This window comes from Aricia agestis, chromosome Z, assembly GCF_905147365.1.
Source record: "Aricia agestis chromosome Z, ilAriAges1.1, whole genome shotgun sequence".
In the NCBI taxonomy this organism is placed as follows: domain Eukaryota; kingdom Metazoa; phylum Arthropoda; class Insecta; order Lepidoptera; family Lycaenidae; genus Aricia; species Aricia agestis.
The window spans coordinates 105,755-213,787 of NC_056428.1; the positions used below are offsets into that span (position 1 = coordinate 105,755).

Below are 108,033 nucleotides of genomic sequence, written 5' to 3' on the forward strand. Positions count from 1 at the left end.
CGTAAGTAGATCACGATGTATGAAGATGTTGCGTTGATTACCGTGGCGCTGTACATTGTTTTTCGGCTTGAGAGAGTTGATGTTTTTTCGTAGTTGCTCGATGTAGGTATGATCTAGGCTCGATGATGATGTTGTTTCGAAGAAGTCGGCCGGTAAACGTAGGTTACGGCCGTAGGTTAATTCGGCGGCGCTGACTCCGGTGTCCTCTCGTATGGCGGCGCGTAGTCCGAGTAAAACTGTAGGTAGCTCGTCGATCCACGATGTATTACTGTTGATGAGTCTTGTTTTCAGTGAATTCTTGAGACTTCTATGCCAGCGTTCGATCATGCCGTTAGATTGCGGGTGGTACGGCGTTGTACGGGTTTTTTCTATTCCCATACATCGAGTTAGGTTGACGAACAGCTGACTCTCGAACTGGCGTCCTTGATCGGTTGTTATTGTAGTCGGACACCCGAATCTCGCTATCCATTGCTCGTAGAATACTCTTGCGACGGTTTCGGCGGTGATGTCGGTGAGTGGTACAGCTTCAGGCCATTTTGTCGAGCGATCGATCATAGTAAGTAGGTATCTATGACCAGTAGCTGTTGTAGTTAGCGGTCCGATTATGTCGATATGGGTATGTTGAAAGCGGTCGACTTCTGCGAATGTCGACACGGCGCTCGATGTATGTCGTTGTATTTTGCTTCGCTGACATTGTATGCAGGTTTTCGTCCACTCGCTAATGTCGGAGTTCATTGACGGCCAGAAGAATTTTTGCGCGATGAGTTTTCTTGATGCTTTTGTTCCAGGATGACTTATGTTATGAATGGAGTCGAACACGGCGCGTCGAAAGTCTTGTGGAATGTACGGCCGGACGTATTTTGTTGAAGTTTCGCATACAATCTTGATATCGGAGTTAGGTAGCGTAGTTGTTTTGAAACTTAAGTTTTCTTGGCTGTAGAGTGTAGGTAGCGTGCTATCTCGCTCTTGCGCGCGAGATAACTCTTCATAATTTACAGCTGACGGCGTGTTGATTGTTTCGATGCGGCTGAATGTATCGGCGACTATGTTGTCTTTTCCGCTGATATGACGAATGTCGTGCGTGAATTCGGAGATGAAAAGTAGTTGTCGAGTTCTTCTCGGAGTTTCCGATGTCGATGTTTTCTTTTGTAGGGCGAATGTCAACGGCTTGTGATCAGTGAATATAATGAGTTCTCGGCCTTCGAATATTTTTCTGAAGTATTTTACTGACATGTAGATAGCTTGAAGTTCGCGATCGTAGGTGCTGTACTTCGTTTGCGCTGTTGTAAATTTCTTCGAGAAGTAGCCGAGTGGTTGCCATTTGTTATTGTTAAATTGTTGTATTACAGCTCCCGCTGCGGTGTCCGAGGCGTCGGAGAAAATAGCGATCGGTGCTTTGTGATTCGGGTGGGCGAGCAAAATAGCGTTTTTGATGCTATTTTTGCATGCCGTGAATGCTTCTTTTGATGTCTCGTTCCACTCAATCGGTGTCTTGTCTCGCTTTTTCGCATTATGTAGGTATGCGTGTAGCGGGGCTTGAATAGTGGCCGCGTTCGGTATGCTGTCTCGGTAGAAATTTAGCATACCGAGGAAACGACGTAATTCTTCTATGTTCTTCGGTAGCGGAAAATCTTCGATGGCTTGTAGTTTATCTTGTGGCGGCTTGATTCCGTCGCTGTTTACGGTGAAGCCGAGGAATTTTACTTCTTGCTTGCCGAGTACACATTTAGCTGGGTTTATCGTGATTCCGTTTTCTTCTAGGCGTTGAAGAACACACCGCAGATGTTGGCGATGTTCTTCTTCGCTGCTGGATGCGATCAACAAGTCGTCGATGAACGAGAAGACGAAGTCGTAGCCTTGCAGTATTTCGTGTATAAAACGTTGAAATGTCTGGCCTGCGTTCCTAAGGCCGGGACACATTCTCGGAAATTCGAATAAACCGAATGGTGTGATGATTGCTGTCTTCTCTATATCCTCTTCATGGACTGGTAATTGCTGGTAGGCTCGGTTCAAGTCGATCGTCGAGAAAATAGTTTTTCCGGCGAGTTGGAAAGTGAAATCTCGTAGTCGGGGAATAGGGTAGCGGTCGGGCTTCGTTACTGCGTTTAGTCGTCGGTAGTCGCCGCATACCCTTATGTCGCCGTTTTTCTTCGGTACGACGTGAAGTGGTGAAGACCAGGCGCTCTTGCTGGGACGACAGAGACCTTGTTGCATCATATTTTCGAATTCTTTCTTGACTTGATTGTAGCGATGTGGCTGTAGCGGTCGGGCGCGACAATGTAGCGGTGGCCCAGACGTCTCGATGAAGTGTTCGACGCTGTGTTTCGGTGTAATATTCTTCGCTGTCAATCTCGTGATGCCGGGGAAGTCTTCTAGTATGTCGTGGTACGCCTGCGTGCTGTCGACACTACGGACAGTAGGTACGTCCGTGTAGCGTCCGGGAGCGTTAATATGTAGACTGGTTCTCCCGTCGATGAGTCTTCTATTTTTCAAGTCGACTATGAGTTCGTGGTGTTGCAGGAAGTCGGCACCGAGGATTGGCTTCGAGACTGCGGCGACGATGAACTTCCATTTGTATGGTCGGCGAAGTCCGATGTTAAGTTCTAATGTTTTTTCGCCGTATGTCGGTATGACGGTGTTGTTGGCGGCGTAGAGTTGGAAGGGTAGCGGCTGGAGATGGAGGCCTTTCTTTTTCGGTATGACAGATATGTTTGCACCCGTGTCTACCAAAAAAGTGAGATTCGTAGTCTTGTCCGTGACGAATAGGCGGTATTGTTTGTTGTGAACGCCGGATTCCGCCGCTGCCAACGTTCTGTCTAGTTTTCCGTCGTGTTGAATGTACACGGTTGTGTACATTTTCTTGCTTCTTTCCCGAACTTGCTGTGGTAGTAGCAGAAAGGTGATGGTGATGGAGATCGTGGATGCGAAAATGACCGCTGACGGAATCGGGATGTCGATCTGTATCTTGAGCGTTGATAGTGTCCTCTTCTATAATTATTATTATTGGTGTATTGTTGTTTTTTCAGTTCGGCGACCTCTAGGGAGAGTTTGCGGATTTCTTCGATTAGGAGGCACTCGACGTTTGATGAAGTTGATGCGGAGCTATTTACACGATGAGTTGATGAGATGCTATTTACATTATTTACATGTGACTGCTCGATGATCTTGTCGGCTAGCGCAGCTTGTTCGTCGAGTGTGGTCTTCGACTGGAAAGTTTCGCTGACGGCCAAGACGGAGCGAATATTTGTCGGGAGGAGGTTGGCCCACATGAGTTGTAGGGTGGAATCGGGGACCTTGTTGCGAGCCAGGTTTCGCATACGTCTGAGTAATTGTGATGGTTTCTGGTCTCCCAATTCCATGTCTGACAGCAGCGTTTGAAATTGCCGGCTGTCAGATTCTTCATATGCGGACATGAGCCGGTCTTTGAGGGCTTGGTATTCGTTTGTCTCTGGCGGGTTGTACAGTAGGTCGGCGATTTGTTCGATGTCTTCTTTTTCCAGACGAGCGATGACCATCTGGGAGAGCTGGCTTTGGTTCTTCTGAAGACTGCTGGTGGCTGCTTCGAAGGTGACGAACCAGAACCTGGGTTTGTCCCTCCAGAATGGCGGGATTCGCATTGACAGGGCAATGCCGGCGATTTCCTGTGATGACGGTGACGTCGCCGGATTGCTGGTGAGTGCCGAGGTTTCGGGCAGGGATTCGCCTCTGGGTTCCATTTTTTCAGTGGGATTTCGGGCAGCGATTCGTTGTGCAGCGTTTCGTCCGAGCAGCGTTTCGTCCGAGCAGCGTTTCGTCGTGCAGCGTTTTGTTGCGGAGAGTTTCCTGGGCAGAGATTCCTCTTGTTCTTCGGGCAGAGTTTCTTCTTGCAGAGGTTGCTTGTTGTTCACGGGGTCACCAGTTTAGAGGACCGGTTGGTCTCTCTAAGAGTTCACTAGAGGTCGGAGGAGTATAGAGTAAAACTCGATATACTGTGGTGAACTGAAGTGATTTATTTACAAAAATGCGCTGCTTATATACAAAAAAATGAGTTAATTATTATTATTACAAAATGTACAAAGGTTAAAAGATTGATTGTGATTGGCTATTACAATTAGAAAGAGATGTACAGAAAGGGATAAAAACATTTACAAAAATTAGAAAGGGAAAAAAATTGAATAAGAAATATTTACAAGGTAATTATGATTGCCGCGCGAGAAACTGGCCGCGCCGCGGCGCGCGGCGCTGGCATCGCCCGAGTATAAATATGGGCTCTCGCGGGCCGCGAATTCAGTCCGTGCGCGCATTCCATACCGACGACGTCTCGCTGCCGGTCGACGCCGTGCCGGTAATAATTGTAGTGCCGCCATTTTGTGAAGATGGAAGCTCTGCAAACGCCATGAAGACCGTAGCCACGCTGCGAAGATCCCTCGCTCGACGTAGCCGCGATGTGAAGACGCGTAGTGTTGTTGCGAAGAATTCTTATTAGAAAAATGCCTTTTTCAAGGCCGGTTCATGTCCGGTATTATTACACGGACAGCTGTTTCTCTTGTCATTGCGAACGTACGTTCTTTGCAGAGCGATTTTCTTCTGTGTTTCAACTTCTATAACGAACGTATACAAAGACGGCGTGCGTTCTTTTCAGAGCGCGTTGTTTTCTTTGTTTCAATCGGCGCACGAACGTAGGTACTGCTACACAGCTATCGGTCGGCTGCCGTTACCATCGCCGGGACGCTCCCAGGCGCAGTCAGTGATATTTGTGAATTAGACAGTGGCATTGGCGGCAGCACCGCGCGCGTCGCGAAGCAGCTACCGGTCGGCTGCCGTTACCATCGCCGGGACGCTCCCAGGCGAAGACAGTGATATTGGTGAACAGACAGAAATTTGTTCAAATTAAGTTAGTTCCAACAATTCATAATAGATGGCGCCGTGCGTCTTCTACATCGCGCTGACGCTTGCTCAAAAGTCTTCTTATAAGACGTGGTATCATCTTACATTTAAGTTTCGATTTTTTTCGATTGTTATATCTATTCTACGGTAATAAATAACTCAGTACTTTATCTGTGCAGTGACGTAACCTTAAATCTATCAATAATAAATAGTTTATGGGTAAAGTTGTGTAATTGGAGGGCTAAATAAGCTTTAAAATTTGGCATAAAATATAAAGTTTAATATAAAAAAATGAAATACTTATTGTGTGCACACTGCACAGCTGTATTGATTTAAGGGGTACCAGGGTTTTTTTATAAAAGCTTTTGACACCAATTTTGTTGACATCGCGCGCTATAAACTGAAGTCCACGCGGACGAAGTCGCGGGCAACAGCTAGTCTTTGTATATGTCATAGTCTGTCTCTGTCAAGAAAGTGAAGAAACTAAAAAGTGGCAACATCGTAGTGTCATCCCTTTCAAATCAATCTAAGAAAAAAGGGATGACATTACGATGTTTCCACTTTTAATTTCTTCATTTCTTGATGGACTATATAAAATGCAATAACTCGGTTAAACGGTTGAACCGATGTGGCTAATTTTAGTCTTAAAATATTCCTGGAAGTCCAGGGAAGGTTTATAAGTGACACGAAGTTCACCGGGACATCCAGTCACTAGTGAGACATATTATGAATTTATAGCACCTGTTATTTAAGTACCCTCTCCCTGAGAGCTGCAGAGCTACTTTGATGACTGCCAGTGAAAGCTCACTCCTTTTTTATTAAAAAACATAAATTATAGCCTATACTGACTTAGAAAATATATTGCTAACTAAGCTTAGTAGAATTGTTTCGAAACCGGTCGTGTTTTTAGCTAAAATTTGTAATAATAATAAATGAATATAGTGGAAAAAGTGCACGTAAAATAATTGTGTTTTATTTGTGTTTTTGTCTAATCGGTACTAACGAGAGGGTAGAATATTCGATGGGTAATTAGGTCACAATGGTATGGTGGAAACTTTCCTGTTTCTCATCCGAATCTTCGTGAAGATTTTCAATAAAAATACCATTTATTAAAATAAATAACATGTCTAGTATGAAAAATTAAAAGATCACAAGAGTATAAAATAATAATTATGACCAAGTGTCAAGATCATGAAATCGTGCAACCGCAAACCATCGACTGGCAGAATAGTGTTGCCAATCAAAATAAATGCTTGGTTCAGCTTTCGTTGGCCAGACTCTATGGTGATTGAGCGATCAGAATCGGAAATAATATGGACGCGAGAATTTCAGTAATATTTTTTCGCATTTTACTATTTTTCTTCAATGAAAATCTTCAAATTTTCAGCACTTATGACACGTCTTTCACTTTAATTATTCATAATAATCACAGTAACATGTAGTTTTCACATTGTAAAACTAAATTTAAGCAAATTGAAAATCTTTGTTTTGTAAATTTTATGTCATAGAGTATTGATACAACAAAGGGACAAATGGGTTTTTTGGGAGAATGTGAAAGAGTGATGTTATGTTTTTATATTATTTTCCTAAAATTGTGTTATCTGGGTTTTTAATGTGTAATATTGGTAGGATATTAACCATCAAATATTCGTTATCGTGCACAAGTGTGGGAAAGTGACGTAGTAACCAGAAACGTGCTCTTTTGTGTTCCCTCCAAAACTCCATCAAAAGTTTCAGTAAAGCGTCCTACCACTTTACTGAATCGACCGACTTGACTTCTTGACTGTATTGACTTTATACTTAGACTTTGACTAGACTTTGGACCTGACTGACCTGACGATAATATATAAAAAAATTTATTAAAGAATATTGTTTTCCCGCCATAATATCATACTCGACACTGGCCATGGTTATAGCCGAAGTGCCATTATATGAAAAAAAAGGGACAAATGTCAAAAGAGTTGCTATTGCTTAAAAAAAAGTTTCGCCTCCTAGACATTCTTGACGCACTATACACCTATAGAGTCTGGCTAACGAAAGATGAGACTGGAAAAAAGCGGCAAATTAAAAAAAAATCTACGTATGGCAACCTTGTCTTTAGTCGGAATTATAGTTTTGATACTTGATTATTTATGACAATAATATTATATTTAAGTTTGGATAACTCAATCAAGTTTATTGTTGTTGTTTTCTTAAATTTTATTTTGCAATGCCGACATTTCATGATGTTTTGTTTTTGACGAAAACTCTTGCATGTTTTTGTCGGAGTAATAAAACTTCTTCTTTAATAGGTACTTAACGTACATCATGAATTTATAATTCTATTAAAATTATATTACAAAATATAATTTAATCAAACAATTATATTCATTTTCATAAACTAAATTGTCCCTACTGTTTCTAAGTGTAAATATAATTTAATTTAAATGTTAAACAATTTCCTATATTATATTATTACGCAATTAAATTGTATTAGAAAAACAAATTCTCGCAAGCATCATAGATTTTATAGATAATATACTCAAATATGTTTATTTAATACATACTTGTACATGCCTGAAACTGATAGCATGCCTTGCAAGTTGATTAAAACCCAAGGATTAAGGGGAGATGAAAAAACAACAAAATCAAAGGTTGCGGATTTTTTTTTCGCATTTTAATATGTAAACATTCGAAATGTTTCCGAAACAGGTGGAAATCTGAAGGTGCAAGTCAAGTGCAGGTCAGGACTATACGGCGGATGCATTAATAACCCCTCCCAGCAGCAATTTTTAGGGTACAAACACTGATATCTGAAAATATGTTCATAAATAAAGTTAGCATTCAATAACAAGGTTGCTTTCAGGTATTTTTTTTTTTTGTAACGTTAGGGTCTCACCGGTCAAAGAAGAAATCTCATCAAGGAACTGATTTTGTCTTTAAACACTCTTCTTGGAACATATCTCTTAATTTATTTATGCTTGATATTATAACTTGCATAACTGAATCCTTTGCATCATCCATGTTACCTGCAAAACAATAAATTCAATTACATGATAAATAATAATTATTTTAATTAATTGTAATTGAAAGTATCAAAATCTTTTACCTGTACTTACCAATGCACTGGGATATTTCATGTAAACAATCTTGTTTTTGTTTAAAAATTGCATCATTTTCACTTCTTTTTTGTTTATATTTACTAATCATAGCAAAAAGCAGTTTTCGTAAATCTCTTTTCAAAGTTTTCGTCATGTTTAAATTAGAAAATCACGTAAATCATAGAAATATTTTTCACTTTGACACTTAAACAACAGATGCTATAATAGGTGACACTGATGTTAATGACAGTGTTACCATAATTATTTTTGGAATAAAAAGCCAGTCTCATCTTTCGCTAGCCAGACTCTATTATAATAGGTAAGGCTCTCTCCAGTATAATATACTGGAGAGAGCCATACCTATATTATAGTAAGTACCTCAATCTCAATGGTGTGAACCATATTTTTTTTTTGGAGCAAAGGACTCGTTTCCAGCTCCCAATAGATAAATTAAAAAAAAAAGAAGAACACTTTTAAATTTCAATAATATAATTTATTTATTTGTGATTTTTAATTTGCACTTATTTTGTTTGTAAAACAATAATTTGGCTCATTGGTTACAAAGTGTTTTATATTTTTAAGTAATAACAACATGTAATAAATTAAAATATTTATGATTTATGATATGAAGTAAACTGTAAATCAAAAATATAATTTCAGCCGAAACTCTCGAATCTGTTTATGCATTATAAGTTGTTATCCTACTCAGGATAAAATTGGTTTCAAGATATAAGAATTGGTTTTAAGAGAAGAAAGTTTGAAAGTATTTCGTAGTGTGCGTAAGGCGTAAGCCAGAAGAAGCGGTTCAGCGAAGATGAGTGCCGCTGTGACCGGTCGCCGCATAAGCTCCGAACAGTTAAATATATTATTATCATTTATGGAAGAGCACCGCGATTTTGCTGCCGGGAAACAGTCGATATATTCTAGGTACAGCGCCAGTAAGCTGTGGCGTCTGCTCGCCGAGAGACTGAACGCCGCGGCCGTCGACTCTGGTGGCGTGCGAAAATCTCCCGACAAGTGGTGTAGAGTAAGGATTTTATGACTCTATCCCGTCACCTGTGTAGCTGAAGCTTCTTTTGATAATTGAGTCGTGTAAGTATTTTCAAACTACATAATATATCCTTTACTTGTAGTATTGGGCGGACATCAAGTACAAGGCACGGAAGAAGGCTGCAGCCAATGGAAGTATGGGTGAAACGTCCACTGTCGAGGAAAGGGTACAAAATATACTGGATACTAAGCCAAAATGTAAGTTTACTATTTAATGTATGTATATATAAACTAACGCCTCTGTGCTCTAGTGGTATAGAGGGCGGCTCTTGACTCGGAGGTTGTGGGTTCGATTCCCGCGTTGGAAACATGTTATTTCCAAGTTTGGCTAGGTCAATGCAGGCTGATGACCTGATTGTCTGACAAGTAAGATGATCCATGCGTCGGATAGGCATGTAAAAAGTCGGTCCTACGCCTGATCTCTTGCTGGTTGTGTCGGTCTTCTGTCCCACTGGGTTATGATAGTGAAGGAATAGAGAGTACTCTTGTGTACTGCTCACACACTTGGGCACTATAAAATTACTCCTGTGTAGCTGGCCTGGTTCAATGAAACCAGTCACTGTCACCGAAACTGGTGTGGGAGCTATTATTATTATTCCACGTCCACTATTCACTACAGTCTACACACGCTGAAGCGCCTCCAAAACTTCCTACCTATACATACCAAAATTTTCCTTGTTCAGACACTCATCTTTCCCATTCTTGACTACGCCAATTCCTGTTACCTAGATGCCACTGAGGAGCAGTATACATTGTATTTTAGCGATAAAATAATTGCGCTGCAGAAAGTCGTGGTGCGCACTAGGCCTATCTTTTTCAATTTTACATCATTTGAAAGAAATTGACAAGACAAAATAAGGTATAAATGGTTGCCAGCTCTAAGTCGGCCGCAACCTAGGGTTGCCAGCCTGTTTGTATTACGGGTTTTCATTTTGCTCAATTAAAGGTACTTGCGGCTACTTTTAACAAGGCAACCCAACATTAATCCATTTTGTACGTTCTAAAGATTATTTTAAAATATATTTGATCGAAAAAAAAAACGATTCATGGATTTCACGGTCAGATCTTAGGATAATAGTTTTATTATTTTATGATAGAACCTTGACCCCGATACTGGTTTTGGTAATACATACATACATATAAATAAAAGTACCTGGATGACCGAGCTTTGCTCGGTATAGCAAACACTCATTGTCTTCGTGTTACTTAATAACGCCATCTGCTGGTTGTTAAAACAATTAGTTGCTCACATAATAGTATTATTATTCGCCAATAGATGTCAGGAAGAGTCATATTTTTCAGTTTATCGATTATCGATAAAACACGAATAAAAAGACATTTTCTGAGAATGATTCCTAGCTAGATCGATTTATCGCCCCCGAAACCCCCTATATACTAAATTTCATGAAAATCGTTGGAGCCGATTCCAAGATTCCAATTATATATACAGGGTGTAACAAAAATAAGTGATAATACTTTAGGGTGTGTACGTGTTCCTTGCAGAGAGTTCAATGTGAAAGTAGCGGCGCCGAAAGACCAAAAATTTTTTTCACTTTTGTATGGGGAAACTCGTGACGCTCGGGCCCTTGCCCATACAAAAGTGAAAAAAAAAATTCGTCTTTCAGAGCTGCTACTTTCACAGTAAAATGTCTACAAGGAACACGTACACACCCTAAAGTATTATCACTTATTTTTGTTACACCCTGTATACAGTGTGTAACAAAAATAAGTGATAATACTTTAGGGTGTGTACGTGTTCCTTGTAGAGAGTTCACTGTGAAAGTAGCAGTTCTGAAAGACGAAAATTTTTTTTCACTTTTGTATGCCTGGAAGAAATTACTAATTAGTAATAAGGCCGCCATTGTGTGTTACCTGTGTTTTAAAAATGTCTTTTATTTTAAACTAGCTGTTGCCCGCGACTTCGTCCGCGTGGACTTCAGTTTATAGTACTTTATAGCGCGCGATGTCAACAAAATTGGTGTCAAAAGCTTTTATAAAAAAACCCTGGTACCCCTTAAATCAATACAGCTGTGCAGTGTGCACACAATAAGTATTTCATTTTTTTATATTAAACTTTATATTTTATGCCAAATTTTAAAGCTTATTTAGCCCTCCGATTACACAACTTTACCCATAAACTATTTATCATTGATAGATTTAAGGTTACGTCACTGCACAGATAAAGTACTGAGTTATTTAATACCGTAGAATAGATATAACAATCGAAAAAAATCGAAACTTAAATGTAAGATGATACCACGTCTTATAGGAAGACTTTTGAGCAAGCGTCAGCGCGATGTAGAAGACGCACGGCGCCATCTATTATGAATTGTTGGAACTAACTTAATTTGAACAAATTTACGCATTTTCACCCCCTTACAACCCTTTTTTCCAGTAAAAAAAGTAGCCTATGTCCTTTCTCAGGCTTTAGACTATCTGTATACAAAATTTCATTACCATCGGTTCGGTAGTTTTGGCGTTTGGCGTGAAAGCGAGACTGACAGACAGACAGACAGACAGAGATACTTTTGGCGTTTGGCGTGAAAGCGAGACTGACAGACAGACAGACAGACAAAGATACTTTCGCATTTATAATATTAGTATAGATTATGTGCACACTGCACAGCTGTTTTTGGGTATTTTGATTAATTAAGGGCCGCGCTACACCGGAATGGCAGCGGCGAGGCGAGCACTTTCAGCGCTGCCATTCCGGTGTAACGCGGCCCTAAGAGGGGTACCACTTACCAGGGTTTTAAAAAGTTTTTAAATTTGACACAAATTTTGTTGACACCGCGCGCTATAAACTAAAGTCCACGCGGACGAAGTCGCGGGCAACAGCTAGTTAGTTAATATTAACGTGTATAACAATCGAAAGAATCGTAAAACCTACCTCAACATGGTACCACCTCTTATAGAAATACGCATGAGCAAGCAATAGCGCGATCTAGGGGACTCTTGGCGCCATCTGTTTTGAGTTTTTTGGAACTAAGTTAATTTAACCAAATTTACGCATTTTCACCCCCTTACAACCCCTTTTTCCAGTTAAAAAGTAGCCTATGTCCTTTCTCAAGCTTTAGACTATCTGTGTACAAAATTTCATTACAATCGGTTCAGTAGTTTTGGCGCTGTTGTTTTTGAATTTGATGTCTAAGTTGGTAGGTGAGTTATTAGTTAATAACGTGTATAACAATCGAAAGAATCGAAAAATCTAGCTCAATATGGTACCACCTCTTATAGAAATACGTATGAGCAAGCAATAGCGCGATCTAGGGGACTCTTGGCGCCATCTGTTTTAAGTTTTTGGAACTAAGTTAATTTGACCAAATTTACGCATTTTCACCCCCTTACAACCCCTTTTTCCAGTTAAAAAGTAGCCTATGTCCTTTCTCAGGCTTTAGACTATCTGTGTACAAAATTTCATTACTATCGGTTCAGTAGTTTTGGCGTGAAAGCGAGACAGACAGACAGACAGACAGAGATACTTTCGCATTTATAATATTAGTATAGATAATATTCTAACGTATTAAAAACTATAAACAAAAACATACTAACTAATAAGTATGATTAGTTCTATGTTACAATAAAGTAAAAAATAAAACGCCATCTGTTGAATCGTATTAGAACTAAAATGTTCATTCCATCGATATATTTCTGGATTTTTTATAATATTATACATAAAATATGTTTAAGATTTTTGAAATTTTATTTTAATACACATCCAAGACCCAGGAAAATTGAAAACTTTTTGTTCCGCCTGCGGGACTCGAACCCAGGACCCCCGGGATGAGCGCTGGCCACGCGCAATGCGAATTCATTTTCATCGAAATTTTCATGGAAATAAGATATTTTCCCACATCAAAATGTAGCCTATGTCCTTTCTCAGACTCTAGAATAACTGTATACAAAATTTCATTGCAATCGGTTCAGTAGTTTTGGCGTGAAAGCAAGACAGACAGACAGAGATACTTTCGCATTTATAATATTAGTATGGATTAAACATCATATTCTAACGTATTAAAAACTATAAACAAAAACATACTAACTAATAAGTATGATTAGTTCTATGTTACAATAAAGTAAAAAATAAAACGCCATCTGTTGAATCGTATTAGAACTAAAATGTTCATTCCATCGATATATTTCTGGATTTTTTATAATATTATACATAAAATATGTTTAAGATTTTTGAAATTTTATTTTAATACACATCCAAGACCCAGGAAAATTGAAAACTTTTTGTTCCGCCTGCGGGACTCGAACCCAGGACCCCCGGGATGAGCGCTGGCCACGCGCAATGCGAATTCATTTTCATCGAAATTTTCATGGAAATAAGATATTTTCCCACATCAAAATGTAGCCTATGTCCTTTCTCAGACTCTAGAATAACTGTATACAAAATTTCATTGCAATCGGTTCAGTAGTTTTGGCGTGAAAGCAAGACAGACAGACAGACAGACAGACAGACAGACAGACAGACAGACAGAGATACTTTCGCATTTATAATATTAGTATGGATTGTTATAATATGTATGCACAATAAAGAATATTTATCTTATGGGCAAGGACCCGAGCATCATGAGTTTCCCCATACAAAAGTTTTTGTTACACTCTGTATATATACAAGAATTGCTCACTTAAAGATATAAGATTGGAGAGTCTGTTTGTAATATTAAAAGAACCGTTTTTTACTAAATGCATTTGAATGTGTATAGGGTACAGACACCAAAACAACATTTTTTTCAATTTTTGTCTGTATGTCTGTCTGTTTGTTCCGGCTAATCTCTGAAATGGCAGGGAGCGATTTTGACGGGACTTTTTTAGGCACATAGCTGATGTAGTAAGGAATAACTTAGGCTACTTTTTAACCGACTTCCGAAAAGGAGGAGGATATACTTCACTTTTTTTATAACTTAGGAACCCTAAAAAGGGGATTTTGTTTCTCTTTTTATTATATTCCTTGTCGCATTTTGCTGACGCGGACGAAGTCGCGGGCAACAGTTAATTGATTATAATTTACAGCATGCTGCGGAGGATGTACTCAGGTAGAGGAGGAGGGCAAGAGCAGTACATTGGAGGATGACATGGTCTCGGAGGCCGAGGGCGGGGACGCGGGGAACGCGCGACTGTCCACGGAGGAGGTGCTGGCGGAGGCGGCCATGCGGAGCGCTCTAGCGGCGGAGCGGCAGGCCGAGACCGTCGTGCGCGGCGTGACGCTGCTGCGCGAGCTCACCGACCTGCTGCGCGCCGCTTTGCCGCCCCCCGCGCCGCCGCCCGCCGCCCTCGACCCGACGCTGGCGCTGCACCACCACCATCACCGCATGTGACCGTCCACTGACTGACTAGCTATTATTTACTTACGAGTAAATAAATAAAATTAGTTGCTGTTTCTTATCCGCGAGTTGCAAAACCATTTTGAGTTTAACTCTCAGAAGTTTGCCTTTGTGTTATTTATGAAAATGAGAAAAACCGGCGAAGTGCGAGTTGGACTCGCCCATGAAGGGTTCCGCAGCAGCAATAGGGATTATTTTTATGAAATTAAATTGAATACGGTATAAATTAAATTTAGAAAAATAAAGAAATGAAATCTGTCGTATCGAAAGCTCTGTACAATGAAAAAACCGGCCAAGTGCGAGTTGGACTCGCCCATGAAGGGTTCCGCAGCAGCAATAAGGTTTATTTTTATGAAATTAAAAGGGTTTTGATTTATTTTTATGTTTAAGTTGATTTAATGAAAGTTTCATTTATGACGTATGAATGAACCCGAATTTAAAATTTTCATATTTTGTGTAATTGAAGGTAGCGAAATAAAAAATCCTTGTTCTCGAATCACGCGTCGAGAACGTTACATATTCCCATCCATTCCTACTATATAAAGAGCAGTTCTGCCTTCGCGAGCCAGTGTGTAAAACGAGCTTCTTTTACAACGAACCTCTGCCCGCCGCGCCTCGATGACGCGAGTGATCATCAGTTTCGGGTTTTTTACTGGGGATACCGAGTTTGCCATAAAAAACATTAAAACTTATCCTAAGATTTTTTTCTATTGCCCCCTTCAATTCTATTCACCCCGGTTTACCGGTATCTTTATGACTTCTACACCATTTCACAGGGCATTTAGGCATTTTAACAACAAAAATATTGTAAAAAGCTACGTAAAAAGTAAGTAAACAAACCTATGTAAACAAATTGTAAAATGAGTTTGACAAAATTGTCATGTCAACCTGGTTGAATGTTACTCGAGTATATATACACGAAAAATGTGTACCGAACACATGCATAAATATGCATGTATTCGGGTCACATTTTGTAGCCTTTTGGTGCACTTTTTATGACGGAGTTACTCTTCCTTAGTTTTTATTATTCGTAGGTCGTTGCAAATATTCTGTTTCGTGGTATAGCTGATGTTCTGCTAGTTTTTGGAGATAAAGAGTGTGCAAGTGTCTGACCTATTGAAGAAAAGTAAGCGTTGCATTCATTTAGGGATTCTGCTACAGAATTTTTAATTTTTGTTAACTCAGATTGAGTCCGGGAAAAGTCAATGAGCAGCGGTGAGAAATTTTCTTGATGGAATTCCAAAGTTTTCTAGGGCAATCCTTATTTTTATAAAGCTCTGTTTTTCATAATCGGTTTTAAGCTTTCGGATCAATGAGTTGTAAAAATTACGGTACCGTACCGAGTAAAGATAAGTCTTTTTATATCGTCCTCGGGAAATTTTTTTTGAGTAGTCGACGTGAAGTTTATCTTTATGTTTGGTGCATCGAATCAATCCAGGTGTCATCCAGGGCTGAATTACAAAATTTTTGTGACTAAGCGTAATCTTACGTGAATTTTTTGAATATTTACTGTCTTTAAGTTCAAATAACTCCTAACTTGTGTAAACTAATATTTTAGTCCATAATAATTGTTGTCACGGTGTGTCGGGGGACCGCCAAGTAAACTACAAACTAAAACCGCCAAGTCGCTGATTATCTCGATTCGGTTCGCTGTGAACCTTAAACCATAATATATTGTTATGTGAAATCAAACATCTACATTAGCGGTCCCCCGAGGGCTCCGACACACCTTGACAACAATAAGTAATTATTATGGACTAAAATATTACTTTACACAAGTTAGGAATTATTTGAATTTAAAAGCAGTACTTAAATATTATTTCATTAGGTACTTTTTAAAGTGGTTTGGCGGGGTTTTTTTTTTAATTTCTTAATTTTATTATATTTCATATTATATTACAGTATTTCATACAGAAGAGTAGTTTACCTATACGAAATACATAATAAGGAGCCAATTATAAGTTTTCACTTATAATAATAATAGTTTACAAAATATTGACTTAATATGTTATGGATAATAATACCTAGTACTACTGCAACACAATTTACGTTTTAGACAAGAATATCAGTTATTTTTTTTAGTGTTATCTTATTTCTTATATTACGGTATTTCATACAGAAGAGATAAACATCAACAATCAATTATTTTTGATCGACAAAGTGCTTGCATAATGATCTTTTTAGAGATGAAACCATACAATTGAAAATATCAAGATCCATATTGGAACAAACCGAGTTAAGTAGCTTGCTTGCACGATACATGAAGGAGTTCTGTCTGTAGTAGGTGTGGGTATAAGTGACTAGTGGGTAGGAAGATAGGGACATGACGACGGTAGGACTTAGTAGGAATTTTAAAAGACAACTTAGATAATAGGTTGGGGCAGTCAAGATTATTCGAAGGGATTTTTACAAGAAAAGACACATCAGCAATAACACGACGGTCCTCTAGGGTAAGTAGGTGGTGTTTAGTACAGACCGACTTATAATTAAAACTACTAAACCGTTGATTAGTCTTAAAACACAGGTAACGTATAAATTTTCTTTGGATGTTCTCAATTCTAATAATGTAAATTTTATGCCTAGGGTTCCAAAGGAAGGCATACTCGAGGTGACTTCTAACTAGAGAGCAATAAAGAGCCTTGATGATTTTTGCGCGAACAAATTCTTTAGAGTTTCGCTTTAAGAAGCCAAGAGCTGTAGATGCCTTTGATAATATGACATGATCAATATGAGAGCTAAACGATAGTTTCGAGTCATGGACAACTCCAAGGTCTCTAGTAGTGGTAGTTCTGGGCAACTGATAAATACGGATGATATTTAATAGGGCGAAGCTAGCTATAGAAGTTTATTGAAACATTACGTTTAAAGCGGGTGTACAACAAATACATAGTTTCGAATGATCACTAGAGTCTAATATCATAGCCAAACTAACCCGTGCTACTCGGTCTACTACCACTAGGGCGGTGCTAGGCGGGGGCCACGTCAACGACGATCTTGCCGCGCGCGTGGCCCCGCGCCGCCTGCGCCAGCGCCTCCGCCGCCTCTTCCCAGGGGAAGGCGCGCTCCACGTGCACCGCCAGCTCACCGCCGTCTGCCAGGCGCCGCAGCCGCTCGACGTCCTCCGCGCGCGGGCCGAAGAACGCCCAACGCACGCGCGGCGGGCAAGCCGAGGAGGCGGCGGGCGCGGCGGCCAGCTCGTGCCGCAGCAGTGCGGCGGCGGCGGCCAGCGCCCCTCCCGCCAGTCCGTGCTCGTCCGTGTCGCGCAGCAGCGGCGACGTGAGCGTCACGTAGCGCGCGAACCGCCAGCGCCGCGCCCCCGCCTCCGCGCCGCCGCGTCCCGCCGCGTCCAGGACCGCGGCGTACGGCCCGCTCTCTTCCAGCCGCCGCTCGTAGTCCGGTGCGCGCCGGTCGAGCGCCAGCGCCGCGCCCAGCGCCAGCGCTCGCTCGGTCTGGTCCGGCGCGCAGCCCACCACCACCTCGGCGCCGACGTGTCGCAGCAGCTGGAGCGCCGCCTGCCCGACGCCGCCGAGCCCCAGCAGCAGCACGCGCGCGCCTCCCGCGCCCTCCGCGCCGCCCGCCGCCGCCGGCCACAAGCCCGCCGCTCGGAGCGCCGCGCACGCCGACAACGCCGCGTACAGCGTGCCGCCCGCGCGCCGCACGTCGAGGCTCCGCGGCGCGGGCCCCGCCTGAAAGAGCCGAAACGCGTCATGTCGGGCTGCGGCACCACGCCACAAAAACATTCCAAATTAATAATAAAAGTTAAAAGCAGAGCGACAAAGGCAAAACTTACCCAACGGTCGCTGACGAGCACGAACTGCGCGAGCGCGCCGGGGCGGTGCGGCGGCAGCACGCCCCAGGCACGGTCACCGGGGCGCAGACGCGCGGCGGGCCCGGCGCGGACCACCTCGCCGGCGAAGTCGCGGCCCGGCACCAGCGGGAACTCCACGCCGCCGCCCTCGAGCGCACGCAGCGTGTTGAGCACGCGCCGCCCGTACCCGCCCACCATGCCCACGTCGAGCGGGTTGAGGGCGGCGGCGCGCACCGCCACCAGCACGTCGTCGGGCGCGCGCAGGGCCGGCACGCGAGCGCTCTCCAGCCGCAGCTCGCCGCCGTACGCGTGCACTCGCCACGCCTGCATGCGCGCCGCCACGCGCCCGCCGGACATTCTCACCCCTGCCGATCACATGTTTGTTGAGCCCGCTCGCGGTGTACCCATCGGGCCGACGCGATGCATTGGGCCCGCGCGTTGCGTGCTGGGCTGCTGGCTCGATACGTCTGCCCAATGTGTACAGCTGACTTTATATATGGAGATTTTAATGCTATTTATACGTGAGTATTGTGGAGACGTTACTTTAGTGAGTTTGGTAATATTATATAGAAGTCAGTTTACATTTTATATTATAGGACGTTTTTATTTTATCGTGATTGGTGATAGATTCTTCCAATACTTTTTTTATAAATTGTATAGAAAATATATCAAAAATGTTGGACAAGGTGCACCGTGCACTGCGTGGCCGCCGTGCACAGCGTGCGCCGCGGTGAAATTGCGCCTTTATTTGTAAGTGATGCAGTTGCAGTCCCAGACCCGCGCGGAGAAGCGGTGTCTATAATGGAGCTTATAAAACCGTATAGATCAATAGAGAACCAAAAATTAAGCATAATATCCTTTTCCCTTGGCCTTACTTAACCGACGCACCCAGCGCGTCATTTAAAAAGATTTAGTGAGGCCGATGACGCGCCAGTCGCGGCATATAAGGATTGTTAAAAAACACGTTTAAACTAATTTATTATACTGTTTATAGCGCGCGATGTCAACAAAATTGGTGTCAAAAGCTTTTATAAAAAAACCCTGGTACCCCAAATCAAAACAGCAGACTGCTGTGCAGTGTGCACATAATATTATTTCTTTTTTTTTTAATTATACTTTATATTTAATGCCAAATTTTAAAGCTTAAAAGGCCCATTCACTGCAGGACTGCCGTGCAGTCCTGCCGTGAATGGGCCCTTTAATTTAGCTCCCAATTACCATAAAGTTAATGTACCTAGCGGAATAGAGAAACAAAGGCCTGTGCAAGAGAGATGTCACTATCAGTAACACTGCGTGGTAAGTAGAGACGTGTGATACATCATGACAGCAGCACTCTTTTTTTGACGTCCAGTCGGCACGTGCCGCACGTTGACAGTTTAATCTCATAGAAATCACGTTCAATCATACTTGTGTTAGTGTATATGTCGCAGCCGACTGGTTTAAATAGCCGTTCAATCAAACGGCTAGCCCTTTGACTGAACAACGCCATTCAATCACACGTCTAGCTTTTATACTGAATATTTTAGTCGCTCAAAACGTTCAAAACTACAGCTGATTCAAAAGCCGCCGTGTAATTGAAGTAGTTCAGCGCGCACCGCTGCGGCGCTAGGTGCATTTTATTTACAATATGGCGTCAACTAGCAGGTTTTTGTTGGTGTTTGTGGTTGTTTTTCGGAAAGTAAGTAGTTAATAAAAGTTACAAGTGTTATTAAAGAGAAAATACGGGATTATGAAATGGATGGACGCAGCCCTCCCGAAAGGGGGGTTCAGGGGGTACACCCCCCGGCCAAAAGTAAAACAAACACAATCCAGAAAATCCAAAAGTAGGTTAGGTTAGAACTGTGACTGTGCTGCGGCAGCAGCCAGCGACCATCACAAAACACGCCTCGGAATTTTTTATTTTTACTTAGGTATTGCATTAAACTTTTGGTCACCCCTTAAACTCCGAACCACCCCTTAAACACCCCTTAAACCTCCTTAAAATCCGAGAATTATCTTTCAATAAAATACAAAAAGTTTTCCTATTCTCCCAAATTACATATTAAGCTAATGGTCGCCCTAGTTAATTTGCCATTAAACCAGTTGGCTAAGCATCGTCTAGCTGTAGTGTTGAATGTTGTAGTCAATAAGTCGGATAAACGACGTATAGCCGTGTGATTGAATGGCGTTGTTCAGTCAAAGGGCTAGCTGTTTGATTGACAGGCTATTTAAACCAGTCGGCTGTGACATATACGTACTTACACATATTTTTACACACAGATGAAACCAATTTCGGTTTCGTTTGACAGCTCGAGATTGTTGCTCTATTCCGCTAGGTATATTAACTTTATGCCAATTACACAACTTTGCCCATAAACTATTTATCATTGATAGGTTTAAGGTTACGTCACTGAATAGATAAAGTACTGAGTTATTTAATAACGTAAAAAAGAAATAATCGAAAAAATCGAAACTTAAATGTAAGATGATATCACCTCTTACAAAAAGACGTTTGAGCAAGCGTCAGCGCGATGTAGGAGACGCACGGCGCTATCTATTATGAATTTTTGGAAGTAACTTAATTTGAACAAAACGCATTTTCACCCCCTGGCCCCTTACAACCCTTTTTCCCTAAGAAAGTTTTTCGAGTAAAAAAGTACCCTATGTCCTTTCTTAGGCTTTAGACTATCTGTATACAAAATGTCATTACAATCGGTTCGGTACTTTTGGCGTAAAAGCGAGACAGACAGACAGACAGAGATACTTTCGCATTTATAATATTAGTATAGATATCAGATTTGAATTACAACTAACACGAACACTGCACACAAAATTGATCTTTTCTCTCTCTGATTTACGCCTATTAACGATAAAATGTGAATAAAACATAACCAGTGGCCAATGCCGCCCGTGGGCAGTGGGGCGTCATCGTTTATATATATATAGGTAAATTGATCAGAATTCAGATAAATAACAGAACATATTTCTACAACACACTGCCACCATGTTTCGCCAAGTACAGTATAACAAAACTTTTTTTCATTCATCTTTATTCCAAAAATAGATTAACTTACAGTTAAGGCCTAGTCCATCTAAGGTATAGCCCCTCTAAGGTATAGCCCATCAAATGCAAATCAACAATAATAATTATCAGCCAACTCAGTATCATTGTAATATGCGCACTTTCATACAGCTTCATACTGATCATTGATCAAGAACCAAACTAAACACAACACAGTCAGCATATATTAGTGCAAATGGTTACACCTTCATGAGCGTAGCGAGGTAAGGCACGGGCAGGGGGGCTGTAGTGGGGGGCGGTCAGTAGTGAAGACAGCGTGGTCCGACAGTACGGAACTGTCTTCGCAATCGGTTTACACGATGGCAGTGGCAGGTCAGCACTGTCTTGCCTGTGCACTAACGTCAGTTACTTACTCCGTATAAAACGGCCATAATGCTCACGAGTTTCATACCTAAATGTTCAATGCCAGTTCGCTCGCTCATATTTTGTTTTAAATTTTTTCCTCACCTTCAATACTTTTGTGAGATACTCATAATAAATATATTAAAAATCACAAATCGAAGTCTAGGATTTTCTTAATCTGCCCCCTCTCCCCCTATAATATAGAATCCTGGCTACGCCCATGGACCTTACATACCTAATTCTAACTGGTCCCACTTCAGGTTCTAGCTGTAACATATTTAATAAAGTGAGATTTGAGTAAGTTGCTCAAGCCGACAATGGCTGATTATACAAATTATGATGTTTTTTTCATTCTTATCTTGAGAAACTAGACATGTGGGTTGAAATAAAAATGAGCTAGCTACCTTTGAATAATTTATGGTTAGATGTTATAATAGATTTTCTACTGCACCCAGGAAAGAAACATATTATTTATTCAGCAAAAAATGTTTTGATTATAAGCAAGTGAAAATAAATTAAAATTTCAAAATGAAAACAATAAATTTCAAACATTTAAATCTTTTTGCGTATCTTTCCTATTTCTCCTCAATAAAAATTTTCTTTATATTTGTCAACAAAATCAACATTCAACTGTCACTTGTCATAGTTTTTTCTTTTAATTTATTGGGAGCTGGAAACGAGTCCTTTGCTCCAAAGAAAAATACAATAGCCGTGTTCGTTTCATTTTTTTGCAGTTTGGCAGCTGACTGTCAACTTCATAATTGATTGTCGTGTTCAATAACATCCTAAAGCCGGCGCCAGACATGGGCTTCAAAGTTTGAGCAAACTTTGCACAAATAGGAAAATGCCACCAATAACTTTACACAAATAGGCAAATGTCAGTGCCACACTTGGCGAATTTGCGTATTTGATCACATGTCTGGCGCCCGCCTTACAGTTCTGACAGATTCAGATCTTGGTAGGATTTTATTGAACATGACAATCATTCATGAGACTCAAAGAAGTTGACAGTCAGCTGCCAAACTGCGAAAAAATTAAACGAACACGGCTAATAATAAATACCATAAACCTATAATGCTATATATTATGTCTATGATAAATACATAGACTTAATATATTATAGGTTTATGGATAAATACATGATAAATACAAAATACAACAGATTAAAATAAAAAAAAAGGAATGTCTTTCTTCTTTCTTCTATGTTGGTACTCACCTTCTCACCAATGTTCACACTAAGCACTATTTACAAAAAAAAACAAAACATTACGGTACCTATTTACAATTATTTTTAAACTTTTTCCATCGTTGAGCATATATAACGGTATAAACACTTGAAGAAATTGTAATTAGACAGTAAATCTTCTGGGCGGCGGGGTACACTTATGTCTTCATCTTTACAAATTTTATTAGAGATGTGCCGATCATGACCTTGGCCGACTAGCCGACTAGCCGATTAGTCGGTTGCAAAGAAGCCGACTAATCAGCCGACTAGTCGGCCAAACCGATCATGGTTTCGGATGTTTCCGTAATGCTTCTAGTCTAAGCGATAAGTTGAGATTGGCGAAATATAGAGATAAGGGTCATGAAAATACGTGCGATAGCTCATTAGATTCGGGAAGACGTTTTTTCCGTATTCGGCTAAAACTCAACTATTTCTGTACTCAATCTTCATAATTTTGAAGTCGGTGCCAGTTACAAAAGTTTCAAATATTCTGGCAGAAGATTCAGCTATATCTGGTACCGACTTCAAAATGATGAAAATTGAGTAGGTACAGAAATAGTTGAGTTTTAGCCGAATACCGAAAAATGCACTATTAGATAGGAAAAATTATTTAATACTTTTTAGTTCATAATAAAAGGATGTTATTATTGTTTTTACCTTGGAAGTCGGTTTTAATTTTTGTTAAAAATAATAATTTAAATGCCTTTTGCAAAATATCCGGGTTGAGCTAGTTTGGATTCCCAGCCATTGTGTTATAACTGGCAACGAGAGTGCTGACTTTTATGCAAAACAAGCCATTTACACAGGTGGTCCTGGTTACTTCAAACTTTTCAGCAATGATTTTATTCCATTGGCAAAGGAAAATTTAATGACTGATTGGAATGCGGGTTAGACTGCGTCAGGAAGAGTTAAGGGTAAATTTTACTTTTCTCTGCAGAGCCAAGTAGCAAAGCCTTGGTTTTTTAAATACAGGAAAGCAAAAAAGTCCGTAACCTCTACAGTTTGTCGATTGCGTTTAGGCCACTCCTGTACTCCTGTTTTCCTCAACAAAATTTGGGTAAGAGATTCGTCTTTATGTGAGTGTGGACTTGACGAAGGTTCTCCAGAACATATTTTCTTCAGCTGTCCACATCGTCTGTCTTCGCTGTACGATTCTCTACCCCCTAATATCCCTCGTCCTGCTGATTTCCGCTCCCTTTTATCCTTAGTTCATACTCCTTTTGTAGATATTTTGTGTACTTAACTTTATTAACGATAATAACATTAGATTGTAGAATTGTGTTTAAATACTAACAAACTAACTTTTTATATGTTTTGTATTGTTTCAGATTAATATTATGGAGATCATTGTATGGAGATTAATTAGTTACGAGTTTATACTTTTAAAAGTACCGCTCCTTTTTTGGATTTTTTTCTTGCACTTATTTATTACTTTCGCAAAGGCCATCTCTAGAGCAAAGTTATTACCACTGGCAACAAAGTCTTTTTTACCTATTCAAAGTTACCGTACTGACCATAAACCTATAATGCTATGGTACGGCTGTACACTCTCGCCGAGAGCTATCGGGCGAGAGTCTCGTGCGAGAGTCTCGCCCTGTCTAGCGGCGCGACTAGTAGTGAAAAACGCTAGAGTGTACAGTAATGCGCTCGCTTTCCTCGCGAGACCCTTTGTCTCGGGCGCAAAATACCGAGAGGGTCCGAGACAGGCGAGACGAGGCGAGCGCACCCATTTACACTCTCGCACTCGAGCCGCCTCGCTGTGTCTCGGCGAGAATGTACAACCGACATTATGGGAGGCCATTTTTAAAGAAGAAGAAGAATAAAGCCTTGTGGAACTGTAATGACAAAATATGGTTATAATCTGTGATGGTTACATTATTGAATTTCGATTTCGAAGTCTGTTTTTTTTTAACTTATAAATTATAATAAATACCTAAGTACAAAAATGTTTGACCTAAGAAATCAATTCTGAAAATATTATCATTGAAATATTATAGGTATCATCATAGATAATACCATAGTATCCCCTTAGTAGTCTGAGGATAATACAATATTTAACCCTTAATTTACCCGGTAGGTCCCTGGGACTCCCTCGAAATTTTTGAGCGCTCATAAAACCGTTAGTTCTTGGAATTATAACATATGCGTCCCAGTACCTTCAAGAAGTGACGTGCGAAACGCTGGGTAGAGAGGACGGCGCTAAACGGTAGGTAAACACGTTAGTGGAGTCCGTGGGACTCCACCGGGGTATTAATGTTATAGTTTCAGTCAATTCACAGTATTTGCATATATACATTGTTTTCTGTTAATGTAATGGCGTCTCGTAGTAAGTACTATAAACGTCCTCGATGAAGACTTTGAGTCCGTGGTGAACAATTGGGTTCTGCAACTAACTGACAGCGATACAGATGATGAGGGTCAGCAAAATATAACATTGAACCAGCTTATGAATCTAGAGCCTTATGTGGTGGTGTCTAAAACCAAGGATGACTGACTGACTCAAACCACAACTCTGCTTCGGAGTGCTCAGATACTTCGAGTGATGATGAATACCGTATATGTGCCATAGTTGTACTAAGCCTGTGTGCCTTAGCCGGTCAAAAAATATGTAATGACTTTGTCAACAACCGCAATTGAAAGCTCTTGCACGTTTTTGTTTTTTATATTACCCATGTTCTCTTTTTGCTTTTAATGAGCGTTTATGTCCTTAATAAGTTTTATAATTAGTTATTTTAAAAACATGTTTTTTAATATATTTATTAGTGGCTAGAATTTAGACCTCGTAATTTTATGATAAAAAGCCTTATCTAGGAGTTCCTTAATAAAAAGCTGTTATTCTTTAATTTTTTAATAAAACCTATGCGATATTAAAAACAAATAAATAATTAACAAAATATATACTTAATAAGTATTTCACTTTTAAAATATTCTTATTTCATATTAAATTTACCAATTTGATTCCAGGAGTCCGAGGGACTCCACGGGGTACATTGCGCAGGTATATAGTCACCGGGTAAATCAAGGGTTATATACTAGGGTATCATGTTCATGGAATTAATATATATACTAGTTATATGTAGTACTTATATATTAATTCCATGATCATGTTAGATTTTTACTTTTTAACTTGGAATCCGTTGAATTAAAACATGGAGCTGGTAAAGAAAACTTTCGTGTTTGGCAAACTTAACTATCGAAGTATATCAATAGCGACCCCCAAATACAAGGTAACAACCTTATGATTTGTAACATGCATTAAATATAATTTAATAAAATAACAACATTCCATACTTATGTAATTATGTATTTTGAAGGATGCCAACCGAACCCCTACCTCGGCGTATCAGGACAAATGGCCTAAACGTATCATATCGGGAATTCAACCAACCGGTTCGTTGCATGTGGGAAATTATTTCAGTGCAATGAGACAGTGCATCGCACTGCAAGACAAGGGTGAAGATGTGATGATGTTTATTGCCGATCTCCACGCCTTAACAGTGCCCCAGGTATTTAAGTAATATCTTATTTTTCGATTCTAAAATTAAATAAATATAATTAAGCAATAATCTTTTTGTTTTACTTTTTAGAATACCAATGAGATAGCTGAGAAGACACTAGAAGTAGCGGCATATTTAATTGCGAGCGGGCTGGACCCGGAGCGCAGTGTACTGTTCGTACAGTCGGCGGTACCGCGCCACTCCGAGTTGTGCTGGATCCTGACTTGCATGGCCACTCACGCTCGACTCGCGCACCTCCCACAGTTTAAAGAAAAATCGGCCACCATGAAGGAGGTACCCATGGGGCTGCTACTTTATCCGGTGTTGCAGGTGCTTATTACATTTTATGACACAATTTTTTGTACTCTATATTAGAAGATACTGCCTCCACCTGTGGACAAGATCATATTATGATTTATGAGGGTAGCACTATCAAACTAATGTCTATACAATATTCCACAAAGTTAATATACCTAGCGGAATAGAGAAACAAAGGCCTGAGCAAGCGAGATGTCACTATCAGTAACACTGCATAGTAAAAAGAGACGTGTGATACATGACAGCAGAACTCTTTTTTTGACATCCAGTCGGCACTTATCAGCATGTTGATAATTCAATCTCATAGAAAGATGCTTGTGTTAGTGTATATGAAAGAAGAAAGAAAGAAATAATTTTTTTATTTTTAGTATACACAAGTGCGATATGTCGCAGCCAACTTGTTAAAATAGCCGTTCAATCAAACAGCTAGCCCTTCGACTGAACAACGCCATTCAATCACACAACTATACATTGTTTAGCCAACTTGTTGATTGCTTATTTTTATTTTTTTTATTTTTCAACGTTCAACACTACAGCTAGACGACGCTTAACTAACTGGTAAAATGGAAAATTAACTAAGGTCACCATTAGTTTAGGGTTATTATTACACAAGTGCATATTATGTAAATCAATTTCGGTTTCGTTTGACACCACAAGTTTGTTGCTCTATTCCGCTAGCTAGGGCCTAGGTATATTAACTTTATGGTCTATTCTCTACAATATGTGATATGTTTTTATTATCCTTTATACATATGGTAATTTGTGGTGAATAGGGACAAAACTCAACTTTTTTTTTTAAGTATTCAAAGACCAGGCTTGTAGGGGTCCAAGGGGAAGTTTTGTAGAGTTCGAAAAGAGTATGTTGTTTGAGCACCTTTATTATGTAAGTTCACAAATGTTAGCGTGTTAACAAGTACGCGTTGCTAAGTGCACTGCTAAACTGGAATATAATAAAATAATTTGACACCACAATGACGACACGGCGCGTCAACGTATTAAGTTAGGTATGTACAAACCGTACATCTTGGCAACCCAAAAAAAAAAAAATCAATTAACAATAAATGCTAAAGTTCATTAGCTTAAGTATAAATGTAAAGAAATATAAAAGTTTAAATATAAAGGTAAAAGTAAAAATAAGTATAAAATGACTTTTCACAACAAAATTACTTAAAATTGAAATTAATCAAAATTAAAAGCAAAGTTGGTTCTACTGGTGTTTTCGCTTCGTCACATATATCAACGTGTAGAGATCCTTTATATCTTCTTTGTAGTTTTCTACAGGTAATGATAAGTCTTTCGGAATTCTCCCGGATATTTCGTTCAATTGCTGTATAAGATGAGCTGGAGATATCAGATGCACATCTATATGTCCTTGGTAGACGTTTGTAAGCGAATTGAACAGCATGTTTTGGAAAGTCTTTAAGCTGTTGATGAGGAGATACACAGTCAATGATGCCGAGTTCAAATAGGTAGTAGCGGAGAGAATCTGCATTTCCGTTCTAATGGTTGCCATGTTTAAGTTAGTTTGGTTGACAAAGCGGTCCATCATATCAAATTGCCGTTGAATGTTATCTTCACTTTTCTTCAGTACTTTGTTTTCTAATTCCACGATGCTAGTTTGGTTTTTTATTAGCTCAAGTAAATAGTCCTCGTTACTCTGAATTCTTTGTATGTCATTTTCATATTTTTCAGCAAAATGTTGGTCCAAAATTCCATACAAGCTATTGGCTACGTAGCCCACTCCGTCCACCCAACCGCGTTTCTTTCTGCTAGTCAAATGTTTGTGCGGATTTATCAAAATCGAGTTATAATGACCGAGCAGTTCTATCTCGTGACTTAATTGTTCTGCAGTTTTGTATGTTCGCACTGTGACACAAATCTTTCACGGAATTAAAATAGTTTTCGACACGACGAGTTCCTTCCCAGTACGTTGTTATGTTGTAATACATAATTAAAGTCCATTCATTGTGTTCCATCTGCATTTTACCGATTGCATCATAATAGATAGGGCGCTCATGTTCTAAGGTTGTAATTTGAGCTCTTGACCCATATGATCCAGATATAAATGTAAACATTGTCAGAATCGTAAGTAAAAAACTCGATAATTTATTTCGACCTTTTCTGCTTTTGTTTTCAGAATTTGACCTTTGTTCCTCCTCAGTTCTGGGATCTTCTTCTTGGTTTTCGATTTCAGAGCCCAACGGTAAAGGTGATAGTTTTGTTACAGGACGTTTGATTACCCCTGTTCGAGTCTTGATGGTCGTAACTCGGACATACCCGTCAGCGCCTGGATGAGTTTCGAGCACCCGCCCTAGGGCCCATTTTCCAGGAGGTAAGTTGTTGTCTTTGATCAGTACGATATCGCCGACGCTGATATTTTTCGTAGGTTTGCTCCGAGTTTGCAGTTGTGTTAGGTATTCGTTGGACCAATTTTTCCAGTATTGTTGAAACATTTGTTCTACAAGTTGCCATCGACGACGTACGCCAATGTGAACATCAGTGTAATCCGATAATGGGAACGTCATTATCGCGCCGCCAGTGATGAAATGGCCCGGTGTTAAACAGTTGTAAAATTCTTCCGGATCTTCAGTAAGAGGGCACAAGGGCCTCGAGTTCAAGCAGGCTTCTATTTTTGTCAGTAGCGTTGACATCTCCTCGTAGGTAAGTTTCTGGTCACCTAGTACTCGTCGTAAATGTCGTTTCATGGATTTGACAGCGGCTTCCCACAAACCGCCCGCGGTCGGCCAGGCAGGGGCGTTAAAATGCCACTCGACCTCCAGTTTAGCTAATTCATCAAAAAATTCCGATGTCATGATCTCTTTGAAATTTATGAATTCCTGACGTAGCACCTTTGCAGCGCCGATGAAATTAGTTCCACAATCTGAGTACATATGTTTAGGGGTGCCACGCCTTGAACATAGTCGTTGAAAAGCTGCTATGAATGTTTCAGTGCCGAGATCGGAAACAAGTTCAATATGTACGGCTTTGGTAGCCATACACATGAATATTGCAATATATCCCCTAGAAGTTTTAACGCCTCTGCCTTTGTTTATTTTCAGTTCGATGTAACCAGAGTAGTCAACCCCTGTAAATGTAAAGGGTCGACATGGGGTTACTCTCTGTTGCGGAAGATTACTCATCAGTTGATGGTTGTCGGTTTGTGTAAAACGGTGGCAGCGCACACATTTTCGAAGTTCAGTTTTGACAGCCCTGTTGCCGCCGACGATCCAATATCGCTGTCGTACTCGTATGTGACTTAACGTCAGCCGAGCTCCACCATGCAGTGTAATTAAATGGGAATATTTAATCAACAGTTGCGTTAATCGACTTTTATGTGGTATGATAGTTGGGTTTTTCATTTCCACAGGTAAGTTTGAGTTTTGGAGGCGGCCGCCCACGCGAATTATCTTATCTTCGTCTAGGTACGGGTTCAGCTTCATAATTGCGCTCCTTTTTGACACATTCTCGTTTTTCAAAAGTTGTTTATATTCTTGATTGAAGTGTATCTGTTGTATGGTTTTAATAATAATATTTCTTGCTGCAGTTAGTTCGGTAGTAGTCAGGTACGGGGACTCAGATTTCCTTTTAGCGCTCATATTTGTTATGCAACGTAATATCCAAGCAGTAACTCGGAAAAGTTTTGTTAATGAGCTGCATTTATTTATCAAGGTTGTTATCCAATTATCATCATCCTGATTTGACGAAGTCTCTTGATTTTACTTTTCTTTGCAGCCGATGTTTGTATAATATATTTTGTAGGTTGCAGTCTCATCTGTTTCAAATTTCTTCAAAAATGCAGGGCCTTGAAACCATAGATCGAAGGTCATTAGTTTGGTAGGTAAAATGCCTCTGCTTGCACAGTCAGCTGGATTAATCTCTGACTTAATGTAACGCCATTGTGTGGTAGGTATAATGCGTTTTATTTTTGTAACTCGATTGGATATGTAGGCCTCTCTTTTAGTAGTGTCCCCTTGGAGCCACGCGAGAACTACTTGCGAGTCACACCATGCTTGAATTTTCAGATTGTATTCCGAAAAAACTTTCTGAGTTTTTTCCATAAGTTTAGCCAACAGTAAGGCACCACACAATTCAAGTCTTGGCAGGGTGGTTTTTTGTGCTATAGGAGCCACCCGTGTACGAGATACAAGAAGCGTAATTACCGCAGCTCCGTCGGAATTTTTCACGCGACTGTATATAACACAAGCGTAAGCTTTCTCGCTTGCATCACGGAAACCCAGTAATTCTATATCTTGTTTTGTTTCGCCAATCCATCTTTTCAGAGTTATGTTGTGAATTAATGGCAATTCTATTTTTAGTTTCTGCCATTCTTTCTCAATATTTTGGGGAATTTCGTCGTCCCAATCAATGTTTAGAGTCCAAACCCTTTGAAATAGTAATTTTGCAGTAATGGTCACCGGAGACAGCCATCCCAGCGGATCATAAAACTTCGAAATTCCCGACAATAATAGTCGTTTTGTTAATTGTGTTGTACTTTGTTTTACAGGCCATTTTAGGTGAAAGGTGTCGCTGCTGGTGTTCCAGGTAAGTCCCAACGTTTTTGATGTTTCATCGGGTTTGAAGTCGAAGCTGTTTGTTGTTGAAATTTGCTCTTTAGGTAAGTCTTCTAATGAAGTTGGGTAGTTGCTGGACCATTTTCGTAAATTCATTCCCGCACCTTTTAGTAAATCGATTAGGGACCGCTGTAACTTCTTGGCGGCTTCGAATGATCGTTCACCACTCACAAGGTCATCTACGAAGAAGTGGTTTTCCAGGACCTCTGCAGCTGCAAATGGGAACTTATGACCATCATCCATGGCGAGTTGTTTCAGTGTACGTAAGGCCAGCCAAGGAGCGGGTTTGGTACCGTAGGTCACTGTACAAAGTTGATATTCTTGAAGAGGCTGTTCTGGTGAATCCCGCCAGATAATTTTTTGCAGGTGTTGCTGATCTTCATTTATCCACACACATCGATACATTTTTTCGATGTCAGCAGTGAAGGCAAATTTGTATGTTCTCCACTTCAAAATAAGCGACTGAATATCTTTTTGAAGATTTGGGCCTTTTTCTAAAGGGCTGTTTAAACTGTGGCCACTCGATGTTTTTTGAGATGCATTAAAGACTACTCTCAATTTGGTCGTTGTAGAGCTCTCTTTCAGAACGCCGTGATGTGGTAAGTAACAGTCGGCGGGTGTTATATGAGACGAAAGTTTCATATGGCCAAGGTCCGCGTATTCTCTGATAAATTCTTTGTACATAGTTGAAAGTTTTTTATTTTTAGCGAGCCGTTTTTCCAGTTGTAAAAATTGTGAGACCGCGATGGGTCCCGACGAACCTAATTTTTCTTCAAGGTTAGGGCGGAGTGGCATCTTCACAACATATTTTCCGTCGGCAGCTCGTTGTACTGTTCTCGAATAAAATTGTTCACACTGATCGTCCTTGGAAATATCTTCCGATTTATGTATTTCTTCGCTTTCCCAGTATTTAGCTAATTCGTCAAAATTCACCAAGGTCACGTGGCAATTAAAAGTTTTCATTTTCCCACATAGGATCCATCCTAGATGTGTCTGTTGTGCCACAGGGGATTGACAGCTTCCTTTTAAAACTCCATCCAGTATAATGTTAGTAAAAGTAAGTCGATGGGGCGCGAAATGTTGAAGTCAGGATCAGCCAGCTGTAAGTTTTCCAGATGAGGCCAGTTCGATTTTTCGAAAGTAGCATTCGGTAAGTTATTTGTAAGTTTTTTCATTATAAGTGCTTGTACTTCGTACTTTTGTACTTTAGTTGACCCCTGCAATCACCAGATACTGAACCAACCCCCGAGATGGTAGCGGCGAACCTCTTCCTCGGCAGGCGTAATATCTGTGCAGCATTTTCTGTTATTAAGTTTACTTGCGAGCCCTGATCCAAGAGGGCCCTAAGTTTAACGTAAGTGCCATCATAGGCCTTTATTTTCAGTAGAGTTGTAGTTAGTAAAATTTCAGTTTTATCCGATGATAAGTGATTTGAAGCTTGTTGCTGAGAAGAGGACGCTTGTTGTCCAAGGTTATTTTTGCCATTCGCTGGAATTACCCAGTTCACGTTGTGTAACATGGTATGATGTTTCATGTTACACTCCTTACATGTTTTCGCCGATTTACATTCTTCGTTATTGTGGCTATAGAGACAATTTTTGCAGAGTTTCAACTTCGCGACGGTGTGATTCCGCTGGGCAATATCCATGTTAATAAATTTAGCACATTGCATTAAAACATGATTTCCATTACAATTCGGGCATTTTCCATAAGTAGCGTGATAGTTATAAGTTTTCTTAAAATCATATGAAAATTTTTTTACAGGTTGTTTGTTGTTAGCAGGTTTCCAATGAGATGTTTTTTCGGAAGTGGTATTTTTCGCAGATTTTGTTGACTTTGCAGTTTCATATGCCATAAACTTGCACTCCAAAAAATATAAAAAATCTTGCAAATTTTGTAATTCTCTGTGATCTCGGATTTCGTTCATATAATCATTTAAAGTTGTTGAATCTAATTTTGGTAACATTAAATGCACGATCATTGGATCCCACGTTGCTACGGCAACGTGGGTATACGTCCAGCCCGATGTTAGCTATGCCGTTCATGCACTCCTTGATGGCGTCATGCATTTTCTTGAGATTGTTGGCGTCAGGTTGCTGTATAACAGGGAGACTCATCATTGTATTGAAAAACGATGAAAATTGTAGGCGGCGATTATCATACCGTTGCACTAAAATATCCCAGCAGGAATTGTAGTTTTCAGCACAGACGGATAAATGCTGTACCAGACTTTCTGCTTCCCCCTTCAATTTATTTTTCAGGTGTTTAATTTTTTGTGCTTTATTAATTGTTGGGTTATTATGAATCGTTTCGAGGAACAAATCCTTAAAAGATATCCACTTACTGTAGTTTCCATAAAAAAATATTTCCATTTTCGGTGCCGACTGCTGATAGTGAGCATTCGACCAAATTTTAGATTGATGTTGTTTTCGCAAGTCATCATATTTTTCTTCGATATCTGAGTACACCTGGTAATAATGATCGTTAGACCCCTTCAGCTGAAAGTCGATTTCCCAGTGCAGTTTGTCGATGGACTCCCACTTCGATTTTAAAATGTTCAAATTATCTTCCAGCTCCCACTTCTCACTAACTCTAGTGATGTCGATTTTAGCCATTGCACGATAAATCGCATTAAAATTGCATTCTTGTCTATTTAAAAGTTGTTGCAATTCTTCAGATTTTCCGTCCTCGCAGCCTTGAGCGTAGTCAACAGAAATGTCACTTAAATCAAAATTCACACTCTGTTTTTGCTGTTGCAAGTATTTAAGTCTGTTGTTTATGTCCGTTTTCGTTGCTAAATACATTTCTTTAGTTTTGTTATAGACGTCTTCAGAAAAATAATTTATATTTTTGTCTTCCTGTTCCAGTAGTAATAAGGCATTTCTCGCCTCGAAGTCTCTCCACTGTTCTTCCAGAGATGACAAACGTATGTTGAGGTACTCTTCAGAGACGAAGAATCTTTGCGATAGTTTGCACACAAATACTTGATATTCTCGAAACAAGTTGATTGAAGTTCAAGTTTATCCATGTTGATGTTATGAAATAATGTAATAGCTCACCAAACTTGGCACGTAGTTGACGGTGACAAGTACAGCTAGGCGTAGTTCACAACACGAAGATCCAATTTCGATGAATTGGTCGTATCCAAATCTCGCTATGATTATGCACTCTTACGAGGGCTGCTATTTATGTATCCGGAACTGGCCACTTACAAGAACAATATTTAAAAAGTAATTACAACATTTGAAAATAGAACTCTTTGGTTGAAGAATACATTTTGTTTCATGTGACTGTCAATTATTTTTCCATTGTGGCGTCATTTTGAAAATTGCGTGTCTTCATTTGCCATGGATTTAACGCGTGAACATTTTCGTGCAATGATTTACTACGATTTTCGGCGTGGGCTAAATCAACAACAGTGCTTTATTCAACTCACCGCAACTTTTGGAGATGAAGCACCATCAAAAACCACTGTTTATCACTGGTACAGTGAGTTTAATCGTGGGCGGTCTATGCTCACGGATGAAAATAAAGAAGGTCGCCCAAAAACAGCTGTTGTCCCACAAAATATAGATGCTGTGCGGGAACTAATAATGCGTGATCGTCATGTTACATATCGCGAGATAGAGGCGTCCTTAGGCATAAGTATGACGAGCATACATAAGATATTACACGAACATTTGGCTGTAAAAAAAATATGTTCGCGTTGGATTCCGCACAACTTGACAATCGATCAAAAACGGGCTCGTGTCGATTGGTGCGAAAAAATGATAAAAAAATACAACCGTGGTACGTCAAAAGCCGTTTATAACATCTACACAGGTGATGAATCTTGGATCTATGCATATGACCCCGAAACTAAACAACAGTCAACGGTGTGGGTGTTCCAAGATGAGCCGAAACCAACAAAAGTTACTCGTGCAAAAAGTACTTTGAAGCAAATGGTCGCCTGTTTTTTTGGAATTAATGGACATGTGGCTACAGTGCCATTAGAGAATCGTAAAACGGTTAATTCTGAATGGTATACGACCATTTGTTTACCAGAAGTCTTTGAAGAAATAAGAAAGGACAACCGACAACGCAGAATCATATTACATCACGACAATGCTAGCTGTCACACCTCAGCTGAAACAACTCAGTTTTTGGAGGGTTAAAAGATCGAATTGACTGGTCATCCGCCGTACAGCCCTGATTTGGCACCTAACGATTTCTTTTTATTTCCATACGCGAAGAACAAATTACGTGGTCAACGTTTTTCGAGCCGCGAAGAGGCTGTTGATGCGTTCAAAATGCACGTTTTGGAGATACCTCAATCAGAATGGAAAAAGTGCTATGAAAATTGGTTCCAGCGTATGCAAAAGTGTGTCGATCATCGCGGCGAATATTTTGAAAAGCAATAAAACCATATTAAATGATATATGTTTGTTTCTTTTTTTAATTCCGGATACATAAATAGCAGCCCTCGTACCCAGTGTGTGCGTCCTTGTCTCAATGCAGCTGGGGATTCTCGCTTGTGAGAGGCCAGCCGCACCGATTCGCCACTGTCGTAAGAAACACACAAAACACGCGAGAATAACCTCGAAGGACCAAAAAAGATGTAGGGGTCCAAGGGGAAGTTTTGTAGAGTTCGAAAAGAGTATGTTGTTTGAGCACCTTTATTATGTAAGTTCACAAATGTTAGCGTGTTAACAAGTACACGTTGCTAAGTGCACTGCTAAACTGGAATATAATAAAATAATTTGACACCACAATGACGACACGGCGCGTCAACGTATTAAGTTAGGTATGTACAAACCGTACAAGGCTTAAAAATGCACTTGGCATCTATGCCAACCTCATAGTATTATTCAAAATTAGTTTAAATTTAATACATTAAACTATAATGCGACCCTTCATTGACAATAGATAGAGTCTGATTAAAGTACAGGCCTCTTGCGAAAGAGGCCTGTACTTTAGTGTGTGTACGTGTTCCCTGTAGAGAGTTTACTGTGAAAGTAGCAGCTCTGAAAGACGAAATTTTTCACTTTTGTATGGGCAAGAGCCCGAGCGTCACGAGTTTCCCCATACAAAAGTGAAAAAAAATGTTGGTCTTTCAGCGCTGCTACTTTCACAGTGAACTCTCTACGAGGAACACGTACACACCCTAAAGTATTATCACTTATTTTTGTTACACCCTGTATAAAACTCAAAGGTGACTGACTGATTGACATAGTGATCTATCAACGCACAGCCCAAACCACTGGACGGATCGGGCTGAAATTTTGCATGTAGGTAGATGTTATGACGTAGGCATCCGCTAAGAAAGGATTTTGATAAATTCCAACCCCAAGGGGTTCAAATAGGGGATGAAAGTTTGTATATAATAATACTTCTTAACGCGAGCGAAGCCGCGGGCAAAAGCTCGTTCGTAATATTATAATAACATTGTTTAAACATGCTCATACCCAGTATTATAGTAATCTGTGCTCAATGCTCATACCTATCCGACATACCATACAATGTTTAATACGGAATACGGATAGATGTATTTAGAATTTTTATGCAATTTTAATTTTTACTAAATGTACTTGACGTTTAATAATATATTACATAATACATTTAATAAAAATTAAAATTACATAAAAATAGTAATCTATACAATCTATACTAATTCTATACTAATATTATAAATGCGAAAGTATCTCTGTCTGTCTGTCTGTCTGTCTCGCTTTCACGCCAAAACTACTGAACCGATTGCAATGAAATTTTGTACACAGTTATTCTAGAGTCTGAGAAAGGACATAGGCTACATTTTGATGTGGGAAAATATCTTATTTCCATGAAAATATCGATGAAAATTAATTCGTATTGCGCGTGGCCAGCGCTCATCCCGGGGGACCTGGGTTCGAGTCCCGCAGGCGGAACAAAAAGTTTTCAATGTTCCTGGGTCTTGGATGTGTATTAAAATAATATTTCAAAAATCTTAAATATATTTTATGTATAATATTATAAAAAATCCAGAAATAGATCGATGCAATGAACATTTTAGTTCTAATACGATTCAACAGATGGCGTTTTATTTTTTACTTCATTGTAACATAGAACTAATCATACTTATTAGTTATTATGTTTTTATTTATAGTTTTTAATACGTTAGAATATTATGTTTAATAATATTATCACTTGGTATAATAATAATCAATCTATCTTATCTTATAGAACTCCTACTGCATTTCTAAGGAGTTCGAGTGTACCGTGTTGGCCTATATTCCATCCAGAAAATATATCAATGCAATCAACATTTTAATTCTAATATATGAAAACAGATGGCGTTTTATTTTTTACTTCATTATTGTAACAGAACTAATCATACCTACTTTATTATATATTATTGTTTTTATTCATAACTAGCTGTTGCCCGCGACTTCGTCCGCGTGGACTTTAATTTATAGCGCGCGGTGTCAACAAAATTTGTGTGCACACTGCACAGCTGTATTGATTTAAGGGGTACCAGGGTTTTTTTATAAAAGCTTTTGACACCAATTTTGTTGACATCGCACGCTATAAACTGAAGTCCACGCGGACGAAGTCGCGGGCAATAGCTAGTATATATTATAATAATACGCGAACGAAAAACTTTGTAACCCCTTTTTACGACAAATGGGGATACGTAGGTGCATGAAATTTTGCACAGTTATAGTTTATATGGTGAAGGCTTAGATAAATGATTGCTCTCGCGCGCGCGCTCGACTAGATACAGTGCTGTATAGAAAAGAAAGATTTCTGAATGCGGCAACTCAATATTGTAGTGTGTGTAAAACAATGCACAAATATTGTTGTGTGCGTATCTACGCACACAACAATTTTGGCAACCCGATTATCTAATCGGGTTGCCAGATACGTGACTGGTGCCCAATCAATGGGGAAAAATTAGTTGCTGTGGTCTTGTAATTTATTATTATTGTATAGTAAGTGTCGATTTTTCAATCATCAGATAAACTTTACCATTGGAATAAAGTCCATTCTAAGAGAATGCGATAAAATAACAACGTTGTTTAGGTCAACGAAACATAATGGGTACTATATTGATGAGAAAACAATACAAAAACCATAAATATAGAATGTGAGCGCAGAGCGCGAACCTTGCTAGATCTGTGACAAAAACAATGGTAGGAAGTTTAACGAAAGTTAAGAATGAGTCATCAAAAAGCAAATGTTAAATTTGCTTTCTCATTTGTTACTGTATTGTGTATATAAAATATAAACTGTATTTAAGATTTTTATTTTAATATGATACTCATAATTCATATTTATTAATACACATTCATGATCTAGGAACTTTGAAAACTTTTTGTTCCGTTGATGGGATTCGAATCAGCTACCCTAGCTAGAGATTTTAATGCGCTCATCCATTCAGCCACTATGTATATATAAAAAAATATAATAAACAAATAAATAAATAAAAATCACAATCTCAGAAAAATTAGGGAATTTTTAGTTTATGGCAACTGGCAACACTGAACATCAAGCGGTACTCCGATCCGAATTTTCAGTTTATATTATTTTTCTGTGTTTATGACGATTTATATAATATTGACTGATGGTATGTGATGCCAGTACCTTTCTTGTTTCTTGTAGTGTTATTATTGCATAGTCTCACTACGCAAACTGGCATATTGCTACGGACGTAACTTAAAATTTCGCATATTATCGACACATGTACCTTACTCGAAGCTTGCGGCGCGACTGGCGCGGTTACGCCGCATCAGGCGTATGATTTGTTGCCGCATTATTCAAGTACTCCGACGGTATCTAGTCGTAGCGCACGCGCGAGACCAATCATTCATCTAAGGGTGAAGGAGTGCATCGAACTAATATTATTTTTAATTATGCTTTTATCATACATTTTTTTAACAAATAAAACATTACACACACTACAACACACCTACATGAGAAATGACAGCTTTTTGAGTGACAAGCCTATACATACGAATTATACTCTTTTATTTATGGTTGAAGTCTGTTGACAACAAGTTGACAAATTGAAAATGGATTATAGTTTTTTTTATTGAATCTAAGATACTATTAGACAATGCTTACACGGCCAGTCTGAGATCAGCTTAGTCCCAGAGACAAGAGTTGAAAAAAAAAAATATGATAAAGTCAATATTTTTTACAACATATAGGTAGTAGTCCTAAATATGTTGTTGAAACTAAGGTCGAATTTCGACCATTGGGCGATCTCTAGTATATATTATATTATAATATTATGAATGCGAAAGTATCTCTGTCTGTCTGTCTCGCTCGCTTTCACGCCAAAACTACTGAACCGATTGTAATGAAATTTTGTACACAGATAGTCTAAAGCCTGAGAAAGGACATAGGCTACTTTTTTTACTGGAAAAAGGGGTTGTAAGGGGGTGAAAATGCGTAAATTTGTTCAAATTAAGTTAGTTCCAAAACTCTTAACAGATGGCGCCAAGAGTCGCCTAGATCGTCCCCCGACACACCTTGACAACAATTATGGACTAAAATATCACTTTACACTTAGGAATTATTTAAACTTAAAGTCAGTAAAATATATTATTTCATTACTTTTTAAAGTTGTTTGGCGGGGGTTTTTTAAATTTCTTAATTTAATTTTATTTCATGCTTTTTAAACTTGTGTTGGTTATAGTGCAGAATAATTCCTATCAACAGGATCATAATTATTATATCCCAATGAATACCATCTACGAATGTCCTTTTGGATGAGACCGTCAATATGAGTCCAAACATGAAACCTCCATTTTGGGTTCATATGGAGCTCGGCTCCTATAGAATCCAGGTGATGCTGCAGCAGCAGCATGCAAAAACTTATTGGTTTTTCATTTGAATTGCGACAACTAGTAAGACGTACTTACTAGTTGTCGCAATTCAAATGAGCCCAAACACGAAACCGTTGCTGTAAGTTAGTGAGGAGTTGGGTATCCTATTGATTACCAGGTGATGCTGCAGCACCAGGTCAACTTTCCATTAATGTGTAAATATTCATAAATGTCACGAACTAGAATGCAATAAAGTTGCAGCGATTAACGACCAAACGACCAAACGACTGCAAGTTGCTAATCGGCCCTTTACGAACCAGATGAAACGCGATTTTTCAGCACGGAGCAGGCTGATGATGATGAACTATAGCTAAGAACACTCTCAATGAAGTCAGCTTTCAAACAAAAAAAAACTAGATCGAAATTGGTCCACCCGTTTGGATGCTACGATGCCACAGACAGACAGACAGACAGACCGACACGTCAAACTTATAACACCCCTCTTTTTTGTCGGGGGTTAAAAACGAAACGAACACGACTATTAAACTTGATTTTTTGGCTTTTTTTGCTCTTAATTAATAACGGCAACAGGTAGGCACTTGGAATTTTCACCAAGGCCTTCATTGTATGTGTACTTTAATAATTAATAATAATATTAAAATTAAATAAAAAATTTAGGAGGGCTCCCATACAAAAATCACAATTAGCCTATTTTTGCTATGTAGCGATACGGAACTCTTCGTGCGCGAGTCCGACTCGCACTTGGCCGATTATTTATTTGTATTTTTTTAACCGACTTCCATAAAGGTGGAGGTTATATGTTCGTCTGTTTTAAATATATTTTTTTTGTATGTTCAACGATCACTTGGCCGTTTGTGGACCGATTTTCGTGATTTTTTCGCTATTATATCCGGTTTAATCCGAATTTGGTACCATGTTCATAAAAAAGGTGACTTCATGATGGGATCCATAAGTAATTGGGGGAATTCCTCGCTATTTATACTAAAACCGCATATTTATCTGGATGATATTGTGATTTCGATTCATAATCTGAAGTAAGTAAGTATTTCAAATGGAAACTTATAGTGATTTTGGATAAATAAAGTATTCCAAGTAAATCTTACAAAAAGTAAGATTTTGCGTTAAGATACCATACCATGGTTCGAAGGTGGTGAACAGAACTCCAACCTCCTTGAAGATACATGTTTTCTTGCACCGCCTCTGAAATCACTGGAAAAGTAACTAGTATTCCATAAGTGGTAGTGGATAATTTCCCCGCTGTAAATGCAAACGATACGTCGGATTATGTACGTCCTGCGATACGGTCAAACCCGTGCAAGCGGCGCCGACGCATGCACACTTCAGTATCTACTATCTACCTAGTACCTGCCAAATGTGCGTGCTAGAGAGATTTTTCGTACATCTTTCCACGATGCTCAAAATAAAAACTTCTGTTTAACTATTAAAAATGCGACAAAACGGACTTGCGGGCGTACCTGGATGACCGAGCTTTGCTCGGTATAGCAAACACTCTTCGTGATACGTGTTACTTAACAACGCCATCTGCTGGAATAGTTTTAGCTGTTGTTGTGTCGTTAAAGCAATTAGTTGCTCACAAAATAGTACTATTATTCGCCAATAAATGTCAGAAAGAGTCATATTTTTCAGTTTATCGATTATCGATAAAACACGAATAAAATGACATTTTCTTAAAACCGGCCAAGTGCGAGTTGGACTCGCCCATGAAGGGTTAGCAGCAATAAAGTTTATTTTTATGAAATTAAAAGGTTTTTGATTTAATTTTATATCTCAGTTGATTTAATGAAAGTTAATTTAAGGTTTACCATTTATGACGTATAAAAAAAAACTACTCGCTAGATCTCGTTCAAACCAATTTTCGTTGGTAGTTTTTATAGTAATGTACATCTCATATTTTTTTTAGACTTATTCGCCTCTACTTTAAAAGTAAGAGGGGGGGGGGGGACACACATACACATTTTACCACTTTGGAAGAGTCTCTCTCGCAAAATATTCAGGTTAGAAAAAAATGATATGAAAAACCTCAATATGATTTTTAAAACCATAGACTTAATATATACTGTCGTATAGACCACCTGACAACCCGAAAATGGTCACGCATTTTCGATCTGTCAATGTGTGCGTGTGCTAGTGATGTATATTTTACTATAGATAGTATAGTATTTTGCTATCGATAGTTTAGTCCGTTCGAGTTATTTTACCTGAGTTTCTATAAGAAATAAATAATATGCAACTTTGACAGATTTGTATTTCAAATTAGGTATCATAAAGAAAAGTGGCTATGACATACGGACGGACAGACAGACAGACATGACGAATCTAAAAATGACTCCTAGCTAGATTGATTTATCTCCCCCGAAACGCCCTATATACTAAATTTCATGAAAATCGTTGGAGCCGATTCTGAAGAATTGCTCGTTTAAGCTTAGAACAAACCTACGCGTCAGTGACGGGACGCGGTACGCGATACGGGAGCGTCTGCAAATTGAATTGCGAAATTGGGCGTGCACACCTGCGTGACTACGGCGCGAACCTTCAAACTTCATTTGTTAATAAACAGTCACTGAAGACGCGCAACTTTATCTGATGTATGCTAACTGTTGTGGTAATGATATCCTCATACTTAATATCAGAGTCCGATGCGTCGGACGGACGGACATGAGGGTTGCGACTTGCGAGGTGGTAAGCTTGCTTTTGATTTGGAAGGTGTAGAGGAATAAAACACGTCCACAATGGTCAAGTTGAATTAATTTAGGCGCCTACCACACGTGCATGCTTGACTACAGATTTGCTTGCGCATGCCGGCTTGAACATTGTGCGTGTAGTTGGTAAAACTGTAGTACGCGCAAGCCCCAAAGTTTGCATTGATGGTTTTTAAACTTGCTTGAAATTCAGGCATGCCTTCGTTTAGAATCTTGTCTGCGCGTGTGGTTGGAAGTTCAGTGTTCAAGCCGCTCTTTGTCAGTCAAAATATGGTGTTAAAATTCGCGCACGCTGCTATAATATGTTATATGACAGATTTACGTACATAATAAACGTCAACGTTGTAACTGAATTCTTTGAATTATAAAAGTCTCTGCTCGTTCTGTGGACGATCAAATCGAAAGATTATTCTGACAGAAATAAAAAAAATACGCATAAGTATGAAAAAAAATGTTTTATTTATGCACTAGCTGTTGCCCGCGACTTCGTCCGCGTGGACTTAAGTTTATAGCGCGCGATGTCAACAAAATTGGTGTCAAAAGCTTTTATAAAAAAACCCTGGTACCCCTTAAATCAAAATAGCTGTGCAGTGTGCACATAATATTTCATTTTTTTAAATTAAACTTTATATATTATGCCAAATTTTAAAGCTTATTTAGCCCCCCAATTACACAACTTTAACCATAAACTATTTATCATTGATAGGTTTAAGGTTACGTCACTGTATATAATATAAAGTACTGACTTATTAAATAACGTAAAAAAGAAATAACAATCGAAAAAAATAGATCCTCGAATGTATGATGATACCACCTCTTATAGAAAGATGTTGGGCAAGCGTTAGCGCGATGTAAGGGACGCACGGCGCCATCTAGTATGAATTTTTGAAACTAACTTGATTTGAACAAATTTTCGTATTTTCGCCCCCTTACAACCCTTTTTTCCAGTAAAAAAAGTAGCCTATGTCCTTTCTCAGGCTTTAGACTATCTGTATACAAAATTTCATTACAATCGGTTCGGTAGTCTTGGCGTGAAAGCGAGACAGACAGACAGACAGAGCTACTTTCGCATTTATAATATTAGTATAGATTATAAATTTTGTCACTAGCAAACACTGGAAAAATTAAAGCAGAAGAAATAGTTCTTCATTAAGAAACATTTTTATAGCCGACGATCTCGGCAAGAATGTGGCTTGTGCATGCATGTGGTAGATAAGTCAGTCTTAAGTATAGTTTACACAGAGCCAATAATCTCGGCGCCAGTCCTGCAGAAGCCACTACTGGCCTGGCCCCTTTTGTTTATGGCGGCACTCGACTTATGGCGGCACTCGACATAGGCGAACGCGTTGGCCAACGCGTTGGCAGACGCGTTGGCCCAATGTGTAGAACGGGCGTTCGTGCGTTTGCCGTAGGTATTTAGACGTTGGCCGACGCGTTTGCTTGCCGCGCGGTGTCGGAAAGATCAAAGGACATTTGTCGCAAGCTTTGCGCTCCATCCACACATAGGCCGCGCGATCAGTTCGCCCGTAGTTATAGTTATGATAATTATAATAATATGTAATAATTTTTATATGTAATAATTTAATAAATAATAAGTAGGTAATAAAATAATTACTAATATTATCTCTAAATAGTATAAAACAAAGTCGCTTTCCGCTGTCTGTATGTATGTGTGTGTGTATGTATGCTTAGATCTTTAAAACTACTCAACGGATTTTGATGCGGTTTTTTTTAATAGATTGAGTGTTTTAAGAGGAAGGTTTATATGTATAACATATGCATAATATGGTAGAGAAACACTGATAATTTTAGAGGTTTCTAATGTTATGTCGTAAATAAATTCATTTTTTTGCGTTTATATTGCAAACGCTAGCTAAACCCTACGAGATAGATCAAAATTATGTACTACAGTATTGTACACCTTAATAAGGTAAACAAAAAAGTCCGCGATGGTATATGTCTATTTCTTAGGGATAACTCACAATAGCCATTTTTGTTCTTTACTTTTTACGAAAAATAATGGCTTATTTACGAAGCGATTTTAACAATTTACAACATTAACCCTTATCCAAATAAACATGTTTGGAAGCTAAGACATTAAATGTAGATTATAATTGTCTTTTACACTATACAATTTCGATCAATACTTTAGAAGTTTTCAAACGTATAAACTTACGCGGAATCAAAAAATATGTCGCGCGGCGGCGGCCGAGGGACATAGCGGTTACGGCGGAACCGGCCGGGGGCTCTCATAAGCTTCGGGCTTATGTTATTGTAGTAGATAGTGTATTTCGTCATTGTGTGGTTGTGCAGACGGTAACGCAGAGGAGCAACCACAGCGCTTTCTTTCAGATATTCATTGTTTCTGGTTCTTTGGTTTCTGAATTGTCGATAAAAATATATTAGACTTGGTTAGAAAAACGGACTTTTGTTTTTGCTTTGCGATTGGGTTATTTGTTGCTTTGTGGGTATTACTATACGATCATGCCTGGAAGACGTCGTCGTTCGAACATAGGTCGTAGTACAGTGAATGCCAAAAGAGCACGTTCAGCAAGAGATGAAGAATCGTCAACGGAACGTGAGACTCGCCTCAGCCAGAATAGTGATAGAAATCGGATACAGAGAGAAAGAGAATCGTCTGTAGAGCGTGAGGCTCGCCTCAGTCGGAAAAATGATAGAATTCGGATACAGAGAGAAAGAGAATCGTCTGTAGAGCGATTCCCCGAATTCCACTGATACCATCGGATTTACCGTTCCAATTTAAACGCCTACAATATCCGGTAAAAATATATTTTGCAATGACCATTAATAAATCGCAGGGTCAAACTTTCAACGTTGCAGGCCTAGATTTGAGCGTTGAGTGTTTTTCACATGGCCAATTATACGTCGCTCTTTCAAGAGTAACCTCTAAAGAAAACATGTTTGTATTTTCTAATGACAACGAAGCCGTAAACGTTGTATATAAAGACATTCTGTAGTGTATTAAGGTTTCAGCATTACACCCGTGCGAAGCCGGGGCGGGTCGCTAGTTATAATATAAAATATTATGTAAAAGTGAGTTTATTTCTTTGTTTGTTACGTTTTCTCGCCTTTTATTTATTTATTTCGAGAATACCCTTTAAAAACTTTTTCTTGTCCACATTTACAAAGTAATTATAAGCTGTGAATAAATATACAGCTGCAGCTGTTAGCGACTCAACATCCATTTCGAATCCGTCCGCACATTGGCGCGATCTAAAGCATACTGAACGACTTCCTATGTGTAGATTACTCACAAACGCCGTTGCAAGCTCACTGGCGCACTGGCGACCAACGTATCGGCCAACGCGTTCGCCTATATGGGGAGGCGGCTTTAGACAAAGTCATCGCATTCACGGATTTTTCTTCGGGTGTCCACACGTTTGCAGTTAAAAAAATAATGAGTTAACGGCGAAGTCTGTTGAAAAAGAAATGTTTTAAGAAACATCTGCGAACTATTAACAGAAGAGTCGATTGAAATATTAGAAAAAGAAAACTAAACTTTTTTTTTTTAATATTCATTCCGGCACGAAGTTGTTCTAGTGCCGAAACGCGCATTTGTTTATTTTTGTATGAATCACAACGCTTAATTCCACAAGCATTCGAGCTCCCTATAAAGTTGTATAATTTTTAAAGGTATCCTCTTCGTTGAATTTTCTCGGCATTTTGTCCTAGAAATTCCAAACACATGTATACCGTACAGACGTTCGCCAGTGACTGGCGAGATGCGTCTACACATGTCCGCAACGCTGGCTCGGGGGTCGAGGGGTATGCGGGTGTTAGATTTGAAAGAAAGTATAAATATAAAAACATACTTAAAGTAAATTTTAATCAAAGTATTAAAGCAGATTTTACGTAGTAATAGTATTATTCAATAATTTATTAAATTTATTCAAAGGGCTTGAAAATAACAGAAAGTTATATAAATCCATTTAAGCATTTATTTAGCAAGGTTCATAATATTGAAACAACGTAAGTACTTCTTATTAACCATTTATAGCTTGGTATACATCCACTAGTTTACTTAAACAGTTAAATCACTATATTATATCACATTATGACTTTACACAAACATTATGGCAGTAGAAAGTAATACTTATCTTTAACACGTCAAATAGAGATGCTTCTTCAATCATAGCCCGAGCAAAAATGTGTCGGAACACGTAAAGAACAGTCTTTTATAACGTGTCCCCACTCTTCGACCCGCCCACTGGTATAGTTTAAATACAAAATAGTACTAGTTTCATTATTAGCATAGATTCTAAACTATTTACATATTTTTAAAACCATCATAAAATCATAATATTTATGTAATATGTATTAGTTAAAAATGTAATACTATAACACAGGCGGGAGGTCACTGGCTAGAAAAATAGACGGGCGCTCTATTCTCGCCAGTACTGGCAGCCAGCGTTGGCCTGGCTTGAAAAACTTTTCACACGCGGCATATACCAAGCCAATACTGGCTGCCAGTCTTATTGGCAGCCAGTATTGGCTGTGTATAAACTATACTTTACATCTTTTCATGCGAGAAGCATGCGCTAGCAAAACTGTGTTCAAGCATGCACATGTGGTAGGCGCCTTAATATCATGACACAATCTATCAAAACGTAAACAAATCAAAAAATCATAAACTAAAGAGTTGTACAAAATAATATAAAAAAGGTTTTAAAAAAGAAGAAGAAGAAGGAATGTACACTTCAAAACACGCGTCAGACAACTTGACGCGCACGTTCCGCTTGCCGACGCGAAAATCCCGCGTTGCGGTCGCGTACTGTGTGCACAGCGTCATAAGTCATAAAATTACATGGGCAGCGTCCGCCGCGCGGTGGACGCTTCCGCTTCGCAGTCGCGCTGGTCGCGTAGGTTTGGCCTCAGCTTTAAGGATATAAGATACATATAAAGTGGGTCAGAAACGCCCAATGATCTTTCAATAACAAAAGGGGCTTCAGAGAAGTCTTCAAAGAACCCCTCAAAGGCCCCTCACTTCTGAAGAAGAATTTGAATGAATGTTGTGTCACACATTAAGATTTATTCAAGTAATGTGGCTAAAACAATTAGTTGTTTCTCGTACTAGGCGGCGGATATCCTGCTGTACCGTGGCACGCACGTTCCTGCGGGTGCAGACCAGCTGCAGCACCTGCAGGTGGCATCGCAGCTGGTGCGCACGTTTCACCACCGATACGGACAGCTCTTCCCAACGCCGAGGCCCATCCTACCTGGTAAACATTCATTTGGTTATATTATTCAAAGTTTCAATAAAATTTCAATTTATTGAAACTTTATAATAATTACAGGATAATTATTATAAAGTTATACCAAGTTTCATCTCGCAATTTTTAGCAAAATTTTATTTTCTGTTTTGTTATTTTTTGTTCTTATATTACTTATAAGGATGGTGGTCTTCATGACTGATGGCCTCATATAACTGTTCCCCTTGAATAGTTTACTACAATCTATACTAATATTATAAAGCGGAAGAGTTTGTTAGTTTGTTTGTTTGTTTGAACGCGCTAATCTCAGGAACTACTGGTCCGATTTGAAAAATTCTTTCAGTGTTAGATAGCCCATTTATCGAGGAAGACTATAGGCTATATTTTATCACGCTAAGACTAATAGGAGCGAAGAAATAGAGGAAAGTGTGGAAAAAACGGGGAGAGATTATTTGAAAGGACTTATTTGAACGCGCTAATCTCAGGAACTACTGGTCCGATTTAAAAAATTCTTCCAATGTTAGATAGCCCATTTATCGAGGAAGATTATAGGTTATGTATAGATTATATTTTATCACAGTAATAAAATACACTTTTCATGCACTTTTTCCACTTTTATTAATAACAATTATGTTTTACACGACCGGTTTCGATAAAATACCGGTCGTGTAAAACATAATTGTTATTAATAAAAGTGGAAAAAGTGCATGAAAAGTGTATATTATTTCTGTGAAACATGAATTTCCACCAAGAAGTTACGGTACATTCAATATCATATATATTTTATCACGCTAAGTCTAATAGGAGCGAAGAAATAGAGGAAAGTATGGAAAAAACAAGGAAATTATTTGAAAGGGCTTATTTGAACGCGCTAATCTCAGGAACTACTGGTCCGATTTGAAAAATTCTTTCAGTGTTAGGTAGCCCATTTATCGAGAAAGGCCATAGGCTATATTTTATCACGCTAATGGTGCCTTCTCACGGCGCGTATTATCGCAAGCCGCACCGCGCCGTGTGAAGGGATGGCGCGGCGCGGCTCGTGCAGGCGCGTCCCGATCCGATTAAAATCGGTAACTTCAAAGGCGTATGAATATATATATATATATATATATATATACTTATATATTTTTTTTTTTTTTTTTTTTTTAGTATTTGTTGGTATAGCTGCAACAGATATACACAATCTGTGAAAATTTCAGAAGTCTTAGAGCATTTCCCAAAAAAAGTGTACTTTCTATCTAAATCTTTGTCCCACATTTTAAAATATGTTTTTCTATACATAAAATAGACCATTACCCGTTTCTATTAAATTGTATACGTAGTAAGCTAAATAAATTCAGTAAAAAACATTTACAAATTAGAATTATATTAATAAATTATTAACTACAAAAATATTTTGAAAATCAGTCTAATCTAGTCGTATGAAAAGTGAAGTGTACCAATTTCATACCTTCCCAAACAATTGATTGTATTTGTAAGGCCTTGCGGAAATTTTTGAAACAACTTATGTATTTATTTAGGGCTGCAAGACCATTAATCATTTAAAAAGAATATTTGGTCGTATTAGAACAAATTTATTTAATAAATAATGTTTTTGTTGTATCGCGGAAAAATTCCTCTTTGAAATTCCTTTTTTGTGACCACATTTTTTAAAATTTTGGAGTCTATTTTGGTATAAATATGTTTTAGTATAGTGGCAAAATTGTTAAGCTCGATATCCATCTTATTTTCGTTTTGATATTTCTTTTACGTTCCACGTGCGCGAACAAAAGGTTGTCTATTAGCGTATTGGTCCAGAAAATTTCCAGTCTTTGTTACCCAAGAAACGCAGGTAAGCTTTAATATTATTATTATTTCGCCTTAAGATCCATTAAAGCTCCCAATTTTGATTTCGTAAGTCAAATCATAAACGAGTATTAGTTTAAGTTGTACGCGTATACAAGTTGAAAAGTTTATTTAACTTTATTCGTTACTTCCTTTTTTGTTACTTTTGAGTGGTAACGTATATAAGGAAAAGAAGGTAACAAAATAGGAAATTGTAAGGCAGAGTGTTGACTATGTGATTTTTATTATAATAATTATGAAAATTACATGAGTCGTAGCCAAGCTTTTAAAGATTATATTATTTGCTCATCTTGTTTTGGCATATAATTAGCAACATTGATATTTTTGGATATTATGTAATAAGATTAGACAAACAATATTTTGTTTCAGATACTGATTTATTAACCAAAGGATCGTAAAGAAACAGAGAAATGATACTCTTAAATATAACAGACTAGCTGTTGCCTGCGACTTCGTCCGCGTGGACTTCAGTTTATAAAGCGCGATGTCAACAAAATTGGTGTCAAAAGCTTTTATAAAAAAACCCTGGTACCCCTTAAATCAATACAGCTGTGCAGTGTGCACACAATAAGTATTTCATTTTTTTATATTAAACTTTATATTTTATGCCAAATTTTAAAGCTTATTTAGCCCCCCAATTACACAACTTTACCCTTAAACTATTTATCATTGATAGGTTTAAGGTTACGTCACTGCACAGATAAAGTACTCAGTTTTTAATACCGTAGAATAGATATAACATTCGAAAAAAATCGAAACTTAAATGTAAGATGATACCACCTCTTATAGAAAGACTTTTGAGCAAGCGTCAGCGCGATATAGAAGACGCACGGCGCCATCTATTATGAATTTTTGGAACTAACTTAATTTGAACAAATTTACCCATTTTCACCCCCTGATAACCGTATTTTCCAGTAAAAAAAGTAGCCTATGTCCTTTCTCAGGCTTTAGACTATCTGTATACAAAATTTCATTACAATCGGTTCGGTAGTTTTGGCGTTTGGTGTGAAAGCGAGACTGAGAGACAGACAGACAGACAGAGATACTTTCGCGTTTATAATATTAGTATAGATTATGTTCACACTGCACAGCTGTTTTTGGGTATTTTGATTAATTAAGGGCCGCGCTACACCGGAATAGCAGCGGCGAGGCGAGCACTTTCAGCGCTGCCATTCCGGTGTAGCGCGGCCCTAAGAGGGGTACCACTTACCAGGGTTTTAAAAAGTTTTTAAATTTGACACAAATTTTGTTGACACCGCGCGCTATAAACTAAAGTACACGCGGACGAAGTCGCGGGCAACAGCTAGTAACTAATAAGTATGATTAGTTCTATGTTACAATGAAGTAAAAAATAAAACGCCATCTGTTGAATCGTATTAGAACTAAAATGTTCATTGCATCGATATATTTTTTATAATATTATACATAAAATATATTTAAGTAAAAAATAAAACGCCGTCTGTTTTCATATATTAGAATTAAAATGTTGATTGCATTGATATATTTTCTTGATGGAATATAGGCCAACTGCACGGTACACTTGTACACGTTGTCAACTTGTCACATATATTAGAAATGCAGTAAGAGTTCTATAAGATAAGATAGATTGATTATTATTATACCAAGTGATAATATTATTAAACATAATATTCTAACGTATTAAAAACGTAACCTTAAACCTATCAATAATAAATAGTTTATGGGTAAAGTTGTGTAATTGGCTTTAAAATGAAATACTTATTGTGTGCACACTGCACAGCTGTATTGATTTAAGGGGTACCAGGGTTTTTTTATAAAAGCTTTTGACACCAATTTTGTTGACATCGCGCTTTATAAACTGAAGTCCACGCGGACGAAGTCGCGGGCAACAGCTAGTAACTAATAAGTATGATTAGTTCTATGTTACAATGAAGTAAAAAATAAAACGCCATCTGTTGAATCGTATTAGAACTAAAATGTTCATTGCATCGATATATTTCTGGATTTTTTATAATATTATACAATAAAATATAAAATATATTTAAGATTTTTAAAATATTATTTTAATACACATCCAAGACCCAGGAACATTGAAAACTTTTTGTTCCGCCTGCGGGACTCGAACCCAGGACCCCCGGGATGAGCGCTGGCCACGCGCAATGCGAATTAATTTTCATCGATATTTTCATGGAAATAAGATATTTTCCCACATCAAAATGTAGCCTATGTCCTTTCTCAGACTCTAGAATAACTGTGTACAAAATTTCATTGCAATAGGTTCAGTAGTTTTGGCGTGAAAGCGAGACAGACAGACAGAGATACTTTCGCATTTATAATATTAGTATGGATTTTTTTGTACTACTGTGTAGACTAGGTTTAAGAAATCCTATTTTATTACCAGAATTATATTTTGGTTACTGTCCCATAAAAGCGGGCGTATATTTCTTTGGTTTTTTTTTTAATATTTTATTAGGATATTATTATGTTTTTGTGATGAAGACAAAAGTAAATACTTCGTTTTTGCATTATATATGTATAAAAAAATTATACATGATAAAATAGACTCAATATTGTAAAGATGAGAAAGAGTTGTGGCCGAATAGTAACCACCTATATTTTAAGATTTTACTGTTAAAAATAGACAGATATTTTAAAAACAAATTAAATTTTGTTTTATTATCCCATTTAATCAAATAAAATTTCTAATAACACAATTCGACATTGAATTTACGTAATCTATTAAAGGTAACAAAATAAGAAATTTTCTGCACCTCTGGGTTTGTTTTAATAGATGTTGTTATTTATTAACATTTTATATCTGAAACAACCCCTATTCCAAATTTTGTAGACATTTACCCATGTCTTAAAATAAAAAAATCGGTAATATTTAAACATTTTTATTTTATCATATTTTCTAAAAAATAGTACAAATTTTTTGAGAAATTCTCCTTATTAATAGGGTTTACTAAGACTTCGTTGTCTGTCCGTCTGCCTGTTTGTCTATATGTCTCCAGGCTGTATCTCAAGAACCGCTATAGTTAGACTTCTGACATTTTTACAGATTGTGTATGTCTGTTGCCGCTATAAGAACAAATACTAAAAATTAAATAAAGTTAATATTTAAGGGGGCTCCCATACAAGAAACGTGATTTTTTTGGCCTTTTTTGCTCGTAATCAATTATAGTAACAGCGAGGTACTTGAAAATTTTACGAAATCCTTAATTATATTTGTACTTTAATAATTAATAATAAAATTAAAATAAAGTAATTGTTTAAGGGGGGCTCCCATACAAAAACACAATTTTTTGTCTACTTTTGCTAAGATAAAAAAATATATAAACAATGAAATTTTTTGAAATCTCTATTAATAATATTATTAACTATTGTATATAGAATTTAAAAAAATATATTACTTTGAAATTATATTTTTTTTAATATATCTTTCATCGGTCGAAAGTACTTACCCAAATTTGAGGTTTTTCGAACCTTTAAAATTCATATCTTTAAAAATATTAACTTTATCGTAAAAAGTAATAGGACCTTTTTTATTGGTATTTCAATAAAGAATATAAAAAAAATTTGTTCGGTTGAAAAATAACAATTCCTTGCAATTGTTTAAACAATGTTTGTTTAAACAATATGGCACCGGGTTGCGCCCTGGCAACATGCATTTATATCATCAGGAGGGCAATTTGAAGAGGATCGCATAAAAAATTTGAGGTGGAATAGTTTTCGGTACTCATGCCCCGACTCGTTCTAGTGTATTGAGCAAACAGGCGAGCACGAGCCGCCCCTTCTCACGGCGCGTGATATCACAAGCCGCGCCACGCCGACAAAAATTCAAGTAAAATGAAACTTTATCAACACGAAAATAGATATCATTTTGCTCTAAGTCACTACGGTAAATAAGTAAATTTTAATGAAATGCAACTTTATTCACTAGGCAATTAGGTTGCATTTCAATCTATGCCGCTAATTTTAAGTGTAATTCATTTATTTGATAACAGACGCCGCTGCTTGGCGGCTACATCGCGCTATAGCTAGCACGAAGATTTTTATTATAGGTGATTAACTAATATGAAACCCTTTTCACTTACACTCATTCTTGGTGTTGTAGAATTATCACGCCAGAGGGATTTAAGTCCCAGGGTGGGATACCCTGGGGGCTGGGACTAAATTCCTATGGCGTGTATTGGTCCTCAAATACTGGTGGCAGTTCATTCCTGAGTTTTACAGTGCATGGCAGGATGTTACGCAAAAAATGCACGGTGGAAGACTGCCACTCACCAAGGTGATGAGGATTGATGATGGTATGTTTTCGCGTTACTTTTATAATTCACAATAATAATAATTATTATGTTTCCACTTGTACTGGTGGAAGAATGACGCTTCTGTTCGAGCACAACATCACGAAATCTGTCTGTACGGCTACCCTGGGACTAAAATCGCTCTGGCATGATAATTCTACAACACCAAGAGTGAGTGTGAATTAGGGATGGGCGTTGAATGAACGAACCGTTTTATTAAACTGTTTAATAGTCATGAACAGGTAAACTAGTTTAGCGTTTTCTGATAAACTGGTTTATGCGTGAACGGTGTAAAATTTCAGTAATTAATCTGCCTGCCTGCCAGTCCTAAGCCTGGAAAAAAGTACTATCTAGGGAAGTGCATTTCCATCGCTCACAGATTAAACCGTCTCGTCGTTCGTCGTCATCAGTCGTCGCGTCGAAGTGCAAAACGACAACAACAAGTCAAAACAGTTAATACTGAAAGTCGTTTAGTCAAGAAAACTACTTTGTTTGTCATAGTTTATTGTTTAGTTCAGTGTTCGTCGAAGACGAAAACTAGTTGAAAAAAAATCTGTTTTGTCATTGACTAGTTTACGGTGAACGATAAACGGTCTCGTTTCGTTGATCGAAAAAGCTTCGACGACCCACCACACTATTCGTCGAAGACGTAAACTAGTCGAAAACAAACTGTTTTTTCAACTAGTTTACGATGAACGATAAACAGTCAGAGTCAGAAAAAGCGTCGACAACCCACCACTAGTGTGAATGGAAATAAATTCATACTACTTAATCACCTTATACCTATAACAAATATCTTCGTGCTAGCTATAGCGCGATGTAGCCGCCAAGCAGCGGCATCTGTTATCAAAATAAAGGAATTAAACTTAATATAATAAAATTAGCGGCATAGATTGAAATACAACCTAGTTGCCTAGTGAATAAAGTTGCATTTCATTAAAATTTACTTATTAAACGTAGTGACTTAAAGCAAAATGATATCTTTTATCGTTTTGTCCCAGAAAATGTACGGTTCCCGCACAATAAACTTTAATTATTATCGCCTAAGCCCTAAACTATTTAATCTATTTTGATGAAATTTGGCATGGAGATTGGGTATAAGTACTAATTTGAATCTGGGACAAGGAATGTTTTTGTACCGAAAAAATGTGCGGTTCCCACACAATATACTTTTCTGATTTGCGCGTAAACGATTCAATCGATGTACGGGAACAACTATAAAGTAAAGTCCACGCGGACGAAGTCGCGGGCAACACCTAGTGTATATATAGTGATAGTGTATAACAAGAACCTTAGCCACAGCAACACATGGCCAGGTCTACTAGTAATATTATGTAATAATAAATTTAACAACATTGTGTTTCAGATGAGCTGTGTGAAAGAATTAAAAGTCTAAGAGATCCAACTAAGAAGATGTCCAAATCTGATTCTGATTCCAAATCAAGGATATTACTTAGCGATTCTGACGACACCATAAAATTAAAAATTAGAAAAGCTGTCACTGACTTCAATCCAGAGGTATGTTGTAAAAATTTTCTTATGTTATTTATGTGCAAAACCACAAATATTTACATTTATAAATATTTACAATACAAAGTATGAAATTCTATCTAGTATCTTTGTGGGGGTAATTATAGTAGGTCGCGTTTACACGTGCCACCTATGCCACAGAATATACTTACCTATATTAGTTGTACCAACAGAATTCCCACTGGCGAAACCCGTTTAAAGAAATAACGACTCATGCCACGATACTATAAAGTTCAAATTCCGACCGCGCAGTGCTAGGTGCCAACAATTATATTTACCTACTTGTGCGCTCTCTTTCCATCGCATAACTCGTACCTTTTCTGACGAAATCAAGGTTTTTGCCTTTTAGAAAACAAAATAATATTTTTTAATTACTATTGGTACGAATACCAAACCTTTTTATAGTAATACATATAAAATTTTTGTAACCCAACCTATTAATATTTTATAGTAGATTTTTTTATTCGATTAAAGTGCAGGAAACTTTTACAATTTAAACATAGTAACTTGTGTTTATTTCTGTGTAGTTTGTGTGTTTCTTTGTATGAAATTGATTTATTGGCTATGTTTGTATAGTATTTATATACTTTTTAGGGTTCCGTAGCCAAATCGCAAAAAATAAAAAAGAAAGATAAAGTCTATAAACATTCGTCATGTCTGTCTGTCTGTCTGTCTGTCCGTCCGTCCGTATGTCACAGCTATTTTTCTCCGGTACTAATAAGAGCTATACTATTGAAACTTGGTAAGTAGATGTAGTCTGTGAACCGCTTTAAGATTTAGATATAAAAATGGAAAAATTATTAAAAATTTTAGGGGTCCCCATAGATACAACTGAAACAAAAAAAATTTCATCTAACCTATGCGTGTGGGTTATCTATGAATAGGTCTTCAATAATCATATTGAGGTTTCTATAGTTTGTGCGTTTTATGATGATATGCGTGATACATTATAATTGACAATAGTAGGGAAGTTACCTAACAATTATTATTTTTAACAAAAAATAAAACCGATTTCCAGGGTAAAAACAATAATAATTTATAATAAACAAAAAAGTATTAAATAATTTAATATTTCTTACTCTTTGAAGTGCCTTAGGCATAATTCTCCTAAACCTCAACTATTTCTGTACACAATCTTCATTATTTTGAAGACGGTACCAGCTAATAATACTGAGTTCTATGACAAAATATTTTTTATATTTAAAACTGGTACCGACTTCAAAATAATGAAGATATGGTGTACCTACAGGACCTACGGAAATATTAAATTATTTAATACTTTTTTGTTCATTATAAATTATTATTATTTTTACCCTGGAAGTCGGTTTTTTTTGTTAAAATAATAATTTCACTCTTTTTAGTCATTTATAAGGTTTCCTGTACAGACCAATGTGTTATGCTTACTGACTTTGGATCCAGGATACACTTTCATGATGTGAGAACTCATTGTCTGAGATCACTATCACTTCAGAATTGCTTAAGCAACTCCAAGCATATATACCACTGTATGCTTGGCTTTAATCAAGCAATGATAAAATTAATGTTCATACGCCTGTCTTAAAAGGCTCTAAAGTTCTGTTCAGTGACTTTCTTTCTTTCATTACACTAATGAAAACTTATCAATGCAATATTATGCTCAACATAATATAATATTATGCTCAAATCTATACTAATATTATAAATGCGAAAGTATCTCTGTCTGTCTGTCTGTCTGTCTGTCTGTCTGTCTGTCTGTCTGTCTCGCTTTCACGCCAAAACTACTGAACCGATTGCAATGAAATTTTGTACACAGTTATTCTAGAGTCTGAGAAAGGACATAGGCTACATTTTGATGTGGGAAAATATCTTATTTCCATGAAAATATCGATGAAAATTAATTCGCATTGCGCGTGGCCAGCGCTCATCCCGGGGGTCCTGGGTTCGAGTCCCGCAGGCGGAACAAAAAGTTTTCAATGTTCCTGGGTCTTGGATGTGTATTAAAATAATATTTCAAAAATCTTAAATATATTTTATGTATAATATTATAAAAAATCCAGAAATATATCGATGCACTGAACATTTTAGTTCTATTATTATTAGTATATACGATTCAACAGATGGCGTTTTATTTTTTACTTCAATGTAACATAGAACTAATCATACTTATTAGTTATTATGTTTTTGTTTATAGTTTTTAATACGTTAGAATATTATGTTTAATAATATTATCACTTGGTATAATAATAATCAATCTATCTTATCTTATAGAACTCCTACTGCATTTCTAGGAGTTCGAGTGTACCGTGTTGGCCTATATTCCATCCAGAAAATATACCAATGCAATCAACATTTTAATTCTAATATATGAAAACAGATGGCGTTTTATTTTTTACTTCATTATTGTAACAGAACTAATCATACCTACTTTATTATATATTATAAATTATCCATACTAATATTATAAATGCGAAAGTATCTCTGTCTGTCTGTCTGTCTGTCTGTCTGTCTGTCTGTCTGTCTGTCTCGCTTTCACGCCAAAACTACTGAACCGATTGCAATGAAATTTTGTACACAGTTATTCTAGAGTCTGAGAAAGGACATAGGCTACATTTTGATGTGGGAAAATATCTTATTTCCATGAAAATATCGATGAAAATTAATTCGCATTGCGCGTGGGCAGCGCTCATCCCGGGGGTCCTGGGTTCGAGTCCCGCAGGCGGAACAAAAAGTTTTCAATGTTCCTGGGTCTTGGATGTGTATTAAAATAATATTTCAAAAATCTTAAATGTATTAATTTATGTATAATATTATAAAAAATCCAGAAATATGTCGATGCAATGAACATTTTAGTTCTAATACGATTCAACAGATGGCGTTTTATTTTTTACTTTATTGTAACATAGAACTAATCATACTTATTAGTTAGTATGTTTTTGTTTATAGTTTTTAATACGTTAGAATATTATGTTTAGATAATAATATAATCACTTGGTATAATAATAATAATCAATCTATCTTATCTTATAGAACTCCTACTGCATTTCTAATATATGTGACAAGTTGCCAACAGAAGGCGCTCTAAAATAAAGGAGTTCGAGTGTACCGTGTTGGCCTATATTCCATCCAGAAAATATATCAATGCAATCAATATTTTAATTCTAATATATGAAAACAGATGGCGTTTTATTTTTTACTTTATTATTGTAACAGAACTAATCATACCTACTTTACTATATAATATTGTTTTTATTCATAACTAGCTGTTGCCCGCGACTTCGTCCGCGTGGACTTTAGTTTATAGCGCGCGGTGTCAACAAAATTTGTGTCAAATTTAAAAACTTTTTAAAACCCTGGTAAGTGGTACCCCTCTTAGGGCCGCGCTACACTGGAGTGGCAGCGCTGAAAGTGCTCGCCTCGCCGCTGCCATTCCGGTGTAGCGCGGCCCTTAATTAATCAAAATACCCAAAAACAGCTGTGCAGTGTGCACATAATCTATACTAATATTATAAATGCGAAAGTATCTCTGTCTGTCTGTCAGTCTCGCTTTCACGCCAAACGCCAAAACTACCGAACCGATTGTAATGAAATTTTGTATACAGATAGTCTAAAGCCTGAGAAAGGACATAGGCTACTTTTTTAATGGAAAAAGGGGTTGTAAGGATCGTAAATTTGTTCAAAAAATTCATAATAGATGGCGCCGTGCGTCTTCTACATCGCGCTGACGCTTGCTCAAAAGTCTTTCTATAAGAGGTGGTATCATCTTACATTTAAGTCTCGATTTTTTTCGATTGTCATATCTATTCTACGGTATTATATAACTCAGTACTTTATCTGTGCAGGCAGTGACGTAACCTTAAGACCAAATTTCACCAACGACTGTTAAAGTTAATGCTCGAATTAGTATCACGTTAGCTGTTTCGTTTTTCATATGAATGAAAGAGAAGACAGGATATTTTAACAAGCTGTTAACACTAACAGCCATTGGTGAAATTGGGGCTAACCCTATCAATGATAAATAGTTTATGGGTAAAGTTGTGTAATTGGGGGGCTAAATAAGGTTTAAAATTTGGCATAAAATATAAAGTTTAATATAAAAAACCGGCCAAGTGCGAGTCGGACTCGCGCACCGAGGGTTCCGTACAATCCTGCAAGGTTTACAAAGTTCGTTCATTACGACAATCGAGTCATAACTATGGTATTTTTATTGCAAAATGAAATTCATAACATTACAATGGGGAAAGATGGAGGAGCATAAATTTAAGACAAAGATCTCTTTATCGTTTAAGTAATCCTTTATTTTATATTAACACATATCATTTATCTATAATATAACTGAAACACTTATACTAGCCTTGCAGCAGACTTGCGAAAGTGGTTAAAGGCAATTAGATCTAAGTATTTGATATGAATTTCAACTTGATAGCTCTACGCGTTCATGAGGAAAAAAGTAATAAGTTTATATTTATTAAAAAATATATATTTTGTAATGTTACTAAAAATTTAAGGTTTTCGGAATTTTTCCTTTATGTGTGCTATAAAACGTTGCTTCATGCCAAATTTCAAGATTCTAGGTCGACTGGAAGTACCCTTTAGGTTTTGATTCCCTTGCGAGTACTTGCGAGTTTCAAAATATGCAGCTTAAATTGCTGTTTCTTTTGATTGCGTTGACATAGAAGTTTGATTTTGTTACAGCTTAAAGGTATTATAGACCTGAGTATTTGGTATGAATTTCAATTTAATACCTCTACGCGTTTATGAGGAAATGGGTAGTAAGTTTAAAATTATTAAAAAAAAATATATTATGTGATGTAACTAAAAATTTATGGTTTTCGTAATTTTTCCTTTATCTATGCTATAAGACGTTGCTTCGTACCAAATTTCAAGATTCTGAGTTCACGGGAAGCACCCTGTAGGTTTTGATTCCCTTGCAAGTGTCGAAAATTTGCGGCATAAACGGCTGTATCTTTTGATTGCGTTGGCTTAGAAGTTTGATTTTTTCACAGCTTCAAGGGACAGTAGACCTGAGTAATTGATATAAATTTCAGCTTCATACCTCCACGCGTTCCTGAGAAAAAGGGTCTTGACAGACGGACGGACGGACAGACGGACAACAAAGTGATCCTATAAGGGTTCCGTTTTTTCCTTTTGAGGTACGGAACCCTAAAAATGAAGTATTTATTGTGTGCACACTGCACAGCTGTAATGATTTAAGGGGTACCAGGTTTTTTTTTTATAAAAGCTTTTGACACCAATTTTGTTGACATCACGCGCTATAAACTGAAGTCCACGCGGACGAAGTCGCGGGCAACAGCTAGTATAACTATAATCGTCCATATAAATTTTAAGGAGATTAGCATACCTCAAAGATCTCATGATCAAATTGCTAACTTGGTAACCTACCACGAAGGTCGAATCATTTACATTGAATCTATACATTCCGCTTTATAATATATATATATATATATATATATATATATATATATATATATATATATATATATATATATATATATATATATATATATATACTAGCTGTTGCCCGCGACTTCGTCCGCGTGGACTTCAGTTTATAGCGCGCGGTGTTAATAAAATTGGTGTCAAAAGCTTTTTAAAACCCTGGTACACCTTAAATCAAAATACCCAAAACAGCCGTGTAGTGTGCACATAATATGATTTTTTTTTTAATTAATCTTTTTTATACCTTTTAAAGCTTATTTAGCGTTGCACAACTTAGCTGCATAATGCATTACACAACTTTAGCTTTGCCCAATAGCCAATACCCATAGGCCATAAACTATTTAGTATTTATTATTGGTAGACTGATGTTTCTGGTCTCTATGTTGGTACGTGAGTTATTTATTAACATGTATAACAATCGAAAGAATCTAAATATTATTTCAACATGGTACCACCTCTTATAGAAATACATATGAGCAAGCGATAGCGCGATCTAGGCGACTATTGGCGCCATCTGTTCCAGTTTTTGGAACTAACTTAATTTGAACAAATTTACGCATAAACACCCCCTTACAACCCCTTTTTCCAGTAAGAAGTAGCCTATGTCCTTTCTCAGCCTTTAGACTATCTGTGTACAAAATTTCATTACAATCGGTTCAGTAGTTTTGGCGCTGTTGTTTTTGAATTTGATATCTAATCTAAGTTACCAACTTAGATTAGATATCAAATTCTGGTGAGTTCTTAGTTAATAACGTGTATAACAATCGAAAGACTCGAAAATCCTAGCTTAACATGGTACCACCTCTTATAGAAATACGCATGAGCAAGCAATAGCTAGGGGACTCTTGGCGCCATCTATTTGGAGTTTTTGGAACCAACTTAATTTGACCAAATTTACGCATTTTCACCCCCTTACAACCCCTTTTTCCAGTAAAAAAAGTAGCCTATGTCCTTTCTCAGGCTTTCGACTATCTGTGTACAAAATTTCATTACAATCGGTTCAGTAGTTTTGGCGTGAAAGCGAGACAGACAGACAGACAGACAGAGATACTTTCGCATTTATAATATTAGTATAGATTATAAAGCGGAAGAGTTTGTTAGTTTGTTTGTTTGTTTGAACGCGCTAATCTCAGGAACTACTGGTCCGATTTGAAAATTCTTTCAGTGTTAGATAGCCCATTTATCGAGGAAGGCTATAGGCTTTATTTTATCACGCTAATACTAATAGGAGCGGAGAAATAGAGGAAAGTGTGGAAAAAACGGGGGGAAATTATTTGAAAGGGCTTATTTGAACGCGCTAATCTCAGGAACTACTGGTTCGATTTGAAAAATTCTTTCAGTGTTAGATAGCCTATTTATCCAGGAAGGCTACAGGCTATATTTTATTGCGCTAAAACTAAAAGAAGTGAAGAAATAGAGGAAAGTGTCTAAAAACCGGAGAAATTATTTGATATGGCTTACTTGAACGCGCTTATCTCAGGAACTACTGGTCCGATTTGAAAAATTATTTCAGTGTTAGATAGCCTATCTATCGAGGAAGGCTATAGGTTATATTTTATTGCGCTAAGACTAATAGAAGCAAAGAAATAGAGGAAAGTGTCGAAAAAACGGGAGAAATTATTTGAAAGGGCTTATTCCCATTAGCCCATTTATCGAGGAAGGCTATAGACTATATTTTATCATGCTAAGACTAATAGAAGCGAAGAAATAGAGGAAAATGTGGAAAAAACGGGAGAAATTATTTGAAAAATTGCTCCAGTAGTTCGTGAGATAAGCCATCTCACGAACTACTGGAGGAATTTTTCTGTTATTTGGCACAGATAAGAAGTAGACCACGTGAAGGATCATAGGCTATTTTTGTGGACTAATTTGGCTGTGAAATATCTAATTTACGCGGGCGAAGCTGCGCGGAACGTTACATTTCGCGTGGTCACGATATCGCGCGTAAACGGCTGGACCCATTTTGCTGTTTGGTATCAAAATACTTTGAGTCCCGAAAAAAAAGTCCGGTTTGTGGCAATAGTTAATAGAATCAGGCGTTACTTTGCAGAAATTCATAGCTTAAAATTTTGTATATTAATGTTTTTAACAAAATTCCGCTAAATAAACATCAACCTGTAAGTAATTAAGTGAGCGTATGCCGTGCTGCGCATGCCTATGCGTACACTCACTTATGTACTTACAAGTTTAAGGTTTATTTCGTGGAATATTGCTAGGTATAAATAATAATATTGGCAAACTAATATGGTTGTTGCATGAATAACTTACGTTAAATGCGTTACCCCTGGATAAACTTTTTTTCACTTTTCTGGGTTCTGTGGTGAACAATGAACCGTTATAGTTTCGGTCTGTCAGTCCGTCTGCCTGTCCGTGGTTTGCTCAGAGACTATATAGGACCTACAAAGCTGTAAATTGGCATGAATATACATAATATTAATGATTCCAACAAAATGGTATATACAATCTTAAAAATATATATTTTTTATGGTACCTCCCATACACATGAAGCGGGGATGATTTTTTCTCGCGTCCACCCCACCGTGTGGGGTGTTCATTGGATAGGTTTTAAAAAATATTAAGAGTATTCTTAGATCATTTTCCGATTTAGGGATCCATTTGTGCAATATGAAGTTTTAAAGTGGAAAAAATCGTTAGAGTCCAGTGTCCCCCCCTTTGCTAGCTAAACGGTTGCTTCTAGAAATGTGAAAAAATCACGGGAGTAGGAAATGTGCTGAATTTAAAAGGAGTTTAAACTATCACGGCTAAGAAGACTTCAAAGTTATTGAGTAATAGTCAATCACCTAAAAAAATGTATTTAACGAAGTATAAAGGAACTTTTCGTTCAAATTCCTTTGAACGTGATTGAGATGATGTTGTTAGTAGTGTAAAATACGTCATAAATGTATATTCATTGACTATACAAAAATTATCAAAAACTAGCGGTACTACGGAACCGCAGCAGCTCTTTTAGAAGTTATTTGCTAAGTGACGCTTTTATATGATGAGCAACAAATGGATCTATATCGTTAAATATCAACTCGCCATTGACTACAGCTACGTATGGTGGTGGGGAGGGTGCAATTCAAATTCAAATTCTTTATTATTAACCTGCTCATTCTTTTAGGCTAGGCCGACTTGGTTGCGATAATGCCGTAATGTGCTTGAGCAACCATACGGACATTTAAAATATTATTGTTCCATGTTTTTTCCATCCATCCATCCATGTTTTTAAAGAGTATCTCGCTTTGTAAATATTGCATTAATCAGCTACAAGTGATGCATATATGCCTTGTTTTTTAATTAGAAAGCAAAAATAGGATGATTTTCGGTTTATACTTTAATTTCATCAATCCGGCCGGATCCAACCGGATCCGTCCGGATTGACGGTAATCCGGTCAAATCCGGTCCGGATTGAAAATGACGCCGGATTGCAATCCCTAAAAGTAATATTTTAGTCCATAATTGTTGTCAAGGTGTGTCGGGGGACCGCTAATGTAGATGTTTGATTTCGCATAACAAGTTTAAGGATCAATTCACAGCGATCTGAATCGAGATAGGTAATCAGCGACTTGGTGGTTGTAGGTTGTAGTGTACTTGGCGGTTCCTCGACACACCGTGACAACAATAATTATGGACTAAAATATTACTTTACACACGTTAGGAATTATTTGAACTTAAAGATAGTAAATATTATTTCATTACTTTTTAAAGTTGTTTTGGCCGGGGTTTTTTTATTATAAGAGTACCTGGATGACCGAGCTTTGCTCGGTATAGCAAACACTCATTGACTTCGTGTTTCTTAACAACGCCATCTGCTGGAACAGCTTTAGCTGTTGTTGTGTCGTTAAGCAATTAGTTTCTCACAAAATAGTATTATTATTCGCCAACAGATGTCAGGAAGAGTCATATTTTTCAGTTTATCGATTATCGATAAAACACGAATAAAAAGACATTTTTAAAAATGATTCCTAGCTAGATCGATTTATGGCCCCCGAAACCCCCTATATACTTAATTTCATGAAAATCGTTGGACGCTGACAACTGCCAATGACCTTGAGGATTCGCATTTCTAAGCCACGCCCCCTAATTGTCCGATAAGACAGCGCCAGCTTTGCTAGCGGCTAAACCGGGAACTTCTAAAAGATAGGTTTGATTAATATTGAGCTGTCGCATAGAGATTTCAATAGATGGCGCGTAATAAATAAATACTATGTACTTCCGCGAGCGAACTATAAGAGTGCGGAAGATTAGTGCAGAATGCAGATAGAACGGAGCACAGCGGAGAGGTAATATTAACGCACTTGAAAATAAACTTTATAATCATTAAACTAAAGTGCATAAATGCTTGAACCTTACAAAAAATGCACGTTTGTCCTCGAGGATACGCGGGAATCTTTAAAAGTTTGAATTCAAATTCAAATTCAAATTTATTTATTTGCATGAATGTACATAAAGTAAAGGTCTTAAAAGTAATAATATTAGCTCCATACATTCTGCCAGTAATGTGGCGTGCAAAGTCATAATAATTATTATAAAGTTCAGTTTATTGTTGAAGTCGATATTATACTGATTCGTTATGTCTATTGTGGTAGTAATGTAAGCCATACACGTTACGCAGGTAGACCGGAATGTGTGAGGGAATATACCTGTGCAGTTTTTTGGACCTGCGCAGGCGACCAGGTCCCACACACATACCGGTATACCTGTGCAGGCATACCTGCGTGAGGCTGCGTGCTGTACAGGTGGATCTCTCCCGTCCCCGGTAGACCGTAGCGTGTATGGCTTACTTATGGTAAATAAAACACAGTTATTCTTTTATAATATACCTATTATATTATAAAATAATGACAAAACCCAACTGCGTAAAAACATTCAATTTTTTTCATAAACATTTTTTCTGTTACATTACAATTTACATTATAATTACAATTACATAAGTACAGCAAGAAATAAAACAAAATTCAGGAATCGTTTTTTACTGTCCCGGCAAACGTTGCTTTGCCATAATATTATATTTACGATAATATTATTATTTTAATTAAGTGACTAACGGCCGTTCCCAATATATGATCTATCTCTGGTTTTGCCCTACTAGAGATATGAATAGCTCACATTAGACATTAGAGACATATATTTTGTCAATTGTGAGCTATTCCTATCTCTAGTAGGGCAAAACCAGAGATAGATCAAATATTGGGAACGGCCGTAAATAGGTAAGTATGTCACCATGGCAACGTTGATCGCTATCCCGTCGCACAAACTTAATGGTCGCCGTCAGTCTCAGGTTATAATAATTTACTATTATTTATTCAACAAATGCACTTATCAATATATAAAGTACCCAGTAGCCGATTCTCAAACCTACTGAATATGCATAATATAATTGATTAACGGTGCCCAGCTATGTGTATATATATATATATATATATATATATATATATATATATATATATATATATATATATATATATATACATAGCTGGGCACCGTTAATCAAATAGTTAACTTCGTTAATCGTTAATCCGTTAAAAAAAATGTTAGCTTCGTTAAACGTTAAAGCGTTACACTGCGGACGAATTAGCGCAAGTTAACGTTAATCGTTAATCCGTTAATATGTGTAATATGGCCTTGTTGTAACTTATATCATTGCGTTAGTGTACATACAAAACCTGTTGGTTTAAGGTTTTGGAAGTTAACAGGTTAGGGACAAAACAAAATACTTCTATAATTATTGTATTCTAGGTAGAAATTACAATACAATAATTATTATAGATATAGTTTATTGTTATTATAAATCATTTGCATGTTGATAAAGAAGAGTGCAGTATAATTTAGTTAGGTAACTAAATTATACTGCACTCTTCTTTATCAACATAATGAAATGATAAAACGAAACAAATATCTTCTCACTCGCATGCGCCTGAAAATGTATATCTAGTATTATTTTTGTTTCGTCTGAACCTGTTTTCGCGCGACGCCGCGGTGCCGTGCGGTAAATAGTAGGCATTGGATTAACGATTAACGGACTTCTGCATATTAACGGAAGTTAACCAGTCCGTTAATATTTTTAAAAGTTAACTTAAAAGTTAATCCGTTAATCAAAATGTTAACTTCGTTAATTAACGATTAACGGATTAACGAGTTAATGCCAAGCTATGTATATACAGGGTGTAACAAAAACAAGTGATAATACTTTAGGGTGTGTATGTGTTCCTTCTAGAGAGTTCACTGTGAAAGTAGCAGAGCTGAAAGACCAAAAAATTTTTTCACTTTTATATGGGCAAGCGCCCGAACGTCACGAGTTTTCTCATACAAAAGTGAAAAAAAAAAATTGGTCTTTCAGCGCTGCTACTTTCGCAGTGAACTCTCTATAAGGAACACATACACACCCTAAAGTATTATCACTTATTTTTGTTACACCTTGTATATACAGTGTGTAACAAAAATAAGTGATAATACTTTAAGGTGTGTACGTGTTCCTTGTAGAGAGTTTACTGTGAAAGTAGCAGCGCTAAAAGACGAATTTTTTTTTCACTTTTTGTATGGGCAAGGGCCCGAGCGTCACGAGTTTCCCCATACAAAAGTGAAAAAAAAAATTGGTCTTTCAGCGCTGTTACTTTCACAGTGAACTCTCTACATGGAACACGTACTGTACGTGTTCCTTGTGAAAGTAGCAGCTCTGAAAGACGATTTTTTTTTCTTTTGTATGAGCAAGGGCAATTGTCACGAGTTTCCCCATACAAAAGAAAAAAAAATTAGGTCTTTCAGCGCTGCTACTTTTACAGTGAACTCTCAACAAGGAACACGTACAAACCCTGTGTCGAGAAAATTGAATGCCGAAATCACCTACTTCGGAACTTCTGTAATAGGCTAAAAATTTACAAACTGATACGAAATATCCCATCAAAGACACAAATTTGACCCAAAGCGTGATCATGATGAAGTTATTAGAAAATTATTAGAAAACTTTGGCCGGGTGATAAAAAGAAGACCCAACACTGCAAGTGCTAACCTAGTAAAAGACATTTTATATTTAAAAAAAATTAACCTTCGTTTCTTCCATCAAACATGGCCAAGAAAATTAAAAACAAGCAATAAGAGATTTAGAATTACGAGAAGGAATTAAAGTAAAGCCTTGCGGGCTATTTATAGATACAGACTTGCCATTTTTAGGAGCAACGCCCGATGGAATTTGCGATGAAAAAACTATTTTAGAAATTAAATGTCCCATCACAGCATATAACATTGGAGTAGACGCTGCTATAACACAACAAAAAGTTACATTTTGGAAAATAGATAAACAGGGTAAATTAAATATAGACAAAAATCACTCCTGGTTTTATAAGGTGCAAGGGCAGCTCCATATTTCAGGTTACGAATATTGCCTTATTATTATTGATAGGCATGTAATGGTCTTCATTTGAGTCACTATCAATTATCAATATTAGATTGCAAAGTATGCATAGAAATGTGAATTTTGAATTGAGGCCATCTTGCTTTTCACCTACTAGTTCTATGTCAGTTAAAGCACATCCAAGAGGACCATGATGAGAAATTTCTTGCAACCTCTTATAAAAATATGAAACACTTATAATTCTTCTTCCGACATCAGGTTTCTTCTGAGGAAGTGCAGTTTCAACAATAAGCTTTTCAGCATCACATTCACAAATTATACAGAACTCAATATTTAAAAAAGCCTTTTGCTCGTTTGCCTTTTAATTTCATTAAAATGGTATACTAAAAATTTTATTAGGCTAATACGCTGCACTCCGCAGTAGGGGTGGGTCGTTATGTGATTTTTAACCGACGAAACAAGTTGTAACTGTACGACGCGGGCGCCCGGTAACGGTGTGACGTCATATCACAATTTCGCCGCGCGGGCCCCATACAATAAACGTGATTTTTTGCTCTATCTCAATAACTGCAACAGGTAGGCACTTGAAATTTTCATCAAGGCCTTAATTATATATGTACTTTAATAATTAATAATAATATTATATTATGTTACTAAACTTTTCGATTATTGGGAAATGGGAATTAGGATAAAATTATACAGAACTCAATATTTAAAAAAGCCTTTTGCTCGTTTGCCTTCTAATTTCATTAAAAAGGTATTTTTTTTTTCTTTTTTTTAAACGGGCTTTGGCCCACCACACATTCCCACCACTGTATCTCCTGTGTCGCCAGGATTGACAGCGGTATCCAACCACGAAAACCCTTTGATATGATCTCAGGGAGCCCGAGGGACATGCTAAAGCTGTCTTGGGACCCGCAACGAAATTAATCAGAAGAAAATAGGAGGAGTAGGAAGAATTCCAGATTCCCTCCCCATATAAAGCGGGAGACAGCACAAGGTTGCAGTGACCGAAAGTCAAAGAACTGGAAGGGGGAAGCACCACGGGAATTAACGTTAATAATAATAGTGACTACTACGCTAGAGCTAAATTAATTTATTGTGTTAGACTGTTGCCAGTAGTAATTGTGACAAAAACGCTTGAAGGCACGGAAGTTCCTAGCGCTGTCCACGAGATCACCGTAGTATGCGACACCAGATGTACAGAGTAGGTTGTTTAGCATTGTAGTTCTTTCGTCCTGCCAGAGACTGCACTCCCAGAGAACATGATGAGCTGTTTGTTCAAACATGTTGCCTTCGGTCGAGCACTCGCACATGGGTGATGCTACTAGATTAAATCCGTAGAGTTTAGCCTTAAAATTTCCATGAACGGTCAGGAATTGAGAAACGCAGTGATCAATATCCATCCAATGTTTGGATAGCCGTTCACGAATATTAGGGAAAAAATTATAAAGATGTCGCCCTTTGGTGGAACAGTCCCAGCGCGTCTGCCATTCGGAGATTAGGCTTTGCAAAGAGTTTTCTAAAGGTTCAAACAATCTTGCTATTATAATTTTATCCCGAGCGCTTAAAAAAAACGGGTTGTCAATGTTTTTATTATGATAGTACATTGTCGCACGACGCTGAATCTCAAGGTCAACGGGTAAAACTCCGGCTAGCACGGGCAAGGCTTCGGTGCTTGTGGTTCTGTAAGCTTTGCACAAGAATATAAGAGCAAGACGTTGGCTTTGTAGCAACTTGCGACGAGCCGCGCCGATAGTTGCTCTGTCGGCCCACACGGGGGCCCCGTAGCAAATGCTGCCAAGGTAAGTAGCAGTGTAAATTAATTTTAAGCTTTTGAATGAGAGGCCCCATGTCGACGTAGATATTTTGGTAAAGGAGTAAAAGTTGTGTTTCGCTTTCTCACCGGTTTGAATTATATGTTCTAAAAATGTAAATTTATTTTCTAAGTAAAAACCAAGATAACAGAGTGACTGTTTGCGTTTAACGTCAATTAAAAAGGTATACTAAAAAATTTATTAGGTTAATACGCTGCACTCCGCAGTAGGGGTGGGTCGTTATGTGATTTTTAACCGACGAAACAAGTTGTAACTGTACGACGCGGGCGCCCGGTAACGGTGTGACGTCATATCACAATTTCGCCGCGCGGGCCCCATACAATAAACGTGATTTTTTTCTCTATCTCAATAACTGCAACAGGTAGGCACTTGAAATTTTCATCAAGGCCTTAATTATATATGTACTTTAATAATCAATAATAATATTATAATAAAATAAAAAATTAAGGGGGGCTCCTATACAAAAATCACAAATTTTGGCCTATTTTGCACTATAACGGTATGTGTATTCATAAGTGAGTCCGAAGAGGAATTGCCATTTTAGCCCCGCAGGGCTTAGGTATCATTAGGAGAGCCCATTTAACCAAAAAAATGGGTGTTATTTTTTTTAAATGACAATACCTATTTTATCCCATTTAAAATCGTTGCAGAAAGGTCACTCGCGGCGCGGGGGAATGAAAGGGGGTGACGCCGGGATGAGGCGCGCGCGCGGGCCTATAGCCTATAGCCTTTTTTCAAATCGGACCAGTAGTTCCTGAGATTAGCGCGTTCAAACAAACAAACAAACTCTTCCCAATTATAATATTAGTATTGATATAAACTAATTAATATTTTTGCTAGGTAATCTGCGCGGAACTAGTTGGCCGCGCCGCCGGTATGCTCACATACCGGCGGCGCGGCCAACTAGTTCCGCGCGGACTATAGCAAACTCGCTGTCGCTCGCTAGGTCGACCGGTGCAGTGGGCGGCGGGCGCTAGCTGCGACTCCAAACGAAACAACGCGACGATCGCTCGACGGTACTTCATACCACCCAATGCAATAAAAACGTTACAAAAATCACTACTCTACTATATAAATACGACTCGAAACTAGTTATTCGGTTACTGTATGTAGCTAGTTATTGTAACTATAGTGACGTGAAATAACGCTCACCCCTACTCCGCAGTGAAGCCGCACCCTATTAGGGCCGGGACACAAAAACACGGTCCGGCGCCGTACGACGTCGCGTCGCCGTGCCGTGATTTTGTGTCCCGGCCCTTACGGAGCATGTCCTTGAATAGAGCTGAAAGAATCGCGCAATCGCATCGCGCTCAAATAGTAATAAACTTATTATATCTATATTTACCTAGCCTATCGTAATTGTAAAAATATACTTGCCTTTTTAAAATACTACCCGTCGCTATATTGCGATCGGCATTTGCTACATTTTCCACTGTGTTATTATCTAATTCCATCGTTTTCGGTCGACTGGAAAAAAATTAAATCATAATAATATCATAAAAAGGCTAAAATAGCTTGTAATAGATAAACTGGATCATAAAAAATACAATGAATGAGCCATGCTTTGGCACGAATGGGGCGACTCGACCAGAGAAATACCACGGACTCACAGGAAAACCGGCGTGAAACAGCCCTTGCGCTGTGTTTCGTAGTCGTGAAGGACGTTTGGTTACAACTTTATAATAAGTAGATAAATAAACTTACCTATATTACCTTTCCAACAAACTACCTGCCGCTGGATCTGAATTGGCATTTGGTGATTCGTTTGGGTTATCAATAATTGCACTATCCATGGTTTTCCGCCGCCTGAAATAAAAATTTAAATAATAAAGGCCTAAATAAAACTTCAGATTCAAAGCAAAATGAACTTATAGTAAGTACCTAATTATAGTACTTGTACTATTATTTATTCTGTGCTAATAGTGATAAAAAAAAACCATAAAAAGTATTACGAAAATTCTCTGAAACTCGATCCATAGACCGATTGAATATTGATTTATCAGAACGATCCCCGACGCGCGATCGTTCTGATAAATCAATGTTATCACAACGATTGTGATAACATTATTATGTCAATTTCCAAGGTCTATGGTTCGAATTGCGAGTTTCTTACGCCGGTTCTTCTCGGCGGGGTAGTTCCCGAACCGGTGGTAGGCAACGTAGTTTCTTCGTTCGACTTTCAAAAAGTGTATCATGATACCCATTTTGAATAAAAAGATATTTTATTTATTTTATTTATTTATTTGAATCTTAGAGGATTTTCGTAAATCGTAATCAATCGTAATACAGTTTTTTTATGTTTTATTTGACACAACGATCCTGGCTATCCTAAAAGATATTGAGAGTGACGAAATATTTTGATTCGGGATCGTAATTGTTCGTTTTTTTTTTAATAAAGACATACGCAACTAGAAAGTAGATAAAATTGAACTTACTTTTACTTCCATCATGTATTGTGGCTTTCACGAAGCTGTCGCTTTTTTGCTGGACGTCTTTTCTTTTTCTTGTCACCCATTTTTACAGACGCGCAATATAATTTCAAATATTTACAGAATAAACTTAATATACTATAAAACAATGAGAAATACCTATATACAAATTTTAAGAACTAACCGCTTCAATTACACTAAAATCACAATATCGGCAGAGCGAAATCCGTCACACGTCCACATAGCACCGCGCCTCAGCGAACACTGTCGGTTTTCATGCGAGAGAGAGAGATGTGAAATGTTCACTCAGAAGCGTGGATATATTTTTCGTTTGTTAGAGGAAAAATAAATATTGTGGGAAATCTAGATGTCAGAGCCGAAAATTAAATCGGGCAATCTTTGGATTTTTGTAAAAGGTATCAAATAAACAAATTTTTAAAGCATAGATTGTATTATTACTTTAGTTAGAACTGTTTAAAGTTCCCGAAAGATGTGACTTTGGTATTTTTTTTCATCCAGTAGGAGTACATTATTTTATTATTTAAATCGGACAAGCTTTTCCAAATATAATCAAAAATCACATACATTTTTTTGTGCCAATCAATGAAATACATACGTCTAGAAAACTGCACAAAGATGTCAAATTGGCAGCTGTCTGCGCCTTAAAACGACAACTTCCGAAAACGACAACTTTCTAGAATGTCAACTTCCGAAAACGGCAACTTCCGAAAACGACAACTTTCTAGAATGTGAACTTCCCAAAACGACAACTTCCGAAAACAACAACTTCCGAAAACGACAACTTTCTAGAATGTCAACTTCCGAAAACGACAACTTTCTAGAATGTGAACTTCCCAAAACGACAACTTCCGAAAACAACAACTTCCGAAAACGACAACTTTCTAGAATGTCAACTTCCGAAAACGACAACTTCCGAAAACGACAACTTTCTAGAATGTGAACTTCCCAAAACGACAACTTCCGAAAACAACAACTTCCGAAAACGACAACTTTCTAGAATGTCAACTTCCGAAAACGACAACTTTCTAGAATGTGAACTTCCCAAAACGACAACTTCCGAAAACGACAACTTTCTAGAATGTGAACTTCCCAAAACGACAACTTCCGAAAATGCCAATTTCCGAGAACGTATATTCTAAACTCGTCAACTTCCGAAAATGGCAATTTCCTGAAATAGCAAATTTCTAAAATTTCAAATTCCTAAATGGACAGATTCCGAAAAAATAAATTCCTGAAATGACAAATTCCGAAAATGAGAAATGTCTAATTTATAGGTACGTTAGATTGCGTCTCAGTTGAAAAGTCCCCTAGATGCGGCACCACAGTCGTGCGACGGATTGTTGCAACTTGCAAACCACTGCTACTACTCCCCAAAAATATTGGAACGAAGTTCCTTATCGCGCGTTCGGCGTAAATCTGAAGGCTAGACAGAACGATATATTATTATGACCTTGATTTGACCTCTTTTTTATTCGTACCTGCATGTTAGAAGCAGAGGGCGTTGATAGTAAGTATAAGTCTTTGCCATTTTGTGATTTTAAGAAATGCATTATTAATAATTCATGAAAGAAATCAACACTATTTGCATTTTCGGATTATCAAGCTTAGAGATACTGCTTACTATCAACGCCCTCTGCCCCTAACATGCAGGTACTAATAAAAAAGAGGTCAAATCAAGGTCATAATATATCGTTCTGTCTAGCCTTCAGATTTACGCCGAACGCGCGCTTATAGGGAATATAAGTTTTGAGGAGCTCCCTCGATTACTTATGGATCCTTCATCAGATCACCACTTTTGTGAATATAATACCAAATTGGAATTATACCCTATATACCAAAAGAAAAATTTTGAAAATCGGTTAACAAACGGCGGAGTAATCGTTGAATATAAGAAAACGAACAGAACACCTCCCCCATTTTGAAAGTCGGTTAAAATTGTAGCCTATGTGTTATTCTGATGTATAAGCTATATTATTGTAAAGTTTCATTAAAATCCGTTCAGTAGTTATATACAGTGTGTAACAAAAATTAGTGATAATACTTTAGGGTGTGTACGTGTTCCTTGTAGAGAGTTCACTGTGAAAGTAGCAGCGCTGAAAGACCAAATTTTTTTTTTCACTTTTGTATGGGGAAACTCGTGACGCTCGTGCCCTTGCCCATACAAAAGTGAAAAAAAAAATGTCGTCTTTCAGTGCTGCTACTTTCACAGTGAACTCTCTACAAGGAACACGTACACACCCTAAAGTATTATCACTTATTTTTGTTACACACTGTATACATTCACACATCCATACATCCAAACAAACTTTCGCCTTTATATTATAATATTAGTAGGATTAGCAAAATCCAAATATTTACACAATAAAAAAACAAAAAAAGGCGAAAACGTATCTACGATCAATGATCATTGATCATATTCACCATGCATCGAAAAATATAATTGTAATCCAAAGATCTATAATCATATTTATTTTTCACAGATAATGACTGATAATGACGTTTATTATTGTTATTTTTCTGTTCTGCACTGTCTAGCGGCGCGACTAGTAGTGAAAAACGCGAGAGTGTACAGTAATGCGCTCGCTTTTCTCGCGAGACCCTTTGTCTCGGGCGCAAAATACCGACACCGGACCGAGAGAGTCCGAGACAGGCGAGACGAGGCGAGCGCACCCATTTAGGCTCTCGCACTCGGGCCGCCTCGCTGTGTCTCGGCGAGAGTGTACAGCCGACATAAGATAATAAGCAATTTTAAATAATTTCCTCCGTTTTTTCCACATTTTCCTCTATTTTTTCGCTCCTATTAGTCTTAGGTCCAATTTCATTAACAACTGTTAAAGTTAATGCTCGAAGTAGTATCACGTTTCTTCTTTCCTTTTTCATATGAATGAAAGAGAAGACATGAGACAGATTTTAACAAGATGTTAACACTAAGAGATGTTGTTGAAATTGGGCCTTAGCGTGATAAAATATAGCCTTCCTCGATAAATGGGCTATCTAACACTGAAATATTTTTTTAAATTGGACCAGTAGTTCCTGAGATTAGCGCGTTCAAAAAAGCCCTTTCAAATATTTCCCCCCGTTTTTTCCACACTTTCCTCTATTTCTTCGCTCCTATTAGTCTTAGCGTGATAAAATATAGCCTATAGCCTTTCTCGATAAATGCGCTATCTAACTTTTTTTTGTTAGATTTAATTATTTATGTTAGATTTAAGGTATTTGTTATATGGGCCTCTGATGCCCGAAATAAATGATTTGATTTGATTGACGGGAGCGCTGCTGGTAAGGGAGAACTGTCAAACACATGTCAAAAATTACGTTTTTCTATGATAGAAGCGTTTAGTTCCTTTTCTCGCTACGTTCAAATAAAGCCTTGTCGAACTGTAAATGGGCTATCTAACACTGAATTTTTTTTTCAAATCGAACACTGACCTCTATTATACAAGTACGCTAGACTTACCACATATGGCTGCGTAGTGTGGCAAAAAAAGGCTGAACAAGTAAACTGTCGTAAAAATCTGAACAGCGTTCATAGACTGGCATGCCTAATAATCACGGGTGGGCTCTCGTCAACACTCACCACTTCCCTCGAGGCCCTGATCAACCTAACTCCACTTCCTCTGCTTGTTCAGATGGAGGCCAGAAAGGCGGCTCTCAGGGCCAGGACGGCGGGCAGGACAAATTGGGCCTCCACCCCATTTAGACAGCTAGAACAGTCTCTTCGTGAATCACCCATCATGGACATGCCATCAGATGCCATGATCAAGGTGCATAGCTTTTCGAAGCAATATCAGGTTCTTATACCTGCCAGGGAGTACTGGGAAGGAAAAATCCCAATTGATGTTCGCCCTAGCGATATAGTTTGGTTCACGGATGGATCAAGGAAAGACAACCGTGCGGGAGCCGGATTCTACGGAGGCAGGCCCCCAAGAGGCAAACATGCCAGTTTGGGGGAGTTTGCGACCGTGTTTCAGGCTGAGGTCTGCGCAATCATCAGTTGCTTACTAGAAAGCCTAGAGATGGCACTAGTTAACAAAAATATTTTTATCTTCTAGTCAAGCTGCACTTAAAGCACTGACTGCTGCAGAAGTTTCGTCAAAATTGGTTCTGGAATGCATTGAGACGTTGAACATGCTAGGAAAGGACAACAAAATACGCCTAGTATGGGTCCCGGGCCACAGTAACGTCCCCGGTAACGAAACCGCAGACGAACTGGCTAGGCTTGGGGCTGAGAGTCTCATATATGGCCCAGAACCAGTCTGTGGAATATCTCCTAGTACCACAAGCGAAGGAGTCACAATAGATCCTCAAGGGTTGCAGTGACATCAGGGCTACTTGACCTGCCTTCAGCAAAAAAAAATGCTAGACTTATGATACCCTTTGAAATGACAGCTATTTTTTGTGCTAATTTGAAACGGAATCAGCGCCCCCCAATGCGGGAGAAAAGAACTAAATCTGACGTAAAAATAACGTTTGAAAGTCCCCATATTGGCGTTGATAGCAGTAGTGAGAGTACTTGGAACTAATAATAGTGATGACAACCAATAACTATTAATTCAAATTCAAATATCTTTATTTCAGACTACAGTGTGGTCCATTGGTTAGAATTACATAAATTAAAAATTATTAGGGTTATTAATATAAAAGAACAAAACATAACTTAAAGTAAATAATTAAAACTAAACTAAATCATGCACCTCAGTTAGAACTATGAGCGAATGTATCCTGGAGGGTCTGCTCTCGAATTCGTTCATTATCCGCACATAGTTCCTCAAAATAGGTGCATGCGGATCATCTGCCACAATCATCAGGATGCTGTTGTCACTTCCCCTTACGCGGTTTATTAGAGATGCAGCTTTCTTGCGCATGAGTGCCCGGAAGCCATACGTTCTTGCTTGTGCAAACATCTCGGACGCACTACAAAATCGGGGAAGTTTCAGTATCATCCTGAAGATATTGTTATATTGGATGCGAAGGGTGTTTAGAGATGCTTTGGTATAGCTGATCCACAGGCCGCCCGCCCGTGTACAGATTCTGACAAAACGCTTTAAAGAGTGTGATCTTCACTTCATCCGTACAACGTGCGAATCTGCGGGCCAGCATATTACCTCGCACCGCCAAAGCCCTCCGCTCCCGTTCAATATCTAGTTCATCTTTAAGGTCGTCGGTAAGTATATGGCCGAGATATTTAAAATTGCATACTCTGTTCAGCTCCTTTCCGCCGAGGTATATTGGAGGTATGGATTCGGGATACTTACCAGCGGCCTTAAAGATCATAATTTCACTTTTGTTGACATTATATGTCAGGCCATGCGAATCAGCGTATCTCTCGCACACCTTCAGCATCTCCCGAATTCCTCTCGCAGTGGGACTCAGCAATACCATGTCGTCCGCGTAGCTAATGTTGTTAACGCTAACACCACCAACCTTGCATCCGACACGCATATTGCTGAGCTCCACTAGGAGATCATTCACGTACAGATTGAATAGCTTAGGAGACGATAAATCTACCTGTCTCACACCGCAATTCAACCTGTACGCCCTAGAGAGTCTATTGGCCCATTTCACGTGATTCGTCTGATTCCGATACCAGTAACGAAAAATATTTATAATATCTACCGGTATACCCATGCTCTCCATTTTCTTCCAAAGTACATCATATGAAACGAGGTCAAATGCCTTTGAAAGATCCAGAAAGCATGCATAAACCGGTGTCCTACGGCTTGTATAGTATTGGACAGTATGCTTGAGACTCAAGATAGCACTTTCAGTGGACAGTCTAGGTCTGAACCCAAACTGCCATCATGCACATCCAGATATTTTTGCAGACATGAGTCAAGCATACTGTCCAACATTGTAGCCACTTCAGTAGCAAGCGATATAGGGCGGTAATTTCCCTTGTCCGAGATATCACCTACTCGGTTCTTGACAATGGGAACTACAATAATTTTCATCACATCCGTTGGCAGATATGCGTGTTGTATGCAGATATTAAAGAGCAGAGCTAAAGCTCTCGGTAGATGTGTACCTGCGTATTTTAAGTGTTCGATACTAAGTCCGTCGTGACCGGGAGACATGCCCCTGCTCATGCGCTTAATTACATCTCTCACCTCTTTAGCAGTAAACATGAGCACGGGCACCTCCCCCCGCACGTCGGACCCAGTAGTAGAACTGAGCGGCCATTGACACTGGTCGGGAGGCCAGGCTTAACATCGAACTTATTCGTGCATTTCCAAAATTTAACAAAATTTTTTTCAGCTCGTAACTTAGCTAACATATTCATTTTGATTTGCTCTTGGTTGTTTAAACACCATTTTAACCGACTTTTAAAGATCTTACGCGATTCACACATCTGTTCATAAATATTACCAACTGTAGGCCTGTTAAGTGACACCCACTTTTTAAAGTTAAACCTGGCCACTCGATGAGCATCTTTTACGTGCTTATTCCACCCACAAACCTTTTGTTACACAAAATTCATGCGCACAACCATTCAATTCAGGAGGGAAATTAATGTCACGTAACCCCAAGTTACATAATTTATGAAATTAATTTATTTGGGATTCGTCTCTTTCGCCCCATGAAACAAGGTTTCTTTGTATATTATCATGTATTACCCGCTTAGGCCTTACAATATTAATTAAAAAATCTAAGTAAATAGGCAAATGATCCGAACTAAATACATCTTCCATAATACCTACACCCGATACCGTGTGCCAGGCTGACAGGGAGACCACATAGTGATCTAGCCAGCTTTTACTTCTATGATATTGGTCCATGAATGTATACGCACCCGGTCCTAATATTTTTACATCCGCACATACCCAAGACTGATCAGTATAGAAGCGATCCAGTTCGGTATAGAAAAAATCATCAGGGTGTGCATTATAGTCCCCTAAAATAAACGAATTCTCCACACCATTACTCGCTTCGATTGCACTTATCTCACTCAAAATATCAGTAAAGATCGGCAGGTTCTCATGCGATTTAGTTGGCATATATACAGAGAAAACCAAGATAGATCTATCCCCAATTGTACCTTTGATAGCAGCTAATCGCTTACTATGACATTCTATAATAGATACAGAGTCGAACATACCTTTTCTCCAGAGAATGGCTACTCCACCAAATGGTCTCCCTCTCAAGATACCCACCGATGTGTCTACAGAAGACTTTCCTGTGTGCTCAAATTCATCAGACACACACGGATCCCAAGAGCGGAATGTCATGATTTAATAGCCAATTCTCCTGTAAACACACAATATTCCCAGTGTTACATAAATTACGGACCTCAACAATCGATGTCTTAAAGTTCTTACAGTTATAGCTGTACAATCTGAATAAATTGTTATTTTTACAATTCATTTTAAAATTATTTATTACTATTATCAATAATACAAGGCGACATATATTTATACCTAAAATTTACAAACCTTCTGAACGTAAGGCCATCAGGCCAAAATTCATTATTTAAGAATAAACTTAATTTATTTGTCGACACATATAATTTGTACGCATTATATTTCTTATTCGATTTCATATTAATAATTTTTAATACCACAGTCTCATTTGTTTTATCCTTTATATATTTTATAATGTCCTGTTCACTCGACTCTTTACTTACGTTCGATATAAACATCGGTATTTTAATATCCGCAGCCTTAAATTTCATATCGGAGGACGTAGACGCTTTGCCTTTTTGTCCCAGAAGTTAAATTATTAAGCGGCCATTTGCAATTTACGTTTAGGCATAAAAAGCAGGTGGCCGGTGGGTATCATAAGTCCAGCGTACTTGTAATTTGTATAGTCCGTCAAGAATGTCTAGGAGGCAAAACTTTATTTTTAGCAACAGCAACACTCTTTTGACATTCGTCCCTTTGTTGTATCATACGTGGGAGAGCCATGCTTCGGCACGAATGGGGCGGCTCGACCGGAGAAATACCACGTTCTCACAGAAAACCGGCGTGAAACAGCGCTTGCGCTGTTTCGCCGAGTGAGTGAGTTTACCGGTGGCCCAATCCCCTACCCTATTCCCTTCCCTATCCTCCCCTATTCCCTTTCCATCTCTACCCTCCCCTATTACCCTAAGAGTCAGTAACGAAATGGATTAAAACATTTACTTATGATGAATTGGAACTTATACTGCAGAGAGTAATGTAACACACACACATACAAACATACACGCGCACACACCCACACACACACACATATAGTCTACTGTTGAATACGGCAGCTTAAAATACTTTCTAAAAATGATTTGTAGTTGTTTTATATTTCTAATTATTGTTTTTCTTTCCTTTTTATTTCGCAACTGCATTTTTTGTTAGCATTAAGTTTCTCAAATATGTATTCATTGGAGGGATGAGCGTGACAACCCCAACACAAGTTACTAACTTAATGGGGAGGTCTCATGTTTTGATGTAATGGCTATTTTGAGAAAATAAAGATATTTTATTTTAACGTGTTTTTTAAACTGTATCCTAGTAATATTATAAAGGCGAAAGTTTTTTTGGATGTATAGATGTATGGATGTGTGGATGTACGGATGTTTGTTACTCTTTCACGCAAAAACTACTGAACGAATTTTAAAAACTACGGGTATGCCGGATGCTGTGATCAACATATTTAAATATTGGTATCAGCATCAGGCAAACTACGTTAGGTGGTCGGGCTCTCTGTCCCATCCTTACGGCTTGAAATGTGGTGTGAGGCAGGGCGGACTTACTTAGCCTACCCTTTTTAACTTGTACATTGATGGGCTGATTCGTGAGCTCAGTGGCACCAACATAGGATGCTCAATACACGGCCAAATGATTAACAACATAAGTTATGCCGATGATATGGTGATACTTAGCCCATCAATCAGTGCCCTTCGTAAGCTACTACGAGTCTGTGAAAGATATGTGGGTGAACACGGGCTCAAGTACAATTTCGGGAAAAGTGAACAGATGGTTTTCAAAGCTAGAGCTTTGAATCCTGATTCTGTACCACCGGTGACACTAAACAATCAACCGCTAAAGAGGGTGACACAGTTTAAATATCTAGGTCATATTGTTGACGAGAACCTCAACGATGATCCCGACATTGAACGTGAGCGCCGAGGGATGGCAGTTCGTTGCAATATGTTGGCTCGCAGGTTTTCTAAATGTTATGTTGGCGTTAAATGTACACTGTTTCGAGCCTATGCCCAAACATTTTATACATGCAGCCTGTGGACAAATCATACGCAGGGAGCTATCAACGCGCTTAGAGTGCAGTATAACAATGCCTTCAGATATCTGATGCAACTCCCCCGGTACTGTAGCACATCTGGAATGTTCGCCACAGCCAGTATATATAGTTTTCCAGCAATACTGCGTAAAAGATCGGCGTCTATGATGCGAAGAGTGCGGGACAGTTCCAACAGATATCTGATGGAAATTGCTATCAAGCTTGAAAGTCCGATATGGAGACATTGGACTAATTTACATATTTTAAAATAATTATCACTCGCATTTTCTAACATAGTCATAAGAAATATTGTACTTTTACTAACTCTATATGGATCTGTTCTATGGTCTGAAATAAACTGATTATTATCTTATATCTTTAAACGAGCAATTCTTGTATATACATATATATATATAATTGGAATCTCGGAATCGGCTCCAACGATTTTCATAAAATTTAGTATATAGGGGGTTTCGGGGGCGATAAATCGATCTAGCTAGGAATCATTTTTAGAAAATGTCATTTTCATCGAATACCTACCGAGCAAAGCTCGGTCAAATAGCTAGTTATTATTATTAATGAAACTTTACAATAATATAGCTTATACATCAGAATAACACATAGGCTACAATTTTAACCGACTATCAAAATGGGGGAGGTGTTATGTTCGTTTTCTTATGTTCAACGATTACTCCGCCGTTTGTTAACCGATTTTCAAAATTTTTCTTTTGGTATGTAGGGTATCATCCCAATTTGGTAATATATTCACAAAAGTGGTGATCTGATGAAAGATCCATAAGTAATCGAGGGAACTCCTCAAAATTAATGGGGAAACATGTGGTGACTTCGGTTTCGTGAGAAGTATTCTAAGCATATGCTACAAACAAGTAAGATTTTGCACCGAGGTATACCTGGTATACCGTGGTTCGGAAGGTGCTGAGAGAACTCCTGATTCTTTATAGATACAAGTTTGGGAGTTTCGGCGTTGTTTTAAGAACGGAAAGCATATGCTACTATGCAAATTACATTCATCATCATCATCATCACTACCCTAATATTATACCATGCATCGTCCCATGATTATGAGCCTTTTCATAGTCTTTTAGATCGAGGCTCGAGTTTGTCAAGCGATAATTTAAACAAATCTATTCATAATACGAGCTTTTGCCCGCGGCTTCGCTCGCGTTAAGAAGTATTATTATATACAAACTTTCATCCCCTATTTGAACCCCTTGGGGTTGGATTTATCAAAATCCTTTCTTAGCGGATGCCTACGTCATAACATCTACCTGCATGCCATATTTCAGCCCGATCCGTCCAGTGGTTTGGGCTGTGCGTTGATAGATCACTATGTCAATCAGTCAGTCACCTTTGAGTTTTATATATATAGATTATAAACCTGAAGAGTATGTTTGCTTGAATGCGCTAATCTCAGAAACTACAGGTCCGATTTAAAAACTTATTTCAGTGTTAGATATCTCATTTATCGAGTAAGGCTATATTATATTATATTATCACGCTAAGACTAATACGACCGAAGAAACTCAGGAAAATGTGGTAAAAACGGGAAAAATATTAGAAAGGGTTTATCTCACGAACAACTGGAGCAATTTTTATAGCAATATTTGGCACTTATATAGAGTAGACCACATGAAAGGAGTATTTATAGCTATTTTTATTCGAAAATGTACGGTTACTGTGAAATTGCTAATTTACGCGGGCGAAGCCGCGCGGGACATCTAGTTTAATATAAAGTATCAAAATATTTTATAGTGATTGGATACAGTGTGGCCATAAGAGGCCATACAGGCAACAAGTGGCGACTCCGTTAATGTCGTGACTTTTTTGACGGACTATATAATGGAGGTCAGTGAAATCGTATAGTTTGATTCAAACAATCAAACTAACAAACTCTTCCGCTTTATAATATTAGTATGGGCAAGATGTCCCGCGGGGCTTCGCCCGCGTAATTTAGGAATGACACGGAAACCGTACATATTTCCGCAAAAAAAAAAAACCTATGTCCTTTCACGTGATCTATTCTTCATGTGTGCCAAATAACATAAAAATTGCACCAGTAGTTTCTTAAGATATAGTCTGTCAAGAAAGTGAAGAATTTAAAAAGTGGCAACATCTTAGTGTCATCCCTTTCTTCTTCTTTAAGTTATGGCGGCCTCAGTGAGTTGCCAATGTCAGAGTGCTTTTGGGTAGACTTTGCTCTATATTGCAGGTCTGGTGAAGAAACAAGGTACAGTATCTAATAATAATTTAAATTCTGTTCAATATACCTAAAACAAACACAAACATATAGAGGTTAGTAAAACATCACAATTTAATATTGTTAGAACAAATATATGTACACAGAATATCAATAAAAGAGGTATTTACAAAACATAAAATTGATTTAAAATTAATAGGGCGAGGAATATTGATAGGAAGGAGGTCATATAGAGAGGACTGATTTTTGGGACAACAGAAAAAGATGTGGTCCAGAGAACCTTCATCTAGGCCACACTCAGACAAAGAACTATCCTTAACCCTAATCTTAGCTAAGAATACCGGTGAGCAGCAATGTCCAAGCCTAACTCGACAAACGGTAGAACACTGTGCTTTGCGACTATTAATGTATTTGAAAAACCAAGGCTTAACTTGAACACTACTTTGTATGTCAAAATAGTGTTTGCCTTTAACATTACCAGACAGATCTGGTAATGTTAAAGGCAAACACTATTTTAAACATCCAGTGGAATAGAGAGTGGGTCAGAACCCACTCTCTATTCCACTGGATGTTTAAGTGTTTTTTGGCACTGGGAATTAGATCATGGCAATATAGTTTATAATGATCAAGCACACCCGTTGTTACGACTAGTTTGGCATAGGCATCTGCATTCTCATTGCCAATGATCCCACTGTGGCATCCCTTTCAAATCAATCTAAGAAAAAAGGGATGACACTACGATGTTACCACTTTTTAATTTCTTCACTTTCTTGACGGACTAATAATTTCCTCCGTTTTTTCCATATTTTCCTCTATTTCTTCGCTCCTATTAGTCTTAGCGTGATAAAATATAGCCTTTAGCCTTCCTCGATAAATGGGCTATTTAAAGTTGTTATTCCATTTGACTAAATTTAGACTTCTAAATGGTATAGTAACTAAAATTAGTCAAGTGAAATAACATTTAGAAAGCTAGGATTCTAATTAGTGTACTAAATCGGAAAAAGTGTGGCTTCTTATTCATAATTCATAATTTATTTATTTGCTCAGAATATGGTACAAACAGGTGTTACAATTTTTCTGTTTGGACTTAAGCATATTCTACTATTTACATAGTGTGCAAATATCATTAACATTGATTCATTAAAACATTACTGTACATATTTAAGATTAATTTTCATATAAATAATAACAATATATTTTAGCATATTATTTTAACATAGGCTGGACAAAGTATAATACAATTCTTTCTTTATTATTATTTCAGTAAGTTCCATTACAACATTTAAAATCAATTTCAAAGTAACAGCTTACATGATTAATTAATTAATAATAATAGGTTTATAATATTTCATTAATTATATTATATAACATTTTATTTACTTATTTATTTTATTAATTTATTTATAATATAATATTAACAATAGATTTATCCATACTAATATTATAAATGCGAAAGTATCTCTGTCTGTCTGTCTGTCTGTCTGTCTGTCTGTCTTGCTTTCACGCCAAAACTACTGAACCGATTGCAATGAAATTTTGTATACAGTTATTCTAGAGTCTGAGAAAGGACATAGGCTACATTTTGATGTGGGAAAATATCTTATTTCTATGAAAATTTCGATGAAAATGAATTCGCATTGCGCGTGGCCAGCGCTCATCCCGGGGGTCCTGGGTTCGAGTCCCGCAGGCGGAACAAAAAGTTTTCAATTTTCCTGGGTCTTGGATGTGTATTAAAATAAAATTTCAAAAATCTTAAACATATTTTATGTATAATATTATAAAAAATCCAGAAATATATCGATGGAATGAACATTTTAGTTCTAATACGATTCAACAGATGGCGTTTTATTTTTTACTTTATTGTAACATAGAACTAATCATACTTATTAGTTAGTATGTTTTTGTTTATAGTTTTTAATACGTTAGAATATTATCTATACATTTTAGAGAAAGGACATAGGCTACTTTTTAACTGGAAAAAGGGGTTGTAAGGGGGTGAAAATGCGTAAATTTGGTTAAATTAACTTAGTTCCAAAAAACTCAAAACAGATGGCGCCAAGAGTCCCCTAGATCGCGCTATTGCTTGCTCATGCGTATTTCTATAAGAGGTGGTACCATGTTGAGGTAGGTTTTACGATTCTTTCGATTGTTATACACGTTAATATTAACTAACTAGCTGTTGCCCGCGACTTCGTCCGCGTGGACTTTAGTTTATAGCGCGCGGTGTCAACAAAATTTGTGTCAAATTTAAAAACTTTTTAAAACCCTGGTAAGTGGTACCCCTCTTAGGGCCGCGTTACACCGGAATGGCAGCGCTGAAAGTGCTCGCCTCGCCGCTGCCATTCCGGTGTAGCGCGGCCCTTAATTAATCAAAATACCCAAAAACAGCTGTGCAGTGTGCACATAATCTATACTAATATTATAAATGCGAAAGTATCTTTGTCTGTCTGTCTGTCAGTCTCGCTTTCACGCCAAACGCCAAAAGTATCTCTGTCTGTCTGTCTGTCTGTCAGTCTCGCTTTCACGCCAAACGCCAAAACTACCGAACCGATGGTAATGAAATTTTGTATACAGATAGTCTAAAGCCTGAGAAAGGACATAGGCTACTTTTTTTACTGGAAAAAAGGGTTGTAAGGGGGTGAAAATGCGTAAATTTGTTCAAATTAAGTTAGTTCCAACAATTCATAATAGATGGCGCCGTGCGTCTTCTACATCGCGCTGACGCTTGCTCAAAAGTCTTCCTATAAGACGTGGTATCATCTTACATTTAAGTTTCGATTTTTTTCGATTGTTATATCTATTCTACGGTATTAAATAACTCAGTACTTTATCTGTGCAGTGACGTAACCTTAAATCTATCAATGATAAATAGTTTATGGGTAAAGTTGTGTAATCGGAGGGCTAAATAAGCTTTAAAATTTGGCATAAAATATAAAGTTTAATATAAAAAAATGAAATACTTATTGTGTGCACACTGCACAGCTGTATTGATTTAAGGGGTACCAGGGTTTTTTTATAAAAGCTTTTGACACCAATTTTGTTGACATCGCGCGCTATAAAGTACTATAAACTGAAGTCCACGCGGACGAAGTCGCGGGCAACAGCTAGTCATAATATATAGGTACGAATATCAATTAATTAATATGATATTATGTTTTCTTATTTTGTCAGTCTAAGGGGGGATCATTTCTATGATCATTTATAGGATCCAATATATATGATCATTTGATCATATCTGTATATTACATTATCATATTTCATTGATCCAATTTACGTCATATGTGGTTTCAATAGCCAATGGAGAGCGCTAACGCTGACAGGTATTGACGTCAGGGTTACTAGATCTCAGAGAATATATTTAAAAGGCCTTTAACCCAAATTCTTTTAATGAGTAAAAGCATTTCTCTACTAACCATCTTTTCAGACAGGGCTTAAAGTTTTTAATCGGTGTCTCTCTAATAGTTTTTGGTAACTTATTGTAAATTAATATAGCACTCACAAGGCAGTTCTTTTGATGTAGAGTACTTCGGCATCTTGGTACGTTTAATTTGTTAGGGTCTCGCTTGCAGTATCTACTATCTTGCTTCGTAAATTTATTAAATACGTGAGGATGATTTTTCGCAAACACCCCTATTTCGAGGATATACATTGAAATTACTGTAAGTATTTGTAATTTTTTAAATAATGGCCTACATGACGTCATAGAATTAACGCCGCATATAGCGCGTACACACTTCTTTTGAGCTAAGAGTATTTTATTTATGTGTGTTGAGTTTCCCCAGAGTATAATTCCGTATCTCAGAATGGACTCAACATATCCATAGTAAGCCGTGATAGCTATAGATTCTCCGGCGGTGTATCTCAGTGTTCTGATCGCATGTACGAATCTGTTTATTTTTGTACACGTAATATCTACTTGTGTTTCCCAGTTGCATTTTTCATCTATTGTTATTCCCAAGAATTTGATAGTATCTGTTTTTTCTATACTTTGCTCATTGCACTGTACATTTATATTATTATACTTAGTTTTGTAATTTCCGAATGTCATAAATTTTGTCTTAATAACGTTTACGCTTAGTTTGTTAATTTCTAGCCATTTGGAGATTTCTTTTAGGACTGAGTTTATTTTGGTTTCAAAATTTACCTTTTTGTCGTCCGGGATAGTGACAGACAGGTCGTCAACAAAAAGAATGCACTTTTCCTGTGTTATATTTGGAAGATCATTTATATAGAGCAGAAAGAATAACGTTGAGATGACTCCCCCTTGCGGAACTCCTCTGGTATTCAATCTGTATTGTGATCTATAAGTTGTAGTCATACTTTTTTTGCCAAGTCTAGAAATACACACTGGGTACGATCTGATAGGAAGCTTTTAATCCAATTCAGTGCTGTTCCACGTATGCCATATTTTTCGCACTTCATCAGTAGAATATTATGATCGACTAGATCAAAGGCCTTTGTCATATCTAAGAATATGGCTATGATTTTATTCTTATTATCTATGTTTTCTGTGATTGTGCTTATTAATGAGAATGCTGCTAATGTAGTAGATTTATTTTTTTGAAAACCGTTTTGTTCTTGTTTAATTATTTTGTATTTGTTCACAAATTCTATTAGACGGTGGTGCATTGCTTTTTCGAAGATTATTGAAAATATTGGTATGAGCGTTATGGGTCTATAATTTTGTACTTCTTTCTTGCATCCTTTTTTGTAAAGCGGTTTTATTATTGATATTTTTAACCTGCTCGGAAAACACCATTCTCAAATGATAGATTGATGATGTGTGATAAAATTGGGGATATAACATCAATGCAAGATTTAATAACGTGTGTGGATATATTATCGTAACCGACCGCTTTAGTGTTTTTCAGTGAGTACGTGTATTTCATTACTTCATCTTTGCTGCAGGGTCTGAGGAAAATTGAGTCTTTGTTTATTTCATTTTTCATAATGCAGTTTGACTGACTAAATCAGTGTTGCCAGATGGTTTCAACCTTTTATCTGTAGAGAACTGCTAAATCCGTATTAAAGTCAATATATATTATGTAATACGATCTGGAATCCATTCGTAGGTAATTTCTAAAGTCTGCGGGTTCCAAGTAGTTAAGAAAGTTCATAATTCATAATTTTTCGTGGAGCAAAAATTATTTCAACCCTCTTTTTCGCCTTTTATTTATTTTGATTTTATACAACAGTCAACAGATTAAGGCCTATGAGAAGACCAATTTTTGTTGCTTTGACAGAACTGGAGCCATTATGAAGACGTCTGGCCAAAATCGCCGCGTCGTCACAACTGATTTAGTTACTAAATTAGGACAAGTGGAATAAGAAGCTTCTAATTAGTCTTCTTTTTAGGATTCTAAATTTAGTCAAATGGAATAACAACTTAACAATGAAAGAATTTTTCAAATCGGACCAGTAGTTCCTGAGATTAGCGTGTTTGAAAACATGTAATTAGAAATAAAACGTGTGATGCGGACAACAGGTGAGCTACTGCGAGTCGTCGCGGCCGGGAGTGTCGAACCTGGTGGCGCTGCACTGCCTGGCGGCGGGGCTGGTGCCGGAGGAGGCGGTGCTGCAGGCGGAAGGGCTGACCACGGCGCAGTACAAGCGCGAGGTGGCCGCGGCGCTCGTAGAGCACCTGCGTCCGGTGCGGGAGCGCGCGCTGCAGCTGCTGCGCCGGCCCGCGCTACTGCGCGACGTGCTCCGCTCCGGCGCGACCCGTGCGCGCGCGAGAGCCGACGTCCTGCATCACGACTTGATGCTACGACTTCGTCTTTCTCCCGATGCCGATCTCAAAGTGGACACTGATATTTTGACAAATACGACTGCTGTCCGCCAGTGATCACATGAAAACCTCCCCTACCTGAGCATAGCGAGTAGCGACAGTGCTAAGTAGACAATATTTAATTTCCTTTGTAGGTATTTATTATAGATAGTTTTGTCGTTATTCTACTCGTTTTATGTTTAATTAGTAACATTGTTTGTGTAACATATTATTATTTAAAATAAATATGGTACATCTTTTAAAAAGATATTTTATTGCTTGCTGTACGCACTTGTTATTTTAATAAAATGAAAAGTGAATATTAAATAAATGAGATCATAATAAAACATTATACAACTTACAATGCGCATTTGCATTAGATATTTTGTTCTGCCAGTGTAGGATCAGACTGCCTCATTAAACATTAATACATATAATAACTTGAATACACTAAATCCTTTCCAGGTTGAATGAAGTCCGAGTTCACAGGTGGTGATGTGTGGGAACGTGCGGCGCTTGAAGGGGCGGCGGCAGGGGGGGAGGGGCCACTCTCTCCCTCAATAAGCTAACCAACTCTTGCAGGATGTCTACGGCCTGGGCCACGGCCTCTGCCTGTTTTTCGGCTGCGAGAGCGGCGCGCATCGCCGCCTCAGCGAGCAGCTCCTCGGTGTTGCCATTTGTCTCGGTGTTGTTTTCAGGAAACATTGTGGACCCTGAAATAATTAGTAGAGTTTATAGTTAAAGAAATTATGTCATGATATTGTATGTTCCTATTAAAAAGTATGCTCCAAAAAAAGATGGCCCCGTGCGAGTTTCTTACGCCGGTTCTTCTCGCCGGGTTAGTTCCCGAACCGGCGGTAGGCATCTGTGTAGCCCAGACGTTCAGAGAATATTTGAAAAAAAATATTCTGAATAAAAAATTTTGAGTTTGAGTTTATTAAAACAGAATGTGAGAATTGATTCTTATAGAATATTTACTTATAGATGTTATCATACAGTAATGTAATCTATATATTAATACGCGAGCGTAAAACTTGGGATCTCTTGACGAAAAATGCGGTAACGTAGGTGAATGTGCACAGTTATAGTTTATATGGTGAAGGAGTGCATTGAGCTAATATTGTTTTGAAATTACTAGAGATCGCCCAATGGTCGAAATTCGACCTTAATTTCAACGACATTAGGACTAAAATTATAGACATTTATTTTTACAAAATATAGGTACTTAATATTTTGTAAAAATATATGTCTATAATTTTTTTTCAACTGTTATCTCTGGGACTCAGCTGATCTCAGACTGGCCGTGTAAGCATTGTCTAATAGTATCTAAGATTCAATAAAAAATACTATAATCCATTTTCAATTTGTCTATGGAAGGTAGATGGAGTAGAACCATAGACTTAATATATCATTAGTAGAACTATCTCTGTATCATATAGGTAATATTAACTTCCGATGCTATTCCGATAGGTAATATTAACTTTATGCTCTGTATGTAAAAAGTGTCCGCTGAAATGCGTTAAATTAGGGTGGCGCTACATTAGCAACAGGGTAACTTTTAAATCATTTACAACTCGGGCGAGCTAACTTGACACCTGGCTTAAATTTTACCCCTCCCTCGCTTCCCCGCGCAGCACCCCGCTCTCGTCGTACGCGTCCAGTAGCGTTAGCATATTATATCTGTTACCGTTACACGTGTGTTATTGAGTTTGCGTTTCGGAGTTATTTGTTAGTAGTTAATGGTTATTGTTTTTGGATTTTTGTTGAGTTTTGTTGTGTTATTTGTTAGTTGTTACGTTTGAACGTTAAATTTGTTAAGTTTTTGTTATTCGTATTAACGTTTGAACATTGCCGTGCGTCTGTGGTATGAATTAGCTACTCACGGAATATATTAATATGAAGCTAGATACAAATTATCGGACGCATCCATAAACCTCGTATTCCTGCTGGGGAACCCTTGGGCGAGTCCAACTCGTACTTGGTTAATACTGTGGTTAGTGTAGCCCTATAAAAATAACTAGTTCCGGTAACGTAATATTTTTTTTGAAATAACTTAAAATAAAAAAACTTTTTTTGCACTCAGTACTTAAGAGAAACTTCAATTGAACCAGGTGTCATGTTAATTCGCCCGAGTTGTAGCAGCTTTTATTTCAGCTATTTTAGGTTATATTTTTCAAAATATATTGGTAACCCAGTAATTCTGTGACTCCGCTATTCGGCTAATTTCAATTTATATTTTGTCATCAACGGCTACATTCATTCCATACCCTTTGCTGCAGCTAGCGCCACTCTTGGAGGATTTGTCAACTGTTATTTACAGCGTACAGCTGGACACTTTTTCAAATATCCCCCATATAAACTCTACCTTCTCCTTATGTAGATAGTTCTCCTCCTTCTACACTCCATAAATTTGTCACCTTGTTGTCAACAGACTTCAACCATAAATAGAAGAGTATAATTCGTATGTATAGGCTTGTCACTCAAAAATCTGTAATTCCTAGTGTGTGTGTTGTAGTGTGTGTAATGTTTTATTTGTTAAAAAAAATTATGATAAAAGCATAATTTCAAAATAATATTAGCTCGATGCACTCCTTCACCATATAAACTATAACTGTGCAAAATTTCATTCACCTACGTTTCCCCATTTTCCGTCAAAAGACAGTTTACACGTGCAAGCAATCCCAATTTGTAAACAAAAGAAGGAATTTCTTAGAAAGTTCGGTATGCATGATGCCGAAAGTCAAGTTCATTGTGGGCTAGGATAGTAAAGCAACAAAAAACGTATGCAGCTGTTTTTACTAATATTACTAATATTAGTACAGTTTTTATTAATATTAGTAACTTAAAAGGTACTTTTTATTAATTTAATTGTGATTTTGTCATTATTAAGGGGGGTATTACATTATATACAATGTATTACATTACAATATATATATGATCATTTGATCATATCTGCATATTATTTTCATTGTTTGTGCAATTGTCATTGTAGATTCAATGTGAGCTTCAAATTTTATTCAAATAGAATTATTGTCACGGTATCTAGATCTTCCTTTGAGTATGTATTTTAAGTTCACCTGTACTTATCAATTTTAGGGAAATATTATAGATCTATCAAATGTTACAGTGTTATAGTGATAAAGGAGCCCTCAGTAGCATATTTAATGGCTGTGCTATCGTAATAGAGTATTGCTCTTGCTCCAGCTTTCTCTGAAAAGGATTGCACCAAGATTGTTACTAATGTGAATGGTTGTGTATACTGTTTAGTATCATAAAAACGTGACCGAGGTGCAATCCAAGTTTATAATTTTAAAATCTCGATATTACATTATCATATTTCATTGATCCTATTTTACGTCATATGTGGTTTCAATAGCCAATGGAGAGCGCTAATGCTGACAGGTATTGACGTCAGGGTTACTAGATCTCAGAGAATTCGATTTGTCAAAAGACATCATCATTTTTAATATGGCTTGTTTTTTGTTATTTCAGCAAGATTATCCAAGTATATAATTAGAAAAATAATTACATTACATTATTTGAAACATATTAAGGAACAAGAAATTAAAAACTCTTTTTTATATTAAATAACTGGCAGCACCTATTTCTATGACCGTATTGGATCCTATCTCTCAGCAAATGTCAAAAATCTATGATCAAGGATGAAACGAATCATATGTCTATATTACATTATCCAATATCATTGACTCAATGATCTCGTATCCAATATATATGATAATCTAATATCCCCCTAAAGTGCATCACAGACGGTGAAGATAATATCTTAAGATGCCCAAATATTAAATATTATAGTATCTTAAGCTAAGATACGATATTATTAAAAATCTGTTCATTTCCTTAAGAGTCTCCGTTGGTGCCACACATATTCCTTGTTAAAGTTCTATATACAGGATGATTGACTATGAGTGATACTGCCTTACTTCTTGATTTGTTAGACAGCTCCTCAGACGATGATTCTGATATAGAATGTGAAATGCAGATTGCAGTAGCACATTCCAAAAGGAGAAACATTTGAATAGAGCCTCACATAAAAAAGAGAAAAACCTGCGGCAAATTTAACCTTTATCAAGATCTGTCAACGAAGAAGTTTCAAGAGTATTTTAGAAATTCAAGAGAAACATTCATTACGACTCATGATTTGATTAGGGAAGATATAAAAAAGCAAAATACATACATGCGACAAAGCATTTCCACTGAAGAGCGTCTATCAGTAGGTAGTATAGTCTATAAAGTCTATCAGGAGCATCCCACTCGTCCAATCACCAATGAGCCCGCTGCCCGACACAAAAACATCCTGTATTCATATATTTCGCATCTTAAGATAAAATATTAAGATTCGAAATATATATTTTGTATCATAAGATAAAATATTTCCATATCGCTCAGTATCTTAAGATACAAAATATAAAATATAAATTAACTTTGTCATGTGTGATGGTTCATAGGATTTCTATGGTGAGCGATATTCTAAAATATGCTCTAAGATAATATATATTTTATATTATCTTCACCGTCTGTGATGCGCTTTAGACTCGGAGTGAGGCTATACAGAGTGTATCACTGTATGGTAGACAAGATAAACCAACCAATGTCAAATGATTTCGACGCTTTAGAGAGTTAAGACTTTGTCGCTAAATCGAGTGCAGTTTACACTCAAAAAATATCATGATATTAATTATTTATGAAGTTATGATCAAAATAAAAAATCAAAAAAGTAATCGATATATCATTTTTAGACAACCATTAATTGAGCTTATTTATAAATTTTTATAAAATTTCGACAGTAAGAAATTGCTTGAGAGTTTCCCAAAATGTTATTTTTAAAATAAATAATTTTTCAGAACTTAAATTTTTTTTGTTTATTCACCTGTAGGCAATTCAGTGATAAACAATTCCCATTTTGTTAAATTTGAAAAAATAATTTAGCTCATACATAGGGTTGCCAGGTCGTTTGACCAAAAAGCCGGCCAAGCAGCCAGCTTGGCCAGAAATTTGTACAAAAAAGTCCTGCTATAGAGTAATGTATAATTAAATTTCTGTTTAATTTAAAACAATTTTACATTTTATTAGGTAAGTATAAAATAGTAGATTTTCATATAAAATTATCGATTCAAAACTACAAAAGCCAGACTCCTCATAAGTTTGGCCAGACAAGCAATCAAAAAGCCTGACTGTGTCCGGCTTTATCCGGATGCCTGCCAACCCTACTCGTACATAATATCCTTATCTGAAATTTTATCTTGTCTGCTAAGTTCAGGGTCATTTATTAATATTATAACAACATTATTATTACTGTGAAAGATGAAACATAATATTCATTTATGTAAGTATATCATAATATTATTAACATACAGTTAGTTCAGAGTTCAGACAGTCTTGTACGTTAAAATCATCAAAATCATTTAAAAAATCATACCTGGTTACTAGATAAAGTATTTTTAGTGATTTACTTATATTATTTGTTTTCTTTACCAACAAATTTTGAAGTTTTGATAAAAATAAATGTTATTCTTATTTCCCGATATTATTAAACGTAAACTTTAATGTCTATTGAATGAAATGTATATTAAAAATTAAAATCAAATAAAATATTTGTACCGTACAAAAAGCATCCTAAGTCCTAACCTAATTTAAATTCTGGTGTCAGTCAATCACAGAATTCACAGATTACTATAGTACCTATATATGCACCACAGATTACTAGTATATATTATTTGAATATGCACTATGCAGTCAATACTTCAATAGGGTATTTGACAACATTTAAAATAAATTATAATTTATGGTCATCCTAATAAATTATAGGTAAATTAAACGTATTTCAATATAATTTCATTAAAATAATATGTATTTTCAGAGGATTTCGTAAGAAAAGTCGAATAAAATTGTCTTTGTTTTTTCGGTGATAGAAACGCTCTCTCATTGGTTGCAATCGTAGTGACGTCACACGCAAGTAAACAAAGCTTCTTGACTGGAGTTTAGTACGCCGTTTACGTGTTATATAGTGTTTGATTAGATTTTTATGTGATTATTCACAATTTCTAGTACAAATATTAACTACGTTACTCACAACAGCTATAATAATATCTAAGATGGACTCCAATTACGTGCGAGCAGATAATAGCAACCTACCTAAGATCGATCCATTCATGGTAGAACTATTTTTTAAAAACAATGCAGTTTATTATGCTTCTGAAGTAAGAAATATAAAAACAGTAGTGTAAGTACCACTCGATAATTATAAATTTGGGTTTTGTACAATACATCATTCGTGTATTTTAGGTTATGTAGTGAAAATATTCAGTGCCTTTTCTGTTTTATTTGCAGGTCTGCAAGAGAGTCGTACGGTGATGATGCCGTTGGCTACGTTCAACTGTACCGCGACAATGGGATTTGTACAGTAAAATGCAAAATGTGCCCGGAACATAAAGTGCGCACCAAAGCTTACAATGTTACCCTGGTCGTAAATGAAAATGACGGTGTGATAATAAGCTGTGAGTGCCATGACTGTGCGGCTTCAGCCGGCGGATGTAAGCACGGGGTAGCCTTTTTGATGTGGGTCCATCGTCGCAGCGAGGAGCCAGCATGTACATCGGTCGAGTGTTACTGGAAGAAGCCTGTTCTGTCTAGAGTAGGAACCACTTTAAAGTTCATCACTATAGAACAAATGACCAAGACCCCTGTTCCACACAGACCTAGCACATCAGCACTATACAAAGATTTTATTTCAGAAGCCAAAAAGAGAAAAATTAACAAGTGTGAATTGCTAAAATTTCAAGATGATTTTGTGCATAGTGACATTATGAAATACTCATTACATAGTTTTATGATAAATCTACCTCAAGAAACTAAAAATGATATAGACATGCTCTTAGGCATAATGAAAAGTACATTCACAAGTGACATTATCAAAAGTGTAGAAGAAGCAACAAGGCAGCAGAATAAAAGTAGCTTATGGTATGAGATGCGGTATGGCCGCATAACTGCTTCAAAGGCCCATGAAGCTAGTGTCTGCCACACACCTGATGGAACATTAGTGGCCACTATAATGGGTGCGAAAATTCCTGATACAGTGGCCATGAAAAGAGGTAGAAAATTAGAACTTTCTGTCCGTAAGACTGTAAGCAAGAAATTGAAAAAAAAAATAACTTCCTGCGGGCTTTATATCTGTAAAGACAATCCTGTGATTGCTGCATCTCCTGATGGTGTAATGAACGATGCTGTTATAGAAATAAAGTGTCCTACTAAGACCAAATCTAAAGGAAATTATATAAAAAATGGCATCCTTTCTGAAAAATGTAGAGCGCAGGTGCAACTGCAAATGTATGCAACTGGTCTGCAAAAATGTTATTTTTGTGTAGCGGACAGTAACTTCGAGCAGACACAAAAAGTTGACATCATTTTAGAATACTATGATGATGATTATGTAAATAACTTAATAAATAAATTAGATTCATTTTGGAAACACAATATATACCCCATATTACTATGTAATACAAATATATGTGAGTGAGCAATAAAAAACATTTTATAAAGGTAAAAATATATTATTTCATTTTGATTCCTTAACTAGCTAGCCACATTATTTAATTAGAGAATCCTGCAAATTAATTAGTGCACAAGCAATAATAATAATATGGTCAAGGAAACGACGCATATTTGTATTTATAACTGAATGTTGCTTTAACATGTGAAATTCCCTTAATCGTCTTATGACTCTTTCAATATGAATTCGTAAGCTTGCAATGATTTTAGTTTGTCGAACTTCAGATTTAGTCAATTTTGCACCAGCACTTACACTAGGTGGTCTTAATAATTTCATTCCTTTTGCATGAAGTAAAGGTTCAAGGTGCTTAAAGCCTCTGTCAGCCAAGATGTAAGTTCCTGGCTCTAACCCATTTATAAAGCTACAGTTTTCTACTATGGTGACATCACTGGTTCTGCCACCGAACCCTTGTGATACATAATTGACTAAACCATTAGGTGTACATGAAATTAAATACTTCACAGTATTCCCTTTTTTGTAGTCTGACCATGTTAATGCCTGATATAAAGCCTTGGAGGGTTTCTGTATATCGATTTCCAGACAATCAATGATACAACTGACATTGTAATAATTGTGCCTGAATGCAATTGGGAGATTCTTTTTTATGTTTTTTTTGTCTAAAGCAACAATAAATTTGTTTAATACACTACTTAATATTGGGATATTAGACAAAAATATTTTACTTGCATATGATAGAGATATTCCAAAATTATCTTCTAATTCTGAAAATGTGCTATTTAGTCTAATTTTCTTTAAACAAAGTAAAATATGTTCAATTTTTATATTAGTGTGCTTATGAATTAACTGAATCAAAAAATAACAGTCTTTGGAAATACCAATATACATTGTAGGTTTGTTTTCAATCAAACGCATAGTATTTTTAAGGCACTGCATTTTTTCCATATCTTCAGTCTCGGTGGCAAAACTCTCAGAGTCAGTCACTTTTGATGATGATGATGTAGATGTAAGTACAAAAGGAGACAAATGGCCACTTTCCAAACAAGATATTTCACTGTCTGATCTTTCATCTTCAAGGATAATCTTTTTCTTCACTGCGTTAACAGCTCCTGAGTGTGATGGATGAAGACGATATGGTTCAATTTTCAAGGGTGAAGTGAAACTGGATGTTGTACACACTTTGGACGGTGAGGTAGAAATACTTTTATTTTGTGATCGTACTTGCACAGCTTTGCTCCTAAAATGTTTAGTCACTTTCGTTGTTACTTGAACAGATTTTTCAACAGTTACTACAGTTTCAGTAGAAGTTTCTTTGTCTAGAGTTTTTGGTATTTCTGAAAAGACAAACGCACAATATTGATTATTTCATACAACAAATTTTTAAGTTTCAGTATTATGTCATAATAAATACATAAATGGCATGTACCTTCCAGCATAACAGTATCTTGTACTATAATACTGTCATGTTGTTGATTCATACTTTCAACATCCGTTTCAGTAGTGCTTTGACTTTCCAAACATTCCGCAACAAGACTTTTTCTTTGCCTTTTAAGGGACGTATCTCGAGAAGGTCCAGCTTGAGGGGACAGTCGTCTCTTGCGATCCTCTTGACAATGAAATTTTGTCGGTACAGCCTCATCTGTCAAAAATATCTTCTGACTGAAGCCCATTTTGTATTTCAAGTAGTTTGTTGTATCTTTTTCTATCTGTAATAAAATAATACATAATAATATTAAAGGTTTTTTTGTTTTGATTGATGATCTTTTTCCCATAGTGCCCCGTTTCCTTTAGGCCAACCGATACCTCTATTTATTGTATTAGTAGTTATTGTATTTAGGATTCAGTACCTATGACATGGTATGTTTATATTTCTCTAAGACCCAACTATGACCTACTTATATCTAATTTACAAACATTTGCCAATGTTATATGTACCGTACCGTACGGTACCTATTTATCAATGTTGTGTTTGACACAAAAGACAATAATATTACTATCAACAGTCAACAATATGTGACAATATTTTCAAAACATAATACCTACATTAAGTACAGGTTATTATTATGATAATCTGGTATGAAATTCTAGATAACTTCTGTCTAGTGTCTTAATAACTTAATTTAAATACTTACTTACATCAAAGTGATCTTCACACATAAAAATGTTTGAATGCGATAAAACGCTCTTTGGGTCTCTTCGAGCTAATTGTAACCACATTTTTCGTCTTTTGGGATTAGTTGGAACAGAAACGAATATTTTTTCTGGAGTTTTTAAAGACGTATTTTTACATTCTGGCACTGCACACCATTTATACACCATTATCACGGATTAATTAAAGAAAAACCACGGAAAAACAGCTTAGCTCTTTTGATTGTAACTTTGTTTACTTGCCAGTGACGTCATCGACGTCATGTGATCGTCGCCATTTTCTAAATAGCGTTTTTCGCGCGACTTGGAGAATTTAAACTTTAATATTCATTTTCTTTGCTAATACAAAATATTTCCCGGAAATATTAATACAATATGTTTATTTCATAACAAAGAATAGTTTAAGAATATTTTTCAAAAATTGTCAAATACCCTATAGTCTTGCACAGACAATGATATTCTATGTTACTAACGTATTTTAGAAACTCATTGTGCACAGACTACTTAGGGATCACAGATTACTAGTATATATTGTTAGGGATACTCGTGGAATTAATATGTACTACGTAGTACATATTAATTCCATGGGGATACTACGTATATCATAGACTTAATATATACTGTCGTATAGACCACCTGACAACTCGAAAATGCGTGACCATTTTCGATCTGTCAATGTGTGCGTGTGCTAGTGATGTATATTTTACTATCGATAGTATAGTATTTTGCTATCGACAGTTTAGTCCGTTCGAGTTATTTTACCTGAGTTTCTATAAGAAATAAATAATATGCAACTTTGACAGATTTGTATTTCAAATTAGGTATCATAAATTTTAATTGGCAAAAAAAGGTGACGATTGAAAAGTAGATACACATTTTCTTTTGGAACTGGAACCGGTGGTAGGCACCATGTATTCTGAAAATATATTTTATTTTAGATTTGTTCAGAAATAAAGCAATTTTGATTTTGATTTTTTAAAACACCAACTGTAAGTATAGAAAACCATAAGGACAGCTAAAAAGAGTAAAATTATTATTTTTAAACAAAAAATTAAAACCGACTTCCAAGGTAATGACAATAGTAATATTAAACTTAAATGAACTAAAAAGTATTAAATAATTCTTATTCTGTACTCAGTATTAATTCTGTTCTCAATCTTCATTATTTTGCAATCGGTACCAGCTAACCTAATCGCCAGTTCTCTGACAGAATAGGTATAACAGCAACTTATATACTTAGGACTGGTACCGACTTCAAAATTATGAAGATTGAGTACAGAATAAGGATTATTTAATACTTTTTAGTTCATATAAGTATAATCTTAAATGAATTAAAAAGCATTAATTGCTTATAATTGCTTATTTTTAATAATTGCTTCAGTAACAAGTGCAACAGCATGTCAAACTTACTGGCACAAATAAAGTTGGGATAGGTCCTTTAACCAAAATAGTATTTATTCTAATTTTTCTTTAAAAATTTTCAATGAAATGTTTGCTACATATTGTTGAATTTTTCTTGGGATTCCAACCAACATTCCCAATTAATTTCAGCCATTTTCCTCTTATTAGAGGATCTTGAGGGAATCTGTAAAACAAATGATTATGATATATAAATATAAACCTTCCTCCAGTTTAAGAATCACTCTATATATTATGTATGCAGTATGAACAGAGTGCGTTCCGCCGGGCGTCCGAATTTTTCTGTGCGGCCGGGCTTAAGGTGATAAATATAAAGGTAAATGATTTTTATTTTAGATTTATGTTATTGTAAAAATATATTGATAAGCATATCAATAAATTTGATTCAAGCACTAGCGTATATGTAAAAAATTTTGATGAAAAATTTTTCTTCAAAATTTGTGTAATATAGGAACAATAGTACCTTTAGTTACGAAAATATGAAAGTAAAAGGGAGGATTCACAATATTTTATTTGAAATAGAGAACTAAAGACAGAATATAGCAAAAATAAACACATCGTAGCAATTAGGACATGAAGATTAATTACGGGTGAAATGTATATTTTTCAGGATTATTTCTATGATTTACACTGCAATCACTCACAGCACAAGTTATTATTGTTATATAATATAATAGTATTTGTTGAAAATAACATACGATTTAAATAATAAATTGCAAATACCGAAAGGGCATAAAAACGATTGACGACTTTTGACGACCTGTCAAATAAAAGTTGTTACAATTTTCATTAGACTGCCTCTCTCTTTTCATCTTGATATAATTCCATAAAGGATTTTCTTCTCTCTCACACTCTTTGTTGGTCTTTAGCATTATTAGGTTTATGACGTATATAGTCACAGATTACTAATGGATTACTAGTATAAATTTGTATCAAATTTGTATATAGTCTTGTGTCCACAGATTACTCTTGTGTCAGTTGACTTCACAGAAAACAAATTACTCAGTTGTTAGTTGACTTCTTCTTCTTTTTTTTTCATAATATGGCGCTCGGGTTTTTAACCATGGCCAGTGTCAACTGTCAAGTAAAATATGGCGGGAAAAATTTTTTTTCGTGAAAAGTTTACAAAGGGTTATGAAGATTTTGGCTGACCTACTAACCTCCTCCGACCTCCGTTAAATTTGTTTTTTCGCGTTCACGAATATTTTTTTCAAAAAATGGATAGCTAATGTCAATACAACAAAAAAATATAATCTTGGACAAAACCACGTAAAGTGTCACATTTTAAAGATATGAGCTGCCAAAGATTTACCAATTTAAGATATTGCTACTTTGGCAGCTCAAATCTTCGAAATGTGACACTTTACGCGGTTTTGTACAAAATTATTTTTTGTTTGTATTGATGTTAGCCAAGAATCTTATATAGGTACATGGATTCTGCGCTTAGAACATTTTTTTGAGGACTAGTTTATTGACCTTTAGTTATGTATTTTTTCTCTCTCACACAAAGTTGCCATGGTAAAACGAAAAGTACCTCATCCAAATTATTTGAAGAACTGTAAAACTTAATTAAATGAGTATTATCGATCGTTTATAATCAGATCATTGATCTTACAATTTATTTTGAAATACACCTAAATTCAGTTTTTAAAACTACACTAGCTGTTGCCCGCAACTTCGTCCGCGTGAATGTATGTTATTAAAATCGAGATTTAGAAAATTGAACACCCATCTACGACTATTTTATTTGGATCTCTGTGTAATTTACACACGAAATTTTTAATTTACATCAAAGACCCAGGAAACTTGAACCTCAGATACTTATCGTTTTGAAAAATCCTTTCTTCGAAGACCGCTTGGCGTGGACAGGGGATGGGGCCACAGGACAGGGGAAAGGAACATGTGACGGAGATAGAGGATAGACTTCAGAAGACGGGATTTAATGAAGGCATCTATCCCTCTTTAACCTACCTCTTATTCTCAGATTCATAATCTACAATTAAACCACAATTTCGACAATTTTCTTCAATTCCAGTTACTTATCAAGTCACCGTTTTTAGGGTTCCGTACCCAAAGGGTAAAAACGGCCGGGACTCTAATACTAAGACTTCGTTGTCTGTCCGTCTGTCTGTCTCCAGGCTGAATCTCAAGAACCGTTATAGCTACAGTTCTGAAATTTTTACAGATTGTGTATATCTGTTTCCGCTATAACAAAAATACTGAAAACAAAACAAAATATAATCAATATTTAAGGGAGGCTCCCATACAACAAACGTGATTATTTTCGATTTCGATATCTATAATGGCAGGCAGTTGAAATTCACATTTCATAGAATCCTTAATTAAATGTGTACTTTAATAATTAATAATAAAATTAGAATATAATTCAAATTTAAAAGGGGCTCCCATACAAAAACACAACTGTTGGCCTATTTTTTCTCTATAACGGTACGGAACCCTTCGTGCGCGAGTCCGACTCGCACTTGGCCGATTTTATTGTAAACATGGTATCAAATTCGGGCAATCTATACAACGAAAAAATAATTTTGAAAATATGACCACAAACAGCAAAGTAAACATTAACTCCTCCTTTTTTGAAAGTCGGTTAAAAAAAAGTATCTTAGATGTTAACCAGGGATGTAAGGTATCACCATGCCAAATTTCATTGAAAACGGTCCAGCGGATTCAGAGATTAGCCTGTACAAACAGACAAACCGACAAACAGACAGAGAAACAAAAATTTCAAAAACAGTTAAAATGTGTTCTATTACTCTTCTACTATGCCCCTGACTCGTTTTATCAAGTTTATTTTCAGTGTACAAAAATTTTAGCACTACGATTTTATTATTTTTAAAACTACATTAGTAAAATCACGTGATATTTTTTAAATAATTCAGTATATATTTTGCCTAATTCTTGTATAACTCTTTTTTTTATAGTTGCTCTACTTTATTTTAATAGCAACACTCTGAATGTCATCTACAAATTACAAAGTAGCCGGGTTCGTTTCAGTCATAGATTATGGATATAGATTATAGGTAGATGGATTTGGATTCTTAGCTCGCCAGCGCGTGGCCATTTTATGCTTGTGTGCAATTGCCATAGTGTGCGTGTAGGGATGGGCGTATATCTGCTTGTATATCAATAAAAATATACTCGTAAAATTAGACTACAGCTATCGACCAATTTAGTCGACCATAGTTTTATGTTATACTTAGACTTTTATCACGTTATAGATTTTTAGGACATCAAAAAAAGGAGGTTATCAATTCGACCCAAATGTTCAAATGTATATGAAAAATGAAAATACTGTTATATAAATAAAATATTTAAGTAAGTACTTATATAATTACACAAATTGTTAAAAATATACATAATATGTATCTATACTCCATAAGCCACGTCCGGAGTGTAATATCAATAAAATCAGCAGTTTTTTATAAGAAAACAACAAAAGAGCAAAAATACTTTATTATACTTAATTAAGTACTATTAAACAACAATTTTGTAAAATAACAATTATTATGTATTATCGAAGAAATAAAGACGTTAAAGCATTGGATACTCGTGACGGGACACATAATAATATAATGTGTCCACTGTCGCAACACCTGTGTCCGATCTTTCAGTCAATAAAATCTATACTAATATTATAAATGCGAAAGTATCTCTGTCTGTCTGTCTGTCTGTCTCGCTTTCACGCCAAAACTACTGAACCGATTGTAATGAAATTTTGTACACAGATAGTCTAAAGCCTGAGAAAGGACATAGGCTACTTTTTAACTGGAAAAAGGGGTTGTAAGGGGGTGAAAATGCGTAAATTTGGTCAAATTAAGTTAGTTCCAAAAATGCAAAACAGATGGCGCCAAGAGTCCCCTAGATCGCGCTATTGCTTGCTCATGCGTATTTCTATAAGAGGTGGTACCATGTTGAATTGGATTTTTCGATTCTTGCGATTGTTATACACGTTACTAACTAATAACTCACCTACCAACTTAGATATCAAATTCAAAAACAACAGCGCCAAAACTACTGAACCCATTGTAATGAAATTTTGTACACAGATAGTCTAAAGCCTGAGAAAGGACATAGGCTACTTTTTAACTAAAAAAAAGGGGTTGTAAGGGGGTGAAAGCGTAAATTTGGTCAAATTAAGTTAGTTCCAAAAATGCAAAACAGATGGCGCCAAGAGTCCCCTAGATCGCGCTATTGCTTGCTCATGCGTATTTCTATAAGAGGTGGTACCATGTTAGATTTAATTCTTCGATTCTTTCGATTGTTATACACGTTACTAACTAATAACTCACCTACCAACTTAGATATCAAATTCAAAAACAACAGCGCCAAAACTATTGAACCCATTGTAATGAAATTTTGTACACAGATAGTCTAAAGCCTAAGAAAGGACATAGGCTACTTCTTACTGGAAAAAGGGGTTGTAAGGGGGTGTTTATGCGTAAATTTGTTCAAATTAAGTTAGTTCTAAAAACTGGAACAGATGGTGCCAAGGGTCGCCTAGATCGCGCTATCGCTTACTCATAATAAATGTATTTCTATAAAATCATCACATCATATTATTAATAACTTTAACTCAACAATGGTACCAGTACCATGTTGAGTTAATGTTTTGATTCTTTCGATTGTTATACATGTTATTAAATAACTCACTTACCAACATAGATATCAGAAACAACAGTCTACTAATAATAAAATATACTTACTAAATAGTTTATGGGTATTGGGCAAAGCTAAAGTTGTGTAATGCATTATGCAGCTAAGTTGTGTAAGTTGTAACGCTAAATAAGCTTGGTATAAAAAAAGTTTGATTTTAAAAAAATAATATTATGTGCACACTACACGGCTGTTTTGGGTATTTTGATTTAACCCATCAAGCCCCAAGCGGAACCCAGGTGCTGCTTAACAACTAAATATCTATTGTGTCTGGTATTTATTAAAAAAGAGTAATGCCAGGATAAAATTTTTGATTTTTTTTTTTATTTTTTTTCAATATTGTGATGCCTTCATAGGGGGTAAAGATTAAAAACTTGCATGAAAGTTGCGTCTAAATATTTCTGTTCGTCGTCTATTTTGAAGCATTTTCAAATCCTGAAAAAAAAAAAACATTTAGTCGACAATATTTTTAACGATATAAATTTATACTTCAAGCCGACAGTATATATATTAACGGCCGTTCCCAATATTTGATCTATCTTTGGTTTTGCCCTACTAGAGATAGGAATAGCTCACATTAGACATTAGAGACATATATTTTATGTCAATTGTGAGCTATTCCTATCTCTAGTAGGGCAAAACCAAAGATAGATCAAATATTGGGAACGGCCGTAAGTCTATGATGATAACTAATTTGAAATACAAAATCTATCAACGTTGCATTATTATTTTTTTCTCATAGAAACTCAGGTAAAGCGCTTATTCCATTTCACTAAATTTAGAAGTTCTAGCTAGGATCCTAAATAGAAGACTAATTAGAAGCTTCTTATTCCACTTGTCCTAATTTAGTTACTAAATCAGTTGTGACCACGCGGCGATTTTGGCCAGACGTCTTCATAATGGCTCCAGTTCTGTCAAAGCAACAAAAAATTGGTCTTCTCATAGGCCTTATCTGTTGACTGTTGTATAAAATCAAAATAAATAAAAGGCGAAAAAGATGGTGGAAATAATTTTTGCTCCACGAAAAATTATGAATTATGAACTTCTTGGAACTGGCAGACTTTAGAAATTACCTACGAATGCTACGAATGCTATAATCTAGATTCTAGAGATTGATGAGCAGTTGCTGTCAAAATTTAACAAAAAAAATACAACAATATACTTACATATTTCTATCTTATTGCCATGTTTTTATTTTATTATGTTAAGGGCCTGTTATACCACTTCCTGATAAATGCCGGACATTCTAGCCACAACTTAACTTGACAGCTGATAAAGTATGGAGAATCTGTCAAAAAAGTTGTGGATAGCCTATCTGACACTTTATTAGGAAGTAGTGAAACAGGCCCTTAGTGTGTTCAATTTTTTTTTAGATTTTATTATGTATTTTTACTTAAAAATAATAAAATAAATATAATTTAAGTATATTTTTATTTATTATACGATTATCACCATATCAAGGCAATACGTAATTACGTATCCCCTTTTTCATAAAAAAGCGTAGATAATGATTAATAGGTTATTTTTTTGTTGACTTTAATACAGATTTAGCAGTTCCCACTACAGATAAAAGGTTGAAACCATCTAGCAGGTGGTCTATACGACAGTCCTACTTCCTACTTCCTACTAATATTATAAAGGCAAAAGTTTGTTTGGATGTATGGATGTATGGATGTGTGGATGTATGGATGTATGGATGTTTGTTACTCTTTCATGCAAAAACTACTGAACGGATTTTAATGAAACTTTACAATAATAAAAAATTTTAGCCTATGTGTTATTCTGATGTATAAGCATCAGAATAACACATAGGCTAAAATTTTGACCGACTTTCAAAATGGGGGAGGTGTTATGTTCGTTTTCTTATATTCAACGATTACTCCGCCGTTTGTTAACCTATTTTCAAAATTTTTCTTTTGCTATATAAAATTGAATGATACCAAATTGGTATCATCCCAATTTGGTATTATATTCACAAAAGTGGTGATCTGATGAAGGATCCATAAGTAATCGAGGGAACTCCTCAAAACTTATAGGGAAACATGTGGTGACTTCGGTTTCGTGAAAAGTATTCTAAGCATAATATGCTACCAACAAGTAAGATTTTGCACCAAGATATATCTGGTATACCGTGGTTCGGAAGGTGCTGAGAGAACTCCTGATTCTTTATAGGTACAAGTTTGGAAGTTTCGGCGTTGTTTTAAGAACAGAAAGCATACCTATGCTACTATGCAAATTACATTCATCGTCATCATCATCATCATTTTCTTTTTCATTTTTATATTAGTCTTTTAGATCGAGACTCGAGTTTGTCAAGCGATAATTTAAAAAAATCTATACCTACCTAATATTATAAACCTGAAGAGTATGTTTGCTTGAACGCGTCAATCTCAGGAACTACAGGTCCGATTTAAAAACTTATCTCAGTGTTAG

At 37.0% G+C, this 108,033-nt stretch overlaps 4 protein-coding genes and 1 long non-coding RNA gene across 13 annotated transcripts; 2 read left to right on the forward strand and 3 right to left on the reverse strand.

The window, feature by feature from the left end:
- Positions 1-8,588: 8,588 nt before the first annotated feature.
- LOC121739155 lies at positions 8,589-14,371 on the forward strand. The gene is made up of 3 exons (XM_042131498.1): positions 8,589-8,973; positions 9,080-9,194; positions 14,016-14,371. Exons 1-3 carry the CDS (start codon positions 8,761-8,763, stop codon positions 14,318-14,320), a joined length of 633 nt encoding a protein of 210 aa, XP_041987432.1. The 5' UTR covers positions 8,589-8,760; the 3' UTR covers positions 14,321-14,371.
- A 2,678-nt stretch (positions 14,372-17,049) lies between these two features.
- Positions 17,050-22,125, reverse strand: LOC121739154 (reticulon-4-interacting protein 1, mitochondrial-like). 2 transcript variants are annotated; one of them, XM_042131497.1, is made up of 4 exons: positions 21,942-22,125; positions 21,773-21,804; positions 18,117-18,499; positions 17,050-18,012 (listed from the first exon to the last, which is right to left on the reverse strand). In XM_042131497.1, the coding sequence occupies exons 3-4, from the start codon at positions 18,489-18,491 to the stop codon at positions 17,293-17,295; spliced, it is 1,095 nt and encodes a 364-aa protein (XP_041987431.1). In that variant the 5' UTR covers positions 18,492-18,499; positions 21,773-21,804; positions 21,942-22,125; the 3' UTR covers positions 17,050-17,292. The 2 variants fall into 2 exon arrangements, with proteins under 2 accessions (XP_041987431.1, XP_041987430.1); XM_042131496.1 differs by lacking the exon at positions 21,773-21,804.
- Positions 22,126-24,607: 2,482 nt separating this feature from the next.
- On the forward strand, positions 24,608-90,079 carry LOC121738348 (tryptophan--tRNA ligase, mitochondrial). 4 transcript variants are annotated; one of them, XM_042130330.1, is made up of 7 exons: positions 24,608-24,658; positions 25,918-25,989; positions 26,077-26,268; positions 26,350-26,589; positions 47,771-47,915; positions 55,404-55,555; positions 89,556-90,079. In XM_042130330.1, exons 1-7 carry the CDS (start codon positions 24,629-24,631, stop codon positions 89,913-89,915), a joined length of 1,191 nt encoding a protein of 396 aa, XP_041986264.1. In that variant the 5' UTR covers positions 24,608-24,628; the 3' UTR covers positions 89,916-90,079. The 4 variants fall into 4 exon arrangements, with proteins under 4 accessions (XP_041986264.1, XP_041986265.1, XP_041986268.1 ...); XM_042130331.1 differs by having other exon boundaries at positions 24,616-24,658; positions 25,874-25,989; positions 89,556-90,078; XM_042130334.1 differs by lacking the exon at positions 24,608-24,658 and adding an exon at positions 24,683-24,759 and having other exon boundaries at positions 89,556-90,078.
- Positions 27,441-35,945, reverse strand: LOC121738349. The gene is made up of 3 exons (XR_006037276.1): positions 35,861-35,945; positions 29,456-29,458; positions 27,441-27,517 (listed from the first exon to the last, which is right to left on the reverse strand). It is a non-coding gene; the product is annotated as an uncharacterized LOC121738349 (long non-coding RNA).
- A 6,990-nt stretch (positions 90,080-97,069) lies between the features above and the next one.
- Positions 97,070-99,869, reverse strand: LOC121738345. 5 transcript variants are annotated; one of them, XM_042130325.1, is made up of 4 exons: positions 99,499-99,869; positions 98,789-99,068; positions 97,541-98,696; positions 97,439-97,488 (listed from the first exon to the last, which is right to left on the reverse strand). In XM_042130325.1, exons 1-4 carry the CDS (start codon positions 99,679-99,681, stop codon positions 97,470-97,472), a joined length of 1,638 nt encoding a protein of 545 aa, XP_041986259.1. In that variant the 5' UTR covers positions 99,682-99,869; the 3' UTR covers positions 97,439-97,469. The 5 variants fall into 5 exon arrangements, with proteins under 5 accessions (XP_041986258.1, XP_041986260.1, XP_041986261.1 ...); XM_042130328.1 differs by lacking the exon at positions 97,439-97,488 and having other exon boundaries at positions 98,014-98,069; positions 98,225-98,696; XM_042130324.1 differs by having other exon boundaries at positions 97,070-98,696.
- Positions 99,870-108,033: the final 8,164 nt, after the last annotated feature.

Coding starts and splice junctions, on each gene's coding strand:
- LOC121739155 (XM_042131498.1), top strand. CDS start 8,761: ATGAGTGCCGCTGTGACCGGTCGCCGCATAAGCTCCGAACAGTTAAAT. Junction 8,974..9,079: donor CTCCCGACAAGTGGTGTAGA/GTAAGGATTTTA, acceptor CTTTACTTGTAG/TATTGGGCGGACATCAAGTA. Junction 9,195..14,015: donor ACTGGATACTAAGCCAAAAT/GTAAGTTTACTA, acceptor TATAATTTACAG/CATGCTGCGGAGGATGTACT.
- LOC121739154 (XM_042131496.1), bottom strand. CDS start 18,491: ATGTCCGGCGGGCGCGTGGCGGCGCGCATGCAGGCGTGGCGAGTGCAC. Junction 18,013..18,116: donor TGCTCGTCAGCGACCGTTGG/GTAAGTTTTGCC, acceptor CGGCTCTTTCAG/GCGGGGCCCGCGCCGCGGAG.
- LOC121738348 (XM_042130330.1), top strand. CDS start 24,629: ATGGTTACATTATTGAATTTCGATTTCGAA. Junction 26,269..26,349: donor ACGCCTTAACAGTGCCCCAG/GTATTTAAGTAA, acceptor TTTACTTTTTAG/AATACCAATGAGATAGCTGA. Junction 47,916..55,403: donor GCCGAGGCCCATCCTACCTG/GTAAACATTCAT, acceptor ATTGTGTTTCAG/ATGAGCTGTGTGAAAGAATT.
- LOC121738345 (XM_042130324.1), bottom strand. CDS start 99,681: ATGGTGTATAAATGGTGTGCAGTGCCAGAATGTAAAAATACGTCTTTA. Junction 99,069..99,498: donor TGTGTGAAGATCACTTTGAT/GTAAGTAAGTAT, acceptor ATTTTATTACAG/ATAGAAAAAGATACAACAAA. Junction 98,697..98,788: donor AGATACTGTTATGCTGGAAG/GTACATGCCATT, acceptor TTGTCTTTTCAG/AAATACCAAAAACTCTAGAC.